The sequence below is a fragment of the Cherax quadricarinatus genome, chromosome 30, assembly GCF_038502225.1.
Source record: "Cherax quadricarinatus isolate ZL_2023a chromosome 30, ASM3850222v1, whole genome shotgun sequence".
Classification (NCBI taxonomy): domain Eukaryota; kingdom Metazoa; phylum Arthropoda; class Malacostraca; order Decapoda; family Parastacidae; genus Cherax; species Cherax quadricarinatus.
In genome coordinates this window covers 1,406,793-1,545,000 of record NC_091321.1, presented here as the reverse complement: position 1 = coordinate 1,545,000, position 138,208 = coordinate 1,406,793, and the positions used below count along the sequence as shown (strand labels likewise).

General features: G+C 40.1%; 4 protein-coding genes across 6 annotated transcripts in view; all 4 read right to left on the bottom strand.

The window, feature by feature from the left end:
• The window catches only part of LOC128692595 (uncharacterized), a 75,493-nt gene extending 71,021 nt beyond the window's left edge, over nt 1-4,472 (bottom strand). Inside the window, exon 1 of one of the 2 annotated variants that reach the window (XM_070089825.1) lies at nt 4,335-4,472. The gene's annotated coding sequence lies outside the window, so the exon portion shown is untranslated. Of the gene's footprint in view, nt 1-4,271 lie in introns of both variants that reach the window. The other variant, XM_070089826.1, reaches the window with a different exon arrangement.
• Nucleotides 4,473-17,128: 12,656 nt separating this feature from the next.
• On the bottom strand, nt 17,129-90,569 carry LOC128692597 (nibrin). Of its 2 annotated transcripts, none has more exons than XM_053781783.1 (14): nt 90,455-90,569; nt 86,550-86,683; nt 78,157-78,323; nt 74,700-74,859; nt 74,427-74,549; nt 72,452-72,584; nt 70,866-70,991; nt 62,695-62,846; nt 55,783-56,051; nt 46,365-46,479; nt 31,406-32,029; nt 29,005-29,271; nt 27,458-27,691; nt 17,129-17,451 (listed from the first exon to the last, which is right to left on the bottom strand). In XM_053781783.1, exons 1-14 carry the CDS (start codon nt 90,486-90,488, stop codon nt 17,224-17,226), a joined length of 2,766 nt encoding a protein of 921 aa, XP_053637758.1. In that variant the 5' UTR covers nt 90,489-90,569; the 3' UTR covers nt 17,129-17,223. The 2 variants fall into 2 exon arrangements, with proteins under 2 accessions (XP_053637758.1, XP_053637759.1); XM_053781784.1 differs by lacking the exon at nt 17,129-17,451 and adding an exon at nt 27,800-27,966 and having other exon boundaries at nt 27,553-27,691.
• Nucleotides 90,570-96,156: 5,587 nt separating this feature from the next.
• On the bottom strand, nt 96,157-106,527 carry LOC138853447 (uncharacterized). The gene is made up of 4 exons (XM_070090131.1): nt 106,091-106,527; nt 100,133-100,455; nt 99,461-99,565; nt 96,157-97,633 (listed from the first exon to the last, which is right to left on the bottom strand). Exons 1-4 carry the CDS (start codon nt 106,283-106,285, stop codon nt 97,465-97,467), a joined length of 792 nt encoding a protein of 263 aa, XP_069946232.1. The 5' UTR covers nt 106,286-106,527; the 3' UTR covers nt 96,157-97,464.
• A 21,169-nt stretch (nt 106,528-127,696) lies between these two features.
• LOC128692527 (uncharacterized) overlaps nt 127,697-138,208 on the bottom strand; it is a 14,319-nt gene continuing 3,807 nt past the window's right edge. The window contains exons 2-4 of the mRNA XM_053781678.2: nt 134,291-134,604; nt 131,265-131,369; nt 127,697-128,922 (exon numbers count right to left, since the gene is read on the bottom strand). Coding sequence (XP_053637653.2) covers nt 128,754-128,922; nt 131,265-131,369; nt 134,291-134,604 — 588 coding nt within the window. The 3' untranslated portion in view covers nt 127,697-128,753. The remainder of the gene's footprint in view (nt 128,923-131,264; nt 131,370-134,290; nt 134,605-138,208) is intronic.

The following is a 138,208-nucleotide window of genomic DNA, read 5'->3' as shown; positions in this document are numbered from 1 at the left end:
TACCTCTCCCCCAGTATCAACACACCTACCTCTCCCCCAGTATCAACACATCTACATCTCCCCCAGTATCAACACATCTACCTCTCCCCCAGTATCAACACATCTACCTCTCCCCCATTATTAACACAACTAGCTCTCCCCCAGTATCAACACATCTACCTCTCCCCAGTATCAACACATCTACCTCTCCCCCAGTATCAACACATCTACCTCTCCCCCAGTATCAACACATCTACCTCTCCCCAGTATCAACACACCTACCTCTCCCCCAGTATCAACACAACTACCTCACCCCCAGTATCAACACATCTACCTCTCCCCCAGTATCAACACATCTACCTCTCCCCCAGTATCAACACATCTACCTCTCCCCCAGTATCAACACACCTACCTCTCCCCCAGTATCAACACACCTACCTCTCCCCAGTATCAACACATCTACCTCTCCCCCAGTATCAACACATCTACCTCTCCCCCATTATTAACACAACTAGCTCTCCCCCAGTATCAACACATCTACCTCTCCCCAGTATCAACACATCTACCTCTCCCCAGTATCAACAGAACTAGCTGTCCCCAGTATCAACACAACTAGCTCTCCCCCAGTATCAACACAGCTACCTCTCCCCCAGTATCAACACATCTACCTCTACCCCAGTATCAACACATCTACTTCTATCCCAGTATCAACACATCTACCTCTACTCCAGTATCAACACAACTAGCTCTCCCCCAGTATCAACAAATCTACCTCTACCCCAGTGTCAACAGATCTACCTCTCCCCCAGTATTAACACATCTACCTCTCCTGCAGTATCAACACATCTATACCTCTCCTCCACCTTGCAACACATCTACCTCTCCCCCCAGTATCAACACATCTACCTCTCCCCCAGTATCAACACATCTACCTCTCCCCCAGTATCAACACATCTACCTCTACTCCAGTATCAACGCATCTATATCTCTCCTCCACCTTGCAACACATCTACCTCTCCCCCCAGTATCAACACATCTACCTCTCCCCCAGTATCAACACATCTACCTCTCCCCCCAGTAGCAACACATCTACCTCTACTCCAGTATCAACACAACTAGCTCTCCCCCATTATCAACACATCTACCTCTACCCCAGTATCAACACATCTACCTCTCCCCCAGTATCAACACATCTACCTCTCCCCCAGTATCAACACATCTACCTCTCCCCCAGTATCAACACATCTACCTCTCCCCCAGTATCAACACATCTACCTCTCCCCAGTATCAACACATCTACCTCTCGCCCAGTATCAACACATCTACCTCTCCCCCAGCATCAACACATCTACCTCTCGCCCAGTATCAACACATCTACCTCTCCCCCAGTATCAACACATCTTCCTCTCCCCAGTATCAACACATCTACCTCTCGCCCAGTATCAACACATCTACCTCTCCCCCAGCATCAACACATCTACCTCTCGCCCAGTATCAACACATCTACCTCTCCCGCAGTATCAACACATCTATACCTCTCCTCCACCTTGCAACACATCTACCTCTCCCCCAGTATCAACACATCTACCTCTCCCCCAGTATCAACACATCTACCTCTCCCCCAGTATCAACACATCTACCTCTCCCCCAGTATCAACACATCTACCTCTCCCCCAGTATCAACACATCTACCTCTCCCCCAGTATCAACACATCTACCTCTCCCCCAGTATCAACACATCTACCTCTCCCCCAGTATCAACACATCTACCTCTCCCCCAGTACCAACACATCTACCTCTCCCCCAGTATCAACACATCTACCTCTCCCCCAGTATCAACACATCTACCTCTCCCCCAGTATCAACACATCTGCCCTTAACAGCCTAATTGTAGTGAAAATGTGGTGTATTTAATGAAAATAGGCCACATTTTGACAATATATTAAACTTTTACAATGATTTTATACTGCGAAATGTTTAAAAGTGAAAAGAGGATCTTCCAATAAATTCAAATTAAGTGAATCCAATAAAATTAAACAATGTGATTTATTTCCATTTAGGTCCTTCAGTTATCCTAAATGTGTCTACATAATCCAGGATACATGTGTGCCACCAACATTTTTGTGCCTTCTAAATCAATATTTGTTTTGTGCATTATGTAATATCAAGATAAGACCATCTTATTTGAAAAACTTCATTTTATTTAAAAAAAAATCGAGTTTTTAATATTTTTTTTAATTTAGGGAACTTGAAATTCAACACCGGAATCCAACTCATTACAAAAGAAGTGTCCAAAACAGTTGACATCCTTTCCAAGAATCGTTACTATATACATCAAACAGCACTACTTATATACTACTCTCTGATCTATCCCTACCTCACCTATGCTACTCACGTCTGGAGATCACACAGCAAATCACCTTAAACCAATAATTACACTAACAAAAAGCGGCAGTATGAATGATCACTCAGTCTACTGCCAGATAACACATTCACTCACTGAAAATAAATGGTATAAAATACCGACACAATGGAAACAAACACATATGCAGTTTAAAGTGATCCTTTATTGAAGGATCACATTAAACTGCATATGTGTTTATGTTTCCACATTCACTCACTCTTCAATAACCTAAACTTACTTATTACACATAACATTCATTCATACTACTTAGCCCATTACATATACAGGACAATAAACTCTAATATCAATCCTGACCTGAAAAGCTTTCTTGATAGTTGCAACAGAACTCAGTCATAATACTAGACACAGAAATCAAATATTTCCTGTGTCTGGTTTTAATATTTGCAAAAACTCAATATGCATAAAAGGTCCCAAAATCTGAGACTCCCTACCTGATAACTAGAGCCTCTAGCATATTCAATCTATTTATATATATATATATATATATATATATATATATATATATATATATATATATATATATATATATATATATATATATATATATATATATATATATTAATTACATACTTATCAATTTTATTGTTCCTATATACATACATATATAATGTTTATTGTCCGTGTAATGTTAATTTAGGCTTTAGCTTGCCCGAAATGTTCTGCATAACCGTGGGCTTTCTACATGCATTATAAAGTATCACCCAACACTGTGCAAACACTATCGTGTGGAAATAAATTTTGACTAAATATTTTTACAACGTTTTTGATTATTATTATAATCATGGGGGAGCGCTAAACCAGTAGGATTATACAGCGCATGGGGGGGGGGATGGAAGGTATTCATGCTGAATTCAGGGAACCGGAGCACAAATCTAATACCCTAGATCAAGAGCCCCTCACCAGCGTCAAGGAACCTCCCTTGAGGGGACAATGTTTTTGAGATAATGAACGTTACACACCCACACACAAAATGTACATTTTATTTTATTTAATCTCGGGTAACCAATAGTTAATACGTAACCTTATTTATATACTTTATATAATTTTAGATGATTATAATTGTTTTACGTCATAACATGTTTAAATGACCTGGAAACCCCCCCCCCCAAAAAAAAAAAAAAAATATCAAAGTGACTTATTAATTACGACAAAATTGAGTTTTCCCATCAAATAGATTCTCAGAGTTATATAACCGGGAGCATAAAAAAAAAATATTAGTAAGAGAAACAAACAAAGGTTAACAAGGTAAACAGAGGTTAAAAATGTAGGAAACTGACGTAGGTATAGTGATGACGTCAGAGGTGAGGCGTCAAGGCCAGTGACGTCAGACACAATGTCGTCATAAACAGTTGCAAACATTAACAATTATTAGGCAGGCGCTAACTCTACACACCTCACTCTACATCATCGTTATACATTAAACAGTGAAGGGACCTGGGTTATTGTTCATCATAAACACTTAATAACTGAAATAAACCCATGTGAACATGACACAGTGCTCGGTAGTTATGTTTATCATACATCCTCACTCATCCTGCGGCCGTCACACCACTACATAATGTGTCCACCAACATTACTGTGTTAAGTTGGTTATATTGGTAATGATTTATTGTATTTAGAACAGTAGTAATGAGTGTTGAGTCATTCTCCTGAGGCTGCAGACGATGCTCTTGCTTTTGAACTGCCTATACGTCACTAATTTTAAATTCTGCACCTTATTTACATTACCAACTATATATCTGCCATTTTATGATAATTTCAAGATTATATATATAGTACAAATTAAGAATATTGCCAAAAATCTGAAAAAAAAAAACTAGGAAAATCTTCAAGGTTAGTGATCTTCCTGAAAGATGTTGAACTTGACCTTAATATATAGTTTACGGTTTGGCAAGAATTAGAAGAAAGACTTCCATTAGGTAGACTATACCACTGTGCGTGTTGAAGAAGCGGGAGAAAGTTGATACTGCCTACGTGAGACACTGAAGGAGACTGAGTGTGTGTGGGCAGCAAAGCACGTCACAGCCAGCAGCAGCCAGCACACCTCACCAAGTTATTGTTGTTGCTGGGTTAAAAGGTTGTGACGCACGAGGACCGTATGAACCCGACTCCAGGGGTCCTAACACCCAGCGACACCGGACAGTACTCGAGCTTATGTTACAACTGCTACCACCGTTACGAACGCAGGAAGCAATTTCAAGGCCAGTCGAGGAACTAGATAATCAAAGACAAAGGCAAACACATGGGATATTTTTTTCTTTTGCCCATTTATTTATTTACGATATGTACAGTATTTACATTATTATTATAATCAAAAGAAGCGCTAAGCCACAAGGGCTATACAGCACAGTATTTACAGATGTTGGAGTATTATTATTATTATTATAATCAAAAAGAAGCGCTAAGCCACAAGGACTATACAGCGAGACAGATGTTGGAGTGCCACAGGGTACTGTCTTTGGCCCACTACTCTCTCATTTATAGGTATCTTTATTTACTACAAGTGCATGTACAGGCCAAATACAGGCCTAGCTGTCATCAATGACATACTACTATATAGAAAGTCCCTAGTTATGCAGTGCATTTCGGGCAAATTAAGTCAGTTTTGTCCCATGATGCGACCTACACCAGTCGACTAACTTCCAGGTACCCATTTTACCGATGGGTGAACACAGACAACCGGTGTAAAGAAACACATCCAATGTTTCTACTCTGGCTGAGAATCAAACCCAGACCCTCGCCGTGTGAAGCGAGAGCATTAGCTACCAGAGCCCCATCAATGACCTCCCCAACGCATCCCAACTCCAGTTCTATTCGCAGACGACACTACTTATGTCTTTTCTCACTCAAACCAGACTGTGCTTAGAGACACTCTAAATGACGAGCTACTAAAAATAACTACATGGATGACAACCAACAAATTCACTCTCAATGCAGACAAAACCTACTTCATGCTGTTTGGAAAGTTTTAAATATCCAACTTAACATATCGATTAATAGTTTCCCCATTACAAGACACACCGAGGGCAAATTTCTAGGTCTTCACCTAGGTCTTCAGTCTCACATTCAACATATATCCAAGTATCCAAAACAGTAGTCATCCTTTCCAAAATACGGTACTGTGAACCTTCAACGGCACTACTTAAACTATACCACTCTCTGATCTACCCTTACCCCGCTTATGGTATTTGTTCTTGGGGATCGACTACAGTCCCATTACCCAACAAAAAGCTGCTGTGCGGATGATAACCAACTCCTGCGAAAGACAACACACCCCACAGTTCTTCAAGAGCTTAATTAAACTTAATATACAAAATATACACTCATATTATTGTGCCTACTATATATACAGAACATTAAATTCTAATATAAACCCTCCTCTGGAACTTCTTGATAGCTTCAAAAGAGCACAGAAACACAAGGCACAAAAACACTCTGCGACATCCCTAGTGTCCGTCTCATCCTATGCAAAAATGCAATGCACATAAAGGGCCCTAAGACCTGGAATTTATTGCCTGAACCAGCAAAAATGTTCCTTACAAGTCAATTTAGAGCTGTACTTAAAATCGCCCAAGACTGTTCAACTGCCTCCCAGCATACATAAGAAGGATTACCAATAGACCCCTGGCTGTCTTCAAGAAGGTACTGGACAGGCACCTGATCAGCCGGGCTGAGGTTCGTACGTTGGGTTGCGTGTGCGGCCTACAGTAACAGCCTGATCAGGCCCTGATCCACCATGAGGCCTGGTCACAGACCGGGCAGCGGGGGTATTGACCCCCGAAACTCTCCAGGTATATTGTGTGTATGTATACTCATCTAATTGTTGCTGCAGGGGCCAATTCATAGCTCCTGGCCCCTCGTCTTCACTGGTCGTTACTAGGTCCACTCTCTTCCTGCTCCATGAGCTTTATCATACCTCTTCTTAAAGCTATGCATGGATCTTGCCTCCACTACATCACTCTACAGACTTTTCCACTTCCTGACAACTCTATGGCTGAAGAAATACTTCCTAACATCCCCGTACCTCATCCGAGCTTTCAACTTCCAGCCGTGACCCCTTGTTGCTGTGTCCCATCTCTGAAACATCCTGTCCCTATCCACTTTGTCAGTTCCTCTCAGAATTTTATATGTTGTTATGTCCCCCTATCCCTCCCGTGTCTTCAGGCAGATTTCCCTTAACCTCTCCTCGTAGGACATGTACCTTAGGTCTGGAACTAGTCTTGTTACATGGAGTATACCTGGAGAGGGCTTCAGGGGTTAACGCCTCCGCGGCCTATTCTGAGACCAGGCCTCATGATGGATCAAGGTCTGAGCATTCACTGTTACTGCTGGCTGCACACAAATTGACGTACGAACTACAGCCCGGGTGGTCAGGTACTGACTTTAGGTGCCTGTCCAGCGCCTGCTTGAAGACAGCCAGGGGTCTATTGGTAATCCCCCTTATGTATGCTGGGAAGCAGTTGAACAGTCTTGGGCCCCTGACACTTATTGTGTTGTCTCACTGTACTCGTGGTACCCCTGCTTTTCGTTGGAGGAATGTTGCATCTCCTGTCGAGTCTTTTTTCATAGGGAATAATTTTCGTGTGCAAGTTTGGTACCAATTCCTCTAGAATTTTCCAAGTGTATATTATCAAGTATCTTTTTCGCCAACGTACAAACCTTAGCACTTTCTCAAATTTCCTGACGTGCTTGACCAGGTGTGGATTCCAAACTGGCGCTGCATACTCCAATATGGACTTGACGTACACGGTGTACAGGGTCTTGAATGATTCCTTACTGAGGTGTCGGAATGCTATTCTTAGGTTTGCCAGGCGCCTGTATGTTGCAACAGTTATATGGTTGATGTGCACCTCGGGAGATGTGCTCGGTATTATACTCACCCTAAGATGCTTTTCTTTGAGTGAGGTTTGCAGGCAGTCTTTGTCCCCCTAGCCTGAACTCTTCTTTGACTTTCCTCAATCTTCATGACTATGCACTTGGTGAAGTTAAACTCCAGAAGCCAGTTGCTGTACCAGGCTTGCAGCCTGTCCAGATCCTTTTGTAGTCTTGCCTGATCCTTATCCGATTGAATTCGCCTCACTAGCTTCACATCGTCTGCAAACATGGACACTTCTGAGACTATCCCTTCCGTTATGTCATTCACATACATGTACCAGAAACAGCACCGGTTCTAGAACTGGCCCTTGTGGAACCCCCCTAGTCACATGTGCCCATTCTGACACAACACATACTATGACTCATTCTTGCCTTCCTGTCACGTATTCTGTGATAATTGTGTGTGTACTCACCTAGTTGTGGTTGCAGGGGTCGAGTCACAGCTCCTGGTACTGCCTCTTCACTGGCCACTACTAGGTCACTCTTCCCACTCCATGAGCTTTATCATACCTCTTCTTAAGGCTATGTATGGATTCTGCATCCAATACATCACATCCCAGACTATTCTACTTCCTGATAACTCTGTAACTGAAGAAATACTTCCTAGCATTCCTGTTATTCATCTGAGTCTTCAACTTCCAACTGGGACCCCTTGTTGCTGTGTCCCATTTCTGGAACAACCTTTCTCTGTCCACCTTGTCGATTCCACTCAGTATTTTATGTCTTTATCATATCCCCCCTATCTCTCCTGTCTTCCAGAGTCATCAGGTTGATTTCCCTTAACCTCTCCTTGTAGGAGAGGTTAAGGGACTAGCTCCAGGACTAGTCTTGTTGCAAACCTTTGCACTTTCTCTAGTTTCCCCACATTCTTGGCTAGGTGTGGGTTCCAAACTGGTGTTGCATACTCCAATATGGGCCTGTACACAGTGTACAGGGTCCTGAATGACTCCTTATTAAGATGTCGGAATGCTATTCTTAGATTTGATGGGCGCCCATATGCTGCAGCAGTTATTTGGTTGATGTGTTCCTCAGGAGATGTGCCCGGTGTTATACTCATGCCAAGATCCTTTTCCTTGAGTGAGGTTTGTAGTCTCTGGCCCCCTAGACTGTACTCTGTCTGTGGTCTTCTTGGCCCTTCCCCATTCTTCATAGCTTTGCACTTGGTGGGGTTGAACTCCAGAAGCCAGTTGCTGAACCAGGCCTGCAGCCTGTGTGTGCATGTACTTACCCATTTTGGGTTGCAGGGGTCGATTCATAGCTCCTGGCCCCACCTCTTCACTGATTGCTACTAGGTCCTCTCTCTCCCTGCTCCGTGAGCTTTATCAAACCTCATCTTAAAACTATGTATGGTTTCTGCCTCCACTACATCACTTTCCAGGCTATTCCATTTCCTAACAACTCTGTGACTGAGAAAATACTTCCTAACATACCTTTGACTCATAGGAGTCTTCAACTTCCAATTGTGACCCCTTGTTTGTGTCCCATCTCTGGAACATCCTGTCTTTGTCCACCTTGTCAATTCTTCGCAGTGTTGTCAGGCCGATTTCCCTTAACGTTTCTTCGTAGCACAATACCCTTAGCTCTGGAACTAGTCTTTTTACAAACCTTTGCACTTTCTCTAATTTCTTGATGTGCTTGACCAGGTGTGGATTCCAAACTGGTGCTGCATACTCCAATATGGGCCTGACGTATATGATGTACAGTCTTGAACGATTCCTTACTGAGGTATCGGAACACTATTCTTAAGTTTGCCAGACACCTGTATGCTGCAGCAGTTATCTGATTGATGTGTGCCTCAGATGTTCCTCGAGTGAGGTTTCCAGTCTTTGGCCACCTAGACTATACTCTGTCTGCAGTCTTTTTTGCCCTTCCCCGATTATTATTATATTATTATAATCAAAAAGAAGCGCTAAGCCACAAGGGCTATACAGCTGCCCTTCCCCGATCTTTGTGACTTTGCATTTGACGGGGTTAAATTCCTCTTGTGAGGAACCGTGTCGAAGGCCTTCTTGTAGTCCAAGAAAATGTGATCTATCCAGCCCTCTCTCTCGTGTCTTACTTCTGTTACCTTGTCCACATGCTGGGAGAAGGGGTTACTAGCCCCTTGCTCCCAGCATGTTAGTTGCCGCTTATGACACACAAATTACGGAGGAAGAATTCTGTTCCACTTCCCCATGGAGAGAAGAGGAAATAAACAAGAACCAGTAAGAAAACGAAAACCCAGAGGGGTGTGTGTGTATATATATATATATATATATATATATATATATATATATATATATATATATATATATATATATATATATATATATATATATATATATATATATATATATATAGATTTTTTTTTTTTTCAACAAGTCAGCCGTCTCCTACCGAGGCAGGGTGACCCAAAAAAAAAAGAAAGAAAATCCCCAAAAAGAAAATGCTTTCATCATCATTCAACACTTTCACCACACTCACACATAATTACTCTTTTTGCAGAGGTGCTCAGAATACAACAGCTTAGAAGCATATAAGTATAAAGATACACAATATATCCCTCCAAACTGCCAATATCCCAAACTCCTCCTTTAAAGTGCAGGCATTGTACTTCCCATTTCCAGGACTCAAGTCCGACTATATGAAAATAACCGGTTTCCCTGAATCCCTTCACTAAATATTACCCTGTTCACACTCCAACAGATCGTCAGGTCCCAAGTACCATTCGTCTCCATTCACTCCTATCTAACACGCTCACGCACGCTTGCTGGAAGTCCAAGCCCCTTGCCCACAAAACCTCCTTTACCCCCTCTCTCCAACCCTTTCGAGGACGACCCCTACCTCGCCTTCCTTCCCCTATAGATTTATATGCTTTCCATGTCATTCTACTTTGATCCATTCTCTCTAAATGACCAAACCACCTCAACAACCCCTCTTCTGCCCTCTGACTAATACTTTTATTAACTCCACACCTTCTCCTAATTTCCACACTCCGAATTTTCTGCATAATATTTACACCACACATTGCCCTTAAACAGGACATCTCCACTGCCTCCAACCGTCTCCTCGCTGCTGCATTTACCACCCAAGCTTCACACCCATATAAGAGTGTTGGTACTACTATACTTTCATACATTCCCTTCTTTGCCTCCATAGATAACGTTTTTTTACTCCACATATACCTCAACGCACCACTCACCTTTTTTCCCTCATCAATTCTATGATTAACCTCATCCTTCATAAATCCATCCGCCGACACGTCAACTCCCAAGTATCTGAAAACATTCACTTCTTCCATACTCCTCCTCCCCAATTTGATATCCAATTTTTCTTTATCTAAATCATTTGACACCCTCATCACCTTACTCTTTTCTATGTTCACTTTCAACTTTCTACCTTTACACACATTCCCAAACTCATCCACTAACCTTTGCAATTTTTCTTTAGAATCTCCCATAAGCACAGTATCATCAGCAAAAAGTAACTGTGTCAATTCCCATTTTGAATTTGATTCCCCATAATTTAATCCCACCCCTCTCCCAAACACCCTAGCATTTACTTCCTTAACAACCCCATCTATAAATATATTAAACAACCATGGTGACATTACACATCCCTGTCTAAGACCTACTTTTACCGGGAAATAGTCTCCCTCTCTTCTACACACCCTAACCTGAGCCTCACTATCTTCATAAAAACTCTTTACAGCATTTAATAACTTACCACCTATTCCATATACTTGCAACATCTGCCACATTGCTCCTCTATCCACTCTATCATATGCCTTTTCTAAATCCATAAATGCAATAAAAACTTCCCTACCTTTATCTAAATACTGTTCACATATATGCTTCAATGTAAACACTTGATCTACACATCCCCTACCCACTCTGAAACCTCCTTGCTCATCCGCAATCCTACATTCTGTCTTACCTCTAATTCTTTCAATTATAACCCTACCGTACACTTTTCCTGGTATACTCAGTAAGCTTATTCCTCTATAATTTTTACAGTCTCTTTTGTCCCCTTTCCCTTTATATAAAGGGACTATACATGCTCTCCGCCAATCCCTAGGTACCTTCCCCTCTTTCATACATTTATTGAACAAAAGTACCAACCACTCCAACACTATATCCCCCCCTGCTTTTAACATTTCTGTCATGATCCCATCAGTACCAGCTGCTTTACCCCCTTTCATTTTACGTAATGCCTCACGTACCTCCCCCACACTTACATTCTGCTCTTCTTCACTCCTAAAAGATGGTATACCTCCCTGACCAGTGCATGAAATTACTGCCTCTGTTTCTTCCTTAACATTTAAAAGTTCCTCAAAATATTCTCGCCATCTACCTAATACCTCCATCTCCCCATCTACTAACTCCCCTACTCTGTTTTTAACTGACAAATCCATATTTTCCCTTGGCTTTCTTAACTTGTTTAACTCACTCCAAAATTTTTTCTTATTTTCATTAAAATTTCTTGACAGTGCCTCTCCCACTCTATCATCTGCTCTCCTTTTGCACTCTCTCACCACTCTCTTTACCTTTCTTTTACTCTCCATATATTCTGCTCTTCTTATAACACTTCTGCTTTGTAAAAACCTCTCATAAGCTACCTTTTTCTCTTTTATCACACCCTTTACTTCATCATTCCACCAATCACTCCTCTTTCCTCCTGCACCCACCCTCCTATAACCACAAACTTCTGCCCCACATTCTAATACTGCATTTTTAAAACTATTCCAACCCTCTTCAACCCCCCCATTACTCATCTTTGCACTATCCCACCTTTATCCCACCTTTATGTATGTATATATATATATATATATATATATATATATATATATATATATATATATATATATATATATATATATATATATATATATATATATATATATATTTTTTTTTTTTTTTTTTTTTTTTTTTTTTTCAACAAGTCGGCCGTCTCCCACCGAGGCAGGGTGACCCAAAAAAGAAAGAAAATCCCCAAAAAGAAAATACTTTCATCATCATTCAACACTTTCACCACACTCGCACATTATCACTGTTTTTGCAGAGGTGCTCAGAATACAACAGTCTAGAAGCATAAACATATAAAGATACACAACATATCCCTCCAAACTGCCAATATCCCAAACCCCTCCTTTAAAGTGCAGGCATTGTACTTCCCATTTCCAGGACTCAAGTCCGACTATATGAAAATAACCGGTTTCCCTGAATCCCTTCACTAAATATTACCCTGTTCACACTCCAACAGATCGTCAGGTCCCAAGTACCATTCGTCTCCATTCACTCCTATCTAACACGCTCACGCACGCTTGCTGGAAGTCCAAGCCCCTTACCCACAAAACCTCCTTTACCCCCTCTCTCCAACCCTTTCGAGGACGACCCCTACCCCGCCTTCCTTCCCCTATAGATTTATATGCTTTCCATGTCATTCTACTGTGATCCATTCTCTCTAAATGACCAAACCACCTCAACAACCCCTCTTCTGCCCTCTGACTAATACTTTTATTAACTCCACACCTTCTCCTAATTTCCACACTCCGAATTTTCTGCATAATATTTACACCACACATTGCCCTTAAACAGGACATCTCCGCTGCCTCCAACCGTCTCCTCGCTGCTGCATTTACCACCCAAGCTTCACACCCATATAAGAGTGTTGGTACTACTATACTTTCATACATTCCCTTCTTTGCCTCCATAGATAACGTTTTTTGACTCCACATATACCTCAACGCACCACTCACCTTTTTTCCCTCATCAATTCTATGATTAACCTCATCCTTCATAAATCCATCCGCCGACACGTCAACTCCCAAGTATCTGAAAACATTCACTTCTTCCATACTCCTCCTCCCCAATTTGATATCCAATTTTTCTTTATCTAAATCATTTGACACCCTCATCACCTTACTCTTTTCTATGTTCACTTTCAACTTTCTACCTTTACACACATTCCCAAACTCATCCACTAACCTTTGCAATTTTTCTTTAGAATCTCCCATAAGCACAGTATCATCAGCAAAAAGTAACTGTGTCAATTCCCATTTTGAATTTGATTCCCCATAATTTAATCCCACCCCTCTCCCAAACACCCTAGCATTTACTTCCTTTACAACCCCATCTATAAATATATTAAACAACCATGGTGACATTACACATCCCTGTCTAAGACCTACTTTTACCGGGAAGTAGTCTCCCTCTCTTCTACACACCCTAACCTGAGCCTCACTATCCTCATAAAAACTCTTTACAGCATTTAATAACTTACCACCTATTCCATATACTTGCAACATCTGCCACATTGCTCCTCTATCCACTCTATCATATGCCTTTTCTAAATCCATAAATGCAATAAAAACTTCCCTATCTTTATCTAAATACTGTTCACATATATGCTTCAATGTAAACACCTGATCTACACATCCCCTACCCACTCTAAAACCTCCTTGCTCATCCGCAATCCTACATTCTGTCTTACCTCTAATTCTTTCAATTATAACCCTACCGTACACTTTTCCTGGTATACTCAGTAAGCTTATTCCTCTATAATTTTTACAGTCTCTTTTGTCCCCTTTCCCTTTATATAAAGGGACTATACATGCTCTCTGCCAATCCCTAGGTACCTTCCCCTCTTTCATACATTTATTAAACAAAAGTACCAACCACTCCAACACTATATCCCCCCCTGCTTTTAACATTTCTGTCATGATCCCATCAGTTCCAGCTGCTTTACCCCCTTTCATTTTACGTAATGCCTCACGTACCTCCCCCACACTTACATTCTGCTCTTCTTCACTCCTAAAAGATGGTATACCTCCCTGACCAGTGCATGAAATTACTGCCTCTGTTTCTTCCTTAACATTTAAAAGTTCCTCAAAATATTCTCGCCATCTACCCAATACCTCCATCTCCCCATCTACTAACTCCCCTACTCTGTTTTTAACTGACAAATCCATATTTTCCCTAGGCTTTCTTAACTTGTTTAACTCACTCCAAAATTTTTTCTTATTTTCATTAAAATTTCTTGACAGTGCCTCTCCCACTCTATCATCTGCTCTCCTTTTGCACTCTCTCACCACTCTCTTTACCTTTCTTTTACTCTCCATATACTCTGCTCTTCTTATAACACTTCTGCTTTGTAAAAACCTCTCATAAGCTACCTTTTTCTCTTTTATCACACCCTTTACTTCATCATTCCACCAATCACTCCTCTTTCCTCCTGCCCCCACCCTCCTATAACCACAAACTTCTGCCCCACATTCTAATACTGCATTTTTAAAACTATTCCAACCCTCTTCAACCCCCCCACTACTCATCTTTGCACTAGCCCACCTTTCTGCCAATAGTCGCTTATATCTCACCCGAACTTCCTCCTCCCTTAGTTTATACACTTTCACTTCCCTCTTACTTGTTGTTGCCACCTTCCTCTTTTCCCATCTACCTCTTATTCTAACTGTATATATATATATATATATATATATATATATATATATATATATATATATATATATATATATATATATATATATAAAAATTTTGACTAGTGTAATTTCAAATTTCCCAGGTCATCTCACCAACTTGCTACATAAACAACTGTTGGTGACACTTGCAAACACAGGTTAGCCATTGTAATTTGTTCTTCTAAATTTGTTGTTAAAACTTGCTCACTTTAACCTCAGTCACGGTTCCAATGAATAAAAGAAATGCTTCTCATTGTGTAAAACGCAAACACCGTACATTGTCCATAAAAGATAAGGTTGAACTTCTGAAAAAACTTTACAGTTGTGTGTCTGTGAGAAGAATATGTGAATTATACAGCACTATACAGCACTGGCTCTTTGACAGTTTATAATAAAGAAAAATTGCTCAGTTTTTTGTTAACAGTGATTCAAAGAAACAGATGTGTAAAAGAAAAACAATGAAGGAAGAAAAAAGTTCAGAACTAGATCAAGTTCTGATGAAGTGGTTTAGGCTACATGTAAGTGAAGATGTTGAGTTGTAACTTTCGGCTCTTCACTTTGCAAACGGCAGTGATGAACTTTTTTTTTTTTTTTTTTAACAAGTTGGCCATCTCCCACTGAGGCAGGGTGACCCAAAAAGAAAGAAAATCCCCCAAAAAGAAAATACTTTCATCATCATTCAACACTTTCACCTCATACATAATCACTGCTTTTGCAGAGGTGCCCAGAACACAACAGTTTAGAAGCATATACATATAGATACACAACATATCTCTCCAAACTGCCAATATCCCAAACCCTTTCATTGTCAGTCCCATTGTATCAGGGCTTTGATGCCACTGTCAGTTCCGCAGCATGATGCCATGACCTCGGCTCATTCAGATAAGCTGTGACTGGTAAATTTGGGCCTAGATATGAGAAAATATGTCCGTGTGATTTTTTTTTTATTATTAACACATCGGCCTTTTCCCACCAAAGTAGGGTGGCCCGAAAAAGAAAAACTTTCATCATCATTCACTCCATCACTGTCTTGCCAGAGGTGCACTTACACTGCAGTTATAATATTGCAACATCAGCATCCCTCCTTCAGAATGCAGGCATTGTACTTCCCATCTTAGGACTCAAGTCTGACCTACCAGTTTCCCTGAATCCCTTCATAAATGTTACCTTGCTCACACTCCAACAACACATGAAGTCCTGTGTGATAAGAGTGCACTATATAAAAAAATCCTGCAGCATGCAGTGCATAAGAAAAAAACTGCGACCATGTTTTTGGTGTAAAACAGCAACTTTGTGGTGTATTTTTGAATGGTTGTATTCTTTTTTTGTCTCGTTTGATAGAATGGATGATGTATTACAGAAACAGAGATGATTTTGATTGGTTTCAGAATGAAAAGTACCTTGAAACTGAGCTCAAAGTAGCGGATATGTTCGATTTTTGTCGATATTCAAGAGTAAACACATCACATCATGCGTCCAGTACATGTCCAATTGGCCAGACTAATATGTGGTCACGAATTAGCTGACGTTATTTATGAAATTACAATAATGCAGTAGTCTGAATAACAGTAAATCTTCTATTTTTTGCATGAATAAAAATTCAGTGGAAAGCAAGCGTAGCATAAGAGAAGCCTGAAGACATGACTAATGAACAGAGGAAATGTTACTTTAGTGCCAGGAATGTCTGCATTTTATGTTCTGGACACTATTTTGAAATTAGCATCTCAAAGTGCATGTGTGAAACTGGCCAAATTACCAATTTCTGATCACTTTATTGGGCAGTTGTAAATGGGCAATTTCTCATACTCGGTTGACAGACAGAAAGAATACTAGCAAAATAGCCGAGTTTGATCGACTGGAACAATGGAATTGGGCAACAATAGGGAGTACAGTGGGTGGAATCGCCAATGCGTAAATATTGCCAAGAGCATAATTCCTTAAGTTTTCCATCAAATTTTGTACTTTTGGTTTCATTACCTCCATTATCTACTTCTTTCAACAAACCAGAAATAAACAAGAACAAGAACTAGTAAGAAATTAGAAGAAAACCCAGAAGGGTGTGTATATGTATGCTTGTACATGTATGTGTAGTGTGACCTAAGTGTCAGTAGTAGCAGCAAGACATATCTGAAATCTTGCATGTTTACAAGACAGAAAAAAAGACACCAGCAATCCTACCATCATGTAAAACAATTACAGGCTTTCCTTTTACACTCACCTGGCAGGACGGTTGTACCTCCCTGGGTGGTTGCTGTCTACCAACCTACTACCCAGGATAATTTCAGTTATAGTTTGTAATTTTAATTAATTTTAACTCCTAACTAAATTCATCTGCTCTTCATGTGCCAAATGGAACAGGGAAATCAAGGAAAGGTTTTTTAATTAAATTACAAGCAGATGCTGTAATTGCACAGTTTATTGTTAATTTCTTAAACATTATGCACATCCCATACAACACACTAACATAAAATTAGCACGAAGGCTTGTATGGTTATTTTCGCACCCTTGACCGGTTCCTGGAGATCCCTGGCAGGTCAAATAATTCATCATCAGCAAAATTAGAACCAATCGCATTCCGTGTGGTTCTCTCTTCTAGCACAATAGTCACATCTTGATGCTGGGAGAACCACGCATCACGCAGTGGGTTCTCTGCTACATCATGAGCTACAAGATCTCTGCCTCCTATGATTCTTGGCAGTGATGTGATTTCATTTATATTCTGAAATATAAATTAAAAATAATAAAATTGAATACTGTATATAATTTAAAGTTAATAAAAATATGATTTTTGGACATCACATTTCACAAAGGTGAAAGAAAAAACTACTGCATATGCTAATATAGAGCCTCTCCTCACTTAGCGACGTACTTGTTTACTGACACCTAGGACTTACAACGGGCTTTCTGACCAGTATTCATACCTAACTAATGTATATTAGAGGTGATTTCCTCTATTCAGTTTATTTCAATATACAGTACACTATTGTATAAACATTTAAAAATATACCAGAAATGTTACAAATACTTCAAAGGTGACATTAAAATAATATCAAAGATGGTTGACACAAACTCACTACCATTATAGTATTCTCCTCACTTAGCGACGAATTCGTTTACCAACGTGGTCTTAGGAATGGAACTCAGTCGTTAAGTGAGGAGAAGCTGTATATGAGTATTCTCAATATAGTATATATCCCACTACCTGAAAAATACATTATTCTTGTACAACCAGATAGATTATATTCATATATATATCCAGCAGCTAACAGTACCAATATTGTTAACAAATGTTTTTCTGAGTTCTATTAAATCAAAATATGGCATATAGAAATTATGAACACAAGTTCTTCATCAAATAATGGAACACAGAGAAATTCTAATCCAAAGTTGTGACATACTCGTTTACTGACGCCTTGGACTTACACGTTCACCCACCAGTAAAATGGGTACCTAGGTGTTAGTCAACTGGTGTGGGTTGCATCCTGGGATAAAACTGACCTAATTTGCCTGAAATGCTCTGCATAACAAGCGGCTTTCTATATAGTAGTATGTCATTGATGTCAGCTAGGCCAGTATACCATGTACAGGAACTTGTAGTAAATAAAGATACAGTTGACCCCCAAGTTTCGTGAATTTCGACTTTCGGCAACTTTTTTCGTCAAAATAAAGCCTTGCAATTCATCCATCATATGGGGCACGTTCATGCGGCCAGGAGCAGCCAGGTGTACACAAAGGCTCCCCACACAACATTCAGAGAGTCAGTGTGGCATGATTTGTGGGCAAGTGACAATCACCTCACGGGTTCATACGATACAGTCCATAATAATCCATTGATTTTTGTGCTTGCAACTGCTAAATAAGCCACCATGGGCCCAAAGAAAGCTCCTAGTGCCAGCCCTTTGGTAAAGAGAAAAAGAAACATGATAGAATTCAAGAAAAAACTCGTAGCAAAGTACCAAAGTGGAGGAGGAAGAGAGAGGTGAGAATGTGCCTTCTTCAGTGATATGTACAATACTAAAGCAGCTGGTATCAATAAAGGCTATAGTGCCAGCCAGCGATAAAGTGTAGCAAGTATAAGTTAAGCGATTAAGCTATAGAAAAACGACACAAAAGTAACTCTCCAATGTTGTTGGAGGTCTATAGGGCCACTGAACTTACACTGCCCTGCTGTCTTCCACCACCCTAAACCTCTGCCAGCATCTCCTCCATCAAACTAACTAATTAACCCTTAAATGGTCCAAACATATACAGTGGACCCCCGCATAATGATTACCTCCGAATGCGACCAATTATGTAAGTGTATTTATTTAAATGCATTTGTACGTGTATGTTTGGGGCTCTGAAATGGACTAATCTACTTCACAATATTCCTTATGGGAACAAATTCGGTCAGTACTGGCACCTGAACATACTTCTGGAGTGAAAAAATATCGTTAACCGGGGGTCCACTGTATATACGTTTTTTCAACATCTGAAAGTATGTAAAAAAATGTAGATCTTCTTTTTTGTTTTACATTTGAAAATGTGTAAAAAACTTTCATCTACATTTTTTTTTGTTATATTTGAAAATATGTAAAAAAAAGTAGATCTACTTTTGTAGCACTACGAATTTGAATGTCGATCTCTTTGGACCGTTTAAGGGTTAAACTAACATCTCCTCCAAGGTAAGTGTAAATATTTCTTATTTATAGTGTAAATATTTCTTATTTATAAATTAAAGTGTAAATATTTCTTATTTATAAATTAAAGTGTAAATATTTCTTATTTATAAATTAAAGTGTAAATATTTCTTATTTATAAATTAAAGTGTAAATATTTCTTATTTATAAATAAAAGTGTAAATATTTCTTATTTATAAATTAAAGTGTAAATATTTCTTATTTATAAATTAAAGTGTAAATATTTCTTATTTATAAATTACGTACATTGTTTCAGTGTGAATAGTGGTGGTGGCTTCTGCTGCTGCCTCCACTACCACTAATATGTACAGCTTCTCTCAGTGGTCCTTATAAACCCAACACCACCACCACCACTTACTCCTCACATACATTATGACATATTTTATTCATTCTAGAGTACATATCACATTTTTATGTTATTAATATTGTTTATTATGTCATATTAGATGAATTGTGATAGAGAAGTAAGCCGTAGAGGTGATATTAGCGTTATATTGAAGCATAATAAACTCGCCTCCCTCTCCCCTCCTACTTGTCTTCCATACACCAACAAGAGTCTTCAGTAAAGGTAAGTGTGATGTTAAATGTTCATTTATCCATTTTATTAGTGGTTTATATTTATCTGTCATTGTTTTCTGTATGTAAATCTATATTTAATCTTTAAAAAAATTATTTTTTGTTAATACAGGTCTCCCGCAACATTCGTGGGCTTCAAACATTCACGAATTCCCAGCTGCCTAATCATATTTAAAATATGTCATTACATATGTTAGGAATTGTGGTGGTGGCAGAGTATGTTTGGAGATAGGACAAGATAGTCCTTCAATATGACACTAATATCAACTCTAGGTAATACATATTTTAAGAAAAAGAGGATAAATAAGTATACAAGATATGATGTAGGGCAAAATGACAGTAGTTTGTTGGATTATGTATTGGTAGATAAAAGACTGTTGAGTAGACTTCAGGATGTACATGTTTATAGAGGGGCCACAGATATATCAGATCACTTTCTAGTTGTAGCTACACTGAGAGTAAAAGGTAGATGGGATACAAGGAGAATAGAAGCATCAGGGAAGAGAGAGGTGAAGGTTTATAAACTAAAAGAGGAGGCAGTTAGGATAAGATATAAACAGCTATTGGAGGATAGATGGGCTAATGAGAGCATAGGCAATGGGGTCGAAGAGGTATGGGGTAGGTTTAAAAATGCAGTGTTAGAGTGTTCAGCAGAAGTTTGTGGTTACAGGAAAGTGGGTGCGGGAGGGAAGAGGAGCGACTGGTGGAATGATGTAAAGAGAGTAGTAAGGGAGAAAAAGTTAGCATATGAGAAGATTTTACAAAGTAGAAGTGATGCAAGGAGGGAAGAGTATATGGAGAAAAAGAGAGAGGTTAAGAGAGTGGTGAAGCAATGTAAAAAGAGAGCAAATGAGAGAGTGGGTGAGATGTTATCAACAAATTTTGTTGAAAATAAGAAAAAGTTTTGGAGTGAGATTAACAAGTTAAGGAAGCCTAGAGAACAAATGGATTTATCAGTTAAAAATAGGAGAGGAGAGTTATTAAATGGAGAGTTAGAGGTATTGGGAAGATGGAGGGAATATTTTGAGGAATTGTTAAATGTTGATGAAGACAGGGAAGCTGTGATTTCGTGTATAGGTCAAGGAGGAATAACATCTTGTAGGAGTGAGGAAGAGCCAGTTGTGAGTGTGGGGGAAGTTCGTGAGGCAGTAGGTAAAATGAAAGGGGGTAAGGCAGCCGGGATTGATGGGATAAAGATAGAAATGTTAAAATCAGGTGGGGATATAGTTTTGGAGTGGTTGGTGCAATTATTTAATAAATGTATGGAAGAGGGTAAGGTACCTAGGGATTGGCAGAGAGCATGCATAGTTCCTTTGTATAAAGGCAAAGGGGACAAAAGAGAGTGCAAAAATTATAGGGGGATAAGTCTGTTGAGTATACCTGGTAAAGTGTATGGTAGAGTTATTATTGAAAGAATTAAGAGTAAGACGGAGAATAGGATAGCAGATGAACAAGGAGGCTTTAGGAAAGGTACGGGGTGTGTGGACAAGGTGTTTACAGTGAAATATATAAGTGAACAGTATTTAGATAAGGCTAAAGAGGTCTTTGTGGCATTTATGGATTTGGAAAAGGAGTATGACAGGGTGGATAGGGGGGCAATGTGGCAGATGTTGCAGGTGTATGGTGTAGGAGGTAGGTTACTGAAAGCAGTGAAGAGTTTTTACGAGGATAGTGAGGCTCAAGTTAGAGTATGTAGGAAAGAGGGAAATTATTTCCCAGTAAAAGTAGGCCTTAGACAAGGATGTGTGATGTCACCGTGGTTGTTTAATATATTTATAGATGGGGTTGTAAGAGAAGTAAATGCGAGGGTCTTGGCAAGAGGCATGGAGTTAAAAGATAAAGAATCACATACAAAGTGGGAGTTGTCACAGTTGCTCTTTGCTGATGACACTGTGCTCTTGGGAGATTCTGAAGAGAAGTTGTAGAGATTGGTGGATGAATTTGGTAGGGTGTGCAAAAGAAGAAAATTAAAAGTGAATACGGGAAAGAGTAAGGTTATGAGGATAACAAAAAGATTAGGTGATGAAAGATTGGATATCAGATTGGAGAGAGAGTATGGAGGAGGTGAATGTATTCAGATATTTGGGAGTGGACGTGTCAGCGGATGGGTCTATGAGAGATGAGGTGAATCATAGAATTGATGAGGGGAAAAGGGTGAGTGGTGCACTTAGGAGTCTGTGGAGACAAAGAGCTTTGTCCTTGGAGGCAAAGAGGGGAATGTATGAGAGTATAGTTTTACCAACGCTCTTATATGGGTGTGAAGCATGGGTGATGAATGTTGCAGCGAGAAGGCTGGAGGCAATGGAGATGTCATGTCTGAGGGCAATGTGTGGTGTGAATATAATGCAGAGAATTCGTAGCTTGGAAGTTAGGAGGAGGTGCGGGATTACCAAAACTGTTGTCCAGAGGGTTGAGGAAGGGTTGTTGAGGTTGTTCGGACATGTAGAGAGAATGGAGCGAAACAGAGTGACTTCAAGAGTGTATCAGTCTGTAGTGGAAGGAAGGCGGGGTAGGGGTCGGCCTAGGAAAGGTTGGAGGGAGGGGGTAAAGGAGGTTTTGTGTGCGAGGGGCTTGGACTTCCAGCAGGCATGCATGAGCGTGTTTGATAGGAGTGAATGGAGACAAATGGCTTTTAATACTTGACGTGCTGTTGGAGTGTGAGCAAAGTAACATTTATGAAGGGGTTCAGGGAAACCGGCAGGCCGGACTTGAGTCCTGGAGATGGGAAGTACAGTGCCTGCACTCTGAAGGAGGGGTGTTAATGTTGCAGTTTAAAAACTGTAGTGTAAAGCACCCTTCTGGCAAGACAGTGATGGAGTGAATGATGGTGAGAGTTTTTCTTTTTCAGGCCACCCTGCCTTGGTGGGAAACGGTCAGTGTGATAATAAATAAAAAAAGTCAACTCTACGGCTTATTTATCTATCACAATTTGTCTAATATGACAAACAATATTAATAACATAGAAACATGACATATACTCTAGAATGAATAAAATACGTCATTAAGTATGTCACGAGTGTTGCTGTGTTGTTGTTGTTGGGTGCATAAGGGCCACTGAGAGCATAAGCCTTACATAGTGGTGGTGAAGGCAGCAGCAGAGACGGCGGTGTTGTCAGTCGCCCTATATAACTCCAACAACACTGGAGGAGTTAGGTTTGTGCTGCCCTTTTTCTATCGATTAATCGCCTAATTTACTTGCTACGCTGTTAATGATACACTTTATCGCTGGCTGGTGCTATAGCCTTTATCGACTCATGCTGCTTTAATATCATAGAATCACTGACAAAGGCACATTCTCCCCTCTCTCCTCCTCCTCCACATTGGTACTCTGCTATGAGTTCTTTCTTGAATTCTATACTCTTTCTCACCTTCTTTACCAAAAGGCTGGCAGTAGTACAATATTTCACGATGTTTTCATGTGTTTTATGATTGTTCATGGTTCAACAGGTTAAGGAAGCAGTATTGTTAGGCTAAGTAAATGCTATTATTATATTTCCCTACAATATATTCATGCCTGCACTTTAAAGGAGGAGTTTGAGATATTGGCAGTTTGGAGGGATGTGTAATATATCTTTATATATGCTTCTAAACTGTTGTATCTCGGTGCCTCTGCAAAAACAGTGATTATGTGTGAGTGAGGTGAAAGTGTTGAATGATGATGAAAGTATTGTCGTTTTGGCGATTTTCTTTCTTTTTGGGTCACCCTGCCTAGGTGGGAGACGGCAGACTTGTTGATAAAAAAAAAAAAAAATTGTGCACCAAACATTCGCGAGGTTCTTGATCCCCTAACCCTCGCGAATGTGGAGGGAGACTAGTACTTTTGGGTGTCTGAAACAGATTAATTGGATTTACATTATTTCTTATGGGGAAAATGGTTTCGCCATTCGGCAGACTCTCTGGAACGGATTAATCACGAAACTCGGGGGTCCATTGTATTATTATTATTATTCTTAACCCATAGCCAAGAAGAGTGCATCCCGCAGGTATCACTCCAAATTTTTTCCCCTCCCACAAACTGAACCATGTTAACTTTATGAAGTGTTATACAAAAATATGCCGCAATTCTTCAATAGTGCTATAACCAAAATGTGTTAAACGACAGTCTACTGTATATTATTATGTTGTCATTTGGGGTCTGGAATGGGTTAATGCTGTTTATTCTTTATAGGAAAAATTGCTTTGGTTGTCATCGATTTTGTCTGTCGAATCAACATCCAGAATTAATTAAATTTGAAACCCGAAGTTCCAATGTATTATTGTACAGGTTTAAATAAGCAATGTTTTCACTTAAAATGTCTTATAACTGGTAATTTTTTGGGGGTCTGGAAGGAATTAATCCAATTTACATTATTTCTTAGGGAAAAAACTGATTCAACATTTCTATAACTATTCGAACAGACTTCTGGAACGGATTAAGTTCGAATATCAAGGTACCACTGTACTCTATGCTACAATGACTTTGTGGGTTTAGTGTTTATTTTTTATTATAATAATATGTTACAATGAGAAGCACTATGATTGTAACCCCACTGTTCACAAACTTAATGGTAGGATGAGAAGCACCATGGGAAAAGAGGAAGGTGGCAACAACAAGTAAGAGGGAGGTGAAAGTGTATAAACTAAGGGAGGAGGAAGTTCGGGTGAGATATAAGCGACTATTGGCAGAAAGGTGGGCTAGTGCAAAGATGAGTAGTGGGGGGTTGAAGAGGGTTGGAATAGTTTTAAAAATGCAGTATTAGAATGTGGGGCAGAAGTTTGTGGTTATAGGAGGGTGGGGGCAGGAGGAAAGAGGAATGATTGGTGGAATGATGAAGTAAAGGGTGTGATAAAAGAGAAAAAGGTAGCTTATGAGAGGTTTTTTACAAAGCAGAAGTGTTATAAGAAGAGCAGAGTATATGGAGAGTAAAAGAAGGATAAAGAGAGTGGTGAGAGAGTGCAAAAAGATAGCAGATGATAGAGTGGGAGAGGCACTGTCAAGAAATTTTAATGAAAATAAGAAAAAATTTGGGAGCGAGTTAAACAAGTTAAGAAAGCCTAGGGAAAGTATGGATTTGTCAGTTAAAAACAGAGTAGGGGAGTTAGTAGATGGGGAGAGGGAGGTATTAGGTAGATGGCGAGAATATTTTGAGGAACTTTTAAATGTTGAGGAAGAAAGGGAAGCGGTAATTTCATGCACTGGTCAGGGAGGTATACCATCTTTTAGGAGTGAAGAAGAGCAGAATGTAAGTGTGGGGGAGGTACGTGAGGCATTACGTAGAATGAAAGGGGGTAAAGCAGCTGGAACTGATGGGATCATGACAGAAATGTTAAAAGCAGGGGGGGATATAGTGTTGGAGTGGTTGGTACTCTTGTTTAATAAATGTATGAAAGAGGGGAAGGTACCTAGGGATTGGCAGAGAGCATGTATAGTCCCTTTATATAAAGGGAAAGGGAACAAAAGAGATTGTAAAAATTATATGTGTATGCTTCTAAACTGTTGTATTCTGAGCACCTCTGCAAAAACAGTGATAATGTGTGAGTGTGGTGAAAGTGTTGAATGATGATGAAAGTATTTTCTTTTTGGGGATTTTCTTTCTTTTTTGGGTCACCCTGCCTCGGTGGGAGACGGCCAACTTGTTGAAAAAAAAAAAAAAAAAGTTTACTGAGTATACCAGGAAAAGTATACGGTAGGGCTATAATTGAAAGAATTAGAGGCAAGACAGAATATAGGATGGCGGATGAGCAAGGAGGTTTCAGAGTGGGTAGGGGATGTGTAGATCAAGTGTTTACATTGAAGCATATATGTGAACAGTATTTAGATAAAGGTGGGGAAGTTTTTATTGCATTTATGGATTTAGAAAAGGCATATGATAGAGTGGATAGAGGAGCAATGTGGCAGATGTTGCAAGTATATGGAATAGGTGGTAAGTTACTAAATGCTGTAAAGAGTTTTTATGAGGATAGTGAGGCTCAGGTTAGGGTGTGTAGAAGAGAGGGAGACTACTTCCCGGTAAAAGTAGGTCTTAGACAGGGATGTGTAATGTCACCATGGTTGTTTAATATATTTATAGATGGGGTTGTAAAAGAAGTAAATGCTTGGGTGTTCGGGAGAGGGGTGGGATTAAATTATGGGGAATCAAATTCAAAATGGGATTTGACACAGTTACTTTTTGCTGATGATACTGTGCTTATGGGAGATTCTAAAGAAAAATTGCAAAGGTTAGTGGATGAGTTTGGGAATGTGTGTAAAGGTAGAAAGTTGAAAGTGAACATAGAAAAGAGTAAGGTGATGAGGGTATCAAATGATTTAGATAAAGAAAAATTGCATATCAAATTTGGGAGGAGAAGGTGTTAATGTTGCAGTTTAAAAACTGTAGTGTAAAGTACCCTTCTGGCAAGACAGTGATGGAGTGAATGATGGTGAAAGTTTTTCTTTTTCGGGCCACCCTGCCTTGGTGGGAATCGGCCAGTGTGATAATAAAAAATAATAATAATAAGTATGGAAGAAGTGAATGTTTTCAGATACTTGGGAGTTGACGTGTCGGCGGATGGATTTATGAAGGATGAGGTTAATCATAGAATTGATGAAGGAAAAAAGGTGAGTGGTGCGTTGAGGTATATGTGGAGTCAAAAAACGTTATCTATGGAGGCAAAGAAGGGAATGTATGAAAGTATAGTAGTACCAACACTCTTATATGGATGTGAAGCTTGGGCAGTAAATGCAGCAGCGAGGAGACAGTTGGAGGCAGTGGAGATGTCCTGTCTAAGGGCAATGTGTGGTGTAAATATTATGCAGAAAATTCGGAGTGTGGAAATTAGGAAAAGGTGTGGAGTTAATAAAAGTATTAGTCAATGGGCAGAAGAGGGGTTGTTGAGGTGGTTTGGTCATTTAGAGAGAATGGATCAAAGTAGAATGACATGGAAAGCATATAAATCTATAGGGGAAGGAAGGCAGGGTAGGGGTCGTCCTCAAAAGGGTTGGAGAGAGGGGTAAAGGAGGTTTTGTGGGTGAGGGGCTTGGACTTCCAGCAAGCGTGCGTGAGCGTGTTAGATAGGAGTGAATGGAGACGAATGGTACTTGGGACCTGACGATCTGTTGGAGTGTAAGCAGGGTAATATTTAGTGAAGGGATTCAGGGAAACTGGTTATTTTCATATAGTCGGACTTGAGTCCTGGAAATGGGAAGTACAATGCCTGCACTTTAAAGGAGAGGTTTGGGATATTGGCAGTTTGGAGGGATATGTTGTGTATCTTTATACGTATATGCTTCTAAGCTATTGTATTCTGAGCACCTCTGCAAAAGCAGTGATAATGTGTGAGTGTGGTGAAAGTGTTGAATGATGATGAAAGTATTTTCTTTTTGGGGATTTTCTTTCTTTTTTTGGGTCACCCTGCCTCGGTGGGAAACGGCCGACTTGTTGAAAAAAAATAAATAAATAAATAAAATAAAATACTGACAAAAGACAAATGGCAACAATTTGAAAAAATTACCTTTCTAAATCTCTTGTAATTTTGAAGTCCACCAAAGTTCTGATTGAGTGAGGTTTCTGCAGAAATTCTATTATTTCGCCTCACAAGAGAAGCTACTTCCACAACCACCAGAGATTTCTCCATGGCACCACTGAGCTCTGCAACATCTCCATGTTTGATCACCCCTGGCAGAGGCATACCAGTTTGGGCTGCTGCCTCTAGTTCGCTTGGACTTCGCTTAATGGAGATACTTTTCTGCAATGGTGAGTACAAAACTAAGACAATCCTCATGGATTGATTAACTCCCTGATGGAATATAAGGTCATATTTAAAATAATCTGTTCTATAAGACTTCCTACTTACTTGTATTTGATTCTGGAGATAATCACTCCCTAAAGTCTTGTCTTAGATTAGACCTTCTGGTTGATGACCTGACCAATCAGGCTGTCACAGATCCTAGCATGCAGCTCAACATGGGCACAACAGAATAGGTGCTCCAGAAAAGTTTGGAGCATCTTGATAAATTTCCTCTTGAAGATAGGAGACAATTGGTAATTACCCATATACTCTTAATGCATACCCAGCTATCTTATGTACTTACTGCACCTGTTTTTCATTAGGTATATTTTGCAACAAATATTATGCCTCCCACTCTTGTAAGGAAATATTTGTGTGAGGATTTGAAACCTGTCCCTCCAGTATTTCCAGGTGTAATTTTTCACCTGCACTACATAAAAATGTCTATGAGCAAAAGAAAAACTCCCACTTACATAAAATTTTCCTACATCAGATGAAAGATGCCCATATTCTTTTACCATAATTATGGTCAAGAAAATGTACCTGGTCACCCTACTAACAAGTCTGCCCCATCCCTCTCCCAGTAGGATGGAAGTGGCCTGCCACCCACCAATCTGCCAGTAATCTTTGCTGGTAATTTCTCTTCCTTGCATTTACTTATCAAACACTGTTGTAGTTATGACACATAATATAGTAACAGCTGCTAATGAAGATGTGAAACAGTAAAAATCAGAAAGCCATCAAGTGCTGGAAGCAATACTCATGCCTCTGACTTCCTAATAGCAAAAATATGAGATCAGGCATTATCACTTTAACATCGCTAAGCCACTCCAGTGCATTTTTTGTGAATTTATTGATAATCAAATACTAGTATACATTTGAACTGTCAAACTAATTTATTATGACTGAGGGATGGAAGGAAGGGAGATGGATGCTCATGTTTGAACATGCTACTAATTGCTAACCAGTGGCGGTGCCAATGGAAAGATGGGGATAGGGGGAGGGGTTGCAATTAGAAGACTTCAGCCATCCATAATTTCCATCAGACACTCAAATAAAAAAAAAATATGTATATAGACATCAAGACAAATCCCCCTAGTTACCAACCAGTCTGCCATTCCCTAAGCCATTTCTATACACTGTCACTGTTGTTGACTGATCCCAGCATACATGTGAAACCAAAAAATGCAGGAAAAAAGAAGATGAAAACAACAAAATAAACTTTTTGAATGTTTCAAGGCATTTCCTTCCAAGGATACCTAATTGTTTACCTTTGATATAAAGTCTCCTTCATTTGAAACAATCACTATCTTCTGTTTCTGCTCTACACTGCCCCTACAGGGATTATTAATCGGAGCTTGGGTTGCCTTCGCTGGCTCTGACCGATTGCCCTCTTGAGGTGCTCGTGTATCTTCGGCTTTCTGATCAAGTTGTCTCCTCCTGCGCTCTGATCGAGATGATGTAGGCAAGGCAAAGAGCTCATCATCTGGAATATGCTCTCTGACATTCACAGTTGTTGAATTTGCTGCAGCAGCACTCTGAAATGTATAAAAATCATTCTGTTTTTCTAATAAATTCTTCAAGTTACTTAACAATACCTCCACCTCCTAGTCATATATCTATTTCATCTGGCAATATCCATTATGGTTCATGTAGAAGTGTCCCAAATACTACAGTACACAAACATTTCTGAGCATTAGCTATATAAACCATCATTTATTTATATAATTATATTTGGAGGTCCCAAGTTTTTACTCCTGTTAATTTTGTTCAAACACAACTGCTCTCTTACTTTTATGATGTCACTTATTCTGTTCCCTGATGTTTTCATTTATTTAAACAACTGTTACTTTGCCATTTTACTTGTTCTTCACTTCCTCACATCTTTAATTATTATAGCCTCTCCTCACTTAGCAACTTACTCGTTTACTGATGCTTTGGACTTATGACGGGCTCTCTGACCAGTATGTATACCTAAATGTGTACTAGAGTTGATTTCCTCTATTCTGTTTATTACAATATACAGTACACTACTGTATAAACATTGAAAAATATACTAAAAATGTTATAAGTGGTGTAAAGGTAGCATTAAAATAATATCAATGATGGCTGACACAAACCCACTACCATTATAATATGCTCCTCACTTAGCAATGAATTCGTCTACCAACGTGGTCTTAGGAATGGAACTCCGTCATTAAGTGAGGAGAGGCTGTATTATGAAAGTATTTATAAGTTTTCTCCATGGGGTAGTGGAACAGGATTCTTCCTCCATAAGCCAAGCATGTCATAAGAGGCGACTAAAATGCCGAGAACAAGGGGCTAGTAACCCTTTCTCCTGTATATATTACTAAATTTAAAAAGAAACTTTAGTTTTTTTTTTTTTGGGGGGGGGGGGAGACCCTGCCTCAGTGGGATATGGCCAGTTTGTTGAGAAATGATGATTTACAAGTTTCTCCATTCCTGATGAATCAATCCTTGATTCATCAATATTAACATACTGTAATATTAAAAAATCACTACAACATGTCAAACTGGAAGGTTTTTATATCAAAGTTCTGAAATATAAAACTGGCACAAGGCTATTAATTTTCTATTTTACCATGAACAATTAACTTTTTTCTTTGCAGAAAACATGATAGAACACAGTCATTTATACAAGATTAGGGTAAAAACCTGTTTACTGCATTTGTGGCTTAACATATTTATAAATGAGGTTGTAAAAGAAGTGAATGCCAGGGGGTTAGGAAGAGGTGTGAGATTAAAAGATGTAGGATCTGATACAAAGTGGGAGTTATAAGAGCTGCTCTTTGCTGATGACATAGTTCTTTTTAGGGGGATTCTGAAGACCTGCTGCAAAAGTTGAGGGATGAATCTGGGTAGGTATGTAAAAGAAAGAAACTGAAAGTGAATACAGAAAAAAAGTAAGGTGATGAGGATAACAAAAAAGTCTAGGCAATGATAAACTGAATATCACATTAGAGGGAGAGAGTATGGAGGAAGTCGATGTATTTTGATATTTGTGAGCAGATATGTCATCAGATGGGTATATGAAAGATGAGATACACCACAGAACAGATGAGAGGATGGATGGTGTGTTGAGGCATCTTTGGTAAGTTTATCTATAGACAAAAATGGCAATGTACCAGAGTATAGTGGTACCAACGTTTTTATATGGGTGTGAGGCATGGGTTTTGTACTCTGCAGCAAGGAGGAAGCTAGAGGCAGTGAAGATCTCATGTGCTTGAGAGTGATGTGCAGTGTGAATGTAATGTAGAGAATTCAGACTGACGAAATTAACAGGCATTGTTGGGTCACCAAGAGAGCTGAGGAGGGGTTGTTGAGATGGTTTAGTAAGATTTAGAATGGAGAAAGATGGTAACAAAAAGAAAACCACTAAACTAAGACAAAAGTTGAGAGCAGACTGTGAGGACATAGGCAAAGATCAAATTGGTTAAAAAGAGCAAACTCAGAAATATACAGGATATAACAGAGACAAAGTTCTTTCACAATGTTCTGCAAATATTAAAATGTAATGCCATTATTACCAAAACCAGAGAAATTATAAAAGGAGTGTTTTAAATTTTCACACACCTCTTCATTGATAACTATGGTTTACATGGAAAACTTGTATATATTTTTTCTTATCAAGTAAATGATTAAATGTCCTACCTGACTGCCTGCTCTTCTTCTCTGAACTCTTTCACTTGTTGTTGGCAAGTCAAAAAGATTGTCCTCCTCTGCCTGTTCCTGTTTTACACTGTGTACAAAAGTATTTGTTCTCTGGTTATTATTAATTAAGCTTCTCTCAGTTTTTGTAAGTCCATTGTTCTCATTCCCAATTTTCCTCTTTTTGCCTCCATGCCACAGAGAGTCATCATTTTTATTAAGCAAGTTCATTTGTTCCTCTGCTCTTCTCTTTTCAGGGTGACAATCTGTGACATCTAATAAACTTTCATCTGCTTCTGCAGTGAGAGGCTCATCTTTGACAGGAACAAATTGTTGGGTTGACATGTCATCGTGATACAGTGTGTCTGTTTTCAAGCTAGGAAGTGTGTAAGGTTCGAAGGGAATGGATCTCACACCTGTACAACCGATGGACTTGTCCAAACTCTCACCAGAGGTACTTGGCATGTCAGTTGGAGCTATCCTACTGGTCTTATTTGCCTCACTTGGATGTCCATCAGATGATGAAGTTGCAGGTGTTGTAGTCTTATTTTTCTGGGTGCTACAATGTTGAGGCTCAAACTTCAGGGCTGTCACTTGGGAGTTAGACTGGGAGTCATTACAGTCAATCTGCAAAGAAGAGTGGCTTTAGCTGAAAAATAACATAAGTTCAAATATACACAAGTTGATATTTCATAGGATGCTTATAATTGCCAGCAACAGAAAAAAACTTTAGCATATTACACTGATAATTGCACACCCAAATCACTCTTGCACTATGCAACAGGATGCTGCAGGAGTAATAAGGAAAAGAAATGGTTTAGAACATTAAATAAAGACTTGGAAAAGAAAAGCATGGAAAAAGAGCAGGAACTAGATAATAATGAGTATCTAGGCTTAAATACTCAAGTTATACCACAGGTATAACTTTGCCCCAGTGCCAGACTCGTGGAACTCTGTGTTCATCAAGAACTGCAAAACACCCCTTTCATGTGCCTTAAGTATTCTATGGAGAGGGAGCATGGACACAGGGGCCATCCCACAATCACTAAAAACAACAGACATAATCCTACTCCACAAAGGTGGCAGTAAAGAAACTGCAAAATATAAAGACCGATAGCACTAACGTCCCACATCATAAAAATCTTTAAAATGGTTCCAAGAAGCAAGATTGCCACCCACTTAGATACCCATCAGTTGCACAACCCAGGGCAGCATAGGTTTAGACCAGGTTACTCCTGCCTCTCACAACTATGGACCACTATGACATGGTCTTGGATGCTCTGGAGAACAAACAAAATGCAGATGTAGTACACGCAAATTCTGAAAAAGCCTTCAACAAGTGCGATCACGGTGTAATAGCACGCAAAATGCGTGATAAAAGAATAACAAAAAAAAGTGGGTAGATGGAGCTATAACTTCCTAACAAATAGAACACAGAGAGTAATAGCAAACAGAGTAAAGTCAGAGACAGCTACAGTGAAAAGCTCTGTTCCATAAGGTACAGTACTTGCTCCCATCCTGTTCCTCATCCTCATATCAGACATAGACAGCACCGTGTCCTCCTTTGCATATGACACCCAGATTTACAGGACAGTGTCATCCATTGAAGACACTGCAAATCTCTAAACAGACATCAAACAAATCTTTAAATGGACCACAGAAAACAATATGAAGTTCACTGAAGACAAATTTCAATTACTCCACTATGAAAAAACTTGAGGAAATTAAAACTCTCAGAGTATGAAACAAATTGCAACTATACAACAGAATAAAAAACTAATATGAAAGACCTGGGAGTGATAATGTCAGAGAATCTCGCTTTCAAAGATCACAACTAAGTATCTACCACATCTGCTAGGAAAATGATAGGATGGATAATGAGAACCTTCAAAACTAGAGATGCCAAGCCATGATATACCTTTGAAGAGTTTCGAGAGTTTCTGTACTCTCTGGCCAGGCTCGTCTGGTGCTTTCCTGATCAACCAGGCTGTTGCTGCTGGAGGCCCACTGCCCCACATATCCACCACAGCCTGGTTGATTTGACACCTGGTGAAGATACTTGGCCAGTTACCTCTTGAAGGCTTCTACACTTGTTCCAGCTGTGTTTCTGATATTTTCTGGTAAGATGTTGAATAGCCTGGGACCTCAGATGTTGATACAGTGTTCCCTTATTTTCCTCACCACACCCCTGCTCCTCATTGGGTTTATTTTACACTTCCTCCCATATCTCTCACTCCAGTATGTTGTTATGGCAGCATGCAGATTTGGGACCAGGCCCTCAAGTACTTTCCAGGTATATATTATCATGTATCTCTCTCTCCTCCACTCCAATGAGTACATGTTTAAGACTTGAAGGCATTCCCAGTAGTTTAGGTGCTTTAATGGCTCAATGTGAGCCATAAACGATCTTTGTATTTGTTCCAACTCCAATATTTCTCCTACTTTGCATGGGACTGTCAGCACTGAGCAATATTCTAAGTGAGGGAGCACTAGTGATTTGAACAGTGTCACCATCAGCATTATTTGATGATTTTCTTCAAATTGCTTGTTCTCTCTAGGCTGGAATATTGTTATACACTAACTGCCCCTTTCAAGGCAGGTGAAATTGCAGACCTTGAGAATATACAGAGAACTTTCACAGCACATATACTTGGAGTATACCTGGAGAGGGTTTCGGGGGGTCAATGCCCCCGCAGCCCAGTCTGTGACCAGACCTCATGGTGAAGCACCTAAATTACTGGGAACGGCACCTAAATTACTAGGTACGACTGAAGTCCCTTGATTTGTATTCCTGGAATGCAGGCGAGAAAGTCCTAGAGGGACTTGTCCCAAATCTGCACACGAAAATCACTCTCTATGAAAGCAAAAGACTTGGGAGGAGATGCAACATCTCCCCATGAGTATGCTAAGAGACAACACAATAAGTGAAAAGGGCCACAAGACTGTTCAACTGCCTCCCAGCATACATAAGGGGGATTACAAATAAGACCCTTGGCTGTCTTCAAGGAGGAGCTGGACAGGCACCTAAAGCCAGTACCTGTGGCTCATATGTTGGTTTGTGTGTGACCAGCAGTAACTGCCTGGTTGATCAAAACCTGATCCACCATGAGGCCTGGGCAGACTGAGCCATGGGGGTGTTGACCCTTGAAACCCCCTCCAGGCATATTCATCATATTCATGAACACTGGCTTCCAAGGTGAGGGACTAATTACCTCCATCTTGTATTTTTTTTTTTTAACAAGTCGGCCGTCTCCCACCAAGGCAGGGTGACCCAAAAAAGAAAGAAAATCCCCAAAAAGAAAATACTTTCATCATCATTCAACACTTTCACCTCACTCACACATAATCACTGTTTTTGCAGAGGTGCTCATCTTGTATTATCTTCTGTATATAGTTCTGTAAGGCTGAGCGACTGATTACCTGATCATCTGCTGTCTTCACATATCTTCTCTGCATTGAATTGATAAAAGTCAGAGGTTGGCAAAAACTTCTTCAAATAAAGATACCTAGTTGTTGTGCATGCTTCTAATTCCTTGCCTTAAAAAATCTGTCGACAACCATGAATTAGTGTCGGGCAGTGAGGTTCTGTGCTGCTGGTCACTAGACAAACATAATACATTACGAAACACTTCCTAAATATAAATTATTATTGTTATTATGATGATAGGAAGGAGGGGGGTTCTAAATCCATAGGGGGTCATGGAGTGCAATGTACACAAAAAGTTTGTTACTGATCATGTTTCAATCACTAAGGATTAAAAACATAATGTAAGTGAAAGGTCAAATGAATAGATATTCTTCTTTTTTCAAAAACAACCGGCTGTATCCCACCGAAGCACAGTGGCCCAAAAAGAAAAACAAAACTTTCTCGTTTTAACTTTAGTAAAGTATACAAGAGAAGGAGCTACTAGTCCCTTGCTCCTGGCATGTTAGTCACCTCTTGCAACATGCATGACTTACAGAGGAAGAATTCTGTTCCACTTCCCTATGGAGATAAGAAGAAATAAAAATGAACTAGAACTAGTAAGAAAATAGAAGAAAACCCAGAGGAGTGTGTATATATGTGCTTGTACATGTATGTGCAGTGTGACCCAAGTACATATAAGTAAGATGTTGTGATAGAAACACAGGCCTTACCTCTAGGCTTTATTGAACATAGAATCTTCATAGTACTTCTGCAACAACAAAATATAATGACTAGTACATCTAATAATGGCTTCTACAGGGATGGTGATGTCTTGCATATGTCAAGAGAAAAGTTATAACTACAGGCCACATATTTAAACTCACCATGTAATCTGCATCGCAGATAAATGGATAAAGTATAAGAGAATCACACACCATGTGTTGGTGCCCATGACCACACCAAACTGTTGTTGTTGTTGTTAAGGGCCCCTAGAGGTGGTGCAGTATTATCCTGCTGCTGCTCCTCACAGGACCAGTATCACTACAATCTCCCCCTTCTAAAATATCAGAGACAGTAATCTCCCAAACTGTTAGGTGGGCGACGTACACGTCCCGACCTTCGTAGCCCTTGAGCCTCTTCACCAGGTTCGGTATTTTCCAGCGGGGTTTGATTAACTGCTGGAGCAGAATCCTCTATTTCCATAGGGGTAGTCTCAAGGGGCTTTCCAGGAGAAAACGAAGCATCTTTCACATCTATTGGTGTATCTTGAGATTCCACACTAATAGGGATTTCAACTGGGGCTAAATGTCTTGTAGATACTGTAGTCTCTTCACCATTTTGGTAGCGAATGTGGGCGTAATGTGGATTAGCTTGCAGGAGCTCTACCTCTTCCACTAAAGGATCCGTCTTGTTCATCCTACGGTGACTCTTCAGGAGAACGGGTCCAGGATGACATAACCAAGTGGGCACGGAGGCTCCCGTAGAGGAACGACGTGAATAGTTGAGGAGTCTTTCATGAGGGGTTGCATTAGTAGCTGTGCACAGCAGTGATCTAATAGAGTGAAGAGCATCCGGTAGGACAGTTTGCCAGTGTTGAACAGGTAGATTGCGCGACTTTAATGTCATTGTAACTGCCTTCCATATAGTACCATTGAACCGCTCCACTTGACCATTGCCTTGAGGGTTGTAGCTTGTTGTTCTGCTGCAGGCAATACCTTTGCTAGCCAAAAACTCCTGAAGTTCGTTACTCATGAACGAGGATCCCCTGTCTGAATGGATATAAGCTGGCATACCAAAAATAGAGAACAACTGTGAAAGACAACTAATAACAGTTGAAGCAGCCATATTTGCACAGGGGAATACAAAGGGAAACCTTGAATATTCATCTACTATGTTAAGGAAATACCTATTCTGATTTGTGCTTGGTAGAGGTCCTTTGAAATCTATATTCAATCTTTCGAAAGGCTGGGTGGATTTTATGAGATGAGTCTTCTCTGGCTGATGAAAGTTTGGCTTGCACTCTGCACATACTCTGCATGCTCTGATCACTTGTCGCACATCTTCCACTGAGTAGGGCATGTTCTTTGATTTGACAAAATGGTACAGGCGTGTAACTCCTGGGTGACACAAAGCCTTGTGGAGAGATGAGAGTGATTGCAAATCATGACATGCTGCTCCACAGTGGGACCTAGAGAATGCATCAGGTGAGATGTTCTCTTGACCCGGTCGGTACAGGATATCAAAGTCATAACACGATAGTTCCATCCTCCAGCGTAATATCTTGTCATTCTTTATCCTACTTTTGTGCCTCTTGTCGAACATATACATCACGGACCGTTGGTCAGTCCTTATGGTGAAATGTCTACCAGTTAAATAATGCCTCCAGTGGCGAACTGCTTCTATGATGGCCTGGGCTTCCTTTTCTACAGCAGCATAACATTTCTCTGATCCTTGAAAAGTTCTCGAAAAGAAGGCTACTGGTCGTCCTGCCTGAGATAAGACTGCAGCAATGGCAATGTCAGATGCATCCGTTTCCACTTCGAATGGTAGGGACTCATCAATGGCTTGAACTACTGAGTTTTCAATGTCCTGTTTGAGAGTATGGAAAGCGGCTTCTGCTTCCTTTGTCACAGGAAATGTGGTAGCACTCAATGGGCGGACTTTACTTGAATAGTTGTAGATCCATTGTGAGTAATAAGCAAAGAGACCAAGAGTTCTTCGGAGTGACTTTTTGTCTTGAGGCATTGGAAGTTCCCGTAGAGGTCGTAGTCGTTCAGGGTCTGGGAATATTGAACCTCCTTCCACTACATAACCAAGGATGCTAAGCCTTTTAGTTGAAAAAGTGCACTTTTCCTCATTGTAACTGATATTTTTCTTCTTGGCGGCTTCCAAAAACTTATCAAGGTTTGCATCATGTTCCTCCTGGGTCTTGCCACAAATGGTAACATTATCTAAATACGCGTAAGTTCCCATGAGTTGCTCTTCCTGAATGAGTGAATCCATAATTCGTTGGAAGCAGGCTACCCCACTGGTGACTCCAAAAGGGACTCTGGTAAACTGATACAGGCCATCACTAGCCTGAAACGCTGTGTATGGTTTATCTTCATTCCTTATAGGGACTTGATGATAGGCACTCTGCAGATCAATTGTGCTAAACACGTAGTACTGAGCAATTTTGTTCACTGTATCGTCAATTCGAGGTAGAGGGTACCCATCAAGAAGTGTAAATTTGTTGATTGTCTCAGAGTAATCGATAGCCAGTCTCCGTTTCCTATAACCATCTTTAACAACAACAACCTGTGCACGCCAAGGAGAATCACTCGGTTCTATAATACCCTCCTTCAGCAGCCTCTGAGTTTCTTTCTCAATGAACATCCGATCCTCATAAGAATAGCGGCGTGACTTAGCTGATATAGGATGGCAATCCGCGGTAAGATTTGCAAACAGCTTTGGTGGGTCTACCCTTAAAGTGCTAAGTCCACAGACAACAAGAGGAGGCAGTTCACCTCCATATGTTAAGGTGACACTACCATGCAGCTTCTGAAAGTCCTGACCAAGGATAACATCAGAGCACAGTTGTGGCAGAATAGCTAAATGTACATCTTGATAATCCTTTCCATTAACTCTGAGATTTACCTTACAAAACCCTAAGGTCTGAATAGAGAGAGATGTTGATGCCATGGAAACGGTACCTGATGAGTGATGTAGAGTCAAGGAGAGCCGTTTAACTAAGTCAAGGTTGATGAAACTCTCTGAGCTGCCACTATCAATAAGACCATCTACTTCTGTTCCTTTGATGAATACTTTCACAACTGCCTTTGACAGTGAATTTGGAGTAGCCGCAGAAGTCACTGTTGCTAGAGTCACATGATCACTGGAATGTGTGGAGGCACTAGCTCTTGTTGATGCATTAGCACGACATACTTTCGCAAAGTGACCTTTCTTGTGGCATTTATGGAACATTGCTTCACGAGCAGGACACTTTGGACGTGGATGTCTTGAAAAACCACAAAAGAAACACACCGTACCTGCTGCTGCTGTCACTGAGGCAGGTTCCACAGTAACTTCATTGCAAGAGTCTTGGTCAGGAATTGCAGCACTTACCACTCGAGAAGGCTGAGCGGTACTGTATACTTCAGAATTCTTCTGGGCTGAATCTAGAGCTCTTGCCTGGTCAAAGGCAGCGGCTAAGTCGAGAGTTTTATTCTCCAATAAACGCTGCCTTATTATTGGTGATTGCAGGCCACTGATAAAAGCATCCCTGATGGACTCTTCACAATACTGAGCAGCTGTCACTGCTTGGAAGTGACAGTCCTTACCTAAGATTTTCAGTGCTTGAAAGTATTCCTCTAAGGACTCATCAATCTGCTGGCGGCGAGTTGCAAGGCGATAGCGTGCAAAGATTTCATTTGTAGGTTTAATATACTGAGACTTGAGGGTTTTGATAGCATCTTCGTAGGTATTACACTCAGAAATAGCCTCATATATCTTAGGTGACACAAAATTGATGAGCAGACTTAGTTTATCTAGATCTTCTTTAGGAAGGGCTCCCAAGAAGTTTTCGAAAGTCTTAAACCAGTGCTTCCATTCCTGAGCAGCCGTTGATAAGCTGGGGTCACAGTCTAGCCTCTCAGGTTTCAGTAAACGCTCCATGTTGTGATGTAGTCTAGCGCAGGATCACCACCAGGTAGCCCAGGATTCTATGTTCAATAAATTGTTGTGATAGAAACACAGGCCTTACCTCTAGGCTTTATTGAACATAGAATCTTCATAGTACTTCTGCAACAACAAAATATAATGACTAGTACATCTAATAATGGCTTCTACAGGGATGGTGATGTCTTGCATATGTCAAGAGAAAAGTTATAACTACAGGCCACATATTTAAACTCACCATGTAATCTGCATCGCAGATAAATGGATAAAGTATAAGAGAATCACACACCATGTGTTGGTGCCCATGACCACACCAAACTGTTGTTGTTGTTGTTAAGGGCCCCTAGAGGTGGTGCAGTATTATCCTGCTGCTGCTCCTCACAGGACCAGTATCACTACATAAGAGTAGCTAGACATACCTGAAATCTTGCATGTTTTTCTTCTTTCAACAAACTGGCCGTATCCCACCAAGGCAGGGTGGCCCCCCAAAAAACAAAAGTTTTTCTTTTTAAATTAAGTAATTTGTACAGGAGAAGGGGTTACTAGCCCCTCGCTCCTGGCATTTTAGTCACCTCTTACAACACACATGGCTTACAGAGGAAGAATTCTGTTCCACTTCCCCATGGAGATAAGAGGAAATAAACACGAACAAGCACTAGACAGAAAATAGAAGAAAACCCAGAGGGGTGTGTGTATATATATATACAGTGGACCCTCGACCAGCGATATTAATCCGTTCCTGAGAGCTCATCGTTAGTCAGAATTATCGTTAGTCAATTTAATTTTCCCCATAAGAAATAATGGAAATCAAATTAATCCGTGCAAGACACCCAAAAGTATTGAAAAAAAAAATTTTTACCACATGAAATATTAATTTTAATACACACAAACTGAAGATTACATGCACAGTTACATGACACTTACCTTTATTGAAGATCTGGTGATGATTGATGGGATGGGAGGAGGGGAGAGATGTTAGTGTTTAGAAGGGGAATCCCCTTCCATTAGCACTTGAGGCAGCAAGTCTTTTTCTGGGGTTACTTCCCTTGTTCTTTTAATGCCACTACGACCAGCTTCAGTCACTGGACTTCTGTCACACAACATATCTGTCCATAGAGGCCTGTACCTCTCGTTCCTTTATGACTTTCCTAAAGTGGTTCACAACAGTGTCAGAAGAAGTAGGCAACTTCTTCAATTTCTCTCTCCCCTCCTCCGAAGCAGTTTCCTCAGGTGTGCCCTCTTGCTGTTGAAGATGATCTAGCAGCTCATGAGTGGTTAGTTCTTCACTGTCCTCCACCACCAACTCTTCCACATCCTCCCCACTAACCTCCAACCCCAAGGACTTCCCCAATGCCACAATGGATTCCTCAACTGACATAGGATTCTCAGGGTTAGCCTCAAACCCTTCAAAATCCCTTTTGTCTACACATTCTGGCCACAGTTTTTTCCAAGCAGAGTTCAATGTCCTCTTAGTCACTTCCTCCCAAGCCTTACCTACAATGTTTACACAATTGAGGATGGTAAAATGATCTTTCCAAAACTCTCTTAGAGTCAGTTGAGTTTCTGAGGTCACTACAAAGCACCTTTCAAACATAGCTTTTGTGTACAGTTTCTTGAAGTTGGAAATAACCTGCTGGTCCATGGGCTGCAGGAGAGGAGTGGTATTAGGAGGCAAAAACTTCACCTTAATGAAGCTCATGTCCCTAGAAAGTCGCTCTGCCAAGTCTGAAGGATGACCAGGAGCATTGTCTAATACCAGGAGGCACTTAAGGTCTAATTTCTTTTCAATTAGGTAATTTTTCATATTGGGGGCAAATGCATGATGAAACCAGTCATAGAAAAAGTCCCTAGTGACCCATGCCTTACTGTTTGCCCTCCACAGCACACACAAATTAGCCTTGAGGACATTGTTTTTCCTGAACACTCTGAGAGTTTCAGAGTGATACACCAATAAAGGCTTCACTTTGCAATCACCACTAGCATTGGCACACATCAACAGAGTAAGCCTGTCTTTCATAGGCTTATGTCCTGGGAGTACCTTTTCCTCCTGAGTAATGTAGGTCCTGCTTGGCATTTTCTTCCAAAACAGGCTTGTTTCGTCACAATTAAACACTTGTTCAGGTTTCAGTCCTTCACTGTCTATGTACTCCTTGAAGTCCTGCACATATTTTTCAGCAGATTTGTGGTCCGAACTGGCAGCCTCACCATGCCTTATCACACTATGAATCCCACTACGCTTCTTAAACCTCTCAAACCAACCTTTGCTGGCCTTAAATTCACTCACATCACTAGTTGCTGGCATTTTTCTAATTAAATCGTCATGCAACTTCCTAGCCTTTTCACATATGATCGGTTGAGAGATGCTGTCTCCTGCTATCTGTTTCTCGTTTATCCACACCAATAAAAGTCTCTCAACATCTTCTATCACTTGCGATCTCAGTTTCGAAAACATAGTTGCACCTTTGGCAAGAACAGCTTCCTTGATTGCCGTTTTCTTGCCCACAATAGTAGCGATGGTTGATTGGGGTTTATTATACAACCTGACCAGCTCAGAGATACGCACTCCACTTTCATATTTATCAATGATCTCTTTCTTCATCTCCATAGTAATTCTCACCCTTTTTGCTGAAGGGTTGGCACTAGAAGCTTTCTTGGGGCCCATGGCGACTTATTTTGCAGGTGCAATCACTAAAAAGGCTGTGATAATATGAAATGTTCCAGTTGTATGTTTGGAAGTGACCGCGGTGGCTGGCTGGCTTGTAAACACTGGCACCAAAGGGACAAGTGAGGCGCGCTCAGGCCAAAGTGGACGCGTATGGTACGGAACGAATAGCGCTGGTCGGGTTTTTAAGCGCTAGTCGAGGCAAAATTTTTGCGTTAAAATGTATCGCTAGTCAGATTTATCGTTAATCGATGCCATCGTTGGTCGAGGGTCCACTGTATATATATATGCTTGTATACATGTATGTGTAGTGTGACCTAAGTGTAAGAAGTAGCAAGACGTACTTGAAATCTTGCATGTTTATGAAACAGAAAAAAGACACCAGCAATCCGGCAGGCCGGACTTGAGTCCTGGAGATGGGAAGTACAGTGCCTGCACTCTGAAGGAGGGGTGTTAATGTTGCAGTTTAAAAACTGTAGTGAAAAGCACCCTTCTGGCAAGACAGTGATGGAGTGAATGATGGTGAAAGTTTTTCTTTTTCGGGCCACCCTGCCTTGGTGGGAATCGGCCAGTGTGATAATAATAAAAAATAAAAAAAAAATACAGGTTTCCGTTTTACATTCACTTGGCAGGACGGTAGTACCTCCCTGGGCAGATGTTGTCCACCAACCTACTCCTAGGATGAACAGATATTGATGTTTTATATTCTCTAAGGTCCCTAACAAGCTTTTGTTTTATGCAATTATTTCCCAACACTTTTTCTTTTCAAACTTTTTTTTTTGCTTAGACTGAAGGAGGTAGTAATCAGATTTGACCTGAGAAAGGAGGAAGGTAGCTCTAATTCCTATGATCAAACACCTTTTGCCAGGATCAAGGCACCCCTCCTTGAAGGGCTTTAACCCTTTCAGGGACCGTGCCATAGTACTATATGATGAGCTGAACTCACTCAGATAAGCTGCGAGCGATGAATTTGGGACTAAATATGACAGAATGGATCGATGCAGTAAGTGTGCACCATATAAGATAAATCTTGAAGCACACAGTATATAATGAGGAAAAAATAACTGCAGTGTAATTTTGTATGGTTTTTATAGCTACATTCTTGGTCTCATTTGATAGAATGAAAGATATATTACAGAAATAGAGATGATTTTGATGGTTTTGAGGACTTAAAATAGCTTTAAATTGAGTTCAAAGTAGCGGAAATGTTCCATATTTGCCGATGTTCAAGAGTAAACAAATCATGTCACGCATCCAATACACGTCAACTAGTGGGTCTAATGTGTGTTCACAAATGCGCTGATATTATATATACAATTATTACAATACAGTGGACCTCCAGTATACGATATTAATCCATTCCTGAGAGCTCATCGTATGCCAAAATTATCAGAAGGCGAATTAATTTCCCCATAATAAATAATGGAAATCAAATTAATCCGTGCAAGACACCCAAAAGTACTATGAAAAAAAAAGTTTTACCACATGAAATATTAAGTTTAATGCACACAAACTGAAGAAGACATGCACAGTTTGTAGTACTCTACTAACAAAAGAATACATGACACTTACCTTTAATGAAGATCTGGTGATGATTGATGGGATGGGAGGAGGGAAGAGTGTCGAAGTTGTTAATGTTTAGAAGGGGAATCCCCTTCCATTAGGACTTGAGGTAGCAAGTCCTTTTCCGGGGTTACTTCCCTTCTTCTCTTAATGCCACTAGGACCAGCTTTAGAGTCACTTGACCTCTGTCGCACAACAAATCTGTCCATACAGCTCTGTACCTCCCGTTCCTTTACGATTTGTCTAAAATGGGCCACAACTTTGTCATTGTAATAGTCACCAGCACGGCTTGCAATAGCTGTGTTAGGGTGATTTTCATCCATAAATGTTTGCAGTTCAACCCACTTTGCACACATTTCCTTAATTTTTGAAGTAGGCACAATGGATTCCACAATTGGCATAGACTTCTCAGGGTTAGCCCTAAACCCTTCAAAATCATTCTTAATTTCCATACTAATTCTCACAGGGTTGGCACTAGAAGCTTTCTTGGGGCCCCATGGTGACTTATTTTGCAGAAACAAGCACCAAACACACTGTGATAATATGGAATGTACCGAATGTATGTTTAGATGCAAGCACACTGGCTGGCTTGTAAACATTGGCACTCATGTGGACGCATCCCAGACGAACCGCGTGTGGCGGGTTTTTTAACGAGTAGCAAGGCAAAATTTTTGCGTTAAAATGTATCGAATACCGGATTTAACATACAGTGGACCCCCGCAGAGCGACTTTAATCCGTGCAAGAGGGCTGATTGCTATGCGAAATGTTCGGTATACGAATGAATTTTCCCCATAAGAAATAATGGAAATCAAAGATACATGCACAATAGTAGAGTAGTACATGCACAATATATACTGTGCATGTACTACTCTACTAAATGAAGAATAAATGACACTTACCTTTATTGAAGATGCAGCAATGACTGATGAGACACTGTGTCCTGGGAGTGCCTTTTCCTCCTGAGTACTGTAGGTCCTGTTTGGCATTTTCTTCCAGAACAGGCCTTATCACACTGTGTATGCCACTACGATTCTTAAATCTCTCAAACCAACCTTTGCTGGCTTTAGATTCACCAATATGAGCACTAGTTCCAGGCATTTTTTCCTGTTCACCTGGATGTTAGTCGACTGGTGTGGGTTGCATCCTGGGAGACAAGATTAAGGACCCCAATGGAAATAAGTTAGACAGTCTTCGATGACACTGACTTTTTTGGGTTATCCTGGGTGGCAAATCCTCTGGGGTTAATTGTTTCTTGGTATTCTCAATAAGCCACACCAACAACGGTGCTACAGCAGCAGCAGCAGCAGCTGACGGTGCTACAGCAGCAACAGACGATGCTACAGCAGCAACAGACGATGCTACAGGAGCAGCAGACGATGCTACAGCAGCAACAGACGATGCTACAGCAGCAGCAGACGATGCTACAGCAGCAGCAGACGATGCTACAGCAGCAGCAGACGATGCTACAGCAGCAGCAGACGATGCTACAGCAGCAGCAGACGATGCTACAGCAGCAGCAGACGATGCTACAGCAGCAGCAGACGATGCTACAGCAGCAGCAGACGATGCTACAGCAGCATCAGACGATGCTACAGCAGCAGCAGACAGTACTACAGCAGCAGCAGCAGCTGACGGTGGTACAACAGCAGCAGCAGCTGACAGTGCAGCAGCAGCTGATGGTGGTACAGCAGCAGCAGCAGCTGTACCACCAACAGTAGCGATGGTTGATTGGGGTTTGTTATACAACCTGGCCAGCTCGGAGACACGCACTCCACTTTCATACTTATCAATGATCTTTTTCTACATCTCTATAGTAATTCTCACCCTTATTGCTGTAGGGTTGGCACTAGAAGCTTTCTTGAGGCCCATGGTCACTTATTTTCCAGAAAAAATCACCAAAAACACTGTAATAATACGAAATGTTCCGATTGTATGCTTGGATGTTACCGCGGAGGCTGGCTGGTAAACAATGCCACCGGCGGAACATGTGAGCGTGGCTCAGGCCGCACATTGGACGCGTCTCGGACGAAGAGCGGTGAGCGGGTTTTTGGGCGGTATGCGAGGCAAAATTTTTGCGAAAAAAAGCGAGCGGTATGCGGATTGTACGGTATGCGATGTGTGCGGTATGCGGGGGTCCACTGTATTACATAACAGTAAGTCTTCTATTTTTTGTGCAAATAAAAAATCAAAATGGAATTCATATGTAAAGCCTGGGAACATAACTAATGAACAGAGAAAATGTTACTTTTATGCCGAGAATGCCTGTGTCAAATTGGCCAAATGACCAATTTCTGATAACTTTATTGGGTAGTTGAAATACATAATTGATTGGGCGGTTTCTTGTGCTCAATCAATAAAATGGAAGGCATACTAGCGAAATAACTAAGAATTTTGTCAACTGGAACAATGTAATTTGCCTAAAATAGGAGTCAAAGTGGGTAGGCAAAATCGCCAATGCGTAAATAATGCCAACTCAGCAAAATTTGCGAAAGCATAATTTCACCAATTTTCCATCAAATTTTGTACTTTTGTTTTATTACTTCAGAAAAAGATTTTCTACCATTTCATAAGAAAAAATAAGAATTTTTTTTTTTTTGAAAGTCGTTGGGCCCTGTGAACAAGTTTCAGATCGGGGGTTTGGACCCTGAAAGGGATAAATATGAGAAAAAGTTACCTGTGACTCCATAGGCTGTGTAGGGTCTGGGTGATCTTGGTGTATCTGGTCAGGGTAATGAATACTGATACGTTTGGATGAAGGTGCAGTGTCTTCTCCATTTACTGGCCGTGACCTGAATAACAGTTGTACAAGAGAAATGCAAATATACAAATTTTTACATGAATAACTAATATTTTTTTAAGTTTCTCATATACAATTGAAGTTTAATAATCTTTCTTTCAAGAAACCAGCTGTATCCCACTGAGGCAGGGTGACCCAAAAAGAAAAACGAAAGTTTCTCTTTTTAAATTTAGTAATATATACAGGAGAAGGGGGTTATAGCTCCTTCCTCCCAACATTTTAGTCACCTCTTATGACACGAATGGCTTATGAAGGAAGAATTCTGTTCCACTTTCCCATGGAGATGAAGTTTAATATACCCCAAATAATATATAACTGAAGTTTAATATACCCATTAACTGCAGCTGTTCTTTATAGAGACTTCAGTTGTATGACTTGAACAACTCTCTCTGCCCTTTTGGCAAAGCTATAAATTGTGACACAAATATGTCACAAAGTCACATTCTGGTCATCAATCAGGCAAACCATGTGACTGAATAAGAATTTGTGATATACCAAGAAGGTGGCAATTTCAAGGGCACATGATCTGTGCACAGCACTTGGAATTTGTTTACACCCTTAACCCTTTGACTGTCGAAAACCCAAATCCTGAAGTGTCTCTGTGTCGCAAAATATTCGAAAAAAAAATATATATATATATATATCTTATAAAATAATAGTCTTTTCCCAATGGTAATGACACCAAAAGTACAAAATCTGATGGAAAACTTACAGAATTAGGCTCTCGTGAAGTTAGTGATCTCGGTGATATATACGCATAGGCGATTTCGCCCACTTTGAGCCCTATTTTCAGCCAATTCCGTTGTTCCAGTCGACCGAACTCATAGCTATTTCCTTAGAACTCCATTTGTTCTATCAATTGAGTACAAGAAAGCACCCATTACCGATTTCAACTACTCAATAAAGTGGTCAGAAATTGGCAATTTGGCCAATTTCACGCAAATTAAAAAAGATGCCAATTTCAAAATAGGTCCAGAAAAAACAATGCAGACATTCCTGGCACTAAAGTAACATTTTCTCTGTTCATTAGTCACATCTCCAGGCCCCTCATATTACTCTTGTTTTCTATTTTAAATTTTTATTCACACAAAAAATAGAAGATCTACTGTTATGCAGATTACTGCATTACTGTAATAATTGTATAAATAATGTCAATCCATTCATGACTGCATATTAGAATGGCTAGTTGGACTCTTACTGGATGGTGATGTCATTTGTTTACTCTTGAACATCGGCAAAAATCAAACATTTCCACTACTTTGAGCTCAATTTCAAGGCCCTCTTCATCGTGAAACCAATCAAAATCATCTCTGCTTCTGTAATATGTCTTCCATTCTATGAAATGCGACCAAGAAAATGAGAATACAACCATAAATACTATACGAAAATACACCTCAAATTCAGCTTTTTAATCCAAAAACACAGTCAGTTTTTTTTTCTCATTATGCACTGTGTGCTGCAGGATTTTTTTTTATACTGCGCACACTGACCACACAGCCTTTCTCTCACATATGGGCCTTCCAACTTTCTCCCGCTTGATCTGAAGCCACTAGAATTTTGTCATATTAATACGTCAAAAACACTGGCTCATGAGATGTATTTATACGACACCAACAGTCAAAGGGTTAAAACTAGCAGGGAAGATTCAAAGAGTAGAGTCTGGAGACATGGATAAAACTACCTAGTGGAAAATCCTTCACTATACACAGGAGATGAAGAAGGCCTAAAAAAGCAAAGACAACTTTAAGTACTTCCGAGCTGGCTAAATGAGTGATATCATGGTATGGCATTTACAGCCCCCCAAAAATATATGTCATCACTGCTTGGGTAAATGACACTTTCATATATAGTATTTTCTTTTTTTCAGCATACCAGCCATCTCCTACTGAGGCAAAATAACCCAAAAAATAAGAAAAATACAGTTTACCTTCTTTTTACATTTACTAATTTTTACATGAGAAGGGGTTAGTAGCCCCCTTGCTCCCGATACCAATTTTTTTTTTTTTAACAAGTCAGCCGTCTCCCACTGAGGTAGGGTACTACCATCCTACCAAGTGAGTGTAAAAAGGAAGCCTGTATTTGTTTCACATGATGGTAGGATTCCTGGTGTCTTTTTTCTGTCTCATAAACATGCAAGATTTCACATATGTCTTGGTACTTCTACTTACACTTAGGTAACACTACACATACATGTACACATTTACGTATACACAATCATCTAAGTTTTCTTTGATTTTATCTTAATAGTGTTTTTTATTTCATATCCATGGGGAAGAGGAATAAGAATCTTTCCTCCTAAAATGCTGGGGACAATGGGCTAGTAACCCCTTTTCACGAATAGCTTACTAAAACAAAAAGCAGAATTTGGGGTGCCAGGGGTAAATGAAAATGGGGAGCCTTTAACCCATTGAGGGTCGACAGGCCCTCTCCAAGACTTGTTCTCAGGGTCGGCCAAATTAGAAAAAATCTTATGAAAAGATAGGGAATCTTTTCCCGATCATAATGACACCAAAAGTATGAAATTTGATGGAAAACTTACGGAATTATGCTCTCGCGAAGTTAGCAGTCTCAACGATGTTTATGCATCGGCGATTTTGCCCACTTTGAGCCCTATTTTCGGCCAATTCCTGTGTACTAGTCGACAAAAATCATACCTATTTCTTTAGAACTCCATTTTTTCTATTGAATGAGTACAAGAAACCACCCATTTACTGATTTCAACTATCCAATACAGTGGTCAGAATTTAGCAATTTTGACAATTTCACACAAATTTCAAAAGATGCCAATTTCCAAATAGGGTCCAGAATAAACAAGAAAGACATTCCTGGCACTAAAATAACATTTCCTCTGTTTGTTAGTCACATCCCCAGGCCCCTTTTATATTTCTTTGGCTTTCCACTTTCAATTTTTATTCTTACAAAAAATAGAAGATTTACTGTTATGCAGACTACTGCATTAGTGTAGAAATGGTATAAATAATATCAGCACACTTGTGAAAGAATATCAGACTCACCAGTTGACGTGTATTGGACGCTTGGCATGATTTGTTTACTTTTGAACTTTGGTAAAAATCGAACATTTCTGCTACTTTGAGCACAATTTCAAGGTACTTTTCATTGTAAAACCAGTCAAAAATCATCTCAATTTCTGTAATATGTCTTCCATTCTATAAAATGAGACCAAAAAAACTAGAATACAATAATAAATACCATACGAAAATACAGTGCAAAGTCGCTGCTTTATTCCGAAAACACGGTCAAAGTTTTTTTTCTCATTATGCACTGTGTGTTGCAGGATTTTTTTACACTGCGCACACTGACCACATAGACCCATTCTTTCATATGTATGCCTACCAGCTTTCTCCCACTAGATTTGAGGGCGCTAGAATTTAGGCGTACTAGTACGTCAAAAACCCTGGGTCATAAGCCGTACTAGTACGGCCGAAACCCTCAAAGGGTTAATTGATTACATCATCTTCAAGTCTCTTCTGCTTCTATCAACTTTTCTGTACTCGACTGAAGAAGCCTACTGTGTAGGCGAAACGTTTCAAAATAAAGATACCTAACTGTTGCATATGTGTCTTACCTAACAACCTGTCGGTATTTTATACCATTTTAATGTCCACTCTGTCAGACACTGCAGCACAAGGGTATCTTGGTACAGACCTGAAATCAACTTGGATAACTTCTACTAGTGAGAATGGATGGATTTGAGTAGGGACCTGACCTCCCAACGACTACATTCTTACCTCTACTAGTGGCCTACATCTCACCTCCTGGTGGTATAAGAACATAAGAACATAAGAATGTAGGAACACTGCAGAAGGCCTACTGGCCCATACGAGGCAGGTCCTTATCAAAACGACATCTACCTAAAGCTACTCAAGAAATAACTCCCGTACCCCTTGACACCAATCAAACCCAGCCCCTCCCACTCATATATTTGTCCAGTCTCTTCTTAAAGCTACCCAAGGTCCTAACCTCTATCAGCCCACTGGGAAGACTGTTCCACGCATCTACAACTCTGTTAGAAAACCAGTACTTACCTATGTCCTTTCTAAATCTAAATTTATCCAACTTAAATCCATTATTCCTGGTTCTTACCTGGTTCGACACCCTCAGTACTTTATTAATGTCTCCCTTGTTTATGCCCGTCATCCACTTATACACTTCAATGATATCTCCCCTAGTATATAAGGCTCCATCCTGTCACTTCAACTCCATATTGTTTCAGAATATGGAACAATACTCTTCTCCAGACTGAGGGACTGACCACCTCAAAACTTTAAGGGTGATGGACTGATTACATTGTCTTGAAGTCTTTTCTGCTTCTATCAACTTTTCTGTACTCGACTGAAGAAGCCTACTGTGTAGGCGAAACATTTCGAAATAAAGATACCTAACTGTTGCATATGTGTCTTACCTAACAGCTAGCCTTGAACAGCCTTCAACATCAACAGCTAGCCTTGAACAGCCTTCAACATCAACAGCTAGCCTTGAACAGCCTTCAACATCAACAGCTAGCCTTGAACAGCCTTCAACATCAACAGCTAGCCTCGAACAGCCTTCAACATCAACAGCTAGCCTTGAACAGCCTTCAACATCAACAGCTAGCCTTGAACAGCCTTCAACATCAACAGCTAGCCTTCAACATCAACAGCAACATACATTCCTTCAAAAGTTTCACACAAGTCTCCAAAACGAATCAAATTAGTCGAAGAATTAGAGGATGATGGTCTGCCATCTCATGATTTGATTCAATAACTACATTGCCACTCACCTCTCACACAGTCATATTAAGTAATGAAGGTAAGTAATAAATGTACTGTGTGTGTATTTTTACTTTTCATTGTGTTTTTAATGCCTAGTTTTATTGCTAATTTAATATATGTCAGTGTAAATACGTTATCTAGCATTTATAAGGAAAAAACAACAAGGTGTTCCACGGTGTTCCACTTTACGGCAGTTTCCGCTTTAAGGCGGAAGCCTGGAACCTAACCAGCCATGTAAGTGGAGCCCTACTGTACTACATATTTTATGAAAAAAGAGGATAAGTAAGTATACAAGGTATGATATAGCACGTAATGAAACTAGTCTGTTAGATTTTTTATTGGTGGATAAAAGGTTGATGGGTAGGCTTCAGGATGTACATGTTTATAGAGGGGCAACGGATATATCGGATCATTAATTAGTTGTAGCTACAGTTAGAGTAAGAGGTAGATGGCACAAAAGGAAAATGGCAACAGCAAGTAAGAGAGAGGTGAAAGTGTATAAACTAAGGGAGGAGGAAGTTAGGGTGAGATATAAACAACTACAGTGGACCCCCGGTTTACGATCAGCTCCCAATGCGACCAATTATGTAAGTGTATTTATGTAAGTGCGTTTGTATGTGTATGTTTGGGGGTCTGAAATGGACTAATCTAATTCACAATATTCCTTATGGGAACAAATTCGGTCAGTACTGGCACCTGAACATACTTCTGGAATGAATAATATCGTAAACCGGGGGTCCACTGTATTGGCAGAAAGGTGGGCTAATGCAAGTATGAGTAGTGAGGGTGTTGAAGAATGTGGGGCAGAAGTTTGTGGGTGGAGGAGGGGTGGGTGCAGGAGGAAAGAGGAGTGATTGGTGGAATGATGAAGTAACAGGTATGATAAAAGGGAAAAAGGTAGCTTATGAGAGGTTTTCAAAAAGCAGAAGTGTTGTAAGAAGAGCAGAGTATATGGAGAATAAAAGAAAGATGAAGAAAGTGGTGAGAGAGTGCAAAAGGAGAGCAGATGAAAGAGTGGGAGAGGCACTGGCAAGAAATTTTGCTGAAAATAAGAAAAAGTTTTGGAGATAAACAAATTAAGAAAGCCTAGGGAATGAATGGATTTGTCAGTTAAAAACAGAGTAGGGCAGTTAGAAGATGGGGAGTTGGAGGTATTGGGTAGATGGCGGGAATATTTTGAGGAACTTTTAAATGTTGATGACAAAAGGGAGGCGGTAATTTCATGCATTGGTCAGGGAGGTATAACATCTTTTAGGAGTGAAGAAAAGCAGGATGTGAGTGTGGGGGAGGTGTGTGAGGCATTACACAGAATGAAACGGGGTAAAGCAGTAGAAACTGACAGGATCATGACAGAAATATTAAAAGCAGGAGGTGATATTGTGTTAGAGTGGTTGGTATTTTTGTTTAATAAATGTATGAAAGAGGGGAAGGTACCTAGGGATTGGCAGTGAATGTGTATAGTTCCTTTATATAAAGGGAAGGGAGACAAAGAGATTGTAAAAATTATAGGGGAACAAGTTTGCTGAGACCTGACAAGCTGTTGGAGTGTGAGCAGGGTAATATTTAGAGAAGGGATTCAGGGAAACCAGTTATTTTTATATAACCGGACTCAAGTACTGGAAATGGGAAGTACAATGCCTACATTTTAAAGGAGGGGTTTGGGATATTCGCAGTTTGGAGGGATATATTGTGTATCTTTATACGTATATGCTTCTAAACTGTTGTGTTCTGGGCACCTCTGCAAAAACAGTGATTATGTATGAGTGAGGTGAAAGTGTTGAATGATGATGAAAGCATTTTCTTTTGGGGATTTTCTTTCTTTCTGGGTCACCCTGCCTCGGTGGGAGAAGGCCAACTTGTTGAAAAAAAAAAAAGTTTACTGAGTATACCAGGTAAAGTGTATGGTAGGGTTATTATTGAAAGAATTAGAGGTAAGACAAAGAGTATGATTGCAGATGAGCAAGGAGGTTTTAGAGTGGGTAGGGGATGTGTAGATCAAGTGTTCACATTGAAGCATACATGTGAACAGTATGTGGATAAAGTTAGGGAAGTTTTCATTGCATTTATGGATTTAGAAAAGGCATATGATTGAGTGGATAGGTGAGTAATGTGGCAGATGTTGCAAGTGTATGGAATAGGTAGTAAGTTACTAAATGCTGTAAAGAGTTTTTATGAGGATAGTGAGGCTCAGGTTAGGGTGTGTAGGAGAGAGGGGGATTACTTCCCGGTAAAAGTAGGTCTTAGACAGGGATGTATAATGTCACTATGGTTGTTTAATATATTTATAGATGGGGTTGTAAAAGAAGTAATTGGTAGGGTGCTGGTGAGAGGAGTGGGATTAAATTATGGGGAATCAAGTACAAAATGGGAGTTGACACAGTTATTTTTTGCTGATGATACTGTGCTTATGGGAGATTCTAAAGAAAAGTTGCAAAGGTTAGTAGACGAGTTTGGGACAGCGCGTAAAGGTAGAAAGTTGAAAGTGAACATAGATAAGAATAAGGTGATGAGGGTATCAAATGATTTAGATAAAGAAAAATTGGATATCACATTGGAGAGAGGGAGTATGGAAGAAGTGAATGTTTTCAGGTATTTGGGAGTTGACTTGTCAGCAGATGGGTTTATTAAGGATGAGGTTGACAAAAAATGTTATCTATGGAAGCAAAGAAGGGAATGAATGAAAGTATAGTGGTACCAACACCTTTATTTGAGTGTGAAGCTGGGGTTGTAAATGCTGCATCAAGGAGGTGGCTGGAGGCAGTGGAGATGTCGCGTCTAAGGGCAATGTGTGGTGTAAATATTATGCAGAGAATTCGGAGTGTGGAAATTAGGAGGTGTGGAGTTACTAAAAGTATTAGTCAGAGAGTTGAAGAGGGATTGTTGAGGTGGTTTGGTCATTTAGCAAGAATGAATCAAGGCAGAATGACTTGGAAAGCGTATAAATCTGTGGGGAAAGGAAAAAGGGGTAGGGGTCATCCTTGAAAAGGTTGGAGGTTTTGGGTGAGGGGCTTGGACTTCCAGCAAGCGTGTTAGATAGGAGTAAATGGAGACGAATGTTTTTTGGGACTTGACGAGCTGTTGGAGTGTGAGCAGGGTAATATTTAGTAAAGGGATTCAGGAAAACCGATTATTATAAATTTAGCCGGATTTGAGTCCTGGAAATGGGAAGTACAATGCCTGCACTTTAAAGGAGGGGTCTGGGACATTGACAGTTTGGAGGGACTTCTAAACTGTTGTATCTGAGCACCTCTGTAAAGACAGTGATTATGTATGTATGATACTAGATATATTTATTATTTTCTACACAGTGGCTATCTCCCGCAAAGGTAAAGCTGCCCAAATAAAAGTTGACACATTCACCAATACTCATTCAATAGCTGTCTTGCCAAAAGTGTGCAGACATCTTAAGAATTCAAATGACCTTCTAAAATGCAATGTCTCACTTTGCCTATCTACCCTATCATATGCCTTTTCTAAATCCATAAATGCAAAACCAAATCTTTATCCTAATCTAAGTATTACTCACTTAAATACTTCAACATAAACACTTGATTAATACATCCCCTGCCCTTTCACAGGCTTATCCCCAATAATTTTTACGTTATCTCTCGTTCCCTATCCCTGATAATTCTTACATTTTCTCTCATTCTCTTTTCCCCTCAGACAAGAAAATTATGCAATTATTATAACTAAAATTTCCAACAGTGTACAGTACTATTTTGTCACTGAGTATTTTCATACATTGTATTAACATATTTGACCAAATAACAACAGAAAACTCTATGGGGAAGTGGAACAGAATTCTTCTTCCATAAGCCATGCGTGTCATAAGAGGCTATTAAAATGCCGGGAGCAAGGGGCCAGTAACCCCTTCTCATGGATACATTACTAAATTTAAGAAGAGAAACTTTCATTGTTCTTTTTAGGTCACCCTGCCTTGGTGGGATATGGCTGGTTAATTGAAAAAAGAAAAATTGACTTGAACATCATTTCTGAAAATCAGAATACAATACGGTAAGTCTCTCATCAAGAAGTTAATGTATTGCTGAAAATTTTTGGAACTAAAAACACAATTTCCCATAGATACCCATGTTATAATCGAAGATGCATTTTTGAGCTATAATATTCTGTATTTCATTTAGGTTTTTAATGACAAAATTAAAAATATATTCAGTACTCATGAGAATCTCTCTCTCTCTCTTCTCCTCCCTCCCATTCCATCTCTCCTATTTTCTTACCTCCATTCCTCTCTTATATCTAACACAAAAATTTACATTTGCTCTCCACCTCCCCTTTCTTACTATATTACAGCCCCATACTGTACTCCACTAAAACATCATACTTTACCACCACACTATGCACCATCCTGCAAACTGTATTCCATTTCTCATACTATACTCCACCCCACGATGTATTACGTCTCCCCAACTTATCTCCTTACACCTGTTATCCCAGGTCATCAAGAAAAAATACATTAATTCTACAAGCATTAAAAAATTATCATTTTCTTAATTAAGACTTACCTTTTCTTTGTACTATTTAAAAAGTTTTCTTTGTCTTCAATACCAGTTAAAGATGGCAGTGACTGGCCTAATGTAGGTAAGAATGTCACATTGGTACTGGTAGATGTTGAGGTGTTACTGGATACAGGTGAGCAATTGGAGGTAGCTGCTGTGCAAGAAGGTCTTCTGGAAGCTGATGATTGACCAGTCTCAGGCACCACTCGAGTGCCCGTCCAGCTCACCGGGTTCTCCTCCGTGTCCTGGGTCTCGGTGGCGTATATCTGTAAACCCTGGCATAAAGAGTAACAAGTTATTGATAGAATTAATACTCTAAAGCTCACAGAGTAATTAATTCTGGAAAGTAGTCAAGTAAATTTTTTTTTTTACCAATTAATATTTTTACAAATATACTTGTGACCAATTCTGAGCTTCATTCTCTTTTGCAGCCTGGCCTGAGGCTAGGTTTCCCTGGCAAATGCCTAATTAGCTAGCAGAAAAACTACTGCATCCAAATGTCACACTGGTAACAATAGTGAAGATACAGATACAGAATATGTTTTCATTTGGACAGTGTTTCATTCTGTGTAGAGCTGTATGAATTAAGTCACACCTTTTGTCTAACATGATGAAGCTCTACACAAAGTAAGATGTGGGACTAGTAAAAGCTTGTTTTGCAACCTGACTTCTTCAGAGAGGCTATTGCTACCTTAAGCCCTCACAACTCGGCTGATCAGGCATGTTCTCCATGGCCTTGTCTAGTTCTCTATTGAAGACTTTTATCTTTCTTTTGGCAGTGCTGTATCTCTTAACACAGTATCTGCTAGCAGAAGGGAGAAGTGTAACAATGTTCTCAAAGTATGATTTAGGCACCCATACTTTTCATTATGTTTATTCTACACTTCCTCTTATAATTCTCATTATGGGAAGATGCCAGTTTACTACTATATCCAGATTAGGGACCTGACCTTTACATATCCGCAAATGGATTATATTATGAGAAGACACCGAAAGTGCCAAGGAGTAGCCACCTCATAGGTAGCTTGCATAGAACTCGTTCCTAAATCAAATAACAAAAACCCTGGCCCAAAAATATGGAAGAGGGAGATATTGGAACAATGGGAAACAGTTGATGACAGGAGCAGGGCATGTGCACAAGTCCTTGAGTGTCAGTGCATGATAGTCAAGTGGAAGTTAAGGAGGCCCCACATGGTACATCATCATGTATTAGACCATACCAGGGATAAGAAAAGTAGGTATTAGGCATGGAATATGTGTGGAATATGATAAAAGACACAGGACATAAAGAAATGTTTTGCCATGCATGGCTTCTTCCTTCAACTTCCTGAACTGTATAGAAGTATCTTTTTACTACATCACCATACTATTCACTTTCAGGTGTGGAATATTCCAGGTAGGACCTATAACAAATCTGTGGCCAGTCTGGAGGGTTCTTCTATTGTTGCAGCCTGGGCCCTAGGGGTCTCACAGAGGAAAGCTGCCTCAGCAGAAGTCCAGAAAACGATATCAGCAAAATCTTTTACTGGACTAAGAAAAATACCACAATATTCAACAGCAAAAAATTCCAAGTGAAACTCCTGAACAAGTACAGCTAAAAAACCACAGTCAGATTATCTCAGATAGAAAAGATTATGTAAAAGATAGAGGAATAATGAAGTAAAATTATTTACTGTTATTTGAACACAATAATACAAATGAAACAAATGCCAGGAAAATGATAGGCTGGGTGATAAGACTTTCAAAACAAGATAAGTCACACCAATGATGGTAGTAAATTCTAGATTTAACAGAATAATATGGGTGAGGGGCTGTTCGCTAACACAGCCTCTCCTCACTTAACGACGGAGTTCCATTCCTGAGACCACGTCGTTAACCCTTAAACGGTCCAAACAGATCGACATTCAAATTCGTAGTGCTACAAAAGTAGCTCTACTTTTTTTACATATTTTCAAATATAACAAAAAAAAATTGTAGATAAAAGTTTTTTTACACGTTTTCAAATGTAAAACAAAAAAGATTATCTACATTTTTTTACATACTTTCAGATGTTGAAAAAACGTATATATATGTTTGGATCGTTTATGGGTTAAACGAATTCGTCACTAAGTGAGGAGCATACTATAATGGTACTGAGTTTGTGTCAACCATCTCTGATATTGTTTTAATGTCACCTTTGCACCATTTATAACATTTCTGGTATATTTTTAAATGTTTATACAGTGGTGTACTATATATTGAAATAAACAGAATAGAGGAAATCAGCTCTAATATACATTATTTAGATATGAATACTGGTCAGAAAACCCATTGTAAGTCTGAGGTGCTGGTAAACAAGTACATCGCTAAGTGAGGAGGGGCTGTACTGACTATAAATGTATAAATTCAAGGATTATGTGGAGTAAAATAAAGGTTGGATGTGAAAAGTGGGTTATAGTAAACGTATATGCACCTGGGGAAGAGAGAAGTGTAGAGGAGAGAGAGAGATTTTGGGAAATGTTGAGTGAATGTGTGGGGAGTTTAGAACCAAGTGTGAGAGTACTTGTGGTTGGGGATTTCAATGCTAAAGTGGGTAAAAATGTTGTGGAGGGAGTATTATTATTATTACAATCAAGGGGGAAGCGCTAAACCCGGAGGATTATACAGCGCCTGGGGGGGGGATGTGGAAGGCATTCAGGCTTAATTTGGGGAACTGGAGCACAGATCCAATTCCCTAAATCAAGAGCCCCTCACCAACATCAAGGAACCTTCCTTGAGGGGTGTGGAGGGAGTAGTAGGTAAATTTGGGGTGCCAGGGGTAAATGAAAATGGGGAGCCTTTAAATGAGCTGTGTAGAAAGAGGTTTAGTAATGTGTAATACATATTTTATAAAAAAGAGGATAAATATACAAGGTATGATATAGCACATAATGAAACTAGTTTATTAGATTATGCATTGGTGGATAAACGATTGATGGGTAGGCTCCAGGATGTACACGTTTATAGAGGGGCAACTGAAATATCGGATCATTATTTAGTTGTAGCTACAGTTAGAGTAAGAGGTAGATGGGACAAGAGGAAAATGACAACAACAAGTAAGAGGGAGGTGAAAGTATATAAACTAAGGGAGGAGGAAGTTCGGGTAAGATATAAGCAACTATTGGCAGTAAGGTGGCCTGGTGTAAGTATAAGTAATGTGGGGGTTGAAGAGGGTTTGAATAGTTTTAAAAATGCAGTATTAGAATGTGGGGCAGAAGTTTGTGGTTATAGGAGGGTGGGTGCAGGAGGAAAGAGGAGTGATTGGTGGAATGATGAAGTAAAGGGTGTAATAAAAGAGAAAAAGGTTTTTACAAAGCAGAAGTGTTATACGAAGAGTAGAGTACATGGAGAGTAAAAGAAAGGTGAAGAGAGTGGTGAGACAGTGCAAAAGAAGAGCAGATGATAGAGTGGGAGAGGCACTGTCAAGAAATTTTAATGAAAATAAGAAAAAAATTTGGAGTGAGTTAAACAAGTTAAGAAAGCCTAGGGAACGAATGGATTTGTCAGTTAAAAACAGAGTAGGGGAGTTAGTAGATGGGGAGATGGAGATATTGGGTACATGGCGAGAATATTTTGAGGAACTTTTAAACATCGACGAAGAGAGGGAGGCAGTAATTTCATGCACTATGCAGGGAGGTATACCATCTTGTAGGAGTGAAGAAGAGCAGGATTTGAGTGTGGGGGAGGTGCGTGAGGCATTACATAGAATGAAAGGGGGTAAAGCAGCTGGAACTGACAGGATCATGACAGAAATGTTAAAAGCAGGGAGGGATATAGTTTTGGAGTGGTTGGTATTTTTGTTTAATAAATGTATGAAACCTAGGTAGTAGGTTGGTAGACAGCAACCGCCCAGGGAGGTACTACTGTCCTGCCAAGTGAGTGTAAAACGAAAGCCTGTAATTGTTTTACATGATGGTAGTATTGCTGGTGTCTTATTTTTCTGTCTCATAAACATGCAAGATTTCAGGTACGTCTTGCTACTTCTTCTTACACTTGGGACACACTACACATACATGTACAAACATATACACCTACCATCCGATTTACGACCGAGTTCGGTTCCGAGAAACCGGTTGTAAGTCGAAATGGTCATAAGTCAAACTTTACTACTGAATATCAACAAAACATTTTTGTAATGACTTTATTTTGTTTTATTTTGGTATTTCATGTTTTACTTTACTTTTTATGTTGTTAGTACTGTATTTTATACTGTAAGCTTTAGGATAAACACTGTGTACAACACAAATAGTTGTTTATTTCCCAGAAATTTGGCATAAAAAACACGGTCGTAAGTCGAGTGATCGTAAGTCGAGCAGGTCGTAAGTCGGATGGTAGGTGTATATATATATACACATCCCTCTGGGTTTTCTTATATTTTCTTACTAGTCTTGTTTTTGTTTATTTCTTGTTATCTCCATGGAGAAGTGGAACAGAATTCTTCCTCCATAAGCCATGCGTGTTTTAAGAGGCAACTAAAATGCCGTATCCCACCGAGGCAGGGCCGTATCCCACCGAGGCAGGGCCGTATCCCACTGAGGCAGGGCCATATCCCACCGAGGCAGGGCCGTATCCCATCGAGGCAAGGTGGGATACCCTGCCTCGGTGGGATACGGCCGGTTTGTTGAAAAAAAAAAAATTGTATGAATGAGGGGAAGGTACCTAGGGATTGGCAGAGAGCATGTATAGTCCCTTTATATAATAGGAAGGGGGACAAAAGAGATTGTAAAAATTATAGAGGGATAAGTTTACTGAGTATACCAGGAAAAGTGTACGGTAGGGTTATTATTGAAAGAATTAGAGGTAAGACAGAATATAGGATTGCAGATGAGCAAGGAGGTTTCAGAGTGGGTAGGGGATGTGTAGATCAAGTGTTTACATTGAAACATATATGTGAACAGAATTTTGATAAAGGTAGGAGAGTTTTTATTGCATTTATGGATTTAGAAAAGGGATATGATAGAGTGGATAGGGGAGCAATGTGGCAGATGTTGCAAGTATATGGAATAGGTAGTAAGTTACTAAATGCTGTAAGGAGTTTTTATGAGGATAGTGAGGCTCAGGTTAGGATGTGTAGAAGAGAGGGAGACTATTTCCCGGTAAAAGTAGGTCTTAGACAGGGATGTGTAATGTCACCATGGTTGTTTAATATATTTATAAATGGGGTATTAAAAGAAGTAAATGCTAGGGTGTTAGGGAGAGGGGTAGGATTAAATTATGGGGAATCAAATACAAAATGGGAATTGACACAGTTACTTTTTGCTGATGATACTTTGCTTATGGGAGATTCTTAAGAAAAATTGCAAAGGTTAGCGGACGAATTTGGGAGTGTGTGTAAAGGCAGAAAGTTTGAAGTGAACATAGAAAAGAGTAAGGTGATGAGGGTATCAAATGATTTAGATAAAGAAAATTTTGATATCAAATTGGGAATTAGGAGTGTGGAAGAAGTGAATGTTTTCAGATATTTGGGAGTTGACATGTCAGCAGATGGATTTATGAAGGACAAGGTTAATCACAGAATTGATAAAGGAAACAAGGTGAGTAATGCATTGAGGTATGTGGAGACAAAAAATGTTATCTATGGAGGCAAAGAAGGAAATGTATGATAGCAGTACCAACACTCTTATATGGTTGTGAAGCTTGGGTTGTAAATGCAGCAGCGAGGGGGTAGTTGGAAGCAGTGGAGATGTCCTGTCTAAGGGCAATGTGTGGTGTGAATATTATGCAGAAAATTCGGAGTGTGGAAATTAGGAAAAGGTGTGGAGTTAATAAAAGTATTAGTCAGAGGGCTGAAGATGGGTTGTTGAGGTGGTTTGGTCATTTAGAGAGAATGGATCAAAGTAGAATGACATGGAGAGCATTTAAATCTGTAGGGGAAGGAAGGCGGGGAAGGGGTCGTCCTTGAAAAGGTTGGAGGGAGGAGGTAAAGGAGGTTTTTTGGGGAAGGGACTTGGACTTCCAGCAAGCGTGCATTAGCGTGTTAGATAGGAGTGAATGGAGATGAATGGTATTTGGGACCTGATGAGCTGTTGGAGTGTGAGCAGGGTAATATTTAGTGAAGGGATTCAGGGAAAAAACAATGATAATGTGCGAGTGTGGTGAAAGTGTTGAATGATGATGAAAGTATTTTCTTTTTGGGGATTTTCTTTCTTTTTTGGGTCACCCTGCCTCGGTGGGAGACGGCCGACTTGTTGAAAAAAAAAAAAAAAAAAAAAAAAATTAAGGGAAACTGGTTATTTTTATATAGCTGGACTTGAGTCCTGGAAATGGGAAGTACAATGCCTGCTGCACTTTAAAGGAGGGGTTTGGGATACTGGCAGTTTGAAGGGATATGTTGTGTATCTTTATACGTATATGCTTCTAAACTGTTGTATTCTGAGCACCTCTGCAAAAACAGTGATTATATGTGAGTGAGGTTAAAGTGTTGAATGACGATGAAAATATTTTCTTTTTGGGGATTTTCTTTCTTTTTTGGGTCACCCTGCCTCGATGGGAGACGGCCGACTTAATGAGAGAGAAAAAAAAAAATGATTGTAACATTAACAGACAATTTTTGGATCTATCCCTAAAACTGAAAAAGAGGTAAAGCAAAATTGTACTATAGTTTGGAATATTTTTTTTTTTAACCAAAAAATCAGCCTTGATTTTACATGGGTATAAAAAATTAAAAGCATGTTAAAGCATACCAAGAAATAGTTGTCTGAAATTTCTGGAAGTAACGCTCATATAACAACATGGTTGTATCCCACATGCTTTCAATTGCATAATACACTGCAGTCCATCCTGGACCATTATTAAGTCATGATTTGATAATAGTTCAAGATGGACTGAAATGTTATCCACGGTTTCCTCTCCAGCTTTTACTATGTGACTAAAAATTGATACAGTATCACATGAGCTCACCTCAGTAATTTCCGATGCAGATGAGCCTCCGGGTCGAAGGATACTGGAAACCTTGAAGGCTGGATTGCAATGACCACTTGTGTCCATGTACAGAATAGCCAAACCAATGTCTGACTCAGGGATAGCACGCAGTCTATTATCACTTAGTAATTCTGAAAAAACATACGAGGTAGTATACAAGCAAAATTATAATTTAAATTGTAATAAACTCTGAGATACATATTTGCAAATGATGTTTTCTAACAATGTTTCAGTGATTATAGTATGGTACAATGCATTTTGAGCAGTTTACATTTTTTTTTTTTCAACAAGTCGGCCGTCTCCCACCGAGGCAGGGTGACCCAAAAAGAAAGAAAATCCCCAAAAAGAAAATACTTTCATCATCATTCAACACTTTCACCTCACTCACACATAATCACTGTTTTTGCAGAGGTGCTCAGAACACAACAGTTTAGAAGCATATACGTATAAAGATACACAACATATCCCTCCAAACTGCTAATATCCCAAACCCCTCCTTTAGAGTGCAGGCATTGTACTTCCCATTTCCAGGACTCAAGTCTGGCTATATAAAAATAACCGGTTTACCTGAATCCCTTCACATTTACCATTAATAAAATGGTACTGTTAAAAACAGAATGATATCCGAGACCTTTGAAAGATTTTTCCTTAGATATGGAGACCCGAGGGAGCAAGGGGCTAGTAACCCCTTCTCCTGTATATATACTACTAAATTTAAAAACAGAAACTTTCGTTTTTCCTCTTGAGCCACCTTGCCTTGGTGGGAAATGGCTGGTTTGTTGAAAGAAGAAAGATGAAGACCCGAAAAAGGAGAAACACTTTCACCATCACTCACTCCATCACTGTCTTACCAGAGTTGCATCAATATTACAGTTCAAATGCCCCTCCAGAAATACAATATCCTCACCCCTCCTTTAGAGTACAGGCACTCTACTTTCCACCTCCAGGACTCAAGTCCAGCTAACTGGTTTCTCTGAATCCCCATAAAAACCACTTAGTGCCACTCACTTTTATCTAACATGTTCACATATGCTTGTTGGATGTCTTAACCCTTCACATACAAAACCTCATTTACTCCCTCCAACCTTTCCTAGAATGACCCTTACCATGCTTTCCCTCCATTACAGATTTATACACCCTCCAAGTCATCCTATTTTGCTTCATTCTCTCTAAATATCCAAATCACCTCAACGACCCCTCCTCAGCTCTATAGATAATTCTTTTAGTAACCCCGCACCTCCTTCTGATCTCCAAACTTTAAATTCTCTGTATAATATTCACACCACACATTGCCCTCAGACACATCTCCATTGCCTCCTCCTTGCTGCAACATTCACAACCCATGCTTCACACTCATATAAGAATGTTGACACCACTATACTCTCATACATTCACCTTTTTGTCATCATGGACAACATTCTTTGTCTCCACAGATGCCTCAATGCACCACCTACTTTTTTGCTCTTGTCAATTCTATGGTTCACCTCATCTTTCATAGACCCATCTGCTTACGAGTCTATTTCCAAATGTCTGAACACATTCACTTCCTCCATACTCCCTCCTAATCATCTGATATCAAATCTTTCTTTACCTAATTTCTTTTAGTTACCCTCATCTCCTTGCTCTTGCCTATCTTCACTTTTAATATTTTTTTTAACACGTTGGCTGTCTCCCACTGAGGCAGGGTGACCCAAAAAAGAAACACTTTCTCCTTCATTCAACACTTTCGCCATCATTCACACAATATCACTGTCTTTGCAGAGGTGCCCAGATATGACAGTTTAGATGTCACTCCAAACAGCCAATATCCCAAACCCCTCCTTTTCTTTTAACCCTTTGACTGTTTCGGTCGTATATATACGTCTTACGAGCCACCGTTTTTGACGTATATATACTCATAAATTCTAGCAGCTTCAAATCAAGCAGGAGAAAGCTGGTAGGCCCACATGTGACAGAATCGGTCTGTGTGGTCAGTGTGCACCATATAAAAAAAATCTTGCAGCATGCAGTGCACAATGAGAAAAAAAAACTCCGACGTGGTCTATTTTCGTATAGTATTTATAGTTGTATTCTCGTTTTCTTGGTCTCATTTGATAGTATGGAAAACATATTATAGAAATAGAGGTGATTTTGATTGGTTTTTCTATGAAAAGAACCTTGAAATAGAGCTCAAAGTAGGGGAAATGTTTGATTTTTGCCGGTGTTCAAAAGTAAACAAATGATGTCATTTTCCAATGAATGTCCAAGTAGCCAATCTAATATGCAGTCATGAATGGGTTGACATTATATATACAATTATTACAATATTGCAGTAAATCTTCTATTTTTTATTTGAATAAAAATTCAAAATAGAAAGCAAGAGTAATATCAGAGGGGCCTGGAGACATGACTGATGAACAAAGAAAATATTATTTTAGAGCCAGGAATGTCTGCATTGTTCATTTTGGACCCTATTTTGAAATTGGCATATTTTTTTTTTTGTGAAATTGGCCAAACTGCAAATTTCTGACCATGTTATTGGGTAGTTGAAATTGGTAAATGGGTAGTTTATTGTACTCAATCGATAGAAAAAATGGAGTTCTAAAGAAATAGCTATGAGTTTGGTCGACTGGAACAATGGAATTAGCCAAAAATAGGGCTCAAAGTGGACGAAATCGCCAATTCGTAAATATCGCCAAGGTCGCTAACTTCGCGAGAGCGTAATTCCGTCAGTTTTCCATCAAATTTCGTTCTTTTGGTGTCATTACAATCAGGAAAAGATTCTCAATCATTTCATAAGAAAAAATAATTGGGGGGGGATTTTTTGCGACACCAGGAGACACCTCAGGATTTGGGGTTGCGACAGTCAAGGGGTTAAATATTCTCCCAAATTTGTTCAACAACATTTGCTTCTATTCTTTAGAATCTTCCAAAAGCACCATGTCATTTGCAAAAAGCAACTGTGACAACTCCCACTTTGCATTAGATTCTTCATCATTTAACCCTACACCTCTTCCCAACACCCTAGTATTCACTTCTTTTACAACCCCATCTATAAATATGCTTTACAACCATGGTGACATCACACATCCCTGTTTAAGGCCTACTTTTACACTCAGCATATCACAGAGCATAACAGAGGAGAGTATACATAATTAATCCTGCTATCAAGGAATTATCCAAAGATGTCAGTGAAAAGTTACTGATCTCCATAAATCTGTAGTTCACTATAAAATTGTAAAGACAATGAACAATCCAGTGTTGACTGCAGTGTCCTTCATTAAGAAGTTCAATGCAATTAGGATGGTTACCCTATTGGAAAGATGAAGCAGCAAAGTTTAACCCAGATATGCAGTCAGACAAGAGTCTCAGAAGACTCAAAAAGCTACCTTAGACCCAATATGACCACTGGGAATATAAAGGCAACTCTGGTATCATCAGGATACTATACAATGTTTCATAATGTAGTACTGTATCTGACAAGGGCTGTGCAGAAGCCTTACCTGAAGACACAGCATAAAAAAAGTGTGAATTACCAGAAAGTGCAGAAAACTTTCCTGTAGACATGGCATGAAAAGAAAAGCCATAAATTCAGCAAGAGGCATGTGAACGATTCTGACGTTGACTGAGACCACATTTCTTATTGGATGAAACACAAACTCCTCGTGTGGACATATGGACCAGTAGTGTATCTGTCGGCCATCTCCCACCAAGGCAGGGTGACCCAAAAAGAAAGAAAATCCCCCAAAAAGAAAATACTTTCATCATCATTCAACGCTTTCACCTCACTCACACATAATCACTGTTTTTGCAGAGGTGCCCAGAATACAACAGTATAGAAGTAAATATGTATAAAAATACACAATACGTATATCCCTCCAAACTGCAAATATCTCAAACCCCTCCTTTAAAGTGCAGGCACTGTACTTCCCATTTCCAGGACTCAAGTCCAGTTATATAAAATAACCGGTTTCCCTGAATCCCTTCACTAAATATTACCCTGCACACACTCCAACAGCTTGTCAGGTCCCGAATACCATTTGTCTCCATTCACTCCTATCTAACACGCTCACGCACGCTTGCTGGAAGTCCAAACCCCTTGCCCACAACACCTCCTTTACCCCCTCCCTCCAACCTTTTCGAGGACGACCCCTACCCCGCCTTCCTTCCCTTACAGATTTATACACTCTCCATGTCATTCTACTTCGATCCATTCTCTCTAAATGACCAAACCACCTCAACAAACCCTTTAATCTTTCCTCCGTAAGCCATGCGTGTTATAAAAGTTAACTAAAATGTTGGGAACAATAGGCTAGTAACCCGTTTTCCTGTAATAATTACTAAAAAGAATAAGAAGTGTATCTGTATGGACATTAAAATCAGGGTATATCTTTAGGGACATGAAGGTCAAGGATCTATCTGTACAGACATGAAGGCAAGGGGTATATCTGCAGGGATATGAAGATAGGGGGTTTATTTGTATAGACATGAAGACAAGGGGTATATCTGTATGGACATACGGACCAGTATTATATCTGTTTGGACATATAGACCATGTTAGATAATAAGCCACTGCCTCTACCAAGAACCTCAAGCTTGGTGACAAATAGATTTTTTTTTTTTTTTTTTCAACAAGTCGGCCGTCTCCCACCGAGGCAGGGTGACCCAAAAAAGAAAGAAAATCCCCAAAAAGAAAATACTTTCATCATCATTCAACACTTTCACCACACTCACACATTATCACTGTTTTTGCAGAGGTGCTCAGAATACAACAGTCTAGAAGCATACACATATAAAGATACACAACATATCCCTCCAAACTGCCAATATCCCAAACCCCTCCTTTAAAGTGCAGGCATTGTACTTCCCATTTCCAGGACTCAAGTCCGACTATATGAAAATAACCGGTTTCCCTGAATCCCTTCACTAAATATTACCCTGCTCACACTCCAACAGATCGTCAGGTCCCAAGTACCATTCGTCTCCATTCACTCCTATCTAACACGCTCACGCACGCTTGCTGGAAGTCCAAGCCCCTCGCCCACAAAACCTCCTTTACCCCCTCTCTCCAACCCTTTCGAGGACGACCCCTACCCCGCCTTCCTTCCCCTATAGATTTATATGCTTTCCATGTCATTCTACTTTGATCCATTCTCTCTAAATGACCAAACCACCTCAACAACCCCTCTTCTGCCCTCTGACTAATACTTTTATTAACTCCACACCTTCTCCTAATTTCCACACTCCGAATTTTCTGCATAATATTTACACCACACATTGCCCTTAAACAGGACATCTCCACTGCCTCCAACCGTCTCCTCGCTGCTGCATTTACCACCCAAGCTTCGCACCCATATAAAAGTGTTGGTACTACTATACTTTCATACATTCCCTTCTTTGCCTCCATAGATAACGTTTTTTGACTCCACATATACCTCAACGCACCACTCACCTTTTTTCCCTCATCAATTCTATGATTAACCTCATCCTTCATAAATCCATCCGCCGACACGTCAACTCCCAAGTATCTGAAAACATTCACTTCTTCCATACTCCTCCTCCCCAATTTGATATCCAATTTTTCTTTATCTAAATCATTTGACACCCTCATCACCTTACTCTTTTCTATGTTCACTTTCAGCTTTCTACCTTTACACACATTCCCAAACTCATCCACTAACCTTTGCAATTTTTCTTTAGAATCTCCCATAAGCACAGTATCATCAGCAAAAAGTAACTGTGTCAATTCCCATTTTGAATTTGATTCCCCAAAATTTAATCCCACCCCTCTCCCGAACACCCTAGCATTTACTTCCTTTACAACCCCATCTATAAATATATTAAACAACCATGGTGACATTACACATCCCTGTCTAAGACCTACTTTTACCGGGAAATAGTCTCCCTCTCTTCTACACACCCTAACCTGAGCCTCACTATCCTCATAAAAACTCTTTACAGCATTTAATAACTTACCACCTATTCCATATACTTGCAACATCTGCCACATTGCTCCTCTATCCACTCTATCATATGCCTTTTCTAAATCCATAAATGCAATAAAAACTTCCCTACCTTTATCTAAATACTGTTCACATATATGCTTCAATGTAAACACTTGATCTACACATCCCCTACCCACTCTGAAACCTCCTTGCTCATTCGCAATCCTACATTCTGTCTTACCTCTAATTCTTTCAATTATAACCCTACCGTACACTTTTCCTGGTATACTCAGTAAGCTTATTCCTCTATAATTTTTACAGTCTCTTTTGTCCCCTTTCCCTTTATATAAAGGGACTATACATGCTCTCCGCCAATCCCTAGGTATCTTCCCCACTTTCATACATTTATTGAACAAAAGTACCAACCACTCCAACACTATATCCCCCCCTGCTTTTAACATTTCTGTCATGATCCCATCAGTTCCAGCTGCTTTACCCCCTTTCATTTTACAAATAGATATCCTTAATAAAAAACTGACCCATTTCACACATCTAGGAGTATGACCAAATATTTAATGGGGTTCAAAATAAAGGTTTTTAACCCTTTAACTATGGGAGGTCACACATTTTTAATTCTTGTTTGGCAAAATTTTAGAAAAAAAAAAATCCCAGTTGGAAACAGCATATTTTTCTGAAGAGAACTAAGAAAAGAGAAAGGAAATCAAAGAAACCCAATGGATTTATGGCATGCTGAAGTTGGTGAAAAATGATCACTCGGTGACTAGAGCATTGTGAATGTCACGGAGGTAGTAATAAAGGTAGAAGTACCAACAGTATGTTAGGTAAAAGGACACTTGTGTAACTAATGTGACATTTTATTGTGGCAACATTACTCTCCAGGAGCTTTGTCAAGCCATTACCAAAGGTACAGGTAAGGCCTGACAAAGCTTCTGGAGAGCGAAACGTTGCCACAATAAAATGTCACATTAGCTACACGTGTATCCCTTTACCAAGCCACGGAGGTACAATTAAATAATAAAATTATGATGGTGTTCATTTATTTTTTGTCTATAAACTCTAACACTATGTACAATAGTTTTTTATATTAGATGTGTTTCAAGGCACTGTAGTACCATAAAGGATGAGAATATATTATTTTTTTTGAGCATTTAGCATTAGTGTTGCAAAGACTGCAACAGCATTCTTCTCTGTCGTAGCTGAAATAACTGCATTAACCAATGTGTACTGGTAATAGTTTGTCTGAGCCACAATAATCTTCATAAGTTCATCAAAAGAAGACTGGAAATAATTAAGTTAATTAGAATTATAAGTTTTATTCAAATTTTGTATACATAAAATACCAATATTTCTTAAAACAGTCTTGAGGGCACATATAGAAGCAAACTATATACATTGAACCTAAGATAACCCAGTAAAGTCAAATAGTGTTATTTGTCCCATCTGTTACTGGATAATTTGGTTAAATTCCACTGTTAATGTCATTAAATTTCAATAAATTGTGTGGAGTGAATATTGTGCAGAGTCTGGAACATTGAAATTAGAAGATGGTACTGGGGTTACAAAAAGTATAATTCAGAGGGCAAAGGAGGGGTTACTGAAGTGACTGGAGCATTTTGAGAGGATTGAGCAGAATATGACAACAAAAAGGATTTTTAAGTCTGGGATGGAAGGGAGAAGTTGGGGTAATTCCAGGAAGAGTTGGATGGTGTGTGTGAAAGAGGTTTCAAGTTATAGGGGCCTGAGCATCCAAAAGGCATGTGTGAGCACGTTAGATCAGAGTGGAGATAAGTAGTTTGACGTACTGTAGGAGTGTAAGATAACAATTATGAAGGGACTCAGGTAAACTGCTTAGCCAGACTAGACCTGGAGATGGAAGGTACAGTGCCTGCACTCTGAAGGAGTGTGGATACTGCAGATCAGAGGGTCATCTGAAATATGATGTTTACATGCTTCCTTTTTTGAGTCACCCTGCCATGGTGGGAAACGGCCAAGGTGTTGAAAAAAAAAATTATTATTTTTATGCATTTGTGTAAAGGCCATTTTTATTGAAGGTCGCCATTGTGCCTCAAGTAATTAAAATATGAATTTGCAAATCTGCAGTTGCTATTAACCAAATAACAAAACTTATTCTCCAAAAAAAAAAAGAGCATATCAATATTTTTCTAAAGATTGTTTATTAAAAGAATAATTCTGAGGTAAACTCACGTTCTGCAGTATTGTAGAGGTCATTTTTGGAAGAACTCGATTTCTCTGCACGAATTTTGACTAAGAGATAGTTATTAGACACCAGCATTTTATAATTCTCTTCATTAAGCTTTTCTGCACTGCCACCTGCACATACAAAAATAAGTCCAATGTATGAAAATGACATTTTACAAGCATTAAAAATTTTCAGATTAATTAAGCTATAATATCTGTAATGTTTACTTAAATCCATGCAAATAAATTATACCTTGTGCAAGGCTAATTTAATACATACAGAAAAATCATTTTTATGGCTCATGCAAAACTATTATTTTTTACAATGGAGTAATGTCTTCCCAATTATTATTATTATTATACAGGTACACCACTGATTTTCCAGGAACTGATGATCTAACACTTCTTTTAGTCTGGACAAAATTATGAGGTCACTTGATATCCCTGTAACCACCAAACTAGTTTACTGGGAAACCACAGATGGCATTGTATGTAGTGCACATTCACTTATACTGTTTACTATGTAGTTGATTTTGTGTGATTCTTAGTTTATTTTGCTTACATTTAACCCTAGTTATAACTTCTAAGAAAGATGCAAGTATTAGTGAAGGTGTCAGTCCATGTCAATACAAGATGAAGTAATGATGAAAAAACTGGAGCATAGTGTTTCCTTGCAGAAGCTGTGTGATGTCTGTGGTATTGCTTTGTCAACTACTTATGACAAAATGTGGCTATAATGAAGAATGGATGCAAAGGTTAAAGAACTGTCAGGGAATTTCCATGCTTAGTGTAGAGAAAAATGGTTCATAAGCCACGACAGACAAAATAGGATGAATTTGGGAAGCTTGTTCTAGCCACTGGAATTAATCAAAGGACTAAGACAACGTATCTTTGAACAACATATTTTTGAGGCATGAAAAATTACTCATGGAAAGATCATGGCATATGCACCAACTTTGCCTGGATAAAATGGTTAAAAATATAGCCAAGAAGAATGTATGTCACAGCAGTAAGCCTACATCTGAAAATCCTGTGGTTTCAAGTACCCCCAGATGCCCCTCCCTCCCTCCCTGCAACATCACAAATCTATGATGAAACAGTAAACTATGAAACAAACAGTAATCCTGATAACCCACAACTTCTAGAACTTTGAAATTAGCTCTAAAAATCCAGTAAAATTCTAAAATTTATTACTCAGGAATGTGGTAGTACTGCAATATTCTTTGTAAACACAGTAATTAATAAACCTGTTTCATTTATAATAAACTAAAGTTGAACATTATAAATGAAACAGTCCATGGCTCTTTTGAGACACGGGAGATGCATAATTAGTGGGTAAGAGGTGAATTGTTGAATTATCATTATATGACGTCTGTTGACTGGTGCAGCAAAATGGATAATCTGGCAAGGCTCCTGCACCAAAAGTATTGGAAAACTGGTGGTGTATGTGTACTTCAAGAACTGGTAAACCCATATGGGTGACTCAGAGCAATTAGTTATAAAGGTTATTCCTCCATCTGGTAATCATGGCCCAGAGCACAACCTTGATTTAATTTCAACAGGTAATGACAATCACAAGTGGATATACGCACCTGCTAGAGCTATGGCTTGTGCCATCCTCTTCAGCTGTTTTTCAGAGGAAAATAAAAATGTGCACCCACTAAACAGAGTCTTCCTCCTTTCATCAGGAACAAAAGACACCTTTCCACTATTAATTGTCATCTCCTGAAAAGGAGTGGAAATTAGTACTGCACATCCATTTCCATTCATCATAACAATAATGATTACAAAACATTAACAAGGCAGATGCTCACCAAGGGGTTTTAAAGGGACATCACTTTTAATGATCACTGTAGAAGCATAGGAGAAAATATGTAGGCTGGGTTGCCTGCAGTACACAATGGTGTAGAATTATCATAAGTATAATAAGTCAGTACAAAATGGTAGGAATTAAGTGTATTTTTAAACTGAAAATATTTCTTGACTGAGGAAAGAACACCTCTGAGATATAATGGAAAATTAGCAGGGGTCTAAGCCCACCCAGCCATAGGTATGCTGTGTTTATGTTGTATATATGATATAGCCATAGATATGTTGTATTTATGATGAGCAACTCTAAAATCATTCAGTGGGATACAGCTGGTTTGTTGAAAGAAGAACTAAAATGTAGAGGAAATCATCTGCCTTAACTCACTAAATGTATGTAAGAGATACATGATGAAGACATGCCTTATCATCCTATTTTTTTGAATAATAATAATAATAATAAAAAAAAGGAAATGATAGCAAGCATTCAATTTGTTCAACTTATTATGCAAACTGAGTCTTACAGAATCCATTTTTAGCTTAAAATTTATTTCTGAGACAAACTTTTCTTTTTCCTTTTTATCACTTTCAATATATTAAATCAAATCAATCTGATAAAAGGAATATGTATGAAATAATAACTGGAAATGAACTTTTACACAAAACACTGACTTGACATTTTATGTAAAATGGCCATAACTGTTTGAAATACATAACTGTTAAACTTTTGTATGACATATTAGTGTGCAGGAGATAAGGCTGTGTTCAATATATCGGTATGCATATTTTTTTTAGGTTTCAAATTGAGCATGCACTGCCTGTTTAGGACTGCTTGGGTTATCTTCCACCTCACTACTAGGAAAAGTTCTAGGATCAGGCAGGAAAACACCGACTCAGTAACACATGTTACAATGTGGATAATGTTGCCATTACGAGGTAGATGGCCAAATATAAGAAACTGCACCATTGGAAAGGATTGCAGGTGGGAACCTTTTTTGCACTAGATGCAAAATACCATGGCCATGACTGCATAAACTTAGACCTTTATTGATAATGTTTTAGTCCTAGGACCTTGATCACTTCAAAAATATTTTCAATAAAAGTGTCCAAAGTGTGTACATTCATGTTCAATTCCCTCTAACTGCATTCTTACTACAAACTGTTGGACACAACAACTTGTAGTAATAATGACTGCTACACCAATATAACAAAGCAGAGTATATATTCAAGTAAAATATGTTGTAGATGAGTAAGACACATGTGAAACAGGTTGGAATCTTTATTGTTAAAATGTTTCACCTACTTGGCAGCTTCTACAATTGAATAATGAGGTGAAAATAAAGATACCCAAGTACTACACATACGTCTTTTTTTTTTTTTTTTTTTGACACAATGGCCATCTCCCATCAAGGCAGGACAGAGATTGAATAAAGGTTGTGGATCACCTTATGTCAGTGGGCGAGGGCCAACGTGTTATGCGCACACACACACACACACACACAAAAAAAAAAGGGGGGGGGGGGCTCAATGTTGCCTGTCTATTATCCAGGAGTACTGGGAAAGAAATAGTCACAAGGAAAGACCAGAATGTGAAGATGACACAAAATACACAAAGCTGCATGTTGATGGAAATATACTGGGTACTTTATGTACACATCACTCAGTCAAGAATCATAATTCACTATGCTCCTTATTTCACACATCATTAAAAAGTATCCTAACCTTTTCTTGTGTGTTTTTCAAAACTAAAGCCAAACTAACTTTAAGTGGAGGATTATATTCAGCAGGATTTGGATGAGAAGTTTTGTTAATCACAGCATCCAGCAACTTGGTAAAAAACTCTGGAGTTACTATGTATCGTCCAGCAGCTAGAGCACACACCACCTGAAATGAGCCACTTTAAGTTAGGTGCTACACATACTGCAATAATTCAGTATGGTGAGAGTCACATGACACACAACATTTTACTCAGGCTTACACCAAGAAAATATGCTTCAATTTAAAGACTAAGACAATTCAGAGAATGTATCATGCCTTGACTGTGAATGTGATGTTAGTCATGACCAAGTATAAACAGGCATTACTCCATTCATCAACCAAGTGGCCACCCAACTTGAGCAAAGCATCTGTCAACACATCCCTGCTAGCCAGCTGCAACGTTGATGTTGTCACAATCAGGGGTCGGTATACCAACCTAAAATACAAAGATTTCTGATACTATGTCCATCATCAGGTTCAAGAAAAAATAAGATTGATCAAGTGGGAATGGTATCTCAGCCGCTCCCAAATACAGTATATAGATTAACGGAGGATTCTTCAAAGTGTCTGTTAAATCAGAATGTCAAAAAATTAGAGAAAAAATATGAAAGTACTGCATTGTATACCTAATATAGTCCTGTACACAGATATTCTGCAATAAATAATGAAATCAAATGAGCTAAAAGTATAATTTATCCAGTGGATTCAAAAAAAAAGTAAAATATACATATAATACACTCATTATTTACCTTAAAATATTTATAGTCTTAATCTAGGGTGAGATGAGTAGTATTTATTGTAAGAAATCAGGTATTATTATCATTACTAATATGGCATCTCGAGACATAAGACACTCTTATTGATTTTAATGTGTACCTGCACGCCAGTACAGTGTGTAACTTTATTTAGATACAGGTATACGTAAGTATAATTATCAGAGTACATATATATAAAATAACTTTCAAAAAACACTTGAAATTTTGGAGTTTCCAGGCATAATAGAGAGACGTAGTGCTTAATTAAGGAGCTCACGGAAAACGTAAATAAACTGGGTGGGGCGCAGTGATCACATTAGAAAGTCGGGGGGGGGGGGGGCAAAGAGATTTTTGGTCATAATTTGAAATGGCCGTAATAGCAGAACGTCGTAAAGTGAAACGCTCTAAAGCAGGGCCTTACTGTACATTATTCATGTGAAGAGTGGTGGCGGCCTCTGCTGCCTCTTCCACTACCACTAACATGTACAGCTTATGCTCTCAGTAGCCCTTATATTTATTTATTTATTTTATGTCTTTGCAAACAGTACATTGAGATTTTATATTTACAATAGTGGGTTGCAATACAAAGAGAGCCTCTATTATGCCCAGGCATTATGGGCCAACTTAACATTATTGGCTTACAGACTACTTAACACTAAGGATTATATCATAGTTGTATAGTAGGATAGTAATTATTTCATAGCTGAACAGTAGATTTTTAATTATAAGTGAATTAAATTTGTATAACACAAAGGATATATTCATATAGTCTAAAATGCTTTTTGTGAAAACAATGGTTCAATTACATTCCTGTCAACAATGGATAAAAGGTTCAAAGTGATTGTTGAAGTTATGATGTGTGAGTACATAGGTGAGTATGTGTGTACTGAGTATTTAGCCAACACCACCACCACTACCACTCCAAATACATAATGATATATGTTATTCATTCTAGAGTATATATCATGTTTCTATATTATTAATATTGTTTATTATAACATATTAGATGAACTTTGATAGATAAATAAGCCGAAGAGTTGATAATAGCGTCATATTTAAGCATTTTGTCCTGTCTCTAAACAATAAACTCGCCTCCCCCTCCACTCTTCGCCATTTTGCATACGCCAACAAGACTCTTCAATAAAGGTAAAAGTGATTTAACCCTTTGACTGTTTTGGTCGTATATATACGTCTCACAAGCCAGTGTTTCGGACTTATATATACTCAATAATTCTAGTGGCTTCAAATTAAGCAGAAGAAAGCTGGTAGGCCCACATGTGAGAGAATGGGTCTGTGTGGTCAGTGTGCACCACATAAAAAAAATCCTGCAGCACGCAGTGCATGAGAGAGAAAAAAAAAACGACCGTTTTTTGGATTAAAACGCCGACTTTGAGGTGTATTTTCATATAGTATTTATCGTTGTATTCTCGTTTTCATGGTCTCACGTGATAAAATGGTAAACATATTGCAGAAACAGAGATGATTTTGATTAGTTTCACGATGAAAACGACCTTGAAATTGAGCTCAAAGTAGCAGAAATGTTTGATTTTTACCAATGTTCAAGAGTAAGCAAATCACACCACATGTCCAATACACATCAACTGGGGAGTCTAATATTCTTTCACTAGTGCATTGATATTATTTATACCATTTTTACAATAATGCAGTAGTCTGCATAACAGTAAATTTTTTATTTTTTTTTGTATGAATAAAAAAATCAAAATAGAAAGCAATAGTAATATAAGAGGGGCCTAGAGACATGACCAATGAACAGAGGATATGTTATTTTAGTGCCAAAAATGTCTACATTGTTTATTCTGGACCCTATTTTGAAATTGGCATCTTTTTTAATTTGCGTGAAATTGGCTGGACTGCGACAGTCAAAGGGTTATGTGGTCATTTATCCATTTTATTCTTCATTTTATTTAGTTCTCATTGTTTTGTGTATGTAAAACTATCGTCAATCTTTAAAAAATGTATTTTTTGTTAATATTTTTGGGTGTCTAAAATGGATTAATTTGATTTACATTAATTCTTATGGGAAATATTATTTTGGTTTTCAGCCATTTCGGTTTTAGGCCGACCTTCTGGAATGGATTACGACCAATAACCGAGGGTCCACTGTACAGGTACAGTATTATATTTATCCTTACACTACATATATAAATGCAGGAGCTTGTTTTGTGCATGAATTTTTTGCACCAAATTTTTGTAGGCCTCAGAAGTTGCTGCCAGCCACCATTTTATGGCTCAGCTTAACTGTTTGTATGTCCTGACACTTTCTCATGCCTAGGAAAAAACATATGGCCAGGCAGGCCTACCTACTGTATCATGAACAACAATGATTCAGAAGGACATGTAAACAATGTGTGAAGTCCCACTCTTAAGTTTTTTAGGCATGTGTACATAGCATACATATATTGCTTATAATGGTTTCCAGGGCACATAGATACTATGGGCATGTAAAAATTACACTACAGTGTATGTATATTTTTAATTCAGAATAACTCAAGAAAGCCAAGCAATGACTTTTTTCATTATTATGATTATTTTTACATATTTTTTGGGGTAGTATGCACTAATGAGACAGGAGGCATAACTCTGGGCATATTTATTAAGAAAAAATGTGACTTATGGTAGTTATACATGGTACTAAAAATTAAGTATGAATTCTAAAATAAAAAAAGAAATTTTTCTTTTATTTTTCACATTTCCTTTCATAGTAACATTTTTTTTATGTTCTACTTTCTATTAATTTTTAAAATACTGCCATGGCTCTGACCTGTGCAGTGCTTAAGGATTAATACTGTACTCTTTAAATTAATTTTTTTAACACATCAGCCAACTCCCAGCAAGGTAGGAGATGCCTAAATCTTCCAATATTCTTGAAGGTTAAATAAAAGTAACCAACAGAAGGAAAAAAAATGAAGTATATTTTTAATATCTTTAATTTTTTCATAAAGTTATTGCATCCTTACCTCCAAAGGTTGGTAAGCATGCCAAACTTGAGCTGATCACCATTGTTCAACTCAGTTTTTGAATTTAGAAGCAACTTTTGTTGCGACTCGATGCCTTCATTCATATAGGTACCGTATTTTGCTCCTAAATCAGTTAGTTCAACCTTCGGCAATACTTGTATATTTTTCTGAAAGGTAATTTCTGATTAGTTTATGTTCAAATTTTCTCCAAGAAAATTATTTTACACAATTACAAAAGAAATACAGTATTTCAGGGTTACAATTATTTTTGTGAATGGCCTGTGATGCCACCCTGGGATGTAATGAGCTTACAATCATGCCTCTACTTACCTACTAAAGAGAGAGAAATGCAGTTATATTTAAACCTTTTACTGAAAAGGTTTCACCTATGCAGTGGGAAAAACACTGGCAATAAAGAATTACATATAACGTCATCAATGCAAATGGGTTTTATCACTAATGACGTTTCGCTCGTGCAATGGGCTTTATCAAATCACAGATAAACCTCTTAAAGATTCAGGAAAAATACATAAAAGTGAGAGAAACATCACAAAGATCAAGTGAGGTATGCATCAGCTCCTGGTCAATGGTCTCTTCAACCAGGCTGGTGGTGCCAGTTGCATGCATCCCAACAGAGTTACCACATCCTGGATGATCAGGAAATAACTTGAGGAACTTATCCAGCTCTCTTGAAAACAGCTAGGGGTCTGTTGGTAATTCCCCTTATGTATGGAGGGAGGGCACTTAAGACTTAGCTCCTTTACACTTACTGAGTTTTATCTTGATGTACTCATTACACCCCTGCTTTCCTTTGGAGGTACAGTACAGCATTTTGCACTGTCTGCTAAGCTACTTCCTCTCATTAGAAGTAATTTTGCTATGCAGAATAGGAACGAATTCCTCCAGCATTTTCCAAGTATAAATTATAATGCATCTTCTTCACTTACATTTGAGAGAGAACAGCTCTAGGGACTTTAGGCACTCCCAATAATTTATGTGCTTGACCGAACATACAGGAGGGCCCCATTTTACGGTGCTTTACTTTACGGCATTTCGCTAATATAGCAGTTTTCAATTATACCCATTCTTCATTTATTCACACTTCCTACAATAATATATTCACCACTCACTATAAGCTAAGGGCGAAAATATTTTAAAGTAATGTGTGTACTGTACAGTGGAACCTCTACTTGCGAGTTTAATCCGTTCCATGACCTTGCTCGCAACTGGATTTTCTCATTTGCAGAGTCAATTTTCCTCATTTAAATTAATTGATATGCAATTAATCCATTCCAGTGGAATTCTGTACTTCAATAATTTTGCCAATATCAACTCTACGGCTTATTCATTTATCACAGTTCATCTGATATGACATAACAAACTATATAAATAACACAGAAACCTGAGATATACTCTAGAATGAATAAATACATCATTATATATGTGGCAGCAGCAGCGGCTGATGAGAGTTTCTCTGGAAACAGGACAAAATACTCCTTGAATATTTCACTATCATCAACTCTAGGGCTTATTTATCTATCACAGTTCATCTAATATGAAATAATAAACAATATAAATAACAGAAACCTGATATATACTCCAGAATGCATAAAATATGTCATTATGTAACAGGTGAAGGCGGCCACAACCGTTTCCTCTTTTTTGTGGTAAACACTGCCATCTAGTGATGACCTTTTGAAGTCGTCTATTATTATAATTATTATGTAGTACATTATTATTATATATGTGTTATTTTTTTTTTTTTCAACAAGTCGGCCGTCACCCACCGAGGCAGGGTGACCCAAAAAAAAAAAGAAAATCCCCAAAAAGAAAATATTTTCATCATAATTTAACACTTTCACCACACTCACACATTATCACTGTTTTTGCAGAGGTGCCCAGAATACAACAGTTTAGAAGCATATATGTATAAAGATACACAACATATCCCTCCAAACTGCCAATATCTCAAACCCCTCCTTTAAAGTGCAGGCATTGTACTTCCCATTTCCAGGACTCAAGTCCGACTATATGAAAATAACCGGTTTCCCTGAATCCCTTCACTAAATATTACCCTGCTCACACTCCAACAGATCGTCAGGTCCCAAGTATCATTCGTCTCCATTCACTCCTATCTAACATGCTCATGCACGCTTGCTGGAAGTCCAAGCCCCTAGCCCACAAAACCTCCTTTACCCCCTCTTTCCAACCCTTTCGAGGACGACCCCTACCCCTCCTTCCTTCCCCTATAGATTTATATGCTTTCCATGTCATTCTACTTTGATCCATTCTCTCTAAATGACCAAACCACCTCAACAACCCCTCTTCTGCCCTCTGACTAATGCTTTTATTAACTCCACACCTTCTCCTAATTTCCACACTCCGAATTTTCTGCATAATATCTACACCACACATTGCCCTTAGACAGGACATCTCCACTGCCTCCAACTGTCTCCTCACTGCTGCATTTACCACCCAAGCTTCACATCCATATAAGAGTGTTGGTACTACTATACTTTCATACATTCCCTTCTTTGCCTCCATAGATAACGTTTTTTGACTCCACATACACCTCAACGCACCACTCACCTTTTTTCCCCTCATGAATTCTATGATTAACCTCATCCTTCATAAATCCATCCGCCAACACGTCAACTCCCAAGTATCTGAAAACGTTCACTTCTTCCATACACCTCCTCCCCAATTTGATATCCAATTTTTCTTTATCTAAATCATTTGATACCCTCATCACCTTACTCTTTTCTATGTTCACTTTCAACTTTCTACCTTTACACACATTCTCAAACTCATCCACTAACCTTTGCAATTTTTCTTTAGAATCTCCCATAAGCACAGTATCATCAGCAAAAAGTAACTGTGTCAATTCCCATTTTGAATTTGATTCCCCATAATTTAACCCCACCCCTCTCCCGAACACCCTAGCATTTACTTCTTTTACAACCCCATCTATAAATATATTAAAAAAACATGGTGACATTACACATCCCTGTCTAAGACCTACTTTTACCAGGAAGTATTTTCCCTCTCTTCTACACACCCTAACCTGAGCCTCACTATCCTCATAAAAACTCTTAACAGCATTTAGTAACTTACCACCTATTCCATATACAGTGGACCCCCAGTTAATGATATTTTTTCACTACAGAAGTATGTTCAGGTGCCAGTACTGACTGAATTTGTTCCCATAAGGAATATTGTGAAGTAGATTAGTCCATTTCAGAGCCCCAAACATACACGTACAAACGCACTTACATAAATACACTTACATAATTGGTCGCATTCGGAGGTGATCGTTATGCAGGGGTCCACTGTACTTGCAAGATCTGCCACATTGCTCCTCTATCCACTCTATCATATGCCTTTTCTAAATCCATAAATGCAATAAAAACTTCCCTACCTTTATCTAAATACTGTTCACATATATGCTTCAATGTAAACACTTGATCTACACATCCCCTACCCACTCTGAAGCCTCCCTGCTCATCCGCAATCCTACATTCTGTCTTACCTCTAATTCTTTCAATTATAACCCTACAGTATACTTTTCCTGGTTTACTCAGTAAACTTATTCCTCTATAATTTTTACAATCTCTTTTGTCCCCTTTCCCTTTATATAAAGGGACTATACATGCTCTCCGCCAATCCCTAGGTACCTTCCCCTCTTTCATACATTTATTATTTTTATTTTTATTTTTATTATTATTATTTTTATACTATTATTATTATACATATTATTATACATTATTATACATATGATTATATTATTATTATTATGTTAAGCATCTTTCCATCATACACTGCCCAAATTTCAATAAGATAGTCCAACAAACAAACGAGATACAATTCCCTAGATCAAGAGCAAGAGCCCCTCACCAGCGTCAAGGTCTGCTCGCTTATGGAAATTTTGCTCGCGTATGGAAGCAAAAACTGACCCACTGACTGGTCATATTTGGTAAAACTCGCACGTGGATGCACTCACAAGTAGAGGTTCCATTGTATATGCATTATTTAGGCCTAGCTCTATTGTTCAAGTCTAGGTTTCACTTTACAGCAGTAGCCAATAACCTCACCTGCTGTATAAGTGGGGTCCTCCTGTATATGTGCAGTGAAGGTTCTCTGTGCATTCTCTAGTTCTGCAGATTCAACTGCTTTAAAAGGGGCTGCATGCTACATAAATATTCTTATTTTAATTTAAGGCTGCTATACAGCTTACCTGAGATGAAATAATCAGAATAACTGACTCACGAAATCGTAATGACACGATTACAAATAAACCATACCATGGGTGGGAATAGAACCCGCGGTCAGTGTGTCTCAAATTCCAGCTGGCCCAGGGGTTTTATGACTCTCTGTCCATGGGTTCTATCCCCACCTGTGGTATGGTTTATAATCAGAATATATATACTGTATGTACAAGTACTGCAAAATGAGTTGCTGGGTTTAAATAAAGTACAAGAGCCTGCCTTTTAGCTTTTCTGTAAAATATCAGAAAGATATAGGTAGTAGGTTGGTAGACAGCAACCACCCAGGGAAGTACTACCGTCCTGCCAGATGACTGTGAAACAAAAACCTGTAACTGTTTTGCATGATGGTAGGATTGCTGGTTTCTTTTTCTGTCTCATAAACACGCTAAGATAACAGGGATATCTTGCTACTCCTACTTACACTTTGGTCACACTTCACAGACACGCACATGCATATATATATATACATACATCTAGGTTTTTCTCCTTTTTCTAAATAGCTCTTGTTCTTTTTTATTTCTTCTATTGTCCATGGGGAAGTGGAAAAGAATCTTTCCTCCGTAAGCCATGCGTGTCGTATGAGGCGACTAAAATGCCGGGAGCAATGGGCTAGTAACCCCTTCTCCTGTATACAATTACTAAAAAAGAGAAGAAGAAAAACTTTATAAAACTGGGTTGCTTAAATGTGCGTGGATGTAGTGCGGATGACAAGAAACAGATGATTGCTGATGTTATGAATGAAAAGAAGTTGGATGTCCTGGCCCTAAGCGAAACAAAGCTGAAGGGGGTAGGAGAGTTTCAGTGGGGGGAAATAAATGGGATTAAATCTGGAGTATCTGAGAGAGTTAGAGCAAAGGAAGGGGTAGCAGTAATGTTAAATGATCAGTTATGGAAGGAGAAAAGAGAATATGAATGTGTAAATTCAAGAATTATGTGGATTAAAGTAAAGGTTGGATGCGAGAAGTGGGTCATAATAAGCGTGTATGCACCTGGAGAAGAGAGGAATGCAGAGGAGAGAGAGAGATTTTGGGAGATGTTAAGTGAATGTATAGGAGCCTTTGAACCAAGTGAGAGAGTAATTGTGGTAGGGGACTTGAATGCTAAAGTAGGAGAAACTTTTAGAGAGGGTGTGGTAGGTAAGTTTGGGGTGCCAGGTGTAAATGATAATGGGAGCCCTTTGATTGAACTTTGTATAGAAAGGGGTTTAGTTATAGGTAATACATATTTTAAGAAAAAGAGGATAAATAAGTATACACGATATGATGTAGGGCGAAATGACAGTAGTTTGTTGGATTATGTATTGGTAGATAAAAGACTGTTGAGTAGACTTCAGGATGTACATGTTTATAGAGGGGCCACAGATATATCAGATCACTTTCTAGTTGTAGCTACACTGAGAGTAAAAGGTAGATGGGATACAAGGAGAATAGAAGCATCAGGGAAGAGAGAGGTGATGGTTTATAAACTAAAAGAGGAGGCAGTTAGGGTAAGATATAAACAGCTATTGGAGGATAGATGGGCTAATGAGAGCATAGACAATGGGGTCGAAGAGGTATGGGGTAGGTTTAAAAATGTAGTGTTAGAGTGTTCAGCAGAAGTTTGTGGTTACAGGAAAGTGGGTGCAGGAGGGAAGAGGAGCGATTGGTGGAATGATGATGTAAAGAGAGTAGTAAGGGAGAAAAAGTTAGCATATGAGAAGTTTTTACAAAGTAGAAGTGATGCAAGGAGGGAAGAGTATATGGAGAAAAAGAGAGAAGTTAAGAGAGTGGTGAAGCAATGTAAAAAGAGAGCAAATGAGAGAGTGGGTGAGATGTTATCAACAAATTTTGTTGAAAATAAGAAAAAGTTTTGGAGTGAGATTAACAAGTTAAGAAAGCCTAGAGAACAAATGGATTTGTCAGTTAAAAATAGGAGAGGAGAGTTATTAAATGGAGAGTTAGAGGTATTGGGAAGATGGAAGGAATATTTTGAGGAATTGTTAAATGTTGATGAAGATAGGGAAGCTGTGATTTCGTGTATAGGGCAAGGAGGAATAACATCTTGTAGGAGTGAGGAAGAGCCAGTTGTGAGTGTGGGGGAAGTTCGTGAGGCAGTAGGTAAAATGAAAGGGGGTAAGGCAGCCGGGATTGATGGGATAAAGATAGAAATGTTAAAAGCAGGTGGGGATATAGTTTTGGAGTGGTTGGTGCAATTATTTAATAAATGTATGGAAGAGGGTAAGGTACCTAGGGATTGGCAGAGAGCATGCATAGTTCCTTTGTATAAAGGCAAAGGGGATAAAAGAGAGTGCAAAAATTATAGGGGGATAAGTCTGTTGAGTGTACCTGGTAAAGTGTATGGTAGAGTTATAATTGAAAGAATTAAGAGTAAGACGGAGAAAAGGATAGCAGATGAACAAGGAGGCTTTAGGAAAGGTAGGGGGTGTGTGGACCAGGTGTTTACAGTGAAACATATAAGTGAACAGTATTTAGATAAGGCTAAAGAGGTCTTTGTGGCATTTATGGATTTGGAAAAGGCGTATGACAGGGTGGATAGGGGGGCAATGTGGCAGATGTTGCAAGTGTATGGTGTAGGAGGTAGGTTACTGAAAGCAGTGAAGAGTTTTTACGAGGATAGTGAGGCTCAAGTTAGAGTATGTAGGAAAGAGGGAAATTTTTTCCCAGTAAAAGTAGGCCTTAGACAAGGATGTGTGATGTCACCGTGGTTGTTTAATATATTTATAGATGGGGTTGTAAGAGAAGTAAATGCGAGGGTCTTGGCAAGAGGCGTGGAGTTAAAAGATAAAGAATCACACACAAAGTGGGAGTTGTCACAGCTGCTCTTTGCTGATGACACTGTGCTCTTGGGAGATTCTGAAGAGAAGTTGCAGAGATTGGTGGATGAATTTGGTAGGGTGTGCAAAAGAAGAAAATTAAAGGTGAATACAGGAAAGAGTAAGGTTATGAGGATAACAAAAAGATTAGGTGATGAAAGATTGAATATCAGATTGGAGGGAGAGAGTATGGAGGAGGTGAACGTATTCAGATATTTGGGAGTGGACGTGTCAGCGGATGGGTCTATGAAAGATGAGGTGAATCATAGAATTGATGAGGGAAAAAGAGTGAGTGGTGCACTTAGGAGTCTGTGGAGACAAAGAACTTTGTCCTTGGAGGCAAAGAGGGGAATGTATGAGAGTATAGTTTTACCAACGCTCTTATATGGGTGTGAAGCGTGGGTGATGAATGTTGCAGCGAGGAGAAGGCTGGAGGCAGTGGAGATGTCATGTCTGAGGGCAATGTGTGGTGTGAATATAATGCAGAGAATTCGTAGTTTGGAAATTAGGAGGAGGTGCGGGATTACCAAAACTGTTGTCCAGAGGGCTGAGGAAGGGTTGTTGAGGTGGTTCGGACATGTAGAGAGAATGGAGCGAAACAGAATGACTTCAAGAGTGTATCAGTCTGTAGTGGAAGGAAGGCGGGGTAGGGGTCGGCCTAGGAAGGGTTGGAGGGAGGGGGTAAAGGAGGTTTTGTGTGCGAGGGGCTTGGACTTCCAGCAGGCATGCGTGAGCGTGTTTGATAGGAGTGAATGGAGACAAATGGTTTTTAATACTTGACGTGCTGTTGGAGTGTGAGCAAAGTAACATTTATGAAGGGATTCAGGGAAACCGGCATACCGGACTTGAGTCCTGGAGATGGGAAGTACAGTGCCTGCACTCTGAAGGAGGGGTGTTAATGTTGCAGTTTAAAAACTGTAGTGTAAAGCACCCTTCTGGCAAGACAGTGATGGAGTGAATGATGGTGAAAGTTTTTCTTTTTCGGGCCACCCTGCCTTGGTGGGAATCGGCCGGTGTGATAATAAAAATAAAATAATCAGAAAGACCTATTATTCTTATCAGTTCTATTGCTGCAGTCAAATGTACAATGGAGTTTGATCATGACCATGACAATGGAGTCTCAGAAGACTGTTCAAGACTATCTTCTGTTCTGCTGATGCAGCACATGCAAAACCATCATCATTATACTGAATGGCAGAGTACATAATACTAGAGACTCTTAATACCTATGTGATAGGAAAATTATTTTTGATTACATAATTAGCTACAGATTAAAAATTAAAAGAAGAGATGAAAGGGTATATCCAAAGACTTACCAAATTTTCAATCGAGTGAGTAATAAAAATAGCAGCATGCTGTCGGCTGATGGAGACATCACCCTGAAGAAGAATGTGACCCTCACGTCGGGTCACCAGCAGTAGTGTCCCACAGTACAAGAAGTGAATTTCATCTGGTAAATAAAAATTACTGTTAATTGTTTTGAATTTCATCTGGAAAATAAAAATTACTATGTTAATTGTTTTAAATTTCATATGGTAAATAAAATTACTATCAATTGTTCTAAGTCACCAAATATGATATTGTCAATGGTCTGTAACATTAAGTCATGTACTACTCTTCAGAAATATAAGTTTAAAATTCACTTGTCAGACATGATAATCTTTGGAATAAGAAGCAAGCCACCAACAAATGGGGTAAAAAAAAAGATAATTAGTAAGGCATTTATTAGGCAGTGTTTTGCTCAAGTGCAAGCTTTGTCAAGTGCTAGAGAGGAAGTGAATGCCAACTTATATACCCCATCACAGAGGGTAGATAGAGGTACTGAAATAGAGTGAATGTGAAAGCACCTTGGTTGCCATTTTTTAAATTGTCTTCGAACATAGTTGAGAATTTTTTCTAAAGATAATGATACCAAAGATGCAGGCTTACACAAATGATTTCACCCACTATGAGACCTATGTTAGGCCAATTCCAATGCCTAAACTGACCCAATTTCTGGCTATATTGTTATTATGCCTTCCATACTGTCCATTAGTCACAAGAAACTGATCATTCAGCAATCAGAATTGTCTTATTAAGCACACACAAATTGGTAATTTGCTAATTTTACAGGATTTTTTAGCAAATTCCAATTTAAAAGCAAAGTTTAAAACAGACACTAAGCATTCCAGCCACTAAAGCAACCTTCGTTTTGTTCATTAATGACATCCCCTGGCTTCTATATAACACTTGCCTTCCAATTTAAATCCACTGTCACACACATTTGATGTTTTCCCTATATCTTGGCTAATAAACTATAACCAAGAACACTTAGTCATGGTTTAGACCATCCCAACAATCAAAGCAGACTTAGTAAAACCCATAAGAAACAGGGGTGGGTAGGGGTACCCTACCTTTTCCCAAGAAAAATCACCTAATATCAACAATTTCTGTCAGTATGAGGCCTATTTCTGGTTTTGAAACTGACCAAAATCTTCTCCATTTCATTAGTATGTATTCCAGTATACCTAGTGACCCCAAGAAACAGCTAATAGAATCAATAAAATTACCCTAGAAAATGCCTGCAAAACACTATTTTAATCCAAACACAAGGTCAGAAGTTAATTGTTTCTGTTGTGTACTGCATGAGGCAAGTTTTTTTTTTATATGTGCATGCCCAGTCTCACATCTATGCTAAAATTTGTTGCTCATAACAAATTGGAGGGAACTAGAAATTATGCATAGATCTACAGCAGTGATACTGATCCTAATGACATAGATCTACAGCAGTGACACTGATCCCAATGACAGAGCTACAGCAGTGACACTGATCCCAATGAGATCTACAGCAGTGACACTGATCCCAATGACACAGAGCTACAGCAGTGACACTGATCCCAATGAGATCTACAGCAGTGACACTGATCCCAATGACAGAGCTACAGCAGTGACACTGATCCCAATGAGATCTACAGCAGTGACACTGATCCCAATGACAGAGCTACAGCAGTTACACTGATCCCAATGACACAGAGCTACAGCAGTGACACTGATCCCAATGAGATCTACAGCAGTGACACTGATCCCAATGACAGAGCTACAGCAGTGACACTGATCCCAATGACAGAGCTACAGCAGTGACACTGATCCCAATGACAGAGCTACAGCAGTGACACTGATCCCAATGACAGAGCTACAGCAGTGACACTGATCCCAATGACAGAGCTACAGCAGTGTTACTGATCCCATGACAGAGCTACAGCAGTGACACTGATCCCATGACAGAGCTACAGCAGTGACACTGATCCCAATGACAGAGCTACAGCAGTGACACTGATCCCAATGACAGAGCTACAGCAGTGACACTGATCCCAATGACAGCTACAGCAGTGTTACTGATCCCATGACAGAGCTACAGCAGTGACACTGATCCCAATGACAGAGCTACAACAGTGACACTGATCCCAATGACAGAGCTACAGCAGTGACACTGATCCCAATGACAGAGCTACAGCAGTGACACTGATCCCAATGACAGAGCTACAGCAGTGACACTGATCCCAATGACAGAGCTACAGCAGTGACACTGATCCCAATGACAGAACTACAGCAGTGACACTGATCCCAATGACATAGATCTACATAACTGACAGTTAAAGGGTTCAAGTTCAAGTTATAGAGGAAGTGAGTCAAGCAAATATTGTAATAATTGCATGATGTATCCATAAAATTAATTGGTTTCTCTGGGATAACTGGGGAATTCTACTTTTTGGCACCAAAAGTAAAGATTATGAAACCAGCATCTTATATTGCTCTCGCCTCACACACTGAGTGTCTATCTGGAGTTTATCTGGAGAGAGTTCCGGGGATCAACGCCCCCGCGGCCCGGTCTGTGACCAGGCCTCCTTAGGTCAGTGTCCCAGGATGCGACCACACACCAGTCGACTAACACCCAGGTACCCATTTTACTGATGGGGAACATAGACAACAGGTGGAAAGAAACACGTCCAATGTTTCTACTCTGGCTGGGAATCGAACCCAGGCCCTCACCGTGTGAAGCGAGAGCGTTAACCACCAGGCCACCAGAGCCCCTGGTTCAATCCCCGGTATGGGTGGAAACAATGGGCACATTTCCTTACACCTGCTGTCCCTATTCTCCTACGTAGCAGTATGTAGGTACCTGGGTGTTAGTTAACTGGTGTGGGTTGCATCCTGGGGACAAAACTGAAAGACCCCAATGGAAATAAGACAGAGTCCTCGATGATGCATTGACTTTCTTGGGTGGCTAACTCTCCACGTTAAAAATCTTACCTAATTTTAAGAAGCATTGTGGATAGTGTTAAACGGCTGCAACAACCACAAGGTTATTATATTCCCTGTTATGCACAGGCTGCCATACTCTACCAGCATAGAGTGAAGAAAGGGCAAGTGCAACAAAGGAATTCTAAACTTAATATCAGCATTAAATGCAAGAACCATATACTGTAAGCTAGGAAGGGAAAGTCTTCTTATTTTCAAGACTTTAGACTGCAGGACCTTGTCTAAGTATCAAACATTAACAACTGCATTATAAACATCAAAACATGCAAATATTATATTTCTTAAAAATAGTTATAATTGCATTATTAATGTTTTTTATACGATAAGTGAGAAAAAGTTAACAGGTTAAAGTGAAATTTATTTAGGTCATTTTCAGAAAACATCACTGCAGGTGTTGCACAAGTGTGTCCAAAATAATCATGTGTTTAAAATAACCGCTGCAGAAATCTTGGAAAAACACAAAAATTAATTTCTAGACATTTGATCCCCTCAAGGAAGGTTCCTTGATGTTGGTGAGGGGCTCTTGATTTAGGGAATTGGATCTGTGCTCCAGTTCCCCGAATTAAGCCTGAATGCCTTCCACATCCCCCCCCCTAGGCGCTGTATAATCCTCCGGGTTTAGCGCTTCCCCCTTGATTATAATAATAATAATAATAGACATTTGATAAAGCTCATCTCTCGCGCGACAGATACCAATATTGTGCTTATGACAATCATTGTAAATATGTTTTAAGTTATTCAATGTCAGAAAATATGCATAGTAATAAAAATATATATATACACCTTAGTAAAACAAACAGAATATTAATACAATAGTCAGCAGTGGCAGGGTACTGCCCATGTTGTCCCTCTCTACACCATTATCATCCTCTCTACTTATTTCCAGCAGCTAGATTAGTGGACATGGAGACTCATTAATTACCTGGAGGTGTCCCATCTTTCTCTAAAACCCACATTCCAGGGTAATATCAGAAGGTTGAGCGCGGGAACACCACCACGGGAGATCACCACCAAAATATTGGACACTCTTGTCTCCGGGTTATATAATTTATTTCATTAAGACGATATTAATTAATGCAGTGGCAAAATACATAATCTTTATTTTTTTTATTTTCTTTGATTCTTTAAAAGTACTTATGTTTACTGGAATAAATGTATTCGATGTATTTTGCAACAACAAATTTACTTAAACATTACATAACATGAGCCTCTTGAACGTGTTTTGTTCGTGACCTTGACTCCTGAGGGATTAAAATAAAACAAATAAAATAACTATTTTAATAAATTATTATTATTATAATCAAAAAGAATCGCTAAGCTATTTTAATAAAGAATGGTTTACAATTGGCACAAAAAAAATGACTAACATATTTTCTGAAAAGCTCCCGATTATAGGTATCCCGAAGGTATATCTCAAGTGGTTGCTAGATTGTTTTTCTTTCTGATTTTTTTCTATTACTTGATAAAGCCTCATCCAGTCAGCTTCAAATATTCAGCGCTGGGTAAGGTTCATTGTTATGCAAGTTTTATTCTTGTCTGTTGGGTTTGTAAGGGCTGCTGACAGCTTACGGCGCATCCACCCTCCTTCATGATTTTCTGAAGATTATTATGGGGGAACGCTAAACCCATAGGGATTATACAGTGTTTGTAAGGGGTGGGGTGGAATGCATTCAGGCTTTATTCAGGGAATTAGAGCACAGATCCAATTCCTTAGATCAAGAGCCCTTTACGAGCATACTATCGAAGATACAGTACTATATTCCACAGTCAGCCCTCCTGGCCCTATATCACTCACTTATTTACCCCTATCTCACCTATGGAATTTGTGCATGGGGCTCAACAACAATAAACCATCTCATACCATTAATTACCCAACAAAAGGCTGCAGTCAGAATAAAAAATTCCCACTACAGGCAGCACACTCCACCAATATTCAAAACTCTAAACCTACTCACCAAACAAAACATCCATACTTATTATTGTACTTACTACATACATAGAACACTTAACTCGGATGTAAACCCTCCCCTCAAACGTCTCCTTACCAACCTCAACAGAACACATGACCATAACACAAGACACAGATCACTCTTTGATGTTCCTCGTGTCCATCTCACACTTTGCAAAAACTCAATGCACATAAAAGGCCCAAAAATCTGGAATTTATTACCTGTGAATATAAAAGAAACACTGTCTGTTTATAAATTCAAGTCTCTTCTTAAAAATCACTTACTCACCCTCAACTAAATAAATACTGAATAATTGTATCTCATAAATGTTTAACCTGTGACCCCAATCAAACTTTGTTATTTTTAATTACATTACCTAACAGAATACTCCATTCTACTGAATGCTCAGCACACAGTAAATGACAGTATGACCTGTCTTTGAAATACTCATTTGTGCTTAATTGTTATTTGTTTACAATAATGTTTACCACTGAATATATCACTGCTTAGTTAATCTTAAGTTAATTTTAAGCCTGCCCATTATGCTCTGCATACAAGGGGCTTTGGCATGTTACACTTAACCACTGTATTTCCTTGTACTTCTATGTATCATGTTCAAATTAATAAAATAAGGAACCTCTCTTGCGGAAATGTACTTAAGCTGGGCCATAAGAGAGAAGTACCTTTGCAAATAACAACAAAGCAGAAGTTACACAAATAACCCGCACATAGAAGAGAGAAGCTACGACGACGTTTAGGTCCGAGTTATTTGTGTATTGTTCCAGTCACGGTATTGTGCCTTTTTTTTGTTATTTAAAGTAGAAGGCCCCAAATGGGTCATATGGACACCCTCTTGCAAGTCCTAGATGAGCATAACGCCCACACCCTAAGTTTAGTAACCAATGGTCACTAGCAGAGGTATCTGCTAATGACCTTTGGAGATTTGAACCATAAGGAAAAGTCTGGAGCCACACGGAGGGCGGAAACATGGAGATCTAAACTGCTGGAGGTGGCGATGGGAAATTTCACGGGTCAATATGTCAGGGACACAACTAAGGCAAGGGTTGCTAGCCAGCAAGGCCGGACCTTATGTTTACCTTAAGAGACTGTTGTTACGGACATCGCATTTGAGATGCTTCTTGGTGCTAGAGACCGCTCAGTACTATGATTTGAATGCCTTGTGGAATAGTGAGCTTAGAGAATAGTGAGGAATAGAGAGTACGAATGAAGGGACAAACCTAACTTTAAAGGAGGAAACTATGGTGGAGTTGGGAAATTTCTAAGCAGTGGGATAGAGAGCTATAAGGAATGACAACAAATGTATTCACAGAGTATGTAGCTGGAAAGTACCGAGGAGAAATTCGTACTTCGTCTGACTTTTCTGGGAGTTATCCGAGGTAAATTTGCACAAATATTACGATGTATGATAAACGTTATCACCTAAATTTGTGTAACTATACCAAGAATGAGCCCATGATTCACTCAGAGGCGCAGGGAGGCAAAAGCTAAGCGCATGGAAGACATAGGCAGAAAAGAACACCAGAGAGCAGGGAAGCAAGCAGAAAGGCCAGAAATGAATGTGCATGGATAAGAAGAGGCCGAATCGCAGTTTGAGAATGACTTAGCATCAAAAGCTAAATCTGAGCCAGAGCTGATGTAGAGCCAAATCAGAAGGAAGATAAATGTGAAGGACTAGGTAATAAGGTTGAAGAAGGAAGGAGTCTTTTACGAAAGCAAAAGACTTGGCAGACGATGCAACATCCCCCCAATGAAAAGCAGGGGTGTCACTAGCACGTTAAGAGACCATACAATAAGTGTCAGGGGCCCGAGACTGTTCAACTGCCTCCCAGCATACATAAGGGGGATTACCAACAGACCCCTGGCAGTCTTCAAGCTGGCACTAGACAAGCACCTAAAGTCGGTACCTGACCAGCCGGGCTGTGGCTCGTACGTTGGTTTGCGTGCAGCCAGCAGCAACAGCCTGGTTGATCAGGCTCTGATCCACCAGGAGGCCTGGTCACAGACCGGGCCGCGGGGGCGTTGACCCCCGGAACTCTCTCCAGGTAAACTCCAGGTAAGGGGAACTCACAATAATCAAGAATTTTGCGAGGAGCAGAACAAAATATTTAGGGTGGTATTCTCAGTGGAATTAAGAAAACTGCCAAAGAGTCAGAGTAGAGTAAGAGTAAATGACAGAGTGAAAGTGAGAGAGAATACGAGTGCTGGAAACAATACAAACAAGTAGTGAAAATAATTAGTGAACTATATACCGCGAAGGCTATGGGACCAGGCTACATACTTGGGTATTTCATTAACAGTAATATATCTGCATTGTATCAGGGACACAGAAGTTAAACTACCCGAGGTGTTGCGTTAAATCCTACACTGTTAAATTTGAGGGTACAGTGATTCATATAAAAGTGACATTGTTACCCTGGCTTGCATGATAGTTGGGATATAATGAACTAGTTGATTTCATGTCGAGAAACATTGGTAGTGTAATCTTTATGATGGTGGGTTTTACTATTGTTTATCAATTAAATAATAACTATTCATTCACAAAAATAATAGTGCATATGGCATTAATGTCTGATATGTGTATATATTATACACACGCAAATGTAATTCAGTATTATATAAATTCAGCAAATGAAAAAAACAAAGGATACTAAACAATTTTTATTAAGTTTTCAATATGTTCCTTAAATCTTAATAATTAAAACAAAACATAAAATGCTAATATATTTTTCAGGGGTAGAACGATGAGCCGGTGGAAGGCCTCGGTCAGATGAACAAAAGTTCCAGTGGCTGGTCAGAAAACAAACCGTACCTATCCTAACCTTATTAAATCTTGATATTTTATTGTTTTTGTACATAATTGACGTTTGATTTATTTCTATAATGTTTTATACGTGTCAGTACAAAAACAGACGTCTTGATCTGACTTCCTTAACTTTCTTACTAGCTTCCACACAATGTATTATCATTTCCTGTAAGCTAACAAACTATTTTTATTTAGAGTTAGGCAAGACAAAGCTAGATTAGGTTATATATGCAACAAATCATATTATATTAATAAGGGCGGCATGTCTGGTAAGACGGTGGCTGGCCTGCATAAAAAAAAAATCCACGAATAACAGTGAAGTATTTATTTTTCCATAATGGAGTGAGAAAATTTCTAAGGAATAAATAAATCCATAAATATTGTTACTATTGTTACAATTAAGGAAAGCTAAACCAATAAGTCATAGGTCCCTTGAGTGGCCATAATTTAATAAATAGATATATGTTAAGATATTATCTTATAAGCCTAAAAAAAAATCAGTTTTAAAGAAAATATAAAACTTTAAAAAAAAAATAATTTAGTTTTATAATTAACGAGCATTCTACACTATTCTTTTTGCATGCAGTGAGGTAGAGGAGGCTGAGCTTATGAGATACAGGGATACATTTCTCGGATCACAGAGCAATCTGAAATACACGTATTTTGAAGTGAATATGTAAATTAACTATATGAAGGTGGAGACAATCACTTCTGGGAGCTCATTCACTTTACACATGTGTTACTAGGCTTGATAAATTAAACTTATATGTAGCTGTACCTAAATAAACTTGCTGAAGCTACACTGGTCAGGAGGTCTGCCAGAAGCGGCTCTCAGAGAGCCTCAAGCATTATATTAATTCTCATTATTCTCAAGGACTTATTGATAGTATTTACCTGCATAAACAAATTAAAAATAGGTCTAGGTTATTTGCTGTTAGATAAGAGTTTAAAATTATTTAAAATAAATGGGAGCTCATAATCATAAAGTACCCAAGGTAAATTACACACTCACAGTTGTGAGTGGTGAGACACAGGCAGATATTACATAATATACAACCTGTGCAGAGAAAGTTCATGAGGATGTGCCTAGGAATGCACGGGAATGATTTTTTAGTTTTTTAGCTAACACACGTGTAATTTTACCTTATTTCTAGTAATGACCATCGTGTAGATAGTCTTATTATTATACTATTAAAATGTTATTTCCTTTATAGAATAATATTATCACCTTTATATTATAATAGTAAGGTAAAAGGACCCCAATGGCGGCAAGTCCCTACTCTGTCTAACTTTTCTGGGTTATCCTAGATACTTTACATACATGCTGCTATGTATGATGATGTATGTAACTATTTGTGTATACCTGAATAAACTTACTTACAAAATCCAATACGTATTAATTTTTGTATTAGTGTAGGGACTGTAAACATCCTATGATGAATACTGAGTAAATGTGGGAGGGAAGTGGGAAAGTAGCAATATAAATGGACAAAATATGTTTACTAAGTAACACAGTTTCCAGACTTGGCTTTAGGGCTTGGTTTTGATTATAATAATAATGTTTCCAGACGATGTTGTTGCCAGACGACAAAGCTGCCAGGGATGTTGCTGCCAGACGACAAAGCTGCCAGGGATGTTGCTGCCAGACGATAACGCTGCCAGGGATGTTGCTGCCAGACGACAAAGCTGCCAGGGATGTTGCTGCCAGACGACAAAGCTGCCAGGGATGTTGCTGCCAGACGATAACGCTGCCAGGGATGTTGCTGCCAGACGATAAAGCTGCCAGGGATGTTGCTGCCAGACGACAAAGCTGCCAGGGATGTTTCTGCCAGACGATAAAGCTGCCAGGGATGTTGCTGTCAGACGATAAAGCTGCCAGGGATGTTGCTGCCAGACGATAAAGCTGCCAGGGATGTTGCTGCCAGACGACAAAGCTGCCAGGGATGTTGCTGCCAGACGATAAAGCTGCCAGGGATGTTGTTGCCAGACGATAAAGCTGCCAGGGATGTTGCTGCCAGACGACAAAGCTGTCAGGGATGTTGCTGCCAGACGATAAAGCTGCCAGGGATGTTGTTGCCAGACGATAAAGCTGCCAGGGATGTTGTTGCCAGACGATAAAGCTGCCAGGGATGTTGCTGCCAGACGACAAAGCTGCCAGGGATGTTGCTGCCAGACGATAACGCTGCCAGACGATAACGCTGCCACAAGACATTTCTTCCAGACAACGGTGCTGGCGGACGACGTTGTTTCAATTGTAATTATTATTATAATAAAAAAGAAGCGCTAAGCCACAAGGGCTGACGTTGTTTCAAACAACTCATTCCCAGTCCATGAGTGATACTCTCACAATTTGAATGCTGCCTGGAACTGCTCCACCACCTCATTATCAAATTAGGTTAGGTAACATTCCACGGGAGTTAATTTACAGTTGCCGATCTCAGCCAGGTGATGACCCATCACTGGAAAATTGGTCAACTGAATGAGGATTTCTTCCAACTTATCAGTCCACCCATTGAAACATTTGAGATGTAACAAACATCGTTTGATGTGCATTGCCAGGCGTGTGGTAGCCTTTTTTTTATTTTCTTCCTCGGTGTGAACATACATTTTTTTTCATAGGTTAATGTAACAACCTGTTTACCTTTCAAAACTGCAAGTAACGTTCACAAAATGACGCTGGTAATCACGCAAGAAAATGATTGGTGTAAAACAAGTCGCCTCGCATCAAGACTGATACAGAATTTTAACGTTTCCTGCTTTTCGACTGCAACGTTGGCAGACGTATCGTGGCTAGTTTTAGTAATTTTAGAAAATCTGGAACTAATAAGATGTTGACGTAAAAAAAAGACTGTTGCAAGCACGCATTGCTACAAAATGACAACACTAAAAGATGAGTTCCCTGCCAGACGACTTCTGCTGCCAGTGACGTCACTGCAACAAGATTACTACTCTGGTAAATGCTGGACTAATATAATAGAAAATTATGTTAGTAATATATAATGCCCTATCTGCCGATGTTCGTATCAAATGATCAGACCGGCACTTCGTTTAGAGATCGAAACCATACGAAGTGCTGGTTGACAACGCCCTCACCACAGGATATCTCCAGACGATTGTCACAGCAGACAACCACACACTGAGTGAGGGTCACGAGGGCTACTAGCTGAGGGTGTGGACCATGTAAGGGATGAGGTCGAAGGGTGAAGTGTGACACTGGTGGTAGCGTTCCTCACATCTGCCGGTCACTTTACCATGTAACTCAGCCTCGATGAAAAGGTCATACTCCTTCCTCTCCTCCACAGTGTCTGGTCGACCAGCAGTCGAAGCTCTGTATGGGGGGGGGAAAATGTGTTTGAGAGGTATTGCAGAGCAGGAGAATTAGAACTTAAAAAGTTGAAGGACGAAGAGAAATAAGTCACTGACTTTTTTGATTATCCTAGGTAATTTACACTATGCATGGTAACGGTACTTGTGTGTACCCTGCCTAAATAAAAAAGTGCTTCAGTCATTGAAGGATAAAATTTAGTAAAAATTTCAAATATATTTTTAGGAGGGAAGGGGAAAGAACTTTAATATTAATATGATATCTGTTCTTTCCACGAGTGCATGCTAGGCTGGATATATTGTTGTGCTCAAGTAAAGATAAGAGATATTTACTACCATATATTTTGCTAACAAAGCATGTGAATAAGATACATGAGCAACATGTGTCTATCTTTATTTTCGAAACGTTTCACCTGCATACAGGCTTCTTCAGTCAAATACGAAGGTGACTAACAGACACAGTGAAAGGAATGGAAAGGCAATTTTGAGGTGTTTAGTCTCAGCCTTGAAAACAGATGCTCAGTCCTTTAGCCTGCATAGATGATGATGAAGGCAAAATATGGGTAATGTGTAGGTGTATGGTGTGTGAAGCATGGGCTGTGAATGTTGCAGCGAGGAGAGGGCTGGAGGTAGTGGATATATCGTGTCTGAGGTATCTTCATAAAATAATTTCTACTGTGTATGGGATGGGCCATCCTGAGAGACGGCAATTCCCAGGCAAAAGAAATTCCTACTAGGCCAGAATGAAACATTCGAAGTTCATGCAACTGCCGAACCTTTAATGAAATACTTTGAATACTTATGGCTGACGGACTTCAACACTGACGCCTGTATAAGCGCCAGTCTCCTTGCCTGTACTCCAGAATCTCTACAACTACAGCGATCTTCACACCAACTCAAGGCTGAGGGACAGATTACCTCATGTTTTGTATATAGTTCTATTGTCTTCAAGTTATATCCTAGAATCTGTATTGATAAAGTCATTGGATGGCGAAACGTTTACAATAAAGATACCCACAAAGGCGTCGCTAGGGTTGGTGTCACCCGGGGCATTGGAATCTTTGGTGTCACCCCCCATGAAATCCAAGGGCGGGGGGATAGGGGTAGTAAACTCCAATTACATCACTGCTGCATGACCAGTGACTAATGTTTAGCAATGAGAACGTAGTAATATTGAGAAAATATAAACTCAAATATCACTTTGACTACAGGCAACAGATCCTACATTTATTTATCTTCAACAATGAAAAAAAAAACTTGAAAAATAAAGAAAAAAACTAGTTCCGATTTAACCTTGAGTACAGGTAACATCTCGAAGACACCGATATTTCATTTCCTTGCCTTCAATCCTGCAAAATCATCTATCACATCAAAATCAATGATTTTCCCTATATAGTCCTATTTGTACTATGTAATCCTATAATAGGCTATATAGAAACGAAACATTTTTCTCTTAGGTTGCTGCAGCATGGTTTTGGTCATAGTGTTACCTTCTTTAGAGGCACTATGGTGTTACTCCTAAATGGTGTCACCCCCTAAATGGTGTCACCCTCTAAATGGTGTCACCCCCTAAATGGTGTCACCCCCTAAATGGTGTCACCCGGGGCGGCCCGCCCCACCGCACCCCCTCCTTACGACGCCTCTGGACACCCAGATGTTGCACATGTGTAATTTTCACTAAGTACGAAATTCATCCTATGGAATACGACAAGAAAACAACTAGCATTTGTTCCTAATATATAACTAGCATATAGAAAAAGGTAACTGCACATTGCTGATATATTCGTATTTTTAAAAATAAAAAAAAATCCATGCCATCTTTAGAACTCACGCTAAGAATGTGTTTATCATCTTTCCAAGCAGTCCCTGGTCAAAGGGCGCATCAGCCACCTCACAGATGGCTCTCAGGAGGCATGTGCGACCGTCTACTCCTGCCCTGCACATACGAGGATCCATGGTGATCGTAAAATAAAACGTATATAAGAAAGTGAATGCATAACAGATAAAGACTGCATAACACTAAAGTTTCTTATTATAATCAGAAATACTGAATATTATAACTACACAGCACTCAAGATTAACTCTTTAAAAGTAATAACTTTTGGCTACACAACTCTAAAACTTCTACATAACTTTCATATTAGCCATTTCTATACAAATTTAAGTTAAAAAAGCCAGGAATGAGATCGTGAGTAGAATGTGAAAATCCCTGAAGGGTGTCGTGTAATACTGCTTAATAAAAATAGTTTACAGTGAGACTAATCTGAATGAATCTAGTTGTAGAAACGATACTTCCTGGATAATAGAACACAGATGTCATTGCATAACCTATGTACACTGCACACAATAACTTATATGGAAGAATTTCTTAATGTCAAGGTCTAACCAGAGAATTCAATATCAAAAAATACCAAGCCAGTCTCTAAAACGCCTCAACAAGTTATTAGAAGTAATAAAAACAGGAAATAGCCCCTGGCTTTAATATGACAAGTTTGAGACTCACTTATTAAAGGCTGTTTCCATGTACTTGTAGAGGAATAATCGTTCCTGCCTTGAGGCTCGCCTTGACCTGGAATAGCGTTCCAGTTGGCTGCCCTTGTCGTTCTGGTACCAGTAGGTGTAGCGTTCAGGAAGGGCGTCAATGATGTCAGGATTGTCGTTAGGAAAGTCGTCAGGACCTTCGTCAGGGCCGCCAACGGATCGCTTCTTGAAGCTTCCCCCAACAATGAAGGCTTCCGGCATGGGAAACTTGACTGGTATACCAATATTTAACACGCCGCCATATAAGGTGAAAGTGTTGAAGGGTAAGTTCAGCGACCATCTCACCTGAGGGAAGACCACACTTTAAAGACCAATGGTCGAATTTAGAAAGTGTGATTCAACTACTTGTATATAAGTCACTAGCCTGGACGTTAGCTGTGTAAGGAATACCTTCACTTTGTAAAGCTTAATAGCGATACAATTCATTATTTGTAAACTGTTTTAATTTATTATTTTGCTTTATGGAAAGGGTGGCCAAGTTCTTCGATAAGAAGGGCCACATGTAATACATTTCATACATTCTTGAATGTTCAAGAGCCACAGAAATTATTATTTTGAAACTATTTATAAAAAATAAAAATACAACTATACAGTAGGCCTACTCACCAAAGAAGAATGTTTAATCTCTGCTCGTTGAAGACTGAGTCTTAGTTTTTGCAGTTAATAGTTTAAAATTTGATTGGTAGGATGTCAGAGCTGTTCTTATAAGCTCAGTGAGGTGACTGTTAGTGAGGATAGAACGATGTTTTGACTCGATAAATTTCATTTACCTGGAGCTTACCTGGAGAGAGTTCTGGGGGTCAACGCCCCCGCGGCCCGGTCTGTGAACAGGCCTCCTGGTGGATCAGAGCTTGATCAACCAGGTTGTTACTGCTGGCTGCACGCAATCCAACGTACGAGCCACAGCCCGGCTGGTCAGGTACCGATTTTAGGTGCTTGTCCAGTGCCAGCTTGAAGACTGCCAGGGGTCTGTTGGTCATCCCCCTTATGTATGCTGGGAGGCAGTTGAACAGTCTCGGGCCCCTGACACTTATTGTATGGTCTCTTAACGTGCTAGTGACACCCCTGCTTTTCATTGGGGGATGTTGCATCGTCTGCCGAGTCTTTTGCTTTCGTAGTGAGTGATTTTCGTGTGCAAGTTCGGTACTAGTCCCTCTAGGATTTTCCAGGTGTATATAATCATGTATCTCTCCCGCCTGCGTCCCAGAAAGTACAGGTTCAGGAACCTCAAGCGCTCCCAGTAATTGAGGTGTTTTATCTCCGTTATGCGCGCCGTGAAGGTTCCCTGTACATTTTCTAAGTCAGCAATTTCATCTGCCTTGAAAGGTGCTGTTAGTGTGCAGCAATATTCCAGCCTAGATAGAACAAGTGACCTGAAGAGTGTCATCATGGGCTTGGCATCTCTAGTTTTGAAGGTTCTCATTATCCATCCTGTCATTTTTCTAGCAGATGCGATTGATACAATGTTATGGTCCTTGAAGGTGAGATCCTCTAACATGATCACTCCCAGGTCTTTGACATTGGTTTTTCGCTCTATTTTGTGGAAGGAATTTGTTTTGTACTCTGATGAAGTTTTAATTTCCTCATGTTTACCATATCGGAGTCATTACAGAAAAGAGATTCACAGCAATTAGGTTGTCCCATTAACAGTAGTTGGAAGTCAGCTTTCTGATGATTCGGATGCTTTGCTTCTGGAATTTGTTTCCAAAAGTCAGTCAGAGATGAGCTTTTATGTACTAGCTTCAAACCCACATCTTCCTGCAACTCAATAAGCTCTGTTTCTATTAAAGCAACATCCGAAGCATAAGGTGCAGCAACAGGACATCCATCGTTGATGCCATTAGTTACTAATTAGTTTATCAAACTTCTCAGAACCATTACTTTCTAAGTTTCCTTCGTATTGTTTCAATCTACTGCCTTTAATTTCAACATCAGGAAAAGCAGTTAGTTATTTTTTATTTAAGATTGGGAAAGTGGTCAAATTTCTTTGTTGCCAGATCTCTCTGGAAAAAGTATTTTATTCTAAAAGCTGACTGGGCAAGTTCTGTAATAACTTTGTTCCTTCCTTGAAGTGCAAAATTTAAATATTAGAGGCGTTGCATTACATCTGTAAACAACATCAGTTCCTGTATCCATTCGTGGCCTAGTTATGGGTATTTCTTAGACCCGCGTCAGGGCAAATATTCCCATTTTTCCTAGCAAAGAAATACCACCTTATCGCCCTGTCCCGGGTCACATTGTATCAGTAAAACTGAATTTATGTAACATCGGCCACAAAAGCGGCGCACCTGTTATTAAGATTGCACAGACAGCAACCAAGACGCCCACGGGTGCCTCTTGCCACACATGACCTCTAATAACCGTCAAATTATCATCACCGGGTCTGGATCTAGAAGTTTGTGACAGTCGGTTAACACCCAGGTAACGCCCTACATATTAACGTCCTCGTCCCGCTAATCTGGTATTCTCAACATCTCCTAATGATCATCCTCACTTCTAGAATGTCATTTTTGTCTGTCATTTAGTATTCTCTCCTAGAAATTCCAAGATTCCGTTAGCTCTGAGGACTCACATGATAGAATAGCAAGCAGCAATGAGGGAAAATAGCCTAATGTCTTATCATTACTTTACTCCAATAATGTTCACTACATGTCCTGAAAGGACAAAAAGGCACAATACCGTGATGGAACAACACACACATAACCCGAACATAGGAGAGAAACCTATGACGGCGTTTCGGTCGAACTTTGTAAATAGTCCAAGTCACACTAACACACGAGAGTGAGGGAGCCAGTATATATAGGCGAGGGGGACAGGGATGGGACAAAGAGGAAGAAAGAAGGAAGTTTAGTGGCGGAGATAATGCTGGTAGTGGAAAACGTAGTAGTGGTAGTAGAAAGTAGTAGTAGTAGTAGTTTTAGTGGCCTCCCTTCACTCTGTCTTTTGTGCCTCTAAAACTATTCCTCCTACTTCTACCACTACCGGCATTACCTCTACCACTGCTTCTCCACTGTTTTCTTCCTCTCTCTGTCCCATACCCGTCCCCCTCGCCTATATATACTGGCTCCCTCACTCTCGTGTGTCATTGTGACTTGTAAATGGTCCAAGTAGGACCGAAACGTCGTCATAAGCTTCTCTCTCCTATGTGCGGGGTTATTTGTGTACATGTCCTGACATTTTCTGAATTAGCAAAATGAGAGTCGAAGATCAAAATTAATTTTTTATGAGAGAGCCACAGAATTTGGTTAACACAAGCCTATCCGATGTTATCCTGACGCCAAATGACTTCGAACAGGCGATAAATGACATGCCCATGCACTCTGCCCCAGGGCCAGACTCATGGAACTCCGTGTTCATCAAGAACTGCAAGAGGCCCCTATCACGAGCTTTTACCATCCTATGGAGAGGGAGCATGGACACGGGGGTCGTCCCACAGTTACTAAAAACAACAGACATAACCCCACTCCACAAAGGTGGCAGTAAAGCAATAGCAAAGAACAACAGTCCGATAGCACTAACATCCCATATCATAAAAATCTTTGAAAGGGTCCTAAGAAGCAAGATCGCCACCCATCTAGAAACCCATCAATTACACAACCCAGGGCAACATGGGTTTAGAACAGGTCGCTCCTGTCTGTCTCAACTATTGGATCACTACGACAAAGTCCTAGATGCACTAGAAGACAAGAATGCAGATGTAATATATACAGACTTTGCAAAAGCCTTCGACATGTGTGACCATGGCGTAATGGCGCACAAAATGCTTGCTAAAGGAATAACAGGAAAAGTTGGTAGATGGATCTATAATTTCCTCACAAACAGAATACAAATAGTTGTAGTCAACAGAGTAAAGTCTGAGGCGGCTACGGTGAAAAGCTCTGTTCCACAAGTCACAGTACTCGCTCCCATCTTGTTCCTCATCCTCATATCTGACATAGACAAGGATGTCAGCCACAGCACCGTGTCTTCCTTTGCAGATGACACCCGAATCTGCATTGTAGTGTCTTCCATTGCAGACACTGCAAGGCTCCAGGCGGACATCAACCAAATCTTTCATTGGGCTGCAGAAAACAATATGAAGTTCAACGATGAGAAATTTCAATTACTCCGATATGGTAAACACGAGGAAATTAAAACTTCATCAGAGTACAAAACAAATTCCTTCCACAAAATAGAGCGAAAAACCAACGTCAAAGACCTGGGAGTGATCATGTCGGAGGATCTCACCTTCAAGGACCATAACATTGCATCAATCGCAGCTGCTAGAAAAATGACAGGTTGGATAATGAGAACCTTCAAAACTAGCGATGCCAAGCTTATGATGACAATCTTCAGGTCACTTGTTCTATCTAGGCTGGAATATTGCTGCACACTAACAGCACCTTTCAAGGCAGGTGAAATTGCTGACCTAGAAAATGTACAGAGAATCTTCACGGCGTGCATAACGGAGATAAAACACCTCAATTACTGGGAGCGCTTGAGGTTCCTGAACCTGTACTCCCTGGAACGCAGGCGGGAGAGATACATGATTATATACACCTGGAAAATCCTAGAGAGACTAGTACCGAACTTGCACACGAAAATCACTAACAACGGAAGCAAAAGACTTGGCAGACGATGCAACATCCTCCCAATGAAAAGCAGGGGTGTCACTAGCACGTTAAGAGACCACACAATAAGTGTCAGGGGCCCGAGACTGTTCAACTGCCTCCCAGCATACATAAGGGGGATTACCAATAGACCCCTGGCAGTCTTCAAGCTGGCACTGGACAAACACCTAAAATCGGTACCTGACCAGCCGGGCTGTTGCTTGTACGTTGGATTGCGTGCAGCTAGCAGTAACAGCCTGGTTGATCAGGCTATGATCCACCAGGAGGCTTGGTCACAGACCTGGCCGCGGGGGCGTTGACCCCCGGAACTCTCTCCAGGTAAACTCCAGAGGAAAGCCATAACGATACAAACATGTTTTCAGATCTGAAAAGGCGTCTGCAATCTATAAAATTAAAAAATCTTCCAAACTCTGCTGGGATATTTAGATAAAATGAACAAATACAGACATATTAATGACGGAACTTGATATTAATAAACACAAGGTAATATAAATGCTAAAACATACCACAGGAAGACTACAGACTGTGCGGTCAAATGCTACAAATAATGGACCGTGTAAATGATCCATGGAGAGGAGGAAATTTTAAAAGTCATGAACAGAAAGTCTTAAACTGCATTACAAAAATGACCCACTAGCTACGTCAGCCCATTAAGAAGCACTTGATATAGGTATTAATTATTAATTACATTGTTTCGCCCACACCGTGGCAGATACATTGGGCAATAGTTGGACAAGTGCAACGGACAAGTGAAGTAGTAGTAGCAGCGACACGCACAGCAAGAGGCATTCTTGAGTTTCGTCAGCACTTGGGCTTAATGACCAAAGCTGGGGTGTGGCTCCAAAAGAATCCTGTAGTGCTTGCTGCCTTTACACCTCCTGACATCATCTGCTGCTATGCAGCTGCCACACTCTTCGAGCCCAGTGTGGGCGGGATTTGTGGGAGCCCAAGGTGCATAGCTTCTCCCTCCGAGCCCCGTGGAGGCGGGAATGGGGCTAGGCCTGGGGACAGCTGGTCCCAGAAGACGAGAAGGTACTTGTACCTCCTCCCATGGCAGACATTGGTCTGAGACACTCACACGACAGGGAGCCAAGGCCGGGCCACCCCCTGGAATAGGCCCAGGCCGGGCGATTATACAGGTGAATCTACTACCTACCTATTTACCATTGGACAATGTTAGACACTGTATGTCGTATACTGACATACAATTTCAGTTCCAGTGCATTTTTAATATATTATTATTGAAAGACTCTGGGATACCTAATATTAACTCCACTTCAAAAATGAAAAAAATATTTGCAACAAATTACCTCAATGTTAGAGCCCAGGGGGATGCCAATCACTCGGCGATTGCGGGAAAGAATCTTGGAATTGTCAGCCGCTAATTCCCGCAGCCAGGTCAGACCTGCCTCCCTGCTGTACGAGACCTCACTATCCTGTTCCATCGCTGCCGTTGTATGGGAAAGATGCATTAACGCCCCAGCGAGAAACAGGTGAATTTTCATTATTGTTGTTGCTGTTGAATGAAACTGAAGTCGTGGAGACTGTTCTTGTCAAAGATCTCACTACTGACAGCGTCGGCGATGAAATGTAGCTGGTTAGGAGTGTAGCGAGCGCCCTGACACGAGTACGTCACAGTGTGAAGGATAGAAGTCTGCTCTGCTGCTGCAACTGTAACGTTCAGTGCCCAGGTACACCGTCCCACCACCAAGCTCCGCCCATGCCCTCACATTGGGAGCATCCACCGTCCTGCCGTTTCTGTTTAATACATTTTGTAACACATGTAGCGAGTGGCTGCCCTTTACTACGAGAGTTACATGATGGCAACACCCGTCCGTAGCTGAAGGAAAGTGGAGAGTTCAATAGAAATTACCAGAAAGTTTGGCGAGGAGCTGACCAAAAGATTTAGGGGGAGGTATTCTCAGTGGAAACATGAACAATAGCAGAGTCAAGAGTGCACTTACGATTACTGGACACAAGAAACACAGTGGGAGAGGTGAAGACTAAGCGAGCCTAACGTCTCTGTAGGCTCAGACTAAGCAGGACCGTCCAACCACTACCCGCGGACTTTAAGTAAAGTGAAACAGGACTGCTGTCGAAGGTGTGGAAAACAGTGAATGAAAATTATGTATATATATATATATATATATATATATATATATATATATATATATATATATATGGGGATATAGTTTTGGAGTGGTTGGTGCAATTATTTAATAAATGTATGGAAGAGGGTAAGGTACCTAGGGATTGGCAGAGAGCATGCATAGTTCCTTTGTATAAAGGCAAAGGGGATAAAAGAGAGTGCAAAAATTATAGGGGGATAAGTCTGTTGAGTGTACCTGGTAAAGTGTATGGTAGAGTTATAATTGAAAGAATTAAGAGTAAGACGGAGAATAGGATAGCAGATGAACAAGGAGGCTTTAGGAAAGGTAGGGGGTGTGTGGACCAGGTGTTTACAGTGAAACATATAAGTGAACAGTATTTAGATAAGGCTAAAGAGGTCTTTGTGGCATTTATGGATTTGGAAAAGGCGTATGACAGGGTGGATAGGGGGGCAATGTGGCAGATGTTGCAAGTGTATGGTGTAGGAGGTAGGTTACTGAAAGCAGTGAAGAGTTTTTACGAGGATAGTGAGGCTCAAGTTAGAGTATGTAGGAAAGAGGGAAATTTTTTCCCAGTAAAAGTAGGCCTTAGACAAGGATGTGTGATGTCACCGTGGTTGTTTAATATATTTATAGATGGGGTTGTAAGAGAAGTAAATGCGAGGGTCTTGGCAAGAGGCGTGGAGTTAAAAGATAAAGAATCACACACAAAGTGGGAGTTGTCACAGCTGCTCTTTGCTGATGACACTGTGCTCTTGGGAGATTCTGAAGAGAAGTTGCAGAGATTGGTGGATGAATTTGGTAGGGTGTGCAAAAGAAGAAAATTAAAGGTGAATACAGGAAAGAGTAAGGTTATGAGGATAACAAAAAGATTAGGTGATGAAAGATTGAATATCAGATTGGAGGGAGAGAGTATGGAGGAGGTGAACGTATTCAGATATTTGGGAGTGGACGTGTCAGCGGATGGGTCTATGAAAGATGAGGTGAATCATAGAATTGATGAGGGAAAAAGAGTGAGTGGTGCACTTAGGAGTCTGTGGAGACAAAGAACTTTGTCCTTGGAGGCAAAGAGGGGAATGTATGAGAGTATAGTTTTACCAACGCTCTTATATGGGTGTGAAGCGTGGGTGATGAATGTTGCAGCGAGGAGAAGGCTGGAGGCAGTGGAGATGTCATGTCTGAGGGCAATGTGTGGTGTGAATATAATGCAGAGAATTCGTAGTTTGGAAGTTAGGAGGAGGTGCGGGATTACCAAAACTGTTGTCCAGAGGGCTGAGGAAGGGTTGTTGAGGTGGTTCGGACATGTAGAGAGAATGGAGCGAAACAGAATGACTTCAAGAGTGTATCGGTCTGTAGTGGAAGGAAGGCGGGGTAGGGGTCGGCCTAGGAAGGGTTGGAGGGAGGGGGTAAAGGAGGTTTTGTGTGCGAAGGGCTTGGACTTCCAGCAGGCATGCGTGAGCGTGTTTGATAGGAGTGAATGGAGACAAATGGTTTTTAATACTTGACGTGCTGTTGGAGTGTGAGCAAAGTAACATTTATGAAGGGATTCAGGGAAACCGGCAGGCCGGACTTGAGTCCTGGAGATGGGAAGTACAGTGCCTGCACTCTGAAGGAGGGGTGTTAATATTGCAGTTTAAAAACTGTAGTGTAAAGCACCCTTCTGGCAAGACAGTGATGGAGTGAATGATGGTGAAAGTTTTTCTTTTTCGGGCCACCCTGCCTTGGTGGGAATCGGCCGGTGTGATAATAAAAAAAAAAAAATAATATATATATATATATATATATGTCGTGCCGAATATGTAAAACTGGTCAATTAGCAAGAACTCATTTAAAATTAAGTCCTTTCTAAAAAATTTTCTTATACGTTTAAAGATATATTTTTTTCATTAGTGTTAATGTAATAATTAATAATTTTGCATCAAAAGAATCTTAGAAAACTTACCTAACCTTATTATAACAAGAACAATTTATTTTAGCCTAACCCATCTAAATATATTTTAGATTTGTTTACAATAATTTAATACTAAATAAACACAGTGAAATATATTTTTTTCGTTAGGTTCAGAATGATTTTGGCGAAATTATTCCATACACAAATTTTCGCTTGTCCTATATGGCAAGATGAGCGTTGCTATTTAAGCCAAGATGGCAAATTCTGCGTATTCGGCACGACATACACACACACACACACACACACACACACACACACACACACACACACACACACACACACACACACACACATATATATATATATATATTAAACCACAGATCAGTGTCAATGACATGTATAGTATATAAAGTTATGGAGATCATCAGAAGAGCAGTGGAACACCTAGTAATGCTAGCAAGAGCCAGAACGATTTTACAAGTGGTAGATTCATCCTGTTTCATGACTGATAAAGTTATACGACAAGGTAACGAAAATTAGGCAAGAGAATGAGGGATGGGCGGATTGCATATTTTCAGACTAAAGCGCTCGATACAGTACTGTGTAAGAGGCTGGGATAATCTAGACTTCTAGAGGATCAGGCAGGAATGACAGGAAAAAAATACTGCAGCAGATCATAGAATACTTTGAAGGTTGGAAACACCGTCCAGAAGGTGTCAGAATGGATAGGTGTGATAAGTGGTGATCCACAAGTATCAGTAATGGGTCCAATATTATTCTATGAGTAAATGACATGCCAGAAGAAACAAGTAGACACAGATGTTTGCGGATAAATTGACACTAACGTGGAAAATACAAAGAAAGCAGACCAGAAAATATTACAAATGTATGTGGGCAAGCTATAGAATTGGTTTAACGAGAGGATGGTAGAATTTAGCCGAAGAAAATGCAGTTATGAGAATCGGTGAGAGGCAAAGACAGGGCCGGATTTAGACCTTGTGGAGCCTGGGGCACTTCAGGTTGGGGGATGGCGCTCAACATGGAATTAAATTGGATTACAAATAAGAAACTAATAAATAAAAAAAAAGGCACAATACCGTGACTGGAACGATACACAAATAACCCGCACATAAAAGAGAGAAGCTTACGACGACGTTTCGGTCCGACTTGGACCATTTACAAAGTCACACTAACCAGAAGTGGAGCAGGACGGCTATATATAGGCAGGAAGAGGTGGAGGTAGTAGTAGTAGTAGTAGTAGTACAAGAATGGTATATAATACCGACAAGATGAAATTAAGACACATGCGCAACACCCGGGCATCCCTATCGTAGACGTTTCGCCATCCAGCCAGCTACTGGATGGCGAAACGTCCACAACAAAGACAACCAGACGTCGCACATGTGTCTTAATTTCATCAGTAGTAGTAGTAGTAGTAGTAGTAGTAGTAGTAGTAGTAGTGGAAGAGGTAGTAGTAGTGGTAGTGGTAGAAGTGGGGAATAAGGAGGACGAGCCAGTCAAATACAAAGGAAGGGGAGCACTGCAAGAGAGCTAGGTGCCCACAGAGGGAGAGCAAGCGCACAGAGGTGCGTGAAAGGGGGAGTGGTGAAATAAATGAAGAAGGAACAGAAACACGAGACAGAAGAGAGAAAGACAACCCAGAGGAGAAAAAGAAAAGAGGAAAGGGGAAGAGGGAGAAGAAGAAAAAGAAAAAGAAAAAATGAGGAGTCAGGTTAAGTCACGATAAACAGCAGTTTTCGACAAAAAAATATGTTAGGTTTCGTAGTTAGTTTAGTTTAATATCTTTATAATGCATCCCATACCCATCCTGTGGGCGGTAGTCACCCCATACCCATCCTGTGGGCGGTATGTCACCCCATACCCATCCTGTGGGCGGTATGTCACCCCATACCCATCCTGTGGGCGGTATGTCACCCCATACCCCTCCTGTGGGCGGTATGTCACCCCATACCCATCCTGTGGGCGGTATGTCACCCCATACCCATCCTGTAGGCGGTAGTCACCCCATACCCATCCTGTGGGCGGTAGTCACCCCGTATATTTGCATGTGTCATTAACTACATTGTCATTAAATGTCAAAAAATCTGAATATTTGTTTTTTTTCAGAAGACCGCAGTATGTCACGGAAAATTCAGTTGTCAGAAGCTCAGAAAAGGAAGAGTTCCAAAGAATCAAGCGAAAGAAATGCTGCAGTCTTGGCAAAGACAAAATGCCTTACAGTACCACTACAGTACCACTACAGTACCACTACAGTACCACTACCAGACGATGTTTATTCTGAGAACACACCCGCATTCCCAAGTACATCTGCAGAAAATAAGAAAACATACCAAATCAAGACATTTAAGGTGATGAATCACCACAACCACATTCTATAGATACTTGTGGAGACATGGACAGTGAAGCCTCACCATGTGATTCAGATCCAGCCATGTGGTTTTCTTTCAGAGAAAAGCATGTGTCCTTTTGGTCAACTGCCACCATATAGATAGATACCGAAAGTGTGACACACAAGATATAAATACACATCAGTAATTATTGTATAGTGTAGTGGAGTATACTACAAACTAAAAATTATAGTCAGTTATTTTTAGTCAATAAAATTGAGAGAAAAAAATCAGAAGCCTTCGAAACCTAACATTTTTTTTTCGAAAACTGCTGTTTACCATTCATTTTAGTTCATTTTTTACTTGTAATTCAATTTAATTTCCATGTTGACGGCCCCCCAAACCTAAAGTATCCCCCCCCAGGTCTAAATCCGGCCCTGATCAAAACTAAGCACTAAACCCACAAGAGATGTAAAATACGTCAGCCCAACATCAAGGAGACGATTTTCAACACGAGTCCATAGACATTGTTCATTAGAATTAAGAGTGTGGGGCCAATAAGTGTCTTCGGGCTAGTGTCCAGGGCGTTTCAAATATCCAGGTTCAAGCCACGTTAACACACAGTAACAAGACTGTTAGTCCCTTAGTAATTACCAAGTGACAACCATCCTCCATATCCCTCTTTCCATCATCCTCCCACCAGTAACAAAAAAAACTTGCTCCCAAACCCCTCCACCAGCAGCCAACCCCCGACCCTTCCCCTAACGACCTTTCCCTCCCTGCAACAACCACTGACGTCATCACCCCCTCCTCCAGGTCAATGGCACCATTTAGCCATGGAGATCAAGAATAGTGGCGTCACTAGTCATTCCTCTGCCATGCACCACACCAACACCTACAGCTCTTCGAGTTCCATCAACTTGTGGTAATTTATAAAACTTGGATTACTCCAGTTTCATATTAATTTTTGATCAGCTTTTAAAATATTTTAGCGATTTTCCTTTCTATTGAATATTGAAGGAAGCATCTAAATACACAGTAAGAATTCAAACTATTGCTTACTGCAGTTAATGAATAATCTAGCGATGTTCATACTTTTATCTTGGCAGATAGTTTTGGGGTGTTGCTGCTGGTGATATCTCTGAAGACTTGCAGCTGCCCACAACATGGACTTCACCACACAGCAGCTGCCCACAACGTGGACTTCACCACACAGCAGCTGCCCACAACATGGACTTCACCACACAGCAGCTGCCCACAACATGGACTTCACCACACAGCAGCTGCCCACAACATGGACTTCACCACACAGCAGCTGCCCACAACATGGACTTCACCACACAGCAGCTGCCCACAACATGGACTTCACCACACAGCAGCTGCCCACAACATGGACTTCACCACACAGCAGTTGCCCACAACATGGACTTCACCACACAGCAGCTGCCCACAACATGGACTTCACCACACAGCAGTTGCCCACAACATGGACTTCACCACACAGCAGCTGCCCACAACATGGACTTCACCACACAGCAGCTGCCCACAACATGGACTTCACCACACAGCAGCTGCCCACAACATGGACTTCACCACACAGCAGCTGCCCACAACATGGACTTCACCACACAGCAGTTGCCCACAACATGGACTTCACCACACAGCAGCTGCCCACAACATGGACTTCACCACACAGCAGTTGCCCACAACATGGACTTCACCACACAGCAGCTGCCCACAACATGGACTTCACCACACAGCAGCTGCCCACAACATGGACTTCACCACACAGCAGCTGCCCACAACATGGACTTCACCACACAGCAGCTGCCCACAACGTGGACTTCACCACACAGCAGCTGCCCACAACATGGACTTCACCACACAGCAGCTGCCCACAACATGGACTTCACCACACAGCAGCTGCCCACAACATGGACTTCACCACACAGCAGCTGCCCACAACATGGACTTCACCACACAGCAGCTGCCCACAACATGGACTTCACCACACAGCAGCTGCCCACAACATGGACTTCACCACACAGCAGCTGCCCACAACATGGGGAATATCTTCAACCTACAAGATTCGATAAACTTAAGATCATTAATTAAAATGTAATAAATTGTGAGTTTCTTTATCACAGCAAAGAAATGTTCAAGGTACACACACACACACACACACACACACACACACACACACACACACACACACACACACACACACACACACACACACACACACACAAAAGATGTTCAAGGAACAAAAGAAATAATTGAGACAAGCCTCAACTGCTGTATTTGTCAGTAGGAGGACAACATTCACACATTTCGGGAGCTCTAGGCTCGGAAAAAAATATACCTACCCCAACCCTATTAACAGCAGCAGTAATGAGGCGGATAGCCTCAATACTGCCATTAGTAGTAGTTTGAGGTATGGCACACAATATGATCTTGTATTGTTAGGAAGCTATGCTAAGTGGTGCGACACTGGGCAGTGGACAGTCATCTACAACACTATCTTAACTGGCCTCTGGTGTATGACGCTGAACGTTAATGGCTTGTGTGAGAGAATGAAGCGTGATTGGTTTTGCATGTTCTTACATAGATATCCTGTGGACGTAGCATATATTCAGGAGCATAACTGGAAAGCTGGCAAGGATTTTGAGGTGGATGGCTATCAGAGTGTTGTGATGTATTCGGAGTGCTTAAAAGGGGGGGGGGGGTAGCCATCTTGATCAGGGCGGCAAACCCATTCGTATTGCTAAGGAGTGAGGGGGGTAGATGGCAGGATCTTGAGAGTGGATGGTTGGTGGGGGGTGAGAAAGTGGGTTTTGTGTGCGTGTACGCACCAGCAGAGAACGTAGTGTGCGTTAAGAATGCTTTTGTGAGGGAAGAGCTGGTGTATTTCTTACGATCGTTACCTTCTCTTGCAATAGTGGGAGGGAATTGGAATTGCGTTGTTAGAAGAGCAGATGTGGCGCCGAGGGGGGCGGGTTTTTTGTCACTTGTTTTGGCGGAGCTTCTCCATGATGTGCAACTGTGGGATGTGTTTGCTGGGGGTTCATGGGAGGTGGAACATACATATGCCAGGGAGGGCTATGGGGCAAGGTTAGACAATGTTATGCAGCATGTTGGTATAGTCTGTCCATACAGTAGAGGCACCATATTCTTATCATAGGGCAGTTGTAGCGGACGTAGGGTGGGAGGCATTAGCTAGAAGGCAGGCGAGTTACTGGAAATTAAATACGAGGGTTCTCGGGAATGAGGAGGCAGTGACAGGTTTTGCTGTACTATGGGAGGAGCTTGGGGAGGAGGGGAGGGTAGTTGATGATGTGGTGGGATGGTGGGATCGCATTGCAAAGGCTAGGATAAGAGATTTTTACATACGTGAAGGGAAGAGGATTAACTACATAAGATATGGGTTGTCAAATTATCTAGAGCAGCACTTACATGATTGCTACAGTGGGGGCACTTTGCAGGGAAGGTACCATATGGAGGAGATGGAGGTCCTGAAGGAGAGGTTAAGGGAGTTGCAAAATGAGAGGTTTGAAGCCGTAAGGGTGCAAGCGGGTATAGAGGAGGTGCTATGGGGGATAGGCCTTCGTCCTGTGTCCTGAGGGGTCAGCAACAACGTAGGAAGGCAATGACTCTTACACAGTTAGAGGTGTGGGGGGGCATGGGTATATATGCTGACAGGTGGTATGCTCGTTATTGGTGTAGTCGTGGGATGGATGAAGAGCTGTTGGAGGAAGTAAGTGGCTGTGTGGGTAAACCCCTGGGAGGGAGTGATAGAAAGGCGTTGGGGGGGATATTGAGGAGGAGGAAATTTGGAGAGCCTTGGCTGGAATGAGCAAGGGTAAGGTGCCAGGAGTGGATGGGATTCCTTGCGAATTTTATTTGTTGCATTGGGAGTTGTTGTGGGGTTTCTTGGTCAGGCTCCTGAATGAAATGAAGTGGGGGGTTAGGTTAGGTGTGGGGCAAGCGACTGGGGTAGTGGTCTTAGTCCCAAAGGGGTCACATCAGCGTACCCTAAAGGATTATCGTGCATTGTCGTTGATGTGCACTGACTAAGCTCTTTGCAAAGGTACTTGGTAACCATCTAAAGTGTGTGGTTGACAGGGTGGTCTCCCCAAGCCAGTTTGGTTTGCCTGGCCGATCGATGGTGATGGGTCACGGTATCCTCTGGGATTTTGTAGCTGCTTTTGGTGGGGGGAGGGGGGGGTTGTTAGCATTGGACCAGAGGGGGGCATATGACACTGGAAACGGAGGCTTTAGGTCACATTTTACTGTCTCGGGGTTTCGTGGAGGAAATAGTGGGATGGGTGAAAACATTGTATAACCAAGCATGTGCAAGTTAATGGGTGTTTGGGGAAAGCAGTGGCGCTAGGGCAGGGCCTTCGACAGGGCTACCCACTCTTGCAATTATTGTTTGCGTGCATGCAAGACCCTTTCTATAGGTTGGTGGAGGCAAGAATATGAGGGGGCAGGCGGGGAAGGGTGGCCATGGCCAAGTCTGATGGGGTACATGGATGACATGATGCTTTTGGTGGATGAGGGAATGCGGTTGGGTAGGCTGGAGGAGGTGGTGCGGGTTTATGGAGGTGCCTTGGGAATGGTGGTGAATGTAGAGAAATCGTCAATTTTAGGGTTGGGGATGTGGGAACGGAGGGTGGATTGGGGTTGTCGGGTGGTGATGACCTGTGTGGAGGTTTTGAAGATATGTGGTATTGTATATAGGGCAAATTTAGTTAGGGCAAGGGAGGATAATTCTGCTCATTTGGAGGACCGTGTGGTAAAGAGATTGGGAGCACTAAGATCGAATCATCTCACAATCCTGCAGAAGGTGATTGTGATTAATGTGATCTTGTATAGTAAGATTTGGCTCGTTGCACAAGTGTTCCCATTAATGCCGCAGGTAATTCAAAGCATCCAAAGGAGGGTGTTCAGATTTTTGTGGGGTTCTAAGTGCGAGTGGTTAAAAAGGGAGGTTGTCATGTTGCCAGTGCGAAAGGGGGGGATGGGCCTTTTGGATTTACGGCAGAGGGTTAAGTGTGTTTACATCAGGCGTGAGGTACTGCGGACGGGGTTTTTTGGGACGGACGGTTGGGGAAAGTTCATGAGGTGTTGCGAGGATGTTGGGGAATTGTACAGAGTGATAGGGGACAGGTGGTGCACCCAGGGGAGAGGCTATACCCGATTTATGATTGGGCAAACATATGGAGAAGATTTAGCAGGTTGAGGTTACAGCCCAGGGTGCGGGAGGTAATGTTCCAGTTTTTGCATGGTATCTTGCCATCTGGTACGGTACTGAGGGATTGGAGGGTGGGTGGGGAGAGGCATTGTGGGTTGTGTGGGGGGGAGGAAAGGGCTTACCATATCTGTATTTTTGTGTAGGGATGGAGAGTATCAGGAAATGGGTGGGCAGGGTGGTGCAGAGGGTGGGAGGGAGGGATGTGTCAGTATTGCGGGCACTGAGTTTAGATGTGGGGGGGGGGGTGGAAGAGGGTGCGGCACGGGCGCTAGCACATGTGATGGTGGACTATGTATACATATCCTGGTGCATGAGGGGATCGGATGCGGATGCGTGGGAAGTGAGGAAGCTTGTGCTGGCGGCGACGGTATTCTGTACTGTGTGTAGGAATAGGGATCTATATGGGACTAGGTGGGGGAATGTTTTTCTGAGGGTTACCATACCCTCACGGTAAGTGAAATGCTTAGTATGTAGGGGTGGGGATTAGATCAGGGGATAGACGTCGGGCTTGCCGCCCAGTGGAGAGGGTGAATCTGTTAGCACTCTTTTGTTGTTAGTCAGCGCTCCAGGGTGGTGTGCGTCGCTGTCACGTTTGGTGCATGTTCTGGTACGAGTGGTTGTCCTGGTTCTGTTCATGGCGTGAGTGGAGGTGTACGAATTATGCATGGTGGCTACAAGCGCCTGCGTGTGTTAAGGTATGCAGGAATGCTGGACGGTGGCAAATGATGCCGGAGGGGAGGTTAGGTTTTTTTTTTTCCTACAGGAAGAAGGCTTTGGGATCTGCAATCCCATCAAGTTCGATCCTGATATGTCATGGTCGGTTGCGGCCACTTAGTGTGTAGGCATCATGCAAGCAAGTCACTGGCTTAGTGTGTAAAGTATTTTATTTGTACTGGTTTATGTTCTGCAAGTATGTCTTGCACTGTTGGCGTGCAACCAGCGGGGTTTTGGGGATGGGGCTCGAGCCATTGGGCGGGGCCATAGGTGAGGGACCTTGTAATATATTTTTGTGCATATTATAATCATTGATGTCACGTGGTATGGCCGTCCATACAGATAGTGGGGGATGGATCTAGCACTGTGGCGGCAGGTGACAGCCTTCTGTCCTTAAGTAGAACGTTGTACCAGATTTTTTATAGAGTGGTACACACCAAGGGTATCTTTTAGGGTGGGGGGGGTAATGTTTTGGTATTGTCGCCCTGCTGTTCTGTAATCAGTGGCGAGAGTAGGTAGTGGATAGGTTGCAATAAATCTCATGTTCTTGAGACTATATGTATATTTATTATATGCTGTACTGAATTATTTTTAAATAAAAGTATAAAAAAAATACCAATCTAAATCACCCCCCTAACTATATTCATCAGATGTCAGTGAATCCTTTCTGCCGAATAACACTTCACTTCAGATCACAGAGGATTTCATAATTTTCATTAATGTCTGCTGCCAGAAGCGTTAGACTTCACTACTTACAAACTATCAAACCAACTGCAATTCTGAATGTTAATACTTTTATATTCATAGGAACCTGAACACCGCTTAAATTTTCCAAAATAATGAAATTGTGTAAACTCAATATCTAACTTCGCACAATTTGGCCAAAGACAGAAAATACGTAGAACACCCACCACAACCACTACCCAAAGCCCGAAACCCACCAACATCCCCCACAGAAACCACGTGCAATAACAGATTCCACACAGCTTCTGAAGGTCGTTGGTGGGTTCCAAGGCCAACAGTTCTACGTAATCTATGTCTTCGGGGGAGATTACTCTCCCCTGCTATATGCATTCATAATGCAGATAGTAGACTCTCCAGTTCTATACCTTACCTATCCTACTTAACACCACCTAATTCTATAAGTTATTCTGATGGTAGAAAGTAAATAATTGTAAACCTACACCACAACTATGCAGCATACTCCAGGTATAGGCCTTACCAATTTGCAGAGCAGTGGCGGTGCAAGGGAGGATGAAGGGAGGTAAAGGTAAGATCAAGGGAGTCTATGTAAGATCAAGGTGGGCCTAGGTGAGATCGAAGGGGTCAAAGTCTCTGTAAATATATACTGTATAACCCAATTTCAAAACAAATCTTCCCCCCCCCCACAAGACGCTCTAATACAGACTCTGGAGTCGTAAGCGCTAAACCCACAAGGTTATGCTACTGAAAATATTTTTAGGACTTCAGAACATAAAATTACTTGGCCAGGTCCTTTACAACCCTACTGAAAATAGGAAGATGTGGTTAATTTCACTTTTCTGAGTAACTGTTATTGATTTTTCCTGCTATAATATATCCTGCCTAAGGTAAATTTATCCCGCCATGTAAAGCTAAAACTTTGGCTGTGTAGTTTTAAAAATAGGTTAGACAAACGAGTGGTTGAAAGTTGGACCTGCCTAACATGGGCCAATAGGCCTGCTTCAGTGCTCCTTTCTTATGTCTTAATAATGGATATGCCTGATTTAATAGGCTTTTCTTACACCTGGCATCAAGACCTCTGCCATTACCCTCACCACACTAAACTATCTCAGTATAATTATTAACCCGGTAGATTAACACAGAATTACACAATTAAGTGAGGATGACATCTATTACAGATAGTTATATTAGGGTATTTATACTCTCCCAGGATGCGACTCCTACCAGTAGGCCTGCTCAGGGCCAGTAGGCCTGCTACAGTGTTCCTCCTTTATGTGAACAGTGCCAATGGATATAAGGGAACATGCCCACTTGTGCCCGAGATTGAATCTCAGTTCTTCAATTGACGCCGCTACCAACTGAGCCATGATATATCACTTACACATTTCATCTCTGTTTTCTACAATCTTGCAGGATGGAAATAGACTACATAAAGATATTACACTAACTGAAACTTCCTAAAATCTAATCAGTCTTCAATTCTAAGCTTTGCAACCCATTTTTCCAATTTTTATTTACACTCCATTCAAGGTAGCCTATACAATACATTCCTCATTATTTCCTGGCCAGAGATTTCATCTCCGGTCGTGAGATAAGCTAATACTTCCCACTAAGCTGCTTTTGATATCAATTGCTTACAATCTTTCCTATACTCTCCCCACCAACTTCCCACCTAATTACTATGTGCTTCAATAACCAAACTTTAGTGGACTTTGAGGTGGGCCCTGCCCACCTCAAAGTCGTCTCCAACTGCTGCATCTCCATATAACACAATGTTATGGGTCAGACTATTTACTAGTGTGGTTATCTCCACCCCTCAGACTGGTCAAAGTTGCTGTGTTTTTCAATGTTGCAGCAGACACAGCCAGGCACAGCAATCCTCAGTTACCACATAACTTGAAGACAGTAGGACTATATACAGAAGATGAGGTAATCAGTCCCTCAACCTTGGAGTAGGTGCGAAGAGCACCGTAGTCGTGGAGATTCTGAAGCAGAAGCAAGGAGCCTGGCGCTTGTATAGTAACGTCAGGTGTAGCAGACGAGGGCATAGTCACTGGAAGGCGGGATTCCCCAGTGGAAGTAGGTCCTTCCCAAAGAGATGGGTTAGTTGTAGTAGTAGTCGTCGTAGTCGTGAAGGTTATTTTGTCTTTAAATAAAATTTATATTACATATAGGGGGTGGTAGGAGCAAATTTTCAAACAGCCTCAGGGACTCCTGGCGAGTCAATGCAAGATAGAAGAAGAAGACACCCTCCAACCAGAGGGCCCAAGAAAGAAATAAGAAAGAAGATGAACGACACCCCCCACCCGGGGGGCCACTGCCTGGTCACCATCTGGAGAAGACCCGGGCCGGAAGTACCGGCGAATCAACATGAATGAATGAATGAAGCCTCAGGGAGAACCTCGAGTTTTCCCTGAAGAAAGTTTATTCTTTTCTCTGAGGATGAGGGTCCCCAGGACAGTTCAGCTCATATGTAAGTAAGTAAGTAAGTAAGTTTATTCAGGTATACACAAATACAGTTACATAGAATTATCATACATAGCAGCATATGTGTAGAGAACCTAGGATAACCCAAAAAAGTCAGACAGAGTGACTTATTTCCATTGGGGTCCTTTTACCTTATTATTATAGTATAAAGGTTATAATATTTTCTTATTATTCTACAATGAAGATAACATCTTATTATCATACTAAAAAGACTATCTGCTACACCAAGGTCATTAAGACTATCTACAATACGAGGGTCATTACAAGGAATAAGGTAAAATTTACACGTATGTTAGCTAAAAAATAGAAAATCATTCCCCTCCCTTTCTGTAGCTACATTCATCAGACACCTTTTGGCACTCTTCTTGAACTGGTTCACGCTATGACTGGCTTTGACATGTGCGGGTAGTCTGTTCCATTCCTTTATTGCTGTACAATAAAAGGTGTTTGAAGCCTGGCCACTGACTGTGGGTACTACAAAGTTGTGCTCTCTCCCCCTAGTACTATGATTGCTTTGGTTCCCAACCTTGACAAAATTGACAGCAAGATATTCTGGACATTGTTTGTGAGCAATTTTATAAACATGATTTAGCTTCAGTTGTTTTACTCTGTCTTCAACATTCAGCATATCCAACTGCTGTAATTCATCCTGGCCTACATGTTCTCTTGGTCCCAGCCCCAGGATGAATCTTACGATTTTGTTCTGGGTGATTTGCAGTCTATCTTTCAGTTTTTTTGTCAAGGCAGAGTACCAAGAAGAGCAAGCGTAATCCATATGGCATTGTATAAGGGCTAGACATAGGGTCCTGCGAGCCTCAGTAGGTAGACACTGTGCTTGTCTATACAGGAACTTCAGTTTGGCATTCGCTTTCTTTACTACACTGTTCCCTATCAATTCTCCTGACATGCATGGGTCAAATGGGATTCCCAAATATTTTACTGATGAAACCAAAGTGATGGGCTCCCCATTACATTGAACATTAAAATTATTTACCCTTCTCAGTTTATGTTTCGTGCCAAAGAGAATGGCTTCAGTTTTCCCTAGGTGTAATGATATATATATATATATATATATATATATATATATATATATATATATATATATATATATATATATATATATATATATATATATATATATATATATATATATATATATATATATATATATATATATACAGTGGTCCCTCGTTGTTCGTAATTAATCCGTTCCTGGAGCCGTTACTATAAACGAAATTTACGATTTACGAATCAATTTTCCCCATAAGAAATAATGTAAATACAATTAATCCATTCCTGACACCCAGAAGTATTAAAACAAAAAAAAAATTTAACATGAAATATGCATGTAGTACATAAATACAATGGGAAATGATGAATGAAACATTAACAGCATAACACTTACCTTTATTGGAGATTCTTCTTAGTGTATGGGAGACTGGAGGAGGAGAGAGAGTGGATTGTTTATAGTTTGGAAGGGGAATCCCCTTCCATCAACACCTCAGGTACCATTTGCTTTTCTGGGGTTGCTTCTCTTCTCTGTTTCTTAATGCCACTAGGACCACCTTGAGAGTCACTGGAGTCCTGTCTCACAAAATAACTGTGGAGAGAGCTCTGTTTCTGGCATCTCTTTAACACTTCCCTAAAATGGCCCAAGACTTTGTCACTGTACATGTTGCCAACCTGGCTTGCAACAACCTTGTCAGGGTGATGTTTCTCCATAAAGCTTTCCATCTTACCCCACATAGTAAAAATCTCTTTAATTTCTGAAGAAGGCACCTTCTTCCATCTCTCTTCCTCCTCCTCTGCAGCAAGATTCTGAGCTGCGATGTGTTGCTCTTCCTGCTGAAGCTCTTGCAGCTCCTCAGTGGTGAGCTCTTCATTGTGGTCTTCCACCAATTCTTCCACATCCTCCAAACTCACATCCAACCCCATGGAACTCCCCAGTGCCACAATTGATTTTACAACAGACATAGGCTCATTAGGGTCAGTCCCAAATTCTTCAAAATCCCTCTTGTCGACACAATCTGGCCACAATTTTCTCCAGGCAGAGTTCAAAGTCCTGGTAGTCACTCCCTCCCAACCCATACCTATAAGGGTTATGCAGTGGAGGATGCTGAAGTGCTCTCTCCAAAATTCCCTTAGGGTCAAGTGAGTGTCTGTGGTCACAGTCAAGCACCTGTGAAACATTGCTTTTGTGTAGAGTTTTTTAAAGTTTGCAATAACCTGCTGGTCCATGGGTTGGAGGAGAGGAGTGGTATTCGGGGGCAAGAACTTTACTGTGATGAACCCAAACTCCTCGAAAATTAGGTCATCCAAGTTTGGAGGATGAGCAGGTGCATTGTCCATTACTAGCAGGCACTTGAGATCCAATTTCTTTTCCAGGAGATACTCCTTCATACTAGGGCCAAACACTTCATTGAACCACTAGACGAAAATTTCCCTCGTGACCCATGCCTTACTATTAGATTTCCAAAACACACACAATTTACTCTTCATAACATTGTTTTTCCTGAACACTCTGGGATTTTCAGAATGGTACACTAGTAATGGCTTCACTTTGAAATCCCCACTAGCATTAGCACAGAACATTAGCGTCAGCCTGTCTTTCATAGGCTTGTGTCCTGGCATTGCCTTTTCCTCTTGTGTAATGAAGGTCCTCTTCGGCATTTTCTTCCAAAAGAGGCCTGTTTCATCACAATTGAACACTTGTTCAGGTTTCAGTCCTTCAGCCTCTATGTACTCCTGGAATTCATGCACATATTTTTCAGCCGCCTTGTGGTCCGAACTGGTAGCCTCACCATGTCTTACCACACTGTGTATGCCAGTACGGTTCTTAAATCTCTCAAACCAGCCTTTGCTGGCCTTAAATTCACTCACTTCACCACTATTTGCAGGCAATTTCTTTACCAAATCTTCATGCAACTGCCTAGCCTTTTCACAAATAAACGAAGTCATAAGAGTATCTCCTGCTAATTGTTTCTCATTTATCCACACCAATAATAACTTCTCAACCTCTTCCAGTACTGGTGATCTCATTTTTGTCAGCATAGTTACTCCCTTTGCAACAACAGCATCCTTTATTTCATTTTTCTTGGCCACTATGGAACATAAGGTTGTGTAGGGTTTCTTATACATCCTGGACAGTTCGGCCACACTTGTACCACTTTCATATTGTTCAATGATGGTTTTCTTAAATTCAATCGTATTTCTCACCTTCTTTACCACAGGCTTGGCACTAGGAGCTTTCTTTGGAGCCATGGTAGCTTATTTAGTACTTGCAAGCACTAAAATAAATGGAATATTATGAAATATTTCGCTGGAGCACGTGAGGGGACCTTCGCACACTGGTAAACAATGCCAGACTGGCTGCGGCCCTGGCTCACGCCGTGGGTATGCGTCCCGGACGAACTATGACTCGCGAGTCAACCTATGAAAAGCGAGTCCATGTTTATACGAAAATACCTCTATGATTAGCGAATTTTACGATTGCCGGGAACTACGAAAAGCGGGGGACCACTGTATATATATATATATATATATATATATATATATATATATATATATATATATATATATATATATATATATATATATATATATATATATATATATATATATATAATGTCGTGCCGAATATGTAAAACTGGTCAATTAGCAAGAACTCATTTAAAATTAAGTCCTTTCTAAAATTTTCTCTCATACATTTAAAGATATATTTTTTCATTAATGTTTATGTAAAAATTTATAATTCTGCACCAAAAGGAACTTAGAAAACTTACTTAACCTTATTATAACAAGAACAATTTATTTTAGCCTAACCTAACTAAATATATTTTAGATTTGTTTACAATAATCTAATACTAAACAAACACAGTGAAATATATTTTTTTCGTTAGGTTCAGAATGATTTTGGTGAAATTATTGCATACACAAATTCTCGCTTGTCCTATATGGCAAGATTAACGTTGCTATTTAAGCCAAGATCGCAAGTTCTGCCTATTCGACACGACATATATATATATATATATATATATATATATATATATATATATATATATATATATTTATGTGTGTGTGTGTGTGTGTGTGTGTGTATGTCTCCGTCTATATGTATCTTTAGTTGGTTGTGTCATGAAAGTATCAGCAAAGGTTACAAAAACCACAAAATAGACTGTAAATCATTTATTTTTCGAAGGACACTTTCTCTTACAACGAAGAGAGCGTCATTACCCAATTAATTACCCCAGGTAATTACCCAGGTAATTACCCAGGTAATTACCAAGAAGCTCTCCCTACTGGCCACGATCCCAATATTGAGTAGTGAATGACACTCACACGAATAAGAAGGAATTGAAGAATGAATTGTGCAGATACACGACACGAAAAGTACCGTTGATTTGTAGGAAACGGTGATGAAAAGAACAGTGGGACCCACACGGGTTTAGCGCTTTACGTGAATAATACTAATAATGATAATAATAGTGATAATAAAATAAGTGATAATAATAATAATAATAATAATAATTTTGAGGCCAGGTCTGAGACCTGGTAATAAGGTCTCAGTAACAGAGTTGTTTATAAACGGTCCAGTTAAATATATTATATATAAAAAATGAGAATTTACAATAATGTGATTAAAAGACGAAGAAACTGAAACATAATGAGATCTGACTTATGAAACTGTTGCCTTGTGACCCAAGACTGTGACCCACCATGACTGTGACCCAAGACTGTGACCCAAGACTGTGACCCACCATGACTGTGACCCAAGACTGTGACCCAAGACTGTGACCCACCATGACTGTGACCCATCAAGACTGTGACCCATCAAGACTGTGACCCATCAAGACTGTGACCCACCATGACTGTGACCCACCATGACTGTGACCCATCAAGACTGTGACCCACCATGACTGTGACCCACCATGACTGTGACCCACCATGACTGTGACCCATCAAGACTGTGACCCACCATGACTGTGACCCACCATGACTGTGACCCATCAAGACTGACCCACCATGACTGACCCATCAAGACTGTGACCCACCATGACTGTGACCCATCAAGACTGTGACCCACCATGACTGTGACCCATCAAGACTGTGACCCACCATGACTGACCCATCAAGACTGTGACCCACCATGACTGTGACCCATCAAGACTGTGACCCATCAAGACTGTGACCCACCAAGACTGTGACCCACCAAGACTGTGACCCACCAAGACTGTGACCCACCAAGACTGTGTGACCCACCAAGACTGTGACCCACCAAGACTGTGACCCACCAAGACTGTGACCCACCAAGACTGTGACCCACCAAAACTGTGACCCACCAAGACTGTGACCCACCAAGACTGTGACCCACCAAGACTGTGACCCACCAAGACTGTGACCCATCAAGACGTCAGCTTCCAGTGTAAATTATTATTAGTGTACTATTATTATTATTAAATTGAATGGCATGCGCTAAACCTGTATGGATCTTACAGCACATTAAAATAAAAAATCTACAGGAAATTTCTGTGAAACATTAGTGTCTGTCTATCGTTTTCAAATAATTTATCTATCATGTTAGTCAAATCATTGTATGTATTAATAATAATAATAATAATAATAATAATAATAATAATAATAATAATAATAATAATAATAGTATCTTTATTTCTACATGTACAAGGTATACAGTCCTAGCTGACATCAATGACATGTTATTATATAGAAAGCCGCTGTTATGCTGAGAATTTAGGGCAAATTAGGTCAGTTTTGTCCCAGGATGCGACCCATACCAGTCCACTAACACCCAGGTACCTATTATTACTTATGGGTGAACAGTGACAGCAGGTGTCTTATGGAAACACGTCGCTAATGTTTTCCAGCCGTACCAGAGATTCGAACCCCGGACCTCAGTGTGTGAGCTGAGTGTGCTAGCGATCGACTTACGGGGGGTTCAAGCTATGGGGGGTTCATATAGCCCCAGGGGTTCATGTAACTCCTGGGGGAGGTTCATACGACCACTGGGGGTTCATATAACCCCTGAATGGTTCATACAATTTCTGAAGGATTCATATGTCTCCTGGAGGATTCATACAATCCCTGGGTTCATATAACCTGGATGGTTCATACAGCCCTTGAGGGTTCATACAATCCCTGGACGGTTCTTACAACCCCTGAGGGGTTTCATATAACCCCTGGGGGTTCATACAATCTCTGGAGGATTCATACAGCCTCTGGGGGTTCATATAACCCCCTGATGGTTCATACAACCCTGGGAGTTCATACAACTCTGGGTAGTTCATACAACCCTGGGGAGTTCATACAACCCTGGGTAGTTCATACAACCCTGGGTAGTTCATACAACCCTGGGGACTTCATTCAACCCTGGGTAGTTCATACAACCCTGGGTAGTTCATACAACCCTGGGGAGTTCATACAACCCTGGGTAGTTCATACAACCCTGGGGAGTTCATACAACCCTGGGGAGTACATACAACCCTTGGGGGGTTCATATAGAGCCAGGGGCTTGGGAAATATTCAGGTCCGATCCAAGGAATGGGAGAGTAAGTACAGTACCTTGGATCCAGAGTCACTCATCAGCTTCACACCTGGTCAAGAATAATTTTGTATCTAAAACATAGATCAAAGTAATTTTCCAGTGTATATACACTTGGAGATACCAGTGTATATACACTTGGAGATACCAGTGTATATACACTTGGAGATGCATACCAGTGTACATACACTGAGAGATACACACCAGTGTATGTACACTGGGAGATAGACACCAGTGTATATACACTGGGAGATACACACCAGTGTATATACACTGGGAGATACACTCCAATGTATATATACACTGGTAGGTACACTCCAGTCAGTGTATATACACTAGGAGGTAAATCCGTCAGTGTATATATACTGTGATACATACCACTCAGTGTATATACAATGGGAAATAAACACCAGTGGGAATCAATGTAGTGGAGGCAGGATCCATACATAGATTTAAGCAGAGGTATGACAAAGCTCATAGTGCGGGGAGAGTGACCCAGTAGAGGCCAGTGAAGAGTCGGGGCCATGAGCTATGACTCGACCCCTGCAACCACACCTAGGTGAGTACCACTTGGTATATATATATATATATATATATATATATATATATATATATATATATATATATATATATATATATATATATATATATATATATATATATATATATATATATATATATGGATGTCTATGATTAAGTTACCTACTTCATATTAATATGATAACGTTCATAAAACAACACCATATATGTTGACACTTTATCATGATACAATTAAATGTATTAAATATATATTATGTAAATTTAATAAATGTAAAATTCAATATTACTATGAAATAAATATGTTCGCTGCGTCAATTTTAGTCAGTATATCTTCAAACATAATGCTAATCACAAGAATATTTTTTTATTGGCATTTTTTCTGCAATAATTATTATTTTTTGAGCATTTGTGTATAAAAAAATACTTAAGATGCCCTTAACACCTAATACTAAATATATTAATCTGTAAATAAATAATTAAATAAATAGGTAGATAAATAGGGAACACCTTAAGAACATAATCCCTGATAGTATAGTAACATTCATTCACTGATAAATTTTGAAACACAATAGTGATGTGAGGTGTTTGTGGTGATCATGAGATGAATATGTGCACATAAACTATCATAACTTAATAAAGTCACTGCATAGTAGCTATTGTTGTTGTCATACGACGTCGTTACCAGACGACGACTTTGCCAGACGACAGGTCTGCCAGACATTGCAACCATACAGAACGCTGCCAAACGGAGGAGCTACTAAACGACAACACTGCCTGACGAAAACGCTGCCAGACAACATGCTGCCAGATGATAATGCTAGCAGATGACGACGCTGTCAGAAAATGCGGGCAGACAAGACGCTGCCAAATGACTGGGCTGCCTGACCGACAATGTTGTGAGATGGCGATGCTCTCAGATGACGACTCTGAAGAGCGATAACGCTGCCAGACGATGCTGCTGCCAGACTACGCGCTGCCAAACAGTGATGCCGTTATACCAACAGCCCTGGTAGACAACGTGCTGACAGACGACGGCAATGCCATTATAACGACGCTACCAGACAATGGCGCTGACAGATGATGATGGTACTGCGAGACGATTTTGTCAGTGTTACTAAACATGAGTAGGACAATGCTGATACCAAATAGTGCAACTAATAATTTATGCCACTACAGACGTATGCAGTAGACGACTTCCATACTTAAGAATGTGTCTGATGTAGGATGTCCCCACCAGGCTGTCTTTTTTCCGATAGACTATGCCCTTACCAGACATCAACAGACAATGATCTCACCAGACTATATCACCATCACGAGTCCTTTACCAGACAATGCCCTTAAAAATTGATGGTGCTTCCTGAAGAAGCTGATGACTATAAAACTTGGTGGACAGCGTATGGCAGTAGGTCGAAGAGGGACACTTGACACTGGTGGTAGCGCTCTTCACATCCACCGTTCAGTTTACCATGTAACTCAGCCTCGATAATGTGATCATACTCCTTCCTCTCTTCCTTAGTTTCTGGTCGACCCGCCAGTGAAGGTCTGTGGGTAAGAAGAATAACAAAGTGTTATGACAAGAGTATAAAAGAGAATTAAAAATAACGTTGCAGGACATCAAGAGAGAATTAGATTTTTTTTTTTTTGTAAAACACATGGGGATGGAAATAAAGGATAATCAGTCTCCTAATAAGGAAAACTTCTCTGAGGAAGGAGTGGGGGTGGACCACGTCAAATAAATATTATTAACGTCCCGTGCATAAATCTCAGTCCTACTCCTTACCTTCATCTTTCTTATATCGCCTTCCACCCATTGCCACTTTGCCTTCCATTTCTCCACATGCTCCTGTCTCCTCTCACTCACCAATCACCACAAAACCTTTTATTCCATTCTCTTGCATCCCCAACAATGTCGATCCCTTCTCAATTAGGAAACAAAAAGACATCTCGCCCTCTGACTAAAACAAACCACCTCCACTTATCCTTAGGTGGGCCTCTTCCCTCTTTCAATTTTCCTTCTATTTTTCCTGGATTCTCTTGTTTACAGTTCTTACCACCAAACGTCAATTCAGCCATGTTTCACTAGTCTCCTCTCACCCTTCTCATCACCAATGATCCTTACGGTCACCATATTACAGAATGGATATAAATGCTCTGGAAAATGTACAAAGAAGGATGACAAAGATGATCCCATGTAACAGAAATCTTCCCTATGAGGATAGACTGAGGGCCCTGAATCTGCACTCTCTCGAAAGGCGTAGAATTAGGGGGGATATGATCGAGGTGTATAAATGGAAAACGGGAATAAATAAAGGGGATGTAAATAGCGTGCTGAAAATTTCCAGCCAAACCATACCCCCGGCCGGGATTGAACCCGCGGTATGGTTTGTTTGCAATCGTGTCATTACGATTTCTTGAGTCATATTTCCAGCCAAGACAGGACTCGCAGCAATGGTTTCAAGTTGGAAAAATTCAGATTCAGGAAGGATATAGGAAAGCACTGGTTTGGTAATAGAATTGTGGATGAGTGGAACAAACTCCCGAGTACAGTTATTGAGGCTAAAACGTTGTGTAGTTTTAAAAATAGGTTAGATAAATACATGAGTGAGTGTGGGTGGGTGTGAGTTGGACCTGACTAGCTTGTGCTGCTGGGTCTGGTGCAGTGCTCCATCCTTGAGTGGGGATGACCAGACTGGGTGGGTCATTGGGATAATCCGGGGGGTGGGTCATTGGTCTAATCCGGGGGGGGGGGACATGGACCTGCTCCGCATGGGTCAGTAGGCCTGTTGCAGTGTTCCTTCTTTCTGATGTTCTTACTCTTCCCACCTTGACTACTTCCCTCAAAATACTCCAACCCCTTCTGCCCGTCTCTAACCACCATCCTTCGGAAGTCTAACTCCTGCACAACCCACTCCATCTTCCAAATGAACAGCAATCTCTAACATCCAACAGAAAAGCATAACCAGATTAACTAACAAGCAGTGTGATATATAAGAATGAGAGCGTGGTACATAATAAACGGTGTCACCAGGAACCGGTTGTGTATGAAACAACTTGTGCAAGCTTGAGAAAAATAAGTGTGTATACACATATATACACTGAAAATGTGGTCAATTAATTTTTTACTTCAATTTATACCCAAGAGAAGACCAAAGACAGGGTATAGACTGGAAGAAAGTAACACAAGATGAGAAACAGGAACCAGAAACCTTGGGTAAATATTCACAGACAGTCACTGGAGGCACACACACACTACATCACATCAGCAGTATATGCAATTCTGGTACCTTTAAGAAATGCCGTTACAAACGTAAGCAAAGAGTTGTTCAAAACACAAATGCAATGCAAGTAAGGCCCAGCATAAAGTATTCAACACAAGTGTAAAACACACCTACTGTAACGTATTTATGTGAGAAGCTAGACTAGTCCCGGAATTGAAGGAAATAAAGCGAATTTCGTAATCAATGAAGAGAAAACTGTGAGAGAAGACTGAAGTAACTGAACCTATTGTTATTGGAAGGACGAAAAAACAAGATATGCTCTCGGCATACAAAATAGTCCAAGGTAATGACCAAGTGAGCATGAAAAGATTATGTGATGTGAGAGGAACATTAAGCTAAAATCCCCGAGGGGCCACATGATATAGTTAAAATGGAACTAGCTGGTTGAGGTCAAAACTGATTCAAATCCATGAACAGTTTCAAGTAAATATGACTGGGCACAAGACGTCAGGAATCAACAATATCAGTAGCTTATAGATTATGAGACGCACAAAAAATGTATCTCATACACAGTCGTGAAATTCCTAAACATCAACGTACTACTCTGCTTCTCTTTCCAACCCCTCCCTCTAGCCTCGCCTCAGCCACACCTTAGCCAGTACTCACGTGAGGATGATGTTGATCATCTCTCCAAAGAGACCCTGCTCGAAGGGCGCTTCAGCCACGTCGCATATGGTCCTCAGGAGACAGCTGCGTCCGTCCAACCCGGCCCTGCAGATACACACTCCGCTTTAATCGCATAAATAAAAGCTCTGAAAGGAGTTTTACATTGAACACTAACGATTCTAATTACACAGTCTTAACTACAAAGTATAGTAAGCATGAATTGTTGAAAACACGAGAATGTTTTTTTTTAATGAAGTTAAATCTCCTGCAGTACTTGCAGTGCTAAGCTACGCCAAGTGCTAAGGGGCGTCAAGTGATGAGGGATGTGGAAAATTACATTTATCTGAATGTATCATTATGTACATAACAGTAAATGAACAGATAATTATTATTTATCAGTTAGACAAGTAGGAATTTGGGACACCTAGGTCGCAAAAATGTCCCCCTTCGATACCTACCACTGTCATATCCACAACTTGCTCTGGACCTATTAATTAAATGAAATATACATCACCAGGAATGCTGGTAAATATATAAATTTGTGGACTGTATATTAAAATTAAAAAATGATTATAGATATACACAATTACATAACAGAAGGAAAATATATCTTAATATCGCTCACCAATTTGACTGGAGATTAATGTGTCATGTACAGGACCCCCCCTTTTGCCTACATTTATGAAGAATTTACTGGCCAGAAATTAAACATAATTTAGACAGCTTATCTGAGGTTCCTGGAGTTGTCCTGTCCTGTCGCCTGATTCTCAAATTATGCAGGAATGCACATCCAACAGTTTCGCCTCATATTTGAGAGGTGTCAGCCCAATTTTAAACTCTAGAGCACGAAAAATTCTTCCCATTATACACTACCGTTAGTATCCAATTCAAACAAAATGGCGACTGTCCTGCGCAGACGCAGGCTTTCCGTTTTCTATGACATAAATATTATTAAATACAGTATGGCCATCTATTTACATATAACTACTGTATTTCTAGAAAATATATACAGTATTTTCCACAAGGGAAGTAAAGTGCTGAAGGACACCACGTGCTACAAGACGAAAGATTATATGTTTAAGAGTTTGGGATCTTTCAAATAAATAGAGGTTAATGGGAAAAATAAAACAAAATTAAATGAGAAAAATACGAAAATTTTTGACGTGAGGGAATTTTTTTCAAGAATATCTGATTAAATTTTTCTGGCAATTTTGTCAACAGAAAATAATCGTGCAAAAACCAAATTGATATAGAAAGTGCTATTAATTACAGACTGGAAGTGTTCTTTAACTCTCATTCACTTATTCTTGCTGCGCTCTTAATTCATCTTTTTTTTTTCCCCCCATGAAATATTTACAGTAGGTTCTGGGAATATCGTCTTTAAGGTGAACTATTGTTCCCGGAGTAATATACATGTATATCTTTTGATAACCGGCCAGGCTTGAGACATTGTATATGAACCTTCTAACAAAGGGTTGGGAATAGAGAATGGTTTCGGTAGATAAGTTTGTGGGTGGGGCGTAATTTAATATTAGAGGGGTAGTTAGCTCACAATATATTTTTTACTAGGCGTGTTAGAATTGTTCCTCAGAGGTCAAGATAAGGTGATGAGCTTAGGCTTCCGCAGATTTTTCTCATGGCAGTACTCTGTATGGTCTCTAAATTCTGGAGAGTCATTGGTGATATTGATGTGCGTGTTGAGTAGCAGTAGGAGACTTGATTGTGAGTGAATGACTTGTAAGATGCAGCATCAAATATTGTTATGAGCTTCCCAGGAGATGCCGGCTTGGGCTTTGCGGCTGAACCTGTACTGAATGCCCTGCTCAAGATGCTGGGATTTTTCTTCGTCAGGAATAGCAAAGCGTCTCCCGACGCGGGTCTTACTCTGATGATCACCCACACACTGTTTTTAGTTGTTTTTACTGGAGTGCTGTTTACGGTTAAGTTAACATTTGTTGTATCCGCAACGAAGTGAAGCCTTGGAAAGGCATCTTATCTATACTGTTTTGTAGACGCTATTCTTATAGCCATATTTTCAAATGGCTTAGCACCCGTTAACAAGTGTAGAGAGGTAAAGCAGATTAGTGTTTGTGGCCTATGTTTGTCAGAAATGTTGATTGTATGTCATATAATAAATATCCAGTTCAGAATGCTGCTGTCTTTCAGCTGAGGGTTATACCTTTCTAACCACTGTAATTCCGTAAGGAGGTTAGTGTGTGGAATCTTATCTAAAACGTCTTTAAAATGGTCGAGATGGAGACCATTTTTGTCTTGTTTTTGCCAATGAGAAGTGGGTTTTGAATTCTAGATTTGATCTAAGATGCATCACTAATGTTTAAAGCATACTTCAAAATAAAGTTTAAGGGTAATGAGCTCGAGTTATAATTGAAGGCGTGTGCATGTGAGTTCACCCATAACTTGATTTAGGCAGAGTAATAAAGAAATTAGTCTGTATGAGAGCTTATGGGTCGAGGGGAAAACGTATAGTAAATGCACCAAAGGAAACTTTAAAAGAAATGCTCAGTAACTTACACTGTTCTGTACATGAACACATGTTATTGTCCATGAGAGGAAGTGAACAGCTGTTGAAAACTGTAAAATCTTCTGAATTCTGATACTACCAGTGGCAGAAATGACACCTAGTAGATAAGAACATTCAGATATCATTACATAAACTACTCGCGTTGCACAAAATACCGGTGATTTGCAGATGCATAACACTGGAATTCAGGACGTTAAAAAAATCAAGACAATTTGTGAATAACCTCAGCGTGTGAATGGAATGAATAAGAAGATATCAAAGAAGCTGCTGCCTCGTGGAGCAGCCATGACCAGACTACAAAATTCACAGCAACAGCCTACATGTTCGACTGTACATCATCATGTATTATCAGTTTTATGCTCTGCTGGAAAACACACTACAGCTAATGTTAACATGAGAGTATGTAGGTATTCACCTAAGTGTTTTTATCCTAAAGTCAAACATTAGCTTGTGAGTTACAAAAACATCAAAGCTTGAAACTCACTTATCGAAGGCTGCCTTCAAGTGGTTGTAGAGGGCTGATCGCTCCTGGCGGGCGGCACGTCTCGACCTGGAGTGCCACTCGAGCTGGTTGCCATGGTCAACCTGGTACCAGTGGGCGTAAGGACGAGTGATGTCGTTCGGGCTGTCGACGAACTGCAGATCTTTATATTCAGCGTCGATAGATCTCTTCCCGAAGCCGAGGCCGCCTCCAGCAATGAACGCATTTGGGAAGGGCACCTTGATTGGTAGAGCGAGTTGCAGCTTGGCCTTGTGAAAGGTGAAGGTGTCGAAGGGAAAGTTCAGCGACCACTTCACCTACGGAAGGAAGACACCTTAAATACATGACAGTGAATATATTACACAAATTGCAATAAAGGGGCTTCCACAAACTTTCTTCCTCCGGTAGATATACAAATTATACATAGTAAATATAAACGGAATGAGCCTTTCTTCACTCTGAGTGGTCATTGAACACTAAAGCACAGCTACTGCTGCTTTATCCACATCGCTCTGCATGTCCTTAAACTGTTTACTTATTTTTATGTTAAGCAAAGACAGTACAAACTGAATTACGTGATTTTTTCCATCGACGTTTTCTTCTCAGCTCCTCTCCACCCGGTATGTTTCCACTGAGCACTTCTACCCAGCGCCTAAATCCAGTACAACTCCACCCAGCACCTCCACTCAGTACGCTCCTACCCAGCACCTCCACTCAGTACGCTCCTACCCAGCACCTCCACTCAGTACGCCTCCACCCAGCACCTCCACTCAGTACGCCTCCACCCAGTACCTCCACTCAGTACGCCTCCACCCAGTACCTTCCCCCACTACCCCCACCCATCATTTCCACCCAGTACGCCTCCACCCAGGACGCTCCCACCGATCACCTCCACCCAGTACGCCCCACCCAGCACGTCTACTCAGTATGCCCCCACCCACCACCTCCACCCAGTACGCCCCAACCCAGCACGTCCACTCAGTATGCCCCCACCCACCACCTCCACCCAGAACGCCCCATTCGCGAATTCCTTGCATTGTTCAAATCTCTAGTAAGGCTGATGCATGCAGGAGATGAGATGAAAAGCTGTAAGCCTTCTCCCTGAAAGCTGGCTGCCTTGGATCAAACGTGTAGCTCATGCTACACGCCAAGGTATTGGTCCAGTGTGGGTAAATTGGTAAAGCACTGCGTACCTTGTCCTAAGGTTCGTAGGTTCGAGTCTCCTTCAGCCAGAGATCAGTGTTTGTGTATATTTCGCATGCTCTCGCGAATTCCTTGCATATATAAATATATATATATATATATATATAAATATATACATATATATATATATATATATATATATATATATATGTATATATTTATATATATATATATATGTATATGTCGTGCCGAATAGGCAGAACTTGCGATCTTGGCTTAAATAGCAACGCTCATCTTGCCATATAGGACAAGTGAAAATTTGTGTATGCAATAATTTCGCCAAAATCATTCTGAACCTAACGAAGAAAATATATTTGATTGTGTTTGTTTAGTACTAAATTATTGTAATCGTATTTAAAATATATTTAGTTGGGTTAGGCTAAAATAAATTGCTCTTGTTATAATAAGGTTAGGTAAGTTTTCTAAGATTCTTTTGGTGCAAAGTTAAAAATTTTTACATTAACATTAATGAAAAAATATATATTTAAACGTATAAGAGAAAATTTCAGAAAGGACTTAATTTTAAATAAGCTCTTGCTAATTGACCAGTTTTACATATTCGGCACGACATATATATATATATATATATATATATATATATATATATATATATATATATATATATATATATATATATATATATATATATATATATATATATATATATATTCGAGATGTTATGCGTGACCCAGAAAGACAGGTTAAAGTTACTTGTCGGAAACGAATGCTTATGGTCTTGTACTGCATGTGCGAATAGGGATGGAAACTGCCTAGCAAAGGCTTATGGAAAACTATATTTACGTAGAGTTTAGAACATTTATTAAAGCAAAAGTTTCGTCACTTGTTGCGAAAGGGTAGCAGAAAATATTTATGATTTCTTGAAACACCAAACGAGAGAACAAGAAGCCACAGTTAGTCTAAGACTACCGAAAGGATTTTTTTTACAGACCGAATTCTGGTGTTGACTCAAGAAGTGATAGTAGGATATACAACCTATGGAAAGCAGAAAAAAACATGAAAAAATAGTCTCTGAATATGACATTGTCTCAAAAAATATTAAAATTTACTAAAGACTGAAATCAGACAGGATAGAGAGGGGTGGGGAGACAGCGTCCTCCTCGAGTCCTAGACAGTGAAGGGGTCAGAATCTAACAGGGCAGAAAGAGATGGATAAACAGCTTCTCGGACGGTGAGTAACCAAGTATCAGACAAGGTAAGAATAACAAACACTGTTTATGATATATGCAAATGACCAGTCAGGGGAGATCGATTTTATCATCTTTCTGTTTACTGATGAAGAGATAGGAATGCGAGATACTGATGCGTGATACGACTGAATATACACACAGGGTAACACACGTGTAAAAGATGACAACCATTGAAATGCAAGACAGGCAAATATAAGCACCAAGTTGTTGAAGGTAAACAAAGAGTCAATGAAGACAATGTACACCACACATGTGAGACCAACCCACAGAATTGTGGCACCGACTTGGAGCCCACTGCTTGTCATCGGCATACAGAGGCTGAAATAAGTGTAAGGATTTGCTAGCATTCTGATATAATATCAACGAAGATATGCAAAACAATTGATTCTTGCGCCACTGAAAGAGAGGAACAGTAGAGATACAGGCACAACGTACAAACGTACAAGGTACTTAGGGACTTCGGCAAGTTGGATACTAACAGACTAATTGCTCGATTACTTGTGCACCTAGCTCACACAGTGAGGTCCGTAGTTCGATCCCCCTGTATGCGTGAAAACATAAGAACGTGTTCCCTGTTCACCTAACAGTAAAATAGGTACCTGGGTGTTATTCGACTGGTGTGGGTCGCATCCTGGGGACAAAATTCACGTAATTTGCCCGAAATGCTCTGCATAACAAGAGGTTTTCTATTACAACGTTAGTGGATTAAACTAGAGATGAAGCTATGAATGTAAACTATGGTATAGAATTCAAAAGTATATATTGTACTCCTCAATATGCTACAAACAAGATGTGTCAGTCCACTGAAGTGTAAGAATTAGAGCTCGTATCATGAGCTTCGTTAACACACAAACAACTAGATGAATATAACTAGGTAGGTACAAGGGCATACAACTTAATATTCCGTCCGAGGCTGCGATACACAATCATGGGACACACATTATTATGTCAGAGTTGAACTAGAGAAAGCTGGTGGGCTAACACAAGACCTACTTCCCTTCTAAGAGAATACTACCAGCCGTTACTCAATACTCTTCTGTGGAGAGAATACCGACCACCGCTGGTCAGAGTTGTAATACTCTCCTGTGGAGAGAATACCGACCACCGCTGGTCAGAGTTGTAATACTCTCCTGTGGAGAGAATACCGACCACCGCTGGTCAGAGTTGTAATACTCTCCTGTGGAGAGAATACCGACCACCGCTGGTCAGAGTTGTAATATTCTCCTGTGGAGAGAATACCGACCACCGCTGGTCAGAGTTGTAATACTCTCCTGTGGAGAGAATACTGACCACCGCTGGTCAGAGTTGTAATACTCTCCTGTGGAGAGAATACTGACCATCGTAACTGTGTATTCCAGTAGAGCAGTGGTCCCCACCCTCTCTGTATAAAAGGGTCACATTAAATGGTCAAATGTATGATTATTCTTCACAAGAACTAACGTAATAACTAGCATAACCCACTTATACAATAACATTAATAAGTATTACCATCATAACCTGGATACCTGGA

Bases quoted from the DNA above. Each gene is read 5' to 3' on its own strand.
- LOC128692597 (XM_053781783.1), bottom strand. From the start codon at position 90,488: ATGTGGGTTTTAGAGAAAGATGGGACACCTCCAG. The intron at 32,030-46,364 runs GTAACTTTTTCT...TCTTCTTTGCAG, and splicing joins CACAGCCTATGGAGTCACAG to ATTGACTGTAATGACTCCCA. The intron at 17,452-27,457 runs GTAATTTTTTCA...TTTATATTTCAG, and splicing joins ATTACAAGAGATTTAGAAAG to AATATAAATGAAATCACATC.
- LOC138853447 (XM_070090131.1), bottom strand. From the start codon at position 106,285: ATGAAAATTCACCTGTTTCTCGCTGGGGCGTTAATGCATCTTTCCCAT. The intron at 99,566-100,132 runs GTGAGTCTCAAA...TCGTATGTGCAG, and splicing joins ATGGAAACAGCCTTTAATAA to GGCAGGAGTAGACGGTCGCA. The intron at 97,634-99,460 runs GTGAGTTCTAAA...CCCCCCATACAG, and splicing joins ATGATAAACACATTCTTAGC to AGCTTCGACTGCTGGTCGAC.